At 37.6% G+C, this 144,179-nt stretch overlaps 1 protein-coding gene and 1 pseudogene across 1 annotated transcript in view; both read left to right on the forward strand.

Annotated features, from left to right (window-relative positions):
- The first annotated feature begins 33,711 nt into the window (after positions 1 to 33,711).
- LOC132628800 (GDSL esterase/lipase 1-like) lies at positions 33,712 to 114,682 on the forward strand (annotated as a pseudogene).
- A 24,111-nt stretch (positions 114,683 to 138,793) lies between these two features.
- The window catches only part of LOC132621597 (GDSL lipase-like), a 9,725-nt gene continuing 4,339 nt past the window's right edge, over positions 138,794 to 144,179 (forward strand). The window contains exons 1-2 of the mRNA XM_060335930.1: positions 138,794 to 139,136; positions 139,269 to 139,390. Of these exons, the coding sequence (XP_060191913.1) occupies positions 138,866 to 139,136; positions 139,269 to 139,390 (393 nt within the window). The 5' untranslated portion in view covers positions 138,794 to 138,865. The remainder of the gene's footprint in view (positions 139,137 to 139,268; positions 139,391 to 144,179) is intronic.

Genomic DNA, 144,179 nt, shown 5'->3' on the forward strand with positions numbered 1-144,179 from the left:
TTATGGTTCGCTCCAGCAATGCGGTTATCTTCCGCTCGAGCCTTTCTTCCTATTAGTGGTCGATTTCTTGATCGGGGGAGAAGACATTTGGGGTGGTGGGTGTATAGAATGAAACAGTGGGCTAATTTGGTTGAGTAAGGGTAATTTTGGTAGTTGGTAGTGAGATGGTGCTTAGTTGTATAGTGATACCGGGATGGGTGTTTTGTGACTCTGGGTAAGAGGGGATGGAGTGAGCAGTTCCGGGGATCTGGGTAGTGTTAAGTGGTGGCAGGGTATGGTGCGAGGCACTAATGTTTCCATCAATTAGGGTAAATGGTATGGTGGTCATAGTGGATTGAGTGGGAAAGTGGTTGGGTAATGGTGAGCTTAGGGACAAAAAAGGCGGCGGAGGCCTCCTTGTTTCATCAGGCGCCTCTCGGGCAGCATTAGCGGCTCTGTTCCATGCGACCTCTTCTTGAAGGTTGGTAATTTTCTCAAACATCATTTTCATAACATCCTCAGTAAGCGAGAACTCCGGTAATTCCCGAAGAGGTGAATCTCTGAGAGTGATGTCAGTTGGAGCAGTCTCCTTCTAGGAAGTACCGGTCATTTTTCGCTTTACCTTCGTCTTGTTGAGATAGGGATGCTATTGGAGCTTTTGATCTAGTAAAGTATGCCAGTGTGAACGCGAATCAACTTTCTCTTCTATAAGAAAAGAATAACTCAAAAGCAAACAATGTTAGTTTATTAGGTAATAGAAGATAACTAAGATATCACACATAGATGGTCGTTAAAAACACTTAACACATAAATAATCATATGTTTGATTTAAATTCTCAATTGATCTCTTGTACTGGGTTTGGGATTTGTTAAGTGGGGGGAGTATAATATTTCTAACATATAAGGACTGAGTCTTACGTAGACTGCCTACGTTTCCCTCCTCGGAAAATCAGGCCCTTTCGTAGTTTGGTTTATATAAAAATAAGATTCCCTAAATCTTAAAACCTACCCATGACCAGGCCCGATAGGGGCTTCTTGCGTATCCTTCCTTGGGACATGAGGTCAGCGTAGTTCTGTTTACATAAAGTAAGGGGGGAAAATTTGTGTTAAGTACAAAAAATGGGATCCCCTAAAACTACCCAAAAGGTGACCTTTCTTTTGTGGTTAAAACGGGTTGTTTATCCATTCAGTCCTTTCCCAAAGGGCCTAAATTCTAATACTGAGGCGGGAGCACCAACCAGATCTCCATCGCAAACTTGAATGTCTCGCATTCTTCTATGTTATGCCCCAAAGCTCCAGAATGGTACAGACACATTATGCGGTGGCCAACCCCTTCAGTTTGAGCCCTTCTGGTTCTGATGGGGCTAATCTTTCCGATGCTGACCAACTTCTGGAAGATGCTTGTGTAAGAGTCCTTGAATACTATAAAGTCATAACGCCAAATATGAGTGTTCAGTATAATCCCTTCTGTTGGGGAGATGTTGTCTTGGACCAAAAGTGACTGCGACCCCCATATCTTGGTGATGCTTTTCTTATCTATCAGCTCGATGAGCCTTTTCCTGAAGGCCAAACATTCGTTGATGGTATGCCCTACTTGATCCTGGTGAAAAGGGTATCTTTTGTGCTCAAAGACCGGAGCATGCGATGGCAACCTGTCGAAGCTGACACAGACTATCCCTCTGTTTCGAAGCTTGATCATCACTTCCTCGCTTGTTACGTGTTTAGGTGAGACGTGGTAAGGACAATCCAACGCCTTGAGCGTAATATCCCACCATTCGGGTGAAGCTGGTCGGAGATACTCTACCCGTTCCTTGGGTTCTCCTTTGGGACTTTGTGGCGCAGCAGAGGCAACCTCCCTTGATGGAAAAGTAGGCTCCTGTGGGTCAGATTTCATTTCCTCCTCCTTGGACTCTTCCATTATCGGGATGTATTCAGGAATGATATCTTTTCCCTTGTCCAGGACATTCTCTCCCAGAGTTTCAGTTGGTTCCTTGGGCAGACTTTCCACCAAATCCATCAACTCATCAGCCTCTTTGATCTTGGCCTTAACTGCTCGGATTTGCTTTTCAAGGTCCTGAATCTTTGAGCGAAGCAAGACCTCATTCTTTCTTATAGCTTCCAGCTCTGGTGCGTTGTAGGTGTTCATCTTCAGATTCTGAGAAGGTTACTAAACTTAGTATGAGTATTTTTGTTCATTGTTTTTCTTTGGGGGAGTGGACGGTACTTGAGATCAATTTAGCATTTAAGCGAAACATATGAAAGCAAGTAAGTCACATAAACCACTTTATAAAATTGCACTACTCTCATTCCTAAACATACTAATCGCGTGAAACATACATGTGCCACTTGAATTAAACCATTGCCCCATAATAATTAATAACAATATTCTTCCGCAAAGAGGTACATAAAGTAAATCAGCAGAAGCGCCCTCCGGTGGTGGATGATGAAGCCCGATCTCGATCAGTATTGGCCTTCTTTGCCTTCCTAAGAGTACTCTGAATATGCAAATGGACCGAAGTCAAAATGGCCTCCATCAGAAATCCCTTTTGTCAAAGGTGCAACGTCATCCAAAGTCTTCTTTATTCGATCATCGAGCTCAACCAAATAGTCATTAGTAAGCTCCAACTCATGTCTCGGACTCTCTATGATGGCTTTGTCATGCTCAATCTTTTCTAAATATTTGGCATCTCTGTCGTCAGCTCTCCTCTGAACCAAACGAGCTGGACTATTGGCTTGTGAATCCTTATCATGCACACAACTGTAGAGAATAGGTCTGGGAGGAAGAGTACCTAGTAAGTAGGCTTTCAACCAATCTTTATACTCCACAACACAACCCGGACAAAACCTATCCTCGGCTAAGGTATCAGGACCCCAAATCATGCGACCTTTCCATTCCCGTATGCAATCCAAAGCCCTCGGCGGTCTATTAATGTCATAGTTAATGATAAAATCTCCCATGCCTCCGACACGGGGTATGACTTGAATCCTCCCAAATTGTCTTAAGACTCAAGCAAGTGTGTAAGGGAGAATCCCTCGGATATCCCTCAGAATCTCTATGATGGCTTTGTCATGCTCAATCTTTTCTAAATATTTGGTATCTCTGTCGTCAGCTCTCCTCTGAACCAAACGGGCTCGACTATCGGCTTGACAATCCTTATCTTGCACACAACTGTAGAGAATAGGTCTGGGAGGAAGAGTACCTTGTAAGTAGGCTTTCAACCAATCTTTATACTCCACAACACAACCCGGACAAAACCTATCCTCGGCTAAGGTATCAGGACCCCAAATCATGCGACCTTTCCATTCCCGTATGCGATCCAAAGCCCTCGGCGGTCTATTAATGTCATAGTTAATGATAAAATCTCCCATGCCTCCGACATGGGGTATGACTTGAATCCTCCCAAATTGTCTTAAGACTCGAGCAGGTGTGTAAGGGCTAATCCCTCAGATCCCCATAAGCGGTAAGAATGGACATTTTCTACCCTTAACCATAACTTTATCAGACACGAAGTTGTGGAACATCCATTGAACGCTTTCTTCTTTCAACCTAGAAAAGGTGAAGGTCCAACTTTGTTTGTTTTTTTCCTCGAAGCTCGGGCAAAAATCCAGAAGGCCATCCCTTTCGGCTGGCTTACTTAGGTGTTGTTAACCCCTAACTTTGATCATATGCTTAAGGATCCACCATTGTATGAGTAGGTTACAACCTTGGAAGTATTTGTAATGGTTTCTGCAGAGGCTCAAGGCTCGGTACAAGTCGGCTAGGATAATTGGGTTAGGTCAAAGTATTTAGTCTCTTCTTATTAGGTTATGCCGTATAAGATGGCATGGGCAACTGAAACGACTCGGGTGTCTATGGCTAATGATCAATCTTTGGGAAAAACCATGGTTCCCAAAAAGAAAATGGCGAAAGCTAAAGGTCTGGTGGCTGTCCATTCGACATAATTCTTGAACTCCCCGAGATGTTCCACAAATCCTCTTGGGCTCCCAAAACTTTTGTATAACTCTCTAAAGGGTATGGTTGGACCATAGGCCCAATTGGCATAGTTTAAGCATAGCATTTTGCAAATTTAGGAGTAGGTTGAGTTTTTCTAGGATTAAGGCATTTTGGTCGGGTTTCTTTCTTCTTTTCAGTCCCGAACCTACGCTAGTCAACACTTCCCTGAACTCCTCTAAGGTAGGTGTCATCTCGACGTCATTCCCAAATCGAAAAACCATCCTATCTCGGTCCCAAAACTCGGTAGTTACTTTTATTAATTCCTTGCAACCCGTCATAGTCATAATGGAAGTTAAATTTCCTAAATGACATAAAATACCCTTTTTCTCATCCAGGGACATTTGGCCCCACCAAATACGTAGCAACTCTGGTGTATTATAAACCATGTAAAAATTCAAACTGATCGACATGTACAAAACATAAGCTAAGGTTAATTTTACCCCACTAGGAAATGGTTCCATTCATAGGCACATTACATGTTTTCATATAGCACATAATATGTGATGCAGTGTTTTTCGGGTCATAGACCGTACTCGACACAGGGTAGTCTTCCTATCGGTTTTGGATACGTCTAAGATATCTAAACCACCCGGCCTACTTCATCTTTAGATTTGGTTTAGCTCTAACCTAGGCATAAGCAAGAGTGGGCTGTTCGAATTGACCTTGGACCTAAGCGGACTACTCGAGGTGAATCGTTGTCGGTCGTTGGGTGACCACACACCAACTTAACGTTCAATATGTTCCAAAGAAAAGGTGTTTCGGGTTTTTTAGTGAAGGCAAGACCGCGATCCCGAGTGTCCCCTTTGAAACCATGCTTTTTGCTAGGAGTGGCGGAGTTTGTGATATGAATGCATCACAATTTATATTTTGCGAAATTTTAAACACATAAGCATACAATACAGCTAAAATCACATTATATTGAAACCCTTATGGTTAGAACTTAGAAAATCCCCATCAGAGTCGCCATCTGTTACAGTTCACTTTTACGTGGGCGCATAAAAGCTACTAAGAGGTTGTTGGTGCTCTAAATGGATTTTAGTATTTTAGAGTCACCACCTAATTTATTAAGGAAAATTAGGAAAACTGGGTTTAAAGAGTTTTTCAAACAAGAGAAAAAGTTATTTGGACCAAAGTTCGAGGTAAGGGTTCTGGTGATCACCTATGGAAGGTTTTACACATGCTAGGATTAAAGATCCGTAGAATACGATTGACCTACGAGCTTCAATGTGTGATTTTGTAATTATTTGCTTAAGAATTGTTTAATTTTCCGTTAAGTGTCATTTTTTTATTCATATCATAATTTCAAGAAAAAATTTGGCAAAAGTCCCCGTATAAAAGGGGTTTTTGGTTTGAAAATCCGCGTAAGTGTTCAACTCACTTTATTGCCAGACTAGGACACACCCGAGATTTCTCCAGAGTAGAGTCATTACTATTCTAGTCCTAATAAAATGAGTTTAGTTCTTACGGGTTTTATTATACATAAATAAAAATATGGAGTATATCTCCGATTTTTATACTTATACATATATAAGAAATTGGAAGTGTTTTTATTCAAGCCTGTTTTCGACCATTGAAGCCCATATAATCAGTTCGTATTCTAAGTTCCAAGATCTCTCTTTTCTTAAAAATAAGTCCAACAAGTCGTCCAATTTCTTATCAAAGTCCAAAATATCCAGATTGGTACATCTTTTAAACTTAGCCCAATTCTTTCTCCATCAGTTTAGAAAAAATGTCTTTGAGTCCCATTTGTTGCCAAAAATTTTAACAGTTTTGTACTTAAGGTGGAACGGTTCTTTCGTCATTTTGAAAGAAGTGTTCACTTTGGTTTTAGACATAAAACTGTTTTCTTTAAGTAAATCCCATTTTCTATTTGTTACTTTTAAACCGTGACATTTTGAGAAAAGACTAACTCTTGATACCTATTAAGTTAAGGAAAGATTATTAGCCATATTTGAAAATTGATTTGTTTTGACGACTTACCCAAATTACTGAGTGTTTTCCTAAGTTCTAACATACATAATGGGTTCCAATAATCATCAAGCATTTTACAAATATAATTTTTTCACAAATAATGAATTTAAGAGGGAACTTTAGGCTAGTGGGCCTACCTAAGCCCACCAGTTTGCTATTTTCACCGATAGCTGGGCCTTTGCTATTTTTTCACTCATGGTTGGGCTTTCAATATATATTAGCTTCCCTTGCCATTTTTATCACATGAACTCGATCGAATAAGATAATTGGGCCTTTAGCCCAACAGGTTTATTGAAGGACACACCCCAAGTGGCCCGAGGAAAATCACATAATCACAACAAATGATAAGGATTAGTATGGGTCTAGATTAGTAACGCAAAATTTCATAATCCAAAAGAAGGAAGGCTCAAAAACCATCACATAAACAAGTAAGAAGATTAAGTTTTAATTCGGCTAAGCCAAACAGTTCACGGCCCAAATGAGTGACTATACAAGAATAGGCAAACTGGGCCGAAATTCGAATTAAGCCTATTGTACACATAGAGACCCAACACAGGAAGAGGAAGGGAAGGCCCGAAATTTAACAAGAGTAGGTTATCACAACCAAGTAAAGAGTGATATGCCGTGTATACACAGATATACCAAACTCATATACCCTGAAGTATATGTGAGATTGGGTATAGCTTGTACACAAGCATATCCACACACAACATCAGACTTATGCATGTTTCATAATTTGATAAAACAATAAAGTCATAACAGATTCAGGAAAGGGGCAGTATATACCAAACAGATCTCAAGATATACATAGTATACATAGACTCAATTAAGCAAATGCTGCAGAATTATTTTAAAACATAGACATAAACCCAAGTAGACAAAGTATGCAAGTAGGTGTTATCAGTATGCTCACTAGTACAAAACACAATACCTTAAACTAGATCTTCATCCATTTCAAACTACACTTAAGTCCATATTTTATGACCAACTCCTAGTTCAATGAACAGGAATAGAGGTAAACAAATGTATAAAGTTATAGATATGAGACACTTAGCATGGACACAGATAGGTAAAAACAAACAACAACACTCCATCTTTTGTTTTGACAAAATTCATTTTAGAATCCAGTGTCATGTCTATTACAAATGCAAACATGTATCATGTGAAGATACACTCTTTACTCATAAGATGCTCTCAGTTAAAGAGGGGGGGGGGGGGGGGGGGTGAACAGGTCCAAGGGGTGATCATATAGTATATGCATACTATGTTTTAGCCATAGGGAGTCTCATGTGCTTTGCCAGATTCAGCATATTATTGACACAAGTTCAAAGGTGCTAATATTAAGTTCGTAATGCTTTTAACCCCTTTTTAAAACATATTCTGAGACTCATACTACTAACCAACAACTACACACATATAATAGACTTTCACAATTTGAAACAGAGCCATTAGAGGAGCATGCAAAGGGTCTGAGTCATTTTTTCAAATAAACCAAAGTCATCTCAGCCTCAACAGACACAGTGTTTTGGTCTAGTGAGTAAAGAGGTTCCATACCACTATCCCCTACACATCTCTAAACAAAGCAATAGCATTTTTTTTTACTACAAAAATACATCACAGAAGCGACAGTGTGGTACACCAAACAATATGGGTCATAAATGGCCCTGGATTCAACTTTAAACTAGTGCAGGCATGCGTCAAATATTATCATTAGTTTGTGTACTAGTCTGAATCAAAGAGGGGTTAAATATGCTAGCCATGCTGTCAAAACCAAAAGACTTATAGTCATGTGTAGTGTCCAATTAGATCAGAGAGGTAAAGTCTAGCATTCATGAGTGAGAGGGTAACACAAACAGTCAACTACATGTTAATCATGCATAGCAGGCTTAGGCATCAAAACCAAGTTCAGTACTCATTAAGTAACACAGTAGTAGATCATATAGGCTCATAGATAGATAATAGGCAAAGATTAGCATGATCCCTAGTGTAAAGGATTGAAACATATAGGTATATTATCAATCCATTAGTCAAAAGAGACTTAAGCTAGCAAGACATGTGGTAGGAGTTGAACACCCTAGACAAAATCACTTTAACAGAAATAATATGGTACAAAATAAGCTAGCATTTAACATTCATGTACTTAAACCTTTCAGTGTTACTGCTCTTCTTATCATATCATCAAAACACATCTAACATAGCACATAAACTCAATAAGACCATAACAAGATTGCATCTGTCACGACCCAATTTAGCCAAGTCATGCGGGCACCTACCTTCCCTCCTCGGTAGGCGAACCCTTAACCCAACATTTCATAATCACATAAATAGCTAATAAACAAGCGGAAGGAAACAGGATAATGGAAGTCACATGATAATAATATGATAAAGCGGAAATAATAGAAATACACCCCAGCATCTGGTCTGTCATACAAGAACATCTATCTAAATACTACATGTCTGAATAATAAGTATACGTCAATAGTCTCAAAAATATGTCTTAGGATGGAAATAAAGACATAGTGGATAGAGGAGTCTTCGGGCAGTGAACGTCCACATGCTCACCCTGTAAGACCCGAATCAGCAAATCCTTGAATTAGTCAACCACGAGGAGTAGAAGTCGATCTCTCCTGATACTCTGCATTCATAAAAGAATGCAGCAAGTGCAGGTCAGTACAAATAACAAGTACTGGTAGGTGTCATAGGCCGACTAACACTAGCTAACGCATATAAAGACAACAGAGCAGGATAAACACAAAAACCAACAAGTACAAGTATATAAAGCCTCAACAATACCTAACAAGTCCTTAAGTATCAACAATTAACATCAGTATTCAAACCATGAACTACCAACAAGGTTCCATAACCGATCAAGTCTATAGTGAAGTATCTAAACCCGAGTGTTCCCAGTCTCATCATATCCGATCAAGCCTATTGTTAAAACATCTAATCTCAAGTGTTCCAAGTACTCATTAAAACCAGTAAACTAAGTATCCGATCAAGTATCCACAACACAATAACAACCAAACACAATAATGATAACAAGTGCAATGCAATGCAATGATGTGGATGACATGAATGCAATGGCCATTTATCAATGTTGTGTATGCACATGCTTCAAGCGGAACATCATGTCTCGACGGTCATGACACATGGGGGACCTGCAAAGTCCATGTACCTTATGGTTCAGACAACAACCTTGGCAACCGCTACCTCACGATTTCGGCAACAACATCGGCAATCGCTACACTATTACGATCCCAACAAAGATGTTATATCCCGCATTTTTCGCATTTGGATAATTTAAGGTAATTGCGGGAGATTAAGAGCAAGATTATAATTTTGATCTTATTTGGTGTACAAGTTGTTTATAAAAATTTTGAAGTGGGAGTATTAGGAAAGTTCAAGGGCAAAAAGGGGAAACGCGCAATATGACTCGTGGAAATATGGAGAAAGACGAAGGGCAAATTTGGAAGTTGGAAAAATGCTTTATGAATTACATAAACTAGCTAAATATAAGTGGGCTTGAAAGTAATAATCTTGGAAAAATTACAAGGCCCAACCGACCATATAGGGTCCAAGCCCATAAGGAATATAACTTGGTCAATTTAAATAATGACCAAGTCACTTTATTCATCATAATCCATAGAAATTTCAAGAAGCTTCAAGAGAAGCAAGAACAAAGAAAGAAGGAGCCAAACCCTTAGGGCCTTTCGACCAAGAGGAAAATCACCAAGAAAATTGATAAAATTTCCCCAAAAATTATTCCCTACCAAGCTAAGGATCCCTATCAAGGTGGAGTTGTTGTTGGAGCAAGAAAGGCTCAAAATCATTCAAGTTGCCAACTTGTAGTCAAGTGAGAAGTTGAAGAAGAAAGGTGAATTTCAATCTTGTTTTATGTGTTATACATGGTGTATATGTGTTGTAGTATGTTAAAATGAATGGAATTCATGAAGGAAATAAATATAGCATGTTGGCCGTGAGGTAGCATATATATATGTATGTGTAGGAATCATATTTCAATCATGTTGTCTAGTATTTGGTTGTGAATGATATGTAGGAAATTGAAGTTGAATGAGTTTGGAGAAATCGTAGTGTACATGCATGTTGGCCGTGGGTTGTGAGTTAATAGGGAAGAGAATGAGTCAATTTTATGTAGTGTTTTGGTTGTGGTTATGTTGCGGATTCTATGTGGCTAATGAATGCATAATAATCTTGTGAAGTTGTAGTAGGCGGAGACTTGTTATAGAAGTCATGTAAATTGAATGTAAGGTTCTGGCATGCATGAAAAATAATGTGGTTAGTATGATGTGGTTGAGATATGAATTATTATGTTTATTGAAGTCGGAAGATTTTGAAGAAAGTGGTAAATTGAGATCATGTGTATTGAATGAAATGTGTGAATCGCTAGTATAGTTGTTGAATTATGTTGATAGTTTGGCCGGGTTTGAATTCCCAGGTTGTGTTTGATGAGAATTTGACCAAATTGAATGTCGAGGATGGTATATTTATAGAGGAAATGCTGCCGAAATTTCGGTAGCAAAGTGGTTCCTTAAGATTTTAACTCTAAGTCTTCTAATGAGAGTTTTGGTAAAAATGACCAATTTGCAGATTTTGACGAAATTGTGACGTGAATTTGGAATAGCAAAAGGAGCGGAAGGAGGTATGTAAGGCTTCACCCTTCTTTCTATGGCATGTCTTAGTTGTAATAAGTTGGGTACAAGCCTCGGGGACAACTCTGTTCCCCGGGATCCGCACCTAAAGTTTTCTCCTTTTTGTTCAATAGAATTGAACTAGAAAGTGTGCAAAATGATGGAAAGACCTCCTAAGCCCTAGAACTTGCATAAATGGGACCCGATTACCCTAAGACCCTCACAAGTAACGCTATGACACGTAACATACGTAAATCGTATACGCTACCTCATCCGGCCCGAGGTGGGCCCGTTACTCTCGGATTTTCCTATAGTCGTGGTTGACTTACTTGAAGTAAATCCAAAGGGGACTTTTGATCCCAATCTCGTTACCGAATGATAAGTACTATGACTACTCTAACGAGAATGTTTCTATGAGGATAATGATAATTACAATGTTAGACAAGAGAATGTACCTTTGATAAGTACGACCGGAACGACTCTATGACTAAGATGACTAAGCTAAGTATCTTATGTAAACGTGAAAGTGATAAGCAAATTTTTTAATCATATTGATATTTCCTAGTTATAACCTTGTTTTCTAAGACTCCAAAGCCTATGACTGTCATCTATAATGGCCACGATTTCATTCTACGGTTACTGTAACACTATTCTCCGTTGATAGTCTCGCCTTAAAATACTTGTTCCTTCAAGGTGAGACAAAGCTATCACTAGCATTCCGTAATGTAATCGGAGATCACCGACCTTGTGTCACTCCGATGGATACATGATTTTCCTTGGCTCTCTTGTGTGCTTATACGATATATATATATAAAATGGGTATACGTGTATGGATATGTATATATATATATAAGACAAAGTAATTGTATATAAGAAATGTATATGTATGTGTATACGGGGAAAAGGGAAGGGCCACTGTTATATCACCACCTGATTCAGCTGGATTCCATCCTGGACGCGGGATGCCCGGACGCGGGATATGGGAGAGCCGTACGCGGCGACTGTATATATATATAATGTATGATACATATATGATGTAATGTGCTGGGACACCGTTGGGGAAGGGGTGGGTGGAGCCGATTGTATTCGGCGACTGTAAATGTGAGCAAAGGATACCGTTACTGAAATGCACTATTTTCTGTACACGAGAATAAGTAATATATAAATGCAAATTTCTATGCGTATGGAAAGAAACGTTTCAAAGACGAAAGGACAAGCCTACATGATAGCCGTCCTGAAAAGGGGCCTTCCTATGCACAGGTTACTTTCTCGCCTCGTTATATGCCCTGTGACTCCATGATATTATTAATCGTACTCTATGTTACTGCTTGTATTATTTTCTATGCCTTACATACTCGGTACACTATTCGTACTGACGTCCCTTCTTGTGGATGCTGCGTTTCATGCCGCGCAGGTCAGCGGACAGGTGGACTTGATCCTTAGGAGCTCTGCCAGCAGTACTCTACAGCGCTCCAGTCGTTCCAGAGCCTTATTTCAGTGGTACTATTTTGTGTATATATATTCTCGGGCACGATAGTACTCGGCCCTTTCTATGTATAGTGTACTATGTCTAGAGGCTCGTAGGCAGATATGTACAGTCGGTCAAGTATAGTTAGATATATGGTGTTTTGGCATGTTAATGTTGCTGTATAAAGTGCTACGAAGTTTATTAGCCTATGTTCAGAATGACGCTGCTAATGTTAACGTTCAAAAAAAAAATATATGGCTCTGTTTACACGGTTTGCTAAGAGGTAAAGGTAATATGATTGATAATGAGTGCTCGGTACAAGTATCGGGTACTCGTCACGGCCCCTAGTCGGGTCGTGACAAAAGACCTCAGGTATCGGACACTCATCTCTCTTTTACGCTCTCTGACAAAACCCTCAGAGGCTACACTCTCTCACATATCATCATCGGTACTAAATCCATGCATATGTTAATGTATCATGGAAATGTCACGACCCTAATTACCGATCGTGCGGGTACCTACCTTATTATCACTAGTAGGCGAACCCTTACCCATTAACCCATTAATCACTAGCCAATTTCAACTTCTTTAATCATTTATTAGCATTCAATAGATAAGTGAATGAATGAATAAATAAGACAAGTCATAATTAATAGATAATATAAGTGTGGAAGTCTAACTATTACACCCCCAAAATCTGAAAGTTATCGTACAAGGACTCTAACCAACAATGTCTAAAGAATGAAGTATATCTCAAGTATAATGACAAATAATGTCTGGAATCAAAGTAGACATCTGGAAAGAGAGATCTTCAGGTGGCATGGCATGGATAGAAGCTCTGGAAAGAGAGATCTTCAGGTGGCATGACATGGATAGAAGCTCACACTCAGATCTGGTCGAGCAAACTAGCTTCAAGCTAGAGATGCAGTTTGGGTGAAATCTCTGGAACACATTTTGCACTAAAAAAAGATGCAGCAAGGTAGTATCAGTACAAACACCATGTATCGGTAAGCATCATAGGCCGACTAAGATTAGTTCACGTATATAAGTATAAAATCAACAAGATAAACAGATTGGCACTTAATACAAATCCTAGTCACAGAATATCCCATATCAGAGTCACAGCCTAAGATGAAGCTTCTAAATCCCAAATCTGTCAAGTCTCAATAATCTCACCTGATGATCACAAGTCCATGTTTCGACCCTAGGTAGAGTCACTAATCCATAATTTAACTCAGTCAATGATCATATTTATATCACAATAGGCATTCAACATCCATACAAAAATCAGAACCAAACGAGCATATCATAATGCAGAATAAAATGTAATGATGTACAATGCAAAATATGATGACCTGCAATGCAATGCAATGGCCAATCACTCGAACTGTACACATATGCTAACTGATGTCATTGCTCAGTAGTCATGACCTGCAGGGGCCTCATGGTGTCTATGTACCACTCGTTCCGGATACTTATCAGACCCGAGCCATAAATTCTCCGCTCCGGAAAGAACCTCGAACGCGGATCCATATCATGTACCACTCATTTTCAGAACGAACCTCAGACCACGAGCTCATAACCTAGGTCACATCCTCACCACCGATCAAATATACCTTTTCATATGTATAGTAACACTGTCACATCACTCTCAATGATCAATTCATCAAGTACCATGTATCAAATAGTATCACAAGTTCAACAAGAAGATTATATTAACTTCTTCACTAATTTCACATCACAATGTATGTCTCAACGTATTCCAGTTCATTAGTATGTATGGACTATGAACAATTAGCAATATCAATGTCAAATACAAGGCATCATGCCACAAGTTTTTTCATGAGTCGTTTCGAACCATTTTCATAATGTATGAGTGTATGAATGCATAAATGAGTGTAAACATGGTAAATCAATGCAAACCAATAAAGCAACAGTGAAGGTACAAGTCATAAAGCCACAAGTCATATCAAGACTTGGATAAACTCAACCATGAAATGAACCATACAAACCGTCTCAACCAACATAAGAGTCTATGTCCCTTTTTACTTCCTCATATAGCAAGTACGCCTCACAACTAAGTCTTGTATCACCAAGAAGCTCCACTTTTATATATGTTATCATCAACAGTAAATCATACATCAATTTTTCAGCTACGTACTGTCATAAGTTTATCTCACAATTCAAGTCTATACTCATTATCCTTCCTTTCTCCGATGATATGTGTCACAATAAGAGAGAACGGATTACAGCACGATAATTTAGGTAATAATTCTAATCACAATAATGGGGCAACGAGCCACTATCAATAACAATCAACCTAATGGAAATCCATCCCGAATCGCCACAGTGTGAATACAACTACACCTCATATTTCAGTACATAAAGTAATGGCGACGAGCCCACAAAATTAGAAGTCATACCTACCTAGTTAATATCCAATCAAAACACCATGTTTGAAGACCTAATCATGCTTTCTCCCACCAATTCTACACAATACATACGTTTCGCTAATCAAAGTCTAACTAAAGTAAGCCGTAACCTACCTGGAATGCCAAGCAACAGTCTCGAGTCGCCAAACCTTAGCCTTGCCTTCCTCTTCGGAGAACCTCTAAATGATTAACGTCTATCAAATATGAATTCTATGTCAGAATACGGATCTAAGAGTACCCATATTGCTATAGTTTTACCCAAAACCCAAAAATGGACCCCAAATAACCAAATCCGAGCCACAAGGGCAAAACCATAATTTTATTAAAAATTTAGATTCAATATAGTCAAAGTACTCTACGAGTCCAACGATACCTATATTGCTATACCTTTAGAAAAATACCCAAAATACCTCTACAATGTGAAATTGGGTTCATAAGGGTAAAACGGGAAATTTAGTGCACAATTATATTACCCATCATCTAGTTAACCTTCAATCTTAATTTCATGGAATTTTATTCATCACAAGATATCCAAATTCATCTTTTTTATTTTTAGTCCTAGGGTTCTTAACCCATTAGATCTTCATAATTAGTGTGTAGGATGACTATGAGATGATGATAATCGACAAATAAATAATGAATACTAGGTTAGAATATTACCCCAAAGTGCTTGTGAATGATTTTCCATTGTTCTCTCCCCAACCCTTCAACTATTGAAGGTTTCATCAATTCTTGGGTACTAATCTTTCACCCACCATTATGGAGCTTAAGCTTGTCATGGGATTTGAAGAAGGAATGATAATGAATCACATAAGGGTTTGCACTTACCTTCAAGGTGGAACTTCACCCTAGCCCTAGGAAAATAGCCTCTCACATTCTAAGGAAGTGTTTTTGGGTTTATGATGGGAAAGACTTGAAAAAAACACTTAAAAACAGACTTTCTGCCCAGTGGTTCGCTGTAGCAGGTGCCTAAAATTCTGATTTATTCAAAACTTCATTTTAGCCCCCGAAACTCATCCGGAACCTCCCGAACACAAACCAGATATGCGTTTTGATTGTAAACCATGCAACCGTGACCTCGGAATTCCCAAAAAAGATCATTCTACCTCGGTGTTGACCAAGTCAATCCCAACACCATGAAACTAAGCCTTCACTCAATACTCAAAACATCCTCGGATGCCTTGGGACCCAAACCAATGGCTTCACTAAGTCATAGGTCGTACTAACGGGACTCGGGGAAAGGATCAACAAGGTTAAATGGGTCAAAACATTATAACGACTAAACGGGTCGTTATAGGAAATGCATATGAATATGATGAAATGTGATGTCAATAACCAATTCTGTTTGAAACAGTACCACAGATGGCACCCGAATAATATCAATAGCAAGGCTACATAATAAGCCGCAATGGAATCACAAATCTCAACAGTACCTCTCAGGCACACAAGTAATATCAATGATATGGCCACACAATAAGCCACAATGGAATCACAACTCTCAGCAGTACCTCCCCGGGGTACACAAGTAATAGCAATGATAAGGCTACACAATAAGACACAATGGAATCACAACTCTCATTTGCCTCGGTATCAATATGTCCACAATGCCAACAAGTAATTGATCAGATAAGTCAATAACACAACGGGGTGGCTAGCCCCCAAATCATAAAATAAGGCCCAACCTAAGACAGTATCCATCTCAACATCGTACCGGAAGGCTTACATGCATTCTCCGACAATATCATCTAAACATACGCTTCGCTAATCGAAGTCTCACCATAAGGTAAACCGTAACCTACTTGGAAAGCCGAACAGCAAAGTCTCCAACATTCACACCTTAGCCTTTTCTTTCCTTTGAGCCTCGAGATCAAGAATGTCTAAGTATATTCGAATCATGAAATTAGAAACAAGAAGTACATCAATCAAACTCTACTTCTATTCAAGACCCAAATTTCCAACCTATGGAATGGGTTTTATGAACTAGAAGGGTGAAATTAGGAATCTAAAGGTTCCAACATGAAATTAAAGCTCTAGGTGATCAATTCCCATCAATAGAAAGCTAGACTAACTAACAATTTACTGAAATTCGAGTTCTAGGCAAAACCCCCAAATGTGGGTATAAACCTAACCTCCAATCCCCTAATTTAGTCACTAATTAGGAAGAAATCATGAAATTATTGGTTCTAGTCATCAATTCCATGCTTAATAAAGCTAACCCAACCAACAAATCATGATTTAGAAGCCTAGAAAGAAGAACTCATGGAACCCTCTTTTAAATCTTCAAACACTTAATGAACTATCAAGATAAAGGGATTCTAAGGTGATTAAGGACAATGGAATTGTAAAGGAATGAGAAGAACTTACCACCAAGAATATCCTTGAAAAGCTCCCAAGAACTCTAAAGTCAAAATAATAAAGAATGGAGAACTTAGGGCTTTTAATGCTCAGTTAATGAAATAATCCCTGCCCGATACCGCTTCTGCGGCTACAGGACCGCCCCCGACGGACACTCAGACCGCTTCGGCGGTCATCTCAGAAAGCACTAGACCGCTGTAGCGGACATCCCACTGCTATAGCGGTGCTGCTGATGCAGTACTAGTGCCCGCTATAGCGGCACCAGAACTTGATTTCTCCAAAATAATGACAACACAATCCCGAAATCCCGACTATAACCCGAGGCCATCTGCTCACTTCCCACATATATAAAAACACGCTACGAATGTACTCGTGGCCTCAGAATTCCCAACTGAGGTCTCGTTGATCGAGTCAACCCCCAATACCTCACCATCAACTTTCCAACCCAAGTCCCAAAATGCACCCAACTGCATTGGGAACCGAACCGAATATTCACACAAGTTCTAAACGACTATCCAGACCTCTCAAAATCGACGGATATCCGAAAACGGTCCATTTACCCAAAAGTCAACTTTAAATCAACTCTTTTTTGCTTTAGGCCTAAATTTCCAAAAGGTCACCCAAATCATATCCAAACACTTCGGTAAACGTGTCAACGGTCCCCTCGGGTCAAACATGGGCTAAGAAGCTCGGGGAAAGGTCAAAAAGTGCCAAAAAGACTACAACGCCCACTACCAAGAGGGTCGTTACAACATCATTTATTAATGGAATAATAGGCACGGATCAGATTATTAGGTATTTGACAAACAAGTTCTAGAATTGACTACCACTTTGTAATGATAAAAAACTAATCAAAACTTGATTAAGGCAGTGTATAGACATGCTTTACCAGAACAAAACTAACACATAAGAACATACTTTAGGTTAAATAGGCTAAGCTAAGTTAACACATGGGACATACTAAGACAGAATAAGCTTAAATTAATATAAAGACTAAACCAACTAAACTAAAATTAACATACAAAAGCCTACTTTAACTATATGAACTAAATTAACTAACACAGAAGCATATTTAACTAAACATAAACCAAACTTAGCATATAAACACATATAGCTAAAAAAATTACTTAATAAATACAAGAAAAATAAAAAGGAAAGAAGACTACCTCTTCCTGGTGCAGCCTTGAGTCGAGAATGAACCTTGAAGATCCATTGCTCCTCAAAATCCCCAAACTCAGCCACAAACAAGCGAAAATAAATAATTAAACCCTAAAGTTTGAACTTATTCGAATAATTAAAGGTCTCAAAAGTTAGAAACCCTAGGTAATTCGACTTTTCAGTATAGTAATGATTCAATATGCCCCAAGCTCTCAAGAAATGTGGAGAATAGGGTTCTTTATATAGAACCCCAAATTCTCAAAAACCCTACACGGTCCGATGTGGGACTTTGGAGTTTTTCTCACAAATTAACTTCAACACATCAATCAACAGATAAGAATGAAGTTAAAAAGAGATCTACAGTCAGATTTTCCCCACATAAGGTCAATCTGTGCGATTCTCCTCTTACCAATGGCAATTTCCCATTCAAACTCAAATACAAACAAATCTAATTAAAGAAAATCAGTTCTTCCCGTTGAGATTCACAGAAAAGTGAAGAGAGAGGATGATATTGTACCGCGTTTGGGTGGCGTTTGGTGAAATGGAAACCATAAATGTTTTGCTTCAAATGGCCATACAGACCTGTCAAAGACTTTTTCTCATCTGAAACTTTTCCAAAAACACGGTGGTGATGAGGAGAGAGAGACATGAGTGACGTGGCTGGGGTTTGGTGTGTGGAGGAAAGGGAAAGGGGAGGTAGGGGTCTGTTTGGTGGAAAGTGAAAGTGTATAGGGGTTTTACCCCCGTTAACTTGCCATTGGGCCGGGTCTGCCTGACTTAGGCTGGACTCGGTCCATTTTTAAAAAGTTGATAGGTTGTTTAAATTGTATACATGTATACACGTGATACTACATGTATATCCGTGTATACATACATATATATACCGGGCTTTGATACTTGTTTAATAAAATAACCAAAACTAAGACAAAACTAACTAATTTAGACTATTAATCATAATTAAATCAAACTAATTAAAAATATAAAGGCCAATTATTGCAAATGATGTCCCTCAAATTGGCTTTAATTTAAACCAGGCTATTCCAATTATGGCCCTTTTTGGTCCATTTAACCAATTTAAAGTAAAGGATTTACAAAAATGACCTCGATTGATTAATCAATAAGTTTGGCTATGTCAAATAAGGGTTACATCAATTAAAAGACTAATTTTGCAATAATGACCTCAATTATGGAAATTGATTTCTAATTGAGTTATAATTGAACCAAACAATTGATTATTTCAATTGTAGCCATTTAGTAGACAATTTACAGAATTAATCACAATTAAATACTTAATTAATTATGATAAAATTCTAATAAATTGAATATGCAAGACTGAATTAAGGGGGAAAATGATCAATTCATTTAATTAATCAAATTCCTTGAATTAAACAGAATAAAATACTTGCTAATTGACAATTTAACAATTTTGGACAATTAAATAAATAATTGTTATAAATTGCTTTTCTCTTGGTTAATCTAGCAAATGTCATAATTGTTTCAATAAATGTGTAAATTAATTTCTAAATGACTTATAATATTATAGGAATTATTTTACCAAATAAGAATGGTAAACTATTATTTAAATAATTTTATAAAATCATTTTGACTTTTAAAAATAAACATTTCACTCTGTTTGATATCCAAGGACTCTGGGTAATTAAAATAAATCATGGGAGATCAAAAATTAGGTGTCAACACATGTGTCCCTCATCCAATCCTAGTAAGAACTTGGAGAAATGGTTATAATAGAAAATATATAGAGGGAAGCCACACCTGTCAAATGGTGTTTTATGTGCAATAGTGGTTACTCAATATTGGTTGTTTATGTTTTTCGTTGTCTTGTATTTATTCATATAACTTTTGGAGGAGTCCCACGTCAGTGGGATAAGAGGTCCTTGATTTCATTATATGATCTTGGGCAATCCTCCCCTCATGAGCTAGCTTTTGAGATTGAGTTAAGCCCAAGGTTCATTTCATTATGGTATCGAGTCAGGCTCATCCCAAATCATTATTTTTGACCCCTCATCTCATATTATCCACGCTCTAGATATCCAGTCTTGCCCGTGCAAGGACGGGAGAGAGGGTGTCGTAGTCCCGCATTGATGGATAAGGGGTCTTTGAACTCCTTATATAGTCTTGGACAATCTCTCCTCATGAGCTATCTTTTGGGATTGAATTAGGCTCAAGTTTTATTTCTTTATTATGGTATCAGAGTCAGACTCATTCCATTTCATTGTTTGCGATGTTGACCCCTATCACGATCTATTTTGTCTAAGCCGTGCGGGCACTTACTTTCCTACCTAGGTAAGCGAACCCTCAACCCAACAATGTATAAATACATAAAAGAATGAAATTAAGCGACTGAATAGAACAAATACGTAAGTCTCACGATATAGATATATAAGTAGTAGAATAGTGCGGAATAATAACAACACCCCCAGGGTCTAGTCTGAATAACACAAGAGTGTCTAAAAAGGGAAATAGTACAAATCTGGAATACTAATACATACGTATCTGTCTATGAATAGAATAGGACATAAAGATAGAAAAGTCTTCAAGGCAGCGGACGGTCATGCTCACCCTAGTAACTCAAAGAGAAAGCTGAAACGACTATCAACCACGCGTCACGGAAGTGGATCCGACCTGATACTCTGCATTCATAAAAGAATGCAGCAAGTGCAGGTCAGTCCAAAACAACAATACTGGTAGGAATCATCGGCCGACTAAGCATAGCTAACACAATCCAGATAATAAAGCAGATAAGCAGATAAACCAACAAGTATAAATCAAATGTAATCGAATCCAAGTACACGTCATTGCCTAAGTAAAGCATCTAATCCCAAATGTGCCAAGTCTGAATATATCAAGTCCGAATGCAACATCACAAGTACAGTACCAAAACATCTCAAAATCAAGCCATAATGCAATGCAATGCAAATGTTGTGTACACATGTACTCCGGATGGAAATATCGACATCTCGGTAGCACAACCCAGTATGACTCACGAAGTCTAAGTGCCACCCGTCCCGTATCTTTGCCCACAGACAGACGGGACCCCAAATCTTTGCCCACGGGGAGTTCTCACCGACACTATTCTGGGGGACCCGTAGAGTCTATGCACTCACTCAATCAACAATTTCAGAACTAACATCGGATATCGGCCATGTAATCAATGATTCCGGAATTAATTATCGGACATCGTCCATCTCACGTTACTCAAGTAAAAGAGTTTTATCAAGTATTAATTTCACTCAATCAACGATGCCGGGGTGAACATCGAGCATCGGCCATCTCACGTCACTCAAGTAAAACTGAGCCCAGCTCATCAAGTGTTTTATCAAATGTCATCAATATCTCAACATTGTATCATGAAAATAAGAGTGTGTGTAATGCATGAATTGACATCAATAATCATGCTCAAATCACAAGTACCAACAATGGGTACGCCAACGACATATCCGAATCACAAATACCAATAGTGGGTATCCCAATAATATAACCGAATCACAAATACCAACAGTGGGTACACCAAAAATATATCCGAGTACAAATACCAATAGTGGGTATGCCAACTATATCATAATCAAGATGATAAAACAGAATCCAATATCTACCAACGACTCATGGCATCAAGCCTACACAATAGAATAATCAAATCACACATAACAGGGTGGCTAGCCCCAAACACACAACAAGGCCCAACCTAAAGCAATATCCAACCCGACTTCATACCCGAAGGTTCACATGATATCTCCAACAATATAATCTAAATATGTGCTTCGCTATACGAAGTCTCACTAAAGGTAAGCCATAACTTACCTGGATGGTTGAACTACAACACCAACAACTCACTCATTTGCCTTACCTTTCCGCTGAACCTCAGAACCAATATAGTCTAAGCATAATCGAATTCTAAATTAGAAATCATAAAGAATGATACTAATATTGCTACTATTCAATTTAGGGCAATCCTAACCCTAGAAATTGGGCAAACGGGCCCATAAGGGAAAAACGGAAAATTCGGAAGCAAAATGCCAAATTAAGTACTAGGTGATCATAACCCAACCACTAATTGTTGATTTAACTCAAGGATTAGCCTAATTTGTGATTTCAAGCAAAACCCCCAAATTGGGTATGAACCCTAACTCTTTGATTCCAAAATTCAACACTAGAAATGGAAGATATGTGATTAACAATCTTAGATTCATCAAAATCTAATATAAACATCATCAATTTATTATTACTAAGCCTAGAGAAAGTGTTCATCAAAACCATCTTTCAGCTTCCATCACTAAGGGATTATTAAAGGGAAGGGGGAAATCTAGGATGATTATGATTAAAGGAAGAGTAAAGGAATAAGCAAGATTTACCTCCAAGAATATCTCCAAAATATCTCCAAGAACTGTTCCTCAAAGCTCTAATTTCGAAATAGGAAATAATGAGGGTCTAAAGGCTTATTTAAATCACACTTAATGAAATATCAGGCCCGTTACCGCCATGACGGTAACGGCCCCGCAACAGCGGCGCCGCTACAACGTCCCCAGACCGCCCCAGCAGTCTGGGCCAATATACTATTTGCCGCCCCAACGGCCAACATACCGTCGTGGCAGTGCCACTGGGACGACCCTGGTGCCGCCAATGCGGGCACCAGGTACCAGAATTCCCCAATTTTTCTTAAGTCCGAGTAAGAATTCCTAACCATTCCCGAGGCCATCTGTTCACAAACCACATACACAGACCCACACAAAAATACGTTACAAACGTGCTCGTGGCCTCGAATTTCCCAACGGAGGTCTCTTTGATGGATTCAACCCCTGATACCTCATTCCTATTTCCCAACCCAAGTCTCAAAATGCATCCGAGTGCATTGGGAGCGGAACCAAATACACACACAAGTTCTAAACGACCATCCGGACATCTCGAAATTGACGTAATTCCGAAAAAGGTTCGTTTACCAAAAGTCAACTTTGGGTCAACCATTTTTCACTTTAAGCTTATATTTTACAAAAGTTTCCCGAATCTGGTCTAAACACCTCGGTAAGCGTGCCAACGGTCCCCTTGGGTAAACAATGAGCTGATCAATGCTCGAAAAAGGGCGAAAATACCGAAAAGACTATAATGACCAAACAGGTTGCTACAACCCCCCCCCCCCCCCCCATTTTATATTATCACGCTTTAGATTTCCAATCCTGGGCGTGCCGGGGGGTTTGGAGCCATACCTCAGCGAGATAACGGTTCCTGATCTCCTTATATGATCTTGAGCAATCTTCTACTCATTAGGTAACTTTTGATGTTATGTTAGGCCCAAGATTTATTTTTTTATCACTATTATAGAAGGAGACAATGTTTTGCCTGAGTATATGTATAGTTGCTTCAGTACAAAAAGTTCAAGCTACAAGATGAAGCAAGAATATAATGATAGAAGATGACAATGATGCAACCTTAGAAATTTGTAACAATAGTCACTGTAACTTTATTAAAGCTTTAAAAAAACAAATTTCTTTGTTAAAAAATAAAATTTCTAAATGAACTTAGTTTGCCTCCTATAAGTAATATAGTATAACTAAATTTTGTATAAACATCACGTGTGGATAAGTTTCTATCTTGTATTCATTTTACATGTCATACGTTAACGCTCCAGCTTTTAATCGAATATTAGGTGGCCTTTTTTCGACTAATGGATCATCTCGTTACATGCTTTTATTTTTTATCCCTGCTAATATTGTTTTTTAAATAAACCAAACATTAATAAACAGAAAACTAGAGAAAAATAAAATATAGAGCCAGTATTGAGGAAGAAAACCCTCAATTCGTTATACTTTGTCAAAGATGCGAATCAAATACTTGAATAAAACGTGACAAAGATATTTCTTATTTGCTTTAAACAATGTTGCATTTTTTAATCGACTAAAAGATACAAACTGTTATGAAACACAAGGGGGGAGGGGGTGTGAATTGTAATTTCTTCTAGTTGTATATAAGTCGACTGTTAATGCGACTTAGTCGACTTGCCTGCAATTCTTAAAACTTTGTTAGTAGACAGATAGATATAAGTAACGTAATGCAGAATTAAATGAACACATAGAGTTTTTATACTGGTTCGGATCACCGGTGTGGTGCCTAATCCAGTCCCCTTGAGTTACAAGGGTTTCCTTAGAGCTTTTTGTAACATCCCGTACCTTTAACCTAAGCTTTGACCATGATCCAAGACTTAGAAAATCAGATAAAGAATGTGGGAATTGGAATTTCCCTGTTCCATTGTAGGATGGGAGTTTACGCCCATGAACAGTGACCGTATTTTAGTTTACGGGCCGTAAATCAAATCGTAAACTGGTACCAAGGATTTCTGAGCATTTTGGAATTTGACAGTTGAATGTCATATAGTTAAATACGAACCGTATTTCAAATTGTAAACTAAAACCAAGGATTTCTGAGCATTCTGGAAGTTGACAATTTGATGTCAAACGGTTAAATACGGACTGTATTTCAAAATATGGCCCGTATTTCAAAACGTATTTGGAATTTGGGAAAACTTCCTTCATAAAAGTTGTATATCTTTGAAATACCTTTCCAACGGTATAATATGAGGGTCAAACTGACACCTGTGCAAAGAGTTATGACCATTTTACTAAAGAGACGCAGTGCAGTCCATATGTCAAAATACGGACCGTATTTCAAAATACGGCCCGTATTTCAAAATACGGCCAGTATTTAACTGGGCTGAAAATCTAATTTTTCCAGAACAGTATATATTCATCCATATCAGTTCAAATCATTATTTTTCATTCCTTCAAGCCCTAGAACGACCTCCTACTCTCCTCCACCATCAAGAACACCGAGGTAAGCCTCCTCTAATTATTCCAAATCAATTCTAATACCTATCCTTGTAATCTAAACAAGAAATTATGATTCCTAAACTAGGGTTTTCAAGAAAACCCATCTCAAGGTTCAAGAATTCAAGATTTTGGAAATCTTCTTCAAAGCTCAAGTCTTTAATTCAAGTTTTGGAGCAATTAAGGTATGTAGAACTTCCATCCACATGTGGGAATCTCTACGTTCTTCCCCATGCTCCGTTTCTTGATATCCATGAAGTTCAAACCCTAGGGCATTAAACCCAACGTATTGGTAGCCCGTATTTATGTATTTATGTACATGAATTTTGTATCTATATTCGTTATTGTATTCCTAATCTTCCATTACGGTTATTAGGAAACCTAGCTTAATCCATGAATCATGAATTCTTCCTCATGTATTCTCATTATGTTTATATGAAATTTATGATTTTATGTAGCAAGTTACAAGCATGTTTTCAAGTCAATTATATATATATAATTATGAACTATTGTTATTACTCATGAATCAAGAACATGTTCGTAAGACTATGACAAGTTAGCTCATGAAACCATATTACAAGATATTTCATGAAACCATGTTTACAAGTTATTTCGTGAAATCATGATTACAAGTTATTTCATGAAAATCATGGGCTTCTTAGCCAACTATATTATTTTCATGTTTTTGGGAATTGCTTAGTTAACCGAGAAGGCTCAGATAACCTGAAACTACGTAGCCACCGTAGGATAAGGATTGTCAGCAAGGAGGCAACACCTTCATTATGCAGTTTGGATCCTTACATGCTTATTATTACTTAAATCTCATATCCCTGGCAAGGTTGTGAGTGTTCTGCTGGTAGGACGCAAGTACCAGACCATGTTGTCAGTTATACTATAGCATTCCCCACGTTATAAGTAGTTTTACATACAAGTATTTCTATTGATTTACTGTTTTAAGATTTTACTCACGTTTCATGCTCATGTTCAAGTTACATTCAGTTTCAGTTCATGTCCTATATCTATGTTGTGCCATGTTCTTCGTTTCAACAGGTTTTACATACTAGTACTATTCACTATGTACTAACGTCCCTTTGCCCGGGGCCTGCACTTCACGGTGCAGATACCGGTTTTCAGGAGCTTACACCTGCGCAGTAGGATCACTTCAGTTATCAGCTTATTTGTGAGCTCCACTCCTCTCGGGGTTCAACATGGAGTCTGCATTAGTATTCAGTTTATGGTAGTCCAGGGCCATGTCCTGGTAGTTAGTATTCAGACATATTTTAGAGGTTTCATAGACAGATGTTAGTTCACAGAGTCAATTTTGCTTTCATGTTTGCAGACTATTATGTTTTCACGATATTTCATGCTATGAGATAATTTCAAGACTATATTCCGCAAATTACATTTTCATGATTCATTTAAATTGCATCATATAGATTATATTGTTTTGATGCCCATGTTGACAAGCAAGCCATGAGATTCGCTCGGACACATACAAGCAAGGCCCGAGTGTCGTGTTACGCCCAGGACATGGTTCGGGGCGTGACAAAGCTTGGTATCAGAGCCGTAGGTTCAAGTGTCTTAGGGAGTCTATGAAACTGTGTCCAGTGGGGTCACTTTTATATGTGTGTGGCGCCCACACATATAAATAGTTGACCACCAAGACATTTAAGATTGTGTCACTTCTTTCAACTCTAGATCGTGCAATAGAGCTATGTTCTCAGAAATCACTCGGACTCCTGTGTTCTTTCCCGTTCTACCGAATACGCCACGTCGAAATCTAATCATTATCGATGTGTTTCTTTCAGATAGGGTCATCATGAATTATTCCAACTCGTGCCATGAAGCTTAGAGCAGTAAGTAATATTCTTTTTCCATCGAATTCTGAACGTATCAAATGTGTAAGCGGCAAGAAGAAAATTCGAGGCTCAAGACTAGCTAAATAATGCATGGTGTGTTTATCAGGTGATAGTACCATTTGAAAGGCAAGTTTCGATATGGTAGTACACATAGGTTATATATCTTATAGAATAAGTTTATTTGGATTATCTGACCATGGAGCTACTGTATAAGGGTAATGGCTCATATTTAAGACCCCACGAGGTAGGATGTTATGAAGTTAACCGGAACATGCATAAATTGTCCACGGTAGTTTTAAGTAGGAGATAGCCTAAGAGCCAACCACCTGTAATACTAGAAAGTCTCGACTTTTTCGAGGATATATATATTTTTGTCATATGATCTATGCACATGACTAGGAAGGGACTGATGCGATAAGAAAACCACGAGCAGACGATATGATTTTTTTTTAGAGTTAGTTTTAAATTATTTCAGCTTATTCAGATCAGACCTAGGGAGTATGACATTAGTAAGCTACTAAAAGAAGCAGATATTACTATGAAATAAAAGATATGACAATTCCCTTTAGGTTATGTGATTAAATATATCCCTGATGTGTATAGTATGATATAAATTTTGAAAGTATACAGGGAGTTTGGGGTTAGTTGTCCCAATTCCTTGTTTGAGGCAGATGAAATTTCCCTAAGTGTGATCCATGTCTATAGTTCAGAAAGATAGTATACAACCCCAGAATAGAGTCAGATAAGGAAGAAAGTTAGAAATAACCTTATGCTTCACTTTAGTACTCAGAGAAGAATTAGAGAATATGATGCTAGCAAGTGATTAACAGAAGCATAGCAAGTAAGTTTGAATAGATACAGTGAATTAGAAATTTTCAGCAGAGTTAGTAGAAGTACGATTTAAGTTACTTAGTCAAGTTAGCACTACTAAGTGGGTAACTGTCTGAATACCCCGAAGGCGTGTTAGAACCCAAAGGGTTTAAGTTAAATTTAAGGGATAGAAATTAGTGAAAGGAGAAAATCATCTAAGCAATAAGAGAGCAAGCTACATAAGAAGAGCCTTTAAGGGTTATCAGAAAAGAGTTTTCCTCAAGACTGACAAAGCTAGTATGCCAGTTATGTACTTAGAAACACGTTCATTTAAGTAATCCAGTTTTCCCAGTAAGTAAGACTTGCTTAAAGTAAGCCGAATAAATGAGTCGTCAGTATGTTAGAGGAAATTAGCAGAACCACTAGATGACCACTTATCGCTAACTCAAGAGATCCACAGGCTTTAAATGTGAGCTTTTGAACTAAGGGGGAGATCATGTGATAAGGTGCGTAGAATGTGATTTTGTCATAATGTTGAGATCAAGTACTAGGTAATCATGTTATGTGATAAAGTTCTAGATCGAATAGCGGGTTTTAAGGGTATAACGATTCCAATTTCAGAGTAATTCATGTACTATGTGGTTCTAATGCCCAGATGTACTCTACTCGTGCCTATCGTACCCATATCATGCCCATGTTAGAGCTTTACACTCCACGTTTAAGATACAAGAATTAAGACTTCATACGACAATAAGTTATGCAAGGGAATGTCCTTTCATGTCTGGCACTTCTGGTGTGCTCATGTCTAAAGTTTAAAAAAATCGCATTCAGGTCTCACGTATCTATCATGCTTTTATACTCAGGTCCATGTTCTAGCATCTAAGTGATTTTCAAATCTGATAATGATTTTAACCCTATGAATATGTTATCCATGTTACCACATACTCGTGTCCCAATTCATTTCGCTATGCATTCGATTTATAGCGGTATCGTAACAATGATTTTATGAGATAATAATGAAGGTGAACCAAGATGGATGTCCTACCCATGATTCTATGTAATTCGTGCTTATGTTCCTTTAGCTAATGTTTTACGATCATGACGACATGATTTTTTTTCCTTTCGCTAAGTATCTAGGCCTCGTTATGTTCAAGGTGACTTTCTATCCATGTCGTAGATGATCGAGGAACGAACTATTCATGCCTATAATCCATTCTTTCATGAGCCTTATTTATAACAAGGGCGTTTACTCACGGTGATAAGAGTAAGCTATGTTGAACCATGTCCTATTCTTTCCGTATAACCAAATACTAAAGGTAATGTTTTATCCATGCCACCCAGGAGTTAGCCTACAATTGTACTCGACGCAAGTCACACTTATGCCTTAGTCTTACTTCAATGCTCACGAACTCAAGTTTATATGCCATTGTATGCAGATACTTATGTGAACGCCATGTTTTTCATGTACCCATGTCCATGTCATGCCATTCACGTATGCACGTTTCATGTCATATGAATCACGTTCTCATGTACGCATGTTCCACGTTACGTCCTCCACGTAAAATGCACCATGTCATGTCTGTTCTCTAAAGCAAAGTGTCTTATATGAATAGTACCAATAATTCCTTTTTTTCTCAGTCCTCTATAATTCGCTCATGAGAATGAGTAAGTTGAGCTAAGGTATTCATAATCATGATTAACAACTAACAAGATAATCAGAAGTGAGGTGCATTCCTATATTCAAATAGATATCTTTTCATGTACCCTGTGGTACTTATCTCAGGAGTATTCTACTCAGATTCGCCGTATTCATGTCATGTCTATGCAAGAGATTTATGAATACCTATGTTAGGGTCATATTCTTGTTGTATGACTCAAGTCTATCACATTCACATCGAGTTGCGCTTACATTCAAAGCCTAAGTCATACTCCTATCTCATATTACCATGGTGACAAACGAACGTCTGTGATTAAGCCTCTAAATATCCAAATCCTACACGCGCTTAGTACTCAACCCACACGTTGTAACAATCATGTTTTCGACATTCAAATCCCATGTTACGATATCCATTGTCATACGTATTTGTATCTCATGACAGTTTAGCACTCATGTATTCATGTCATCCAGTCTTCGTGTATTTATGTCCCACGTCATGCATCTCACGCCCAAGTAATCATGTCATGTTCGTGCCTATTTCCAGTACTCATGTCATTCGTGCCTACACATTTCTTCCAAATCCCATGTATAGTAATCATGAAATCATTCAACCAATATTCGTGTGTTCAAGCCAACTCAGTATTTATGTTAGCTACATTCAAGATTCAGTAATCACGTTATGTCACATCATGCGTATTAATGCTATGTGAGTTGTGTGTTGGTACTTTAGTTAGCTGATAGGAATTTGAGAAATGGCGTGAGGGTCCGAATTATGAAGGAAGTCCTGCCATAAATTTTGTAGATTCCAGAATTAGTAGCGATTCTTAACAACTAGTCATAAATCGAGGACAAATGTTTCATGATTCTCATTCATGTAGGTGCTACTCAGTTTCATGTTCCCCATATACATGTTTCCATGTAATCACGTATTCAGTTCTCATGATCCATGACCATGTTCCCACGTAACCATGTCAAGCTCTTATGTTTTACATCGTGTTTCTTTTATGTTCACGTATTCAAGCCATGTCCAGCCATATTCATAACCATGACCCATCATTAGAGGACGAATGATCCCAAGGGGGAGATATTGTAACATCCCATACCTTTAACCTAAGATTTGACCATGATCCAAGACTTAGAAAATCAGATAAAGAATGTGGGAATTGGAATTTCCCTGTTTCGTTGTAGGATGGGAGTTTACGCCCATGAACAGTGATCGTATTTTAGTTTACGGGCCGTAAATCAAATCGTAAACTGGTATCAAGGATTTCTGAGCATTTTGTAATTTGGCAGTTGAATGTCATATAGTTAAATACGGACCGTATTTCACAATACGGCCCGTATTTCAAATCGTAAACTAAAACCAAGGATTTCTGAGCATTCTGGAATTTGGCAATTTGATGTCAAATGGTTAAATACGGACCGTATTTCAAAATACGGCCCGTATTTCAAAACCTATTTGGAATTTGGGAAAACGTCCTTCATACAATTTGTAGAGCTTTGAAATACCTTTCCAACGGTATATTATGGGGGTCAAACGGACACCTGTACAAAGTTTTATGTCCATTTTACTAAAGAGACACAGTGCAGTCCATATGTCAAAATACGGACCGTATTTCAAAATACGGCCCGTATTTCAAAATACGGCCAGTATTTAATTGGGCCGAAAATCTATTTTTTCCAGAACAGTATATATTCATCCATATCAGTTCAAATCATTATTTTTCATTCCTTCAAGCTCTAGAACGACCTCCTACCCTCCACCATCATCAAGAACACCGAGGTAAGCCTACTCTAATTATTCCAAATCAATTCTAATACCTATCCTTGTAATATAAACAAGAAATTATGATTCCTAAACTAGGGTTTTCAAGAAAACCCATCTTAAGGTTCAAGAATTCAAGATTTTGGAAATCTTCTTCAAAGCTCAAGTCTTTAATTCAAGTTTTGGAGCAATTAAGGTATGTAGAACTTCCATCCACATGTGGGAATCTCTACGTTCTTCCCCATGCTCTGTTTCTTGATATCCATGAAGTTCAAACCCTAGGGCATTAAACCCAACATATTGGTAGCCCGTATTTATGTATTTATGTACATGAATTTTGTATCTATATTTGTTATTGTATTCCTAATCTTCCATTACGGTTATTAGGAAACCTAGCTTAATCCATGAATCATGAATTCTTCCTCATGTATTCTCATTATGTTTATATGAAACTTTATGATTTTATGTAGCAAGTTACAAGCATGTTTTCAAGTCAATTATATATATATATAATTATGAACTATTGTTATTACTCATGAATCAAGAACATGTTCGTAAGACTATGACAAGTTAGCTCATGAAACCATATTACAAGATATTTCATGAAACCATGTTTACAAGTTATTTCGTGAAATCATGATTACAAGTTATTTCATGAAAATCATGGGCTTCTTAGCCAACTATATTATGTTCATGTTTTTGGGAATTGCTTAGTTAACCGAGAAGGCTCAGATAGCCTGAAACTACGTAACCACCGTAGGATAAGGGTTGTCAGTAAGGAGGCAACACCTTCATTATGCAGTTTAGATCCTTACATGCTTATTATTACTTAAATCCCATATCCCTGGCAAGGTTGTGAGTGTTCTGCTGGTAGGACGCAAGTACCAGACCATGTTGTCGGTTATACTATAGCATTCCCCACGTTACAAGTAGTTTTATATACAAGTATTTCTATTGATTTACTGTTTTAAGATTTTACTCACGTTTCATGCTCATGTTCAAGTTACATTCAGTTTCAGTTCATGTCCTATATCTATGTTGTGTCATGTTCTTCGTTTCAGCAGGTTTTACATACTAGTACAATTCACCATGTACTAACGTCCCTTTGCTCGGGGCCTGCACTTCACGATGCAGATGCCGGTTTTCAGGAGCATACACCTGCGCAGTAGGATCACTTCAGTTATCAGCTTAGTGGTGAGCCCCACTCCTCTCGGAGTTCAACATGGAGTCTGCATTAGTATTCAGTTTATGGTAGTCCAGGGCCATGTCCTGGTAGTTAGTATTCAGACATGTTTTAGAGGTTTCATAGACAGATGTTAGTTCACAGAGTCAATTGTGCTTTCATGTTTGCAGACTATTATGTTTTCATGATATTTCATGCTATGAGATAATTTGAAGACTATATTCCGCAAATTACATTTTCATGATTCATTTAAATTTCATCATATAGATTATATTGTTTTGATGCCCATGTTGACAAGCAAGCCATGAGGTTCGCTCGGACACATGCAAGCAAGGCCCGAGTGGCGTGTTACGCCCATGCCATGGTTCGGGGCGTGACACTTTTGTACGTAGTAACTTGATTACAGAGATGGTTCGACTTGAACCGTGACTCCAACTTTGATAGTTTCCAACTTTTCTTCTAATGACATCCTCAACCTGTATATCTAACTATTCTCTCTTTTCTGTTTCTAACACTATAATATTCGACTGACTACAGTGCTTTTACAAGATGAAGAGTAAATAGCTATTTTGCTCAAGTGAAGTTGTAAGTGTCTTCGGCTTGTGAGGACTGTATTTATACTTGTGGATAGTCCTGCTTCGAGACCTTGACAGATGATGATGAATCAATCTTTCCATTTGATCGATTCTAATTTGCTTGCTCTAAGGTAACCCGAGGGAGTTTGTCTCAATCTGGGATCTTGTAGGTATCCGCTGATTGATCTTGATTCTTTGTTCCTTTGTAGAGTTGACGCGGCTTGCTGAGCTATATTTACTTCCTTTTCTTTGCTGTAGATGGTGTAAGAATCTGTATGATTGGTTGTATCCTTCGCTGGACTTGATTTATCTTCTTTCCTTTTGGAGAAATCTGCTTGATTGATTCGCATCCTTCAGCTGGACTTGATTAGTCTTCTTTCATTGTGGACAGATTTTAGTAATCTTTCTCTTCTGATGTGGGGCTTGACCAATCTTGTTTCCTTTTGTAGTTGACTCATGTTCTCTGATTGTTGGAAGTTTTACTTTTTTTTCCATTTGAGAGCTTCTCTTTCTCTTCTGATGTGGGGCTTGACCAATCCTATTTCCTTTTGTAGTTGACTCATATTTTCTGATTGTTGGAAGTTTTACTTCTTTCCATATGAGAGTTTCTTCTTCTTGTTGGAAGTTTTACTTCTTTCCACATGATAGCTTTTTCTTCCTTTTTGCACCTACACATTAAGAGTGTCATCATTAATATTGTCAATAATATATATTGATATTGCAAAAGCTAACATGTTACTTCACTCAAGCAAATGCATTTCTTCTACTGGGAGTAGTTTATTTATATCTTTCTAATTTTTGTTCTTTTATATTCCCCAGGTCAAGTATCTATTTTAAGACTTAATAATATAATTGCCTGCCAAAAAAAAAAACTTCTCTAATTAGAGAACACGTACGCAATCACTCTTTAATTTTATAGTTCAAATCACTAGAATAACGAAATCCAAGAACCTGGAGCTAGCTAGGCATCTTCTTAATTAATTGGAAGTAGAACTCTAGTGCTAAAAACTACAGTTGCTAATTATGGCCTTCTTTCATGGCTTCATCATCATGTGGTTGTCTCTAATTTCCATACCATTTGGGTGTCTTGGTAGCTATGATTATGAAAAAAATCGCCAGTTCAAAAGCAAAAAGCCCTGTGTTTGGTGATTCCCTCTTTGATCCTGGGAATAACAACTACATCAACACTACTACTCAATTCCAAGCTAATTGGTCGCCTTAATGTGAATCCTTCTTCAACCCTTCTACTGGCAGATTCTGTGATGGTCGTATCATTTCTAATTTTATTGGTAATGTTAAATCTCTACCTTTACATAGATAGGAGATATTGAGTTTGTATGTAGTCCCATCTCTCGTAGGTCGGATACCTTAGAATATATTTAATTATACAAATATGTGTGAGCAACATGCATTATTAGATACAAGATAAATCTTTCTAAAGACAAGGCTTTTTTTTTTTTTTTGCCCTTATAATCCTGGGCAGTGGCGGAGCCACATGTAGTTGAGGGGTGTCGGTTGACACCCCCTTATTGGAAAATTACACTGTGTAGCTAGGTAAAAAAATTCTTTTTATGTATACGTATTACATATTGACACCTCTTGGCTTCTTTGTGGATTTACTTCTTTATATTTGGACCCCCTCAAGTTAAGTCCCGGCTCCGTTACTGATTTTGGGTAGCAACAGTCTTTAAGATTCAGTCTTATTAATTTACCAAAAGACAAGAGTTAGATAGATTTTAACGTTTCCTAAAATTTTATCATTAAAAAAGGATCCATTTCGATAGAATTGTCTTATTGTAAAGATGAAGTACTAAAAGATCGAAATTGTTATTATGTATGTATATGTGTTACGACCCAATTTCACTAAGTCGTGCGGGCATCTACCTTTCCCACCTCGATAGGAGAACCCTTAATCCAACATTTAACATATAATAGAAATAGCGGAAGAAAGTAAAATAACGTAAGTCTCACAGATACAATATAAATAAGTGCGGAAGTAAATGAAATCCACCCTAGTATCTGGTTTGGTCATAGAAGAGCATCTAAACCAAATACTACAAGTCTGAGTAATAATACATAAATAGTCTCAAAATCATGTCTCAAAATGGAAGCAAGACATAATAATAGGAAGAATCTTCGGGCAGCGAACGTCCTCATGCACACCCTGAAGAGACTCGAATCAGTAATCCCCGAATATCAGCCACGAGGATTGAAGAAGATCCAACCTGGTACTTTGCATTCATATAAGAATGCAACAAGTGCAGGTCAATATGAACAACAAGTACTGATATGTATCATAGGCCAACTAAGGCTAGCTAACGTATATAAAGACAACAAAGCAAGATAAACACGTAAAACAACAAGGTACAAGTCAACACGAATCCATATCTGTAGTATCAGTCATCACCTATGTTATAGCAGCTAAACCCAACTGTGCCAAGTATTAATATAACCATTCCGAACCAGTATATCACAATCATATCACAACAAGTCATCACCTATGTTACATCATCTAAACCCAACTATGCCAAGTCTCAGTATAACCATTCTGAGCCAGTATATCACAATCATACACAACCATATCACAAAAAACCAAGAGGTACAATGCAATGCAATAATGTATGTATGATGAATGCAATGCATATGAACCGTACGCATGCACTCCGATCGATGAAACATCATATCTCGGCAGCATAACCCGTGGAGGACCCACGAAGTCTATGTACCACTCATCCCGGCAATAGCCTCAGCGACGAACACTCTCTCGATCCCGACAAGACACCTCAGGCATGGAGCACTCATTCGTTCTCGGCAAGAGACCCCGGGAAACATACACTCATTTTGCTCCGGTAAATGACCTCGGATCACAGACTCTCATCTCTCTTTTACGCTCTCCGGCAAAGAACTCGGAGGCTATACTCTCTCATTTATCATCATCGGTACCATAACAATGCAATATCAAAGTACGATGGAAATAAGTATGAATACGATGCAATGTAATATCAACAACCAATTCAATCCCAAGCAGCACCACACATGGCACACAAGTAATATCAATAATAATGCTACACAACAAGCCATAATGGACTCACAATTCTCATCTCAATATCCATCAAGTAAAGTACCGCAATATCATAGCCATGATATATCACTAATCATCAATATCAGATGTCTCAACGTGGCAACGAGCCAATAAGTAAATAGAACAAGATAAGTCAACAAAGCAACGGGGTGGCTAGCCCCCAAATCATACAACAAGGGCCAACCTAAGACAATACCCAACCCAACTTCATACCCGAAGGTTTACATGAATTCTCTGACAATATCATCTAAAACATACTCTTCGCTAACCTAAGTCTCACCATAAAGTAAACTATAACCAACTTGGAAAGCCAAACAACAAAGTCTCCAATAGTCAAACCTTGGTATTTCCCTTCCTTTGAGCCTCGAGATAATGGAAGTCTAGTCATATCCGAATTATGAAATTACAATCAAGAAGAAACATCATTCAAACCTTACTTCTATTCAAGACCCAAATCCCAATCTATGAAATGGGGTTTATGAACTAGAAAGATAGAATAAGGAATCTATAGGTCTCAACATGAAATTAATTTTCTAGGTGATCAATTCCCATCAATTATAAGCTAGAAGAACTAACAATCAGTTAAATTCGGATTCTAGGCAAAACACCCAAATTTGGGTATGAACTCTAACTTCCAATTTCATAAATTAGTCACTAATTAGGAAGGAATCATGCAATAATAGTTTCTAATCATCAATTACATGCTTAATGAAGCTAACCTAGCCTAGAATGAAGAACCCAAAAAACCCTCTTTCAATCCACCATTTCTTTAAGAAACTAGCATGATTAATGGATTCCTAAGGTGATTAATGGAATATGGAATAGCAATGAAGATGGAAGGACCTAGCACAATGATTTTCCCCCAAGAAATGCCTTGAAATGATCCCAATAGCTCTATTTTTGGAGTGGTATTAAATGAAGGACTTAGGGCTTTTAACACACATTTAATGAATCTAATTGACCGTCACCCGCTTCCGCGCTCATATTAGCGCTTCAGCGGTCCTGCGGTCATGCCCAAATACACAAGCCGCTACAACGGTACTGCTGTCACGGTCCTGGTGCCGCCATAGCGGGCACCAGGCACCAGAAACTCCCAAGTTTTCACTAATTCAACCCAAAATCCCGACTATCACCCGAGACCATCTGCTTACAAACCATAGATGCAGACATATACAAAAATATGCTACGAACGTACTCGTGGCCTCAGAATTCCTAATGGAGGTCTCTTTGACTGAGTCAACCCCCGATACCTCAAAACCAATTTCCCAACCCAAGTCCAAAATGCACCCGAGTGCATTGGGAGCCAAACCAAATATATACACAAGTTCTAAAAGACCATCCGGACCTCTTGGAATCAACGAATTTTTGAAAAAGGTCTGTTTACCTAAAAGTCAACTTTGAGTGAACTCTTTCGCTTTAAGTTGAAATTTCTCACAAAGTCACCCAAATCGTATCCAAAGACCTCAGAAAGCATGTGAACGGTCCCCTCGGGTCAAATGTGAGCTAAAAAAGTTCGGGAAAGGGTCAAAAGCATCGAAAAAGCAATAACGACCAAACGGGTCGTTACATTTTGAATATTATCATATGAAATGATAAGTTAATTGGTTTTGTTGTTTTTAGCCGAATATGTTGAGTTGTCAGTCATTACGTGTTATCTTGAGATTGGTGAAGACAGCCGAGTTGGTCATGGAGTGAATTTTGCATCAGGAGGAGCTGACTGTTTAGTTGAAACTTATCATGACTTTGTAAGTGATTTTTCTATTCTTTTTTTTTTTTTGGGCAATGAGTGATTTTTCTATTCTCATTTTGGTTCATGCTTTGATCAGCAATTTAAATCAAGAAATAATTGAAAATTTATTAGTCAGTGGGTTTGAATGTAGGGATGTTCACGCTTAACTTTAAAAATCGATCCAAATCGAAAATAAACCTTAATCGATATTTTTTTCAAATTTGATCTGGTTTGGATTTAAATTTTAAAAAAAAATGATAGGGAATTTGTAATCTATTTAATTACCTTAGTTTTTCTTAGCAATTCTTTCAACATAGTAGATTACTTGCGCAATCTAGGTTTAACTAGAAAAATGATTGAATTTTTATTTTTCAAATTGCATGTTATTGACCTTAAAACACAACTGAAATATTTCACGGAAGTGGCCGAAGATTTGAAGAAGAAGTTTGTGTTAGAATTTTATTAATTCTAATATGTGGCCCAATTAATGTAAAACCCACAACTAATATTTAATGGAGAATAAATCTCGTACGTTAGATTGGTTACTTGATGGACGTACCGGATTAAGTCTCAACCTCTATAAACTGGTTTTGCCTCCACCCATTAGGGTTACCACAAAATCTCTACATCTTTTCTATCGCTGACGGTTGTGGTAGCGTAAGGCTAGGACAAGGAGGTAGAAACTAGTTTCTACAAGTAATGCTTCTGCTTTCATGACAATGTCTTCCGCATCAGTTATGTCTTTCGTATTATCTCCATGTAAGATTATTGTGTTCAAGATCCTGTGTATATTAAGTTAATCATACATGTGATATCAGATCTTGGAACTTGAATCAATAATTTTCGTAAGAGAACATAATATTTATGGTTGTGTCGTTCTGACAATTTTTGAACAATTGAATATGATGTTGTTAATGAAATCATGAACCTGTGTTGTTCTAACCTTCTTACATTTGTTTACAAAATTAGATATTCTCTAATCAACCTAATTATTATAAACTGCCCATATTAGAAGATTAGTTCTGAATCTTTTTTTTTTTAAGAAAATAAAGTTTCTGCTAGTTGATAATATTTAGCCCATAAAGTAAATATTTCATGATGAAGAGCCATGATATGAAGATATGAAGAATTTCAATCCGTAGTTTTGTTCTATTATGAAGCTTTAATGCAAATATGTAACACCTCGTAAAATCCGTATTAAATCATGTTCATGACTCCGGAGGTTAGAAACCCAGGAAGGAGAGTGTTGGGATTGAAAAATATGTTTCAGTTCAGAGAACCCTGTGTTACGCTCCAAGGGACAGTCCGTAACGTGTGTTACGGCCTGTCATTCATGCCATGATGGGTAGGCTTGAAAACTCACTGCCTCGTAACTTTTGGACCAAGGACGGTTCATCGTTACGGACCGTAACACGTGTTACGGCTCGTAACGGGTGGCCGTAACCTAACCCAAAAATGAAGTTGCTCACTGGAATTTTGGCCCATGTTACCGTCCAGTGTTACGGACCGTAACCTATGGTACGAACCGTAACACGGTGCCGCGACTGAGACATTAAAAGACGGGAAACTCAGTTCTATTTCATTATTTTCATTCCTCTCAAGCTCTAAAACGAAAACCTTCTCCTCTCAACTTCTCCAAGCATCAAGGTAAGCCCCTTAACACTACCCTAAGTGAATTCCATTAATTTCCTATGAATCCTAAGTAGAAATTTCATGCTTTTAACATAGGGTTTTTAAGAAAACCCAGTTAAAAAGAATTCAAGGCCAAGGGTTAGGATTCTTCTAACAAGATCAGATTTTTATTACAAGTTGGAGCATTACCAGGTATGTAGGGTTGCTATCTACGTGTGGGAATATCATTGTACTTCCCCACGCTTCTCCTTCTATTATTATACGCAAGTTCTCCAAAAACTATGGTTTTAGCCATGTTCATGATAACCCTAGCTCCATGTACTATATTATATTAAGCTTTGTGATATAAACTCGTTGTTGTGTTCTTGATATTTCATTTTGATTATTGAGAATCTGTCCGTAATCCATGAAAACCCATATCTCGTATTCCATGGGTTCTTGCATGCATGTTTTTAAATACAAATCTTTATTTCACGAATATCCTACATGTCTACAAGCTTTCATGCAATTTTATTATATAATTATCTTCATGCCATGATTCAAGATACATACATTTTAAATACAAGTTATTCCATGTAACCATGTTTACAAGTTATTTCGTGAAATCATGATTCCAAATTATTTACATGTTATTTCACGAAAATCACGGGCTTCTTAGCCAACTATATCATGTTCATATTTTTGGGAGTTGCACAAGTTATCAAGAAGACTCAGATAGCCTGAAACTACATAGCCACCATAGGATAAGGATCGCTCCGCCCAGTTAGGACGATTCCTTAATTTTCCACTGAATGGATCCATCAGGCACGTTACCACCTTATACCTTGGCAAGGTATAGGGGCTCTGCTGGTCTGGCGAGGTACCAGACTCCACCTACCCACGTGGTGATATCAGGTTATCGGTTTATGAAATGCTCTCCCTACTTACCATGTTTTTCTCATGTTATATATATATATATATCCATGCTCATGCTCATGCTCATGTCCAGGTTTTCAGTTTCAGTTCTTATCATGTTATTCCATGTCCCGTGTTATTTCTTTCAGTTGCTTTACATACCAGTACATTCAATGTGCTGACGTCCCCTTTTATTGCCATGGGGCTTTCATTTCAAGATGCAGGTACGGATTTACAGGACGATGCCTCTGCTTATTAGGGTCTGCTCGTATCAACTTTATTTGGTGAGCCCCACCTCATTCAGGGTTTAAACATTGTCTTTTTTTATTAGTTATACATTTAAAGGTATGCTGGGGGCCTTGTCCCAGTGAGTATATTTTGGTGATCAGATTTTGTTGAGGTTTCATAGACTAGACAAGTCAGTTATGTCATGTTAGACTTTCAGAGTCGGTTAGCCAGTTTGGCCCTTTTTTATGATATTATCCGTATTCAAGATTTAAAAAAGTATTCCCATATTATATTGTGACTCACTATGTTTTACAAAAGCTCACCATGCATCCATGCTATAGTTCTGCTCATGTATGCCTCATATTGATTCAGCAAGCCATGTGGTTCACTTGGTCACATGTAGTTAGGCACCGAGTGCCGTGTTACACCCATGACATAGTTCAGGGCATGACAATGCTTGGTATCAGAGCCTAGGTTGAAGTTTCGTTAGGGAGTCTATGAAATTTTGTCCAGTGGGGTCACTTTTATATGTGTGAGAGCCCCATGCATATAAACAGTTAACCATCAAGACATTCAGGATTGTCTCACTTCTTTCATAACCTAGATCGTGCAGTTAGAGCAGTACGCTCAGGATGTCTTTCTAATTTATGTGTGTATGTATTTTTAGAAAATGCATACGAAAAGAAAATACACTAGAAAGGCCACAGCCACCAGCCAAGGGGCTACCGCCGAAGCAGCTCGCGAAGAGACCGTTCTGACTCAGACAACAGCCCCAACCGCTCCTACAGTCACACCTTCTAGTGCTTTAGATGGGGATGTTAGGAGTGCTATCAACATGCTCACATAGTTGGTAGCAGCTCAGGCCTAATGTCAGGAATCTGGGTCAAGTTCAGGGAATAATGGAGAGTCTTCTAGGACTAAGGACTTTCTCAGCATGAATCCCCCAGTCTTCACGGGGACAAAGAAAGATGAGGACCCTCAGGACTACATTGATGCTCTTCAGAAAATCTTCAGGATTATGTCAGTTACAGAAACCGAAGCAGCTACTTTTGGAGCTCATCAGCTGCAGAGCATTGATAACACTTGGTATGAATCATGGGAATTATCCCGAGGTGAGGATGTACTTGATGCTACATGGGATAAATTTACAAGCGCTTCCTGGACCACTTCATGCCAATAGAGGTCAGAGAAGCTAAGGCTGAACAATTCCAAAAGCTTAAGCAGAATGGCAGGTCAGTTCAGGACTACTATTTGAAATTTGTTAGTCTGGCTAAGCATGCTCCACATATGGTATCGGACATGAGGGCAAGAGTGAGGAGGTTTGTTGGAGGTCTTGATTGCCATTTCTATAATGGGGCCAATATTGCTGCACAGAACGGGGGAATGACTATATCCAAGATGGTTGCTTTAGTACAAGGGAATGAGACAAGGCTAAAGGAGGAGGAAGCCTTATAGAAAGAGAAAGACAATGAGTTCAACAAGAGGGTCAAGTCTATCGGACAGTTCAGTGGCAATGGAAACAGAAAGTTCTTTAAGAACAGGTCAGTAGGACCTGCTCCATCCACAGCAAGTGCCCCAGTCCCGCAGTTTCGAAATGATTACAAGCAGAGTTTCAGACCATTGAGTTTTTACTCTCAGGCTAGCGTGGGTCAGTCGACTTATACCCATCCTATATGCGGCAAGTGTAATAAGAGACATTCAGGTGAATGTCGTGTGGGTACTGATGCATACTTTAGATGTGATCAGAAGGGCCATTTTTAGAAGGACTGCCCATCAGTTAGACAGGGTACCAGCGGTAATGTGACGCAGTCCACAAATTCAGCAGTTCCTCGTCACAATCAGGCCCAGCAGGGGCGTGGAACGGCAAGGTCCGGCAACACAGGCAGTGGTCTAAACCGTTTGTATGCGTTGCCAGGTCGTCAGGATATAGAAGCTTGTGCAGATGTTGTCACAGGTACACTCACGATTTTCACTTTTGGCGTATATGCCCTTATTGACCTAGGATCCACCTTATCTTATGTAACCCCTTTTGTTGCTAAGAAATTTGATTTTGAACCAGAGAAATCGCATGAACCCTTTGAAGTATCCTCCTCTGTGGGAGAGCCAGTCATAGCTACGCATATTTATAGGGGTTGTCCAGTCCTAGTTTATCACCGCAGAACTATAGTTGACTTAGCGGAGTTAGAGATGGTAGACTTTGAAGTAATCATGGGTATGGACTGGTTAGCTTCATATTATACCATGGTATGTTGTAGAACCAAAGTAGTGAAATTCGAGTTCCCTAATGAGCCAGTTATAGAGTGGAAGGGTAGCTCAGTAATACCCAGGGGTAGATTTATTTCTTACCTAAAAGCCAGAAAGATGATTTCTAAGGGTTATATCTATCACTTAGTTCGAGTCAAGGATTCAGATGCCCAGACTCCAACTCTTCAGTCCGTCCCAATTGTAAATAAATTTCCCAAGGTCTTTCCCGAAGATCTTCCAGGAATCCCTCCTGACAGGGAGATTGAATTTGAAATTGATCTACTTTCCGATACGCAGCCGATATCTATTCCGCCATATAGAATGGCTCCAGCAGAATTAAAGAGTTAAAAGCCCAATTGGAAGACCTTCTTGACAAGGGGTTTATCAGGCCTAGTGTTTCGCCTTGGGGTGCACCAGTTTTTTTCGTTCAAAAGAAGAACGGTTCCTTACGTATGTGTATATACTACCGTCAGTTGAACAAGGTCACTATTAAGAACAGGTACCCTCTTCCTAGAATAGATGACTTATTTGACCAGCTTCAGTGTGCCCAATGTTATTCCAAAATTGACCTCAGATTAGGCTATCATCAGTTGAAGGTTAAGGAAGTTGATATTCTGAAGACCACTTCCAGAACCCGCTATGGCCATTTTGAATTTCTTGTTATGTCATTTGGGTTGACAAATGCGCCAGCTGCTTTCATGGATCTTGTGAATAGGGTCTTCAAGCCTTATCTCGACTTATTCATCATTGTCTTTATTGATTATATTTTGGTGTATTCCCGTAGTGAGGCTGATAATGCATAACATCTCAGAATAGTGTAGCAGACTTTTCAAGATCGCGAACTCTTTGCAAAATTCTCAAAGTGTGAGTTTTGGCTTGAGTCAGTGGCATTCCTAGGCCATGGGATCTCAGGTGAAGGTGTTAAAGTTGATTCTCAGAAGGTTGATGCCTTGAGGAGTTGGCTCAGACCCACATCAGTTTCTGATGTAAGAAGTTTCTTGGATCTGGCAGGCTATTATAGACGCTTCGTTGAAGGATTTTCTTATATCTCTGCTCCGTTGACTAAGTTGACTCAGAAAAAGGTTAAGTTTCAACGGTCAGATGCTTGTGAGCGAAGCTTTGAAGAGTTGAAGAAGAGACTAACTTCTGCTCCAGTCTTGAGGATACCAGAAGGAACCGAAGGGTTCGTGGTTTATTGTGATGCTTCGGGAGTTGGTCTCGGATGTGCCTTAATGCAGCATGGTAAGGTTGTAGCTTATGCGTCTTGTCAGCTCAAGGTTAACGAAAAGAATTATCCGACTCATGACTTAGAGTTGGCGGCTATAGTTTTTGCACTTAAGATATGGCGTCATTATTTGTATGGAGTGCATGTTGATATTTGCACAGACCACAAAAGCCTGCAGTATATCTTCAAGCAAAGGGAGCTGAATCTTAGGCAGAGGAGATGACTCGAATTGCTTAAGGTTTATGATGTGAATATTCTCTATCATCCAGGGAAAGTAAATATTGTAGCCAATACTCTTAGTCAGCGTTAAATGGGGAGTTTAGCCCACGTTGATAAAGATAAGAGAGTTAAGACCAAGGAAGTTCACTGTTTGGCCAGTCTTGGAGTTCGACTTTTGGATTCCGAGGATGGTGGTGTGGTTGTTCAGAATATAGCTTTTTCCTCTGTAGTCGTTGAAGTCAAGGAGAAACAGTTTAGTGATCCCTATTTATTGTAGCTGAAGGAGGGGATTCACAAGCATAAGCCGGCGACTTTTGAACAAGGGGGAGATGACGGTTCCTTAAGGTACCGAGGAAGATTTTGTGTTCCAGATATGGATGGGCTCAGAGAGCGAATTATATCAGAAGCTCACAACTCCAGGTACTCCATTCACCCAGGTTCCACTAAGATGTACTATGATCTTAAGGAGATTTATTGGTGGAATGATATGAAAAAGAATATGGAAGAAGTTGTAGCTAAGTGTCCAAATTGTCAGCAAGTGAAAGTCGAACACCAGAGGCCCGGTGGTTTGACTTAGAATATTGATATTCCTGTCTGGAAGTGGGAAATGATCAATATGGACTTTGTATCAGGTCTACCTCGTTCATCTAGAAAGCATGACTCTATATGGGTAATCGTTGATCGGCTTACTAAGTCGGTGCACTTTTTGCCAGTCAAGACCATAAATTCAGCAGAGGATTACGCCAAGTTATATGTTAAAGAGATTGTCAGATTGCATAGGACCCCAGTGCTATATTTCAGATCGTGGTGCTCAGTTCACAGCGAACTTCTGGAAATCCTTTTAGAAAGGATTGGATAACAAGGTGAACCTCAGCACAGCTTTTCATCCACAGACAGATGGCCAGGCAGAGCGTACTATTCAGACCCTTGAGGACATATTGAGAGCATGTGTCCTAGATTTCAAAGGTAATTGGGATGATCACTTGCCTCTCATTGAGTTTTCTTATAATAACAATTATCATGCTAGTATTGGGATGACACCATTTGAAGCTCTGTATGGGCGAAGGTGTAGGTCACTAATTGGTTGGTTTGAAGTGGGTGAAGCGGAATTGTTAAGGCCAGATTTGGTTTATCTGGCTAGGGAGAAAGTCAAGTTGATTCAAGAACGTTTGAAAACAGTTCAGAGTCGCCAGAAGTCTTACATAGATGTAAGGTGAAGGGACTTAGAATTTTCAGTTGGTGATTGGGTGTTCCTTAAAGTCTCACCCATGAAGGGTGTTATGGGATTTGCACGAAAATGAAGCTTAGTCCTAGATATATTGGACCTTACAAAATTCGACGAAAGGTCGGGCTAGTCGCTTATGAACTTGAGTTGCCACAAGAGTTGGCCGTTGTACATCCCGTGTTTCATGTGTCCATGTTGAGGAAATGTGTGGGAGACCCGTCGTTGATTGTTCCTGCTGATACTATAACAGTTAAGGATGGTTTGACCTATGAGGAGATCCCCGTAGCCATTCTTGATCGTCAGGTTCGCAAATTGAGAATTAAGGAAGTAGCCTCAATGAAAGTCCTGTGGAGAAGTCAGAAAGTTGAAGAGGCTACATGGGAAGCAGAAGAGGATATGAAATCCAGATACCCTCATTTGTTCAGAAAACGAGCAGAGAACGCCCAAGGTAAATTCCCCTAGCCCATGTCAAGTCATGTCTCATGTTTCACGCTCATGTCATGTATCCAACGCTTATGTCTCATGCTTCAGTATTCATGTTCCCATGTAATCGCGTCATTTTATGTCTCATATTTCATGTCATGTTTCCTTCACGTTCATGTATTCAAGCCATGTTCAGTCCCAATCTTAACCACAACCCATCTTTCGAGGACGAATAATCCCAAAGGGGAGATATTGTAACACTTCGTAAAATCCATATTAAATCATGTTCATGACTCAGGAGGTTAGAAACCTAAGAAGGAGAGTGTTGGGATCGAAAAATAAGTTTTAGTTCAGAGAACCCTGTGTTACGCTCCAAGGGACGGTCTGTAACGTGTGTTACGGTTCGTCATTTATGCCGTGATGGGTAGGCTTAAAAAATCATCGTCTCGTAATTTTGGACCAAGGATGGTTCATCGTTACGGACCGTAACGCATGTTACAGCCCGTAACGGGTGGCCCTAACATAACCCAAAAATGAAGTTGCTCACTGGAATTTTGGCCCATGTTATGGTCCAGTGTTACAGATTGTAACCTGTGGCACGAACTGTAACATGGTCTGTAATGGTGCCGCGACTGAGACATTAAAAGACGGGAAACCCAGTTCTATTTCATTATTTTCATTCCTCTCAAGCCCTAAAACGAAAACCCTCTCCTCTCAACTTCTTCAAGCATCAAGGTAAGCCTTTTAACACTACCCTAAGTGAATTCCATTAATTTTCTATCAATCCTAAGTAGAAATTTCATGCTCTTGACATAGGGTTTTCAAGAAAACCTAATTGAAAGGAATTCAAGGCCAAAGGTTAGGATTCTTCTTCCAAGATCAGATTTTTATTACATGTTAGAGCATTACCAGGTATGTAGGGTTGTTATCTATGTGTGGGAACATCATTGTTCTTTCCCACGCTTCTCCTTCCATGATTATACGCAGGTTATCCAAAAACTAGGGTTTTAGCCATGTTCATGATAACCCTAGGTCCATGTACTATATTATATTAAGCTTTGTGATATAATCTCGTTGTTGTGTTCTTGATATTTCATTTTGATTATTGAGAATCGTTCTATAATCCGTGAAAACTCATATCTCGTATTCTATGGGTTCTTGCATGCATGCTTTTAAATAAAAATGCTTATTTCACGAATATCCTACATGTCTACAAGTTTTCATACAATTGTATTATATAATTATCTCCATGCCATGATTCAAGATGCATACATGCTAAGTACAAGTTATTCCATGAAACCATGTTTACAAGTTATTTCGTGAAGTCATGATTACAAGTTATTTACAAGTTATTTCACGAAAATCTTGGGCTTCTTAGCCAACTATATCATGTCCATGTTTTTGAGAGTTGCACAAGTTATCGAGAAGGCTCAGATAGCCTGAAACTACGTAGCCACCGTAGGATAAGGATCGCTCCGCCCAGTTAAGATAATTCTTTAATTTTCCACTGAATGGATCCATCTGGCACGTTACCACCTTATACCTTGGCAAGGTATAGGGGCTCTGCTGGTCTGGCGAGGTACGAGAATCCACCTACCCACGTGGTGATATTAGGTTATCAGTTTATGAAATACTCTCCCTACTTACCATGTTTTACTCATGTTATATTATATATATATATATATATATATATGTATCCATGCTCATGCTCATGTTCATGTCCAGGTTTTTAATTTAAGCTCTTATCATGTTGTTTAAGCTCTTATCATGTTATTCTGTGTCCCGTGTTATTTATTTCAGTTGCTTTACATACCAGTACATTCAATGTGCTGACGTCCCCTTTTATTGCCCGGGGGCCTGCATTTCACGATGCAGGTACGGATTTACAGGATGACGCCTCTGCTCATTAGGATCTTCTCGTATCAACTTTATTTGGTGAGCCCCACCTCATTCGGGGTTTATACATTGTCTCCTTTTATTAGTTATGCATTTAAAGATATGCTGGGGGGCCTTGTCCCAGCGAGTATGTTTTCGTGATCAGATTTTGTTAGAGGTTTCATAGACTAGAAAGTCAGTTATGTCACGTTAGACTTTCAGAGTCTGTTAGCCTGTTTGGCCCTTTTTATGATATTATTCGTATTCAAGATTTAAACAAGTATTCCCATATTATATTGTGACTCACTATGTTTTACAAAAGCTCATCATGCATCCATGCCATAGTTCCGCTCATGTATGCCTCATGTTGATTCAGCAAGCCATGTGGTTCACTCGGTCACATGTAGTCAGGCACCGAGTGACGTGTTACGCCCAGGCCATGGTTTGGGGCATGACAAAATACTTAGACTTGGTTTTATTTAGTTTATGTCTCGGCAATTATGTTTGGGGTTGTTGTTAGGTTTACTGTCTAAATATTTTAGACACTCAAAGTGATGATGTTTCATTCTAAAAGATTCTGGAATACATAGGTTCCCTACTTACACGCATGTAATCCCACATAATGCATTAGCTGTGATTTAATTCTTATATGTGATATTATGAAAAGTGTTCTTTACATTAAGTAATAGTTAGTGTATGTGTCTAAAGTTGCATATAGTTTGTTAGTCACCAAAGTGGCCAAACTAGAATGTCTAATATTTATGCATACATTATGTTCATGTTAACATTATGTATGTACTAATTTACATATAGTTTGTTAGTTACCAAATTGACCAAGCTAAAATGTTGAAAATATTCACATGCATAGATAGTTATGATGTTTATTTTATATGTGCATTTATGTTAATATAATTTGTTAGTCACCAAAGTGGCCGAACTAGTATGTTTAAAAAAAATATGCATACATGAGATTATCGTTTATCTAGTAAACTAATGAAATGCCTATTATTGAAAGTAAATGGATAATTGACTTTCATTATTGCTTGAACTTAAGGATTTACCCAAAGGTGAATCAATTATTCTATGAGTAGTGAACATAATGAGGTAAATTAGTATTCTTTAATGAAATATGTATTGTATATCCAAAGATGTCGCATATGTTTGATTGAAAATATTTAATTGCCTATTAAAGTTGAAAATGACATTTATTTTATGATAGTATGTTGTAGTATCACCCAAAGGAGAATTACGATATACTTTTATTGTTTTGTTGAATCCACATTATTTTCTAATTTGTGAGCATTTATATCTATTTTCCCAGCTATTCCTCTTCATTCGCTTGCTTCATCTGTTACTGTGTTCAACGGATTGAACTTCTATGAGTGGCATGAACAAGTCTAGTTCCACTGAGGTGTAATGGATCTTGAATTGGCTCTGCTAAAAGAAAAACCTGGTACTTTCCATAAAGCATGGGAACGCTCTAACAGATTGAGCCTTATGTTTATGGGAATGACTATTGCCAACAGCATTAAAAGTACTATTGCACAGATATAAAGTGCCAGGGAAAACCTGAAGTTTGTGGAAGAACGTTTTCGTTCTGCTGATAAATCTCTCGCTGGTACACTAATGGCTGAACTCACGACCATGAAGTTTGATGGGTCGCGTAGTATGCAAAATCACATCATCGAGATGACTAATATTGCAGCAATACTCCAGACCTTGGGGATAAAAGTGGATGACTTCTTCTTGGTTTAATTTATTCTGAAATCATTTCCTCCTGAGTATGGACCATTCCAAATTAACTATAACACTATTAAGGATAAGTGGGGTGTTAGTGAATTGTCCAGTATGCTTACTCAGGAGGAATCAAGACTTAAGAAACAAGGAAGTCATTCTATTAGCCTCATGGGTCAAGGAGCTGGTAAAGGAATTAAAGAAAAGGCCAACAAGTTCAAGAAGAAGAAAGGAACTGCTAAAATTCAACAGGATGCTCATAAGGAACTTAAGGTAGATGTGTGTCATTTCTGTAGAAAGGAGGGGCACTATCAGAAAGATTGCCAAAAACATAAAGCTTGGTTCGAAAAGAAAGGTACTTTTAGTGCTTTTGTATGTTTCGAATCAAATTTAGTAGAAGTTCCTAATAATACTTGGTGGCTTGATTCTGGTGCAACTACTCATGCATTCACTATGTTGCGGGGATTTCTTACGATTCAAACTACAAATCCAAATAAGGAATTCTTGTTCATGGGAAATCGTATGAAGGCTCCAATTGAAGGCATAGAGAATTATCGTTTGATCTTGGAGATTGAACATCACCTTGATCTATTACAAGGTCTTTATATTCCTTAAGTTTCTAGGAATTTGATTTCTCTTTCAAGACTTGATGTTTCTGGATTTGATTTGAAGTTTGGACATGGATGTTTCAATTTATATAAGAATGTTGTTTTTATTGTTCTGCTGTTCTTATTGATGGATTAGATAAATTGAAACTCGATAATGTTTTTCCTAAATCCCTTTTTTCTATTCATCAAAATGTTAGAATTAAACGCAGTTCACTGGATGAAAGTTCTGCTTACTTGTGGCACAGAAGTTTGGGTCATATATCCAAAGAAAGGTTAGAAAGATTAGTAAAGAATGAGATTCTCCCGAATCTAGATTTTACTGATTTTGATATATGTTTGGATTGCATTAAGGGAAAGCAAACCAGGCATAGTAAGAAAGGTACATCAAAAAGCACCCAGCTTCTTGAAATTATACACATGATATTTGCGGGCGGACCCTTTGATGTTCCATCTTTTGGTGAAGAAAAATATTTTATCACTTTTGTCTATGATTTTTCATGTTATGGATATATCTATTTTCTGAAAGAAAAATCTCAAGCAACGGACGCCCTCAAAGAGTACGTCAATGAGGTTGAAAGACAATTAGATAGAAAGGTGAAAATCATTAGGTCAGATAGAGGTGGTGAATATTATGAAAAATATAATGAATCGGTACAATGTCCAGGTCCATTTGTAAAGTTCCTCGAGGAACATGGCATATGTGAACAATATACTATGCTAGGAACACCTCAACAAAATAGGGTTACAGAAAGGCGTAATCGCACACTTATGGATATGGTTAGAAGTATGGTAAGTAATTCCTCATTACCCAAATCTCTGTGGACGTATGCTCTTAATACCGCTGTGTATTTATTAAACAAGATTCCTAGTAAGGCAGTTCCAAAGACTCCTTTTGAATTGTGGACTAGAAGGAAACCTAGTTTAAGGCACATGCATGTTTGGGGTTGCCCAGCGGAGGCTAGAACCTATAATCCACATCAAAATAAATTAGATTCTCGAATAGTAAGTGGTTACGTTATTGGTTACCCAGAGAAATCTAAAGGGTATAGGTTTTACTGTCCAAACCATAGCTCAAGACTTGTTGAAATAGGTAATGCAAGATTCATTGAAAATGGTGATGTTAGTGGGAGAGTTGAATGACAAAGTGTGGAAATAAAAGAGGTGAGGGTTAATATTTCATTACCCATGAATGTATCTACTTCCACACCAATAAAAAATATTGTTCCTGTTGTCTAAGAACACTTTGACAATACTGAGCAACATTTGAATGAAACACTCCAGGAAGGTACTAACTCAAAAATATCTGACGCAAATGAACCACAAACAGTACCATTAAGAAAAATCTCAAAGAGAAAGAAAATTGGCTATTCCAGATGATTATGTGGTTTATTTACAAGATTCAAATTTCGACATTGGACTTAATAAAGATCCGATTTCATTTTCACAAGCCATAGAAAGTATTGAATCTAACAAATGGATTGATTCCATGAAAGAAGAGTTAAAATCAATGGAATATAACAAAGTCTGGGATCTTGTTAAATTGCCAAAAATTTCTAAAAGAAGCAGGTGAAGCTGGGTCTTCAAGACCAACCGTAATTCAAATGGCAATATTGAACGATATAAAGCCAGACTTGTTGCCAAGGGTTATATTCAGAAAGGAGGCATTGATTATAAAGAGACCTTTTCACCTGTCTCAAAGAAAGACTCATTAAGAATTATTATAGCTTTGGTGGCTCATTATGATGTAGAGTTACTCCAAATGGATTAGAAAAATGCCTTTCTTAATGGAGACCTCGAGGAGGAATTTTATACTGACCAACTAGAGGGTTTCGAAATTAAAGGAAATGATCAAATGGTGTGTAAATTAAAGAAGTCAATAGATGGACTCAAACAAGCCTAACGACAATGGTATAGAAAGTTTAATGATACCATAACATCTTTTGGATTTAAGAAAAACACCTTTGATCGGTGTATATACACAAACATCAATGGGAGCAAGTTTATATTCTTAGTCATGCATGTTGACGACATATTACTTGCTGCTAATGATTTGGGCATATTACGTGAGATAAAATATTTTCTCTCTAAGAATTTTGAAATGAAAGATATGGGTAAGGAATCCTATGTGATACGGATAGTGAAGCAGGATGTGCGTTCACAAAACACAATATATGAGGGACCTGGTTGAGTGACAGTTCCTTTATGCAACGTAGTAAGTACAGAAGGCACGATATTATCGTGGAAAACTCCTTGCTCAAGGGATTAAAAACTACGACCTACCCCAGTAGGATTTCAACTCCACTACATCGAGAAACTTCAGGTTACAACTTTATCGTAAGCTAGGAACTAACTCCCATAATCTCTCACCCTTACAATAACGCTTATGTAACCTAGAAGCTAACTCTCATAGTCCCTCAACCCTTGCATAAAGCAACTCCACTTAGCTAACTCTAGATAAAGACACTAATATACTTAGACTAATCCTAGCCTAATGTACCACTCAACAGCTTGAGGAAATACACTTAGACTAATCCTAGCCTAATGTACCACTCAAAAGCTTGAGGAAACACACTTCCAATAAGCACCCTTTGAGAATTTTGATCTACTTACAAACAACTTCCTTTAAAAAGAAGAGTAGGTTTACAATTTCAGCACAAACGAATAAAGACTCACAATAATATAAAGAACTTAGACTAAATCTTATGTCTAGATCATAATTTAGATTACGTTTTCAAGTCTGCTCAATATGTTGCCATCATGTTGCATATATAGTGGGAGTATGTGGGATCTATAGAGACCACTAATTCACTTTGACCTAAAGCATGGGCTAACTCACAGCTGTACTTGTGTGCAGCAAGTGGCTCGGCTTTATAACTATTCTCTACTGACGGTGTAAGGTGCACAGAGAGCAGGTTACAGACCAGGTCTCTATCTGGTTCTAAAATAGTTTGACAATCATCAAAATAAGTGGCACTTGAACTTATCAATTTCCCCCTTTTTGATGATGACAATCTCATAGACTATGTTCCCCCTCAGAACTAGCTTCCCACTTGTTCCCCCTGCGAAGCATACCATCATTGTCAAGGCATCTGCGACATGTTAGCAACATAATACCATTTTTAACTGGAAGACAAAAATTGCTACAATATCATCACATATCAATCTTCTAGTTCTTCCCCCTTGCTCAGCACATCCTTCCCACATTTATGAATTTACAGCATCACAATCATTTATTAGACATGCCTTCCCCCTTAATCACCGCATGTTCAGTTCAATTCACTTTCACCTCATGTTCAGTTCAGTTCACTTTTTCACTACATAATTATATCTTCCCCCTTTTTCCATCATAAAAAAAAAGATTAAAGCACAGCCAACAAGAAGTTCAGATTAACTCAGAGCCGCAGGGGCAACATAATCCTAAGTAAGATAGTGGAAAGCAAGCTAATAATAATGCACAGGAGCACATCTATATGCCAATAGATAGATTAGCACAAGCGCAGATAGTAATCAATTCAGTATACACAAATAATAGTTAGAGCCCGTTTGGATTGGTTTATAAGTTGCTTATAAGCTGTTTTCAGCTTTTTTGATTGTTTGGCTGGCCAGCTTAAAGTCATTTTGTGCTTAAAATAAGCTCAAAAAAATAATTGGGCCCATTTGACTTAGCTTATCTACAGAAGCTTATAAGCTGAAAATAGCTTATAAGCAAAAAACAAATAAGTTAGACTACCCCAACTTAATTTTTTTTAGCTTATAAGCTGTTTGCAGCTTATAGGCATAAGCTCATCCAAATAGGCTCTTAAACTACAAATCTGCCAAAATTCAGAAAAAAAGTGACTTCAATTTTACGCAAAAAGGATGGGGGCTAGGAAGGATTTTATGGACAGTGAAGAGACTTGAGGCGGCTGAACAAGTATAGATCAATTTCTATGGACTTATAGATCCTTCATCATCTCATCTCTGAGTGCGTCCACTTGAGTTCTTAACTGATCCTTCTCTATCCGTAGCTTTTCAATTTCTTCTTCTGCTTCTCGATCGAAACCTAGTTCTTTTGGTCTTTCAGCTAGTTGGGATTGTAGAAGGGCATTTTCCTCCTTGAGTTGTTTGATCTCTGCATTTTTCGCTTCTTGTGCTTCAATTAGAATTGAGAGAGTGGATGAACTTCCAGCACTTGGTCCCTGTGGCACAAACTCACACTCCTTTAAGGTGACCAGAGAGAACACATGGTCCTTAGTTCCCAAGGAGGCTCTACCAGTTCTTACATTAAAGTGTGTAAGGACTTTCGTTAAAAAAAATCCATACGGGAGACCAAGTCCTCCTTACACAATTCGCGCCACCTTACTCATTCTCTCGATCATGATGGTTGGCAAGTTGATTGGTTCAAAATATGTAAGAGCTTCCGTTAGAGCTAGGTCTTCCACCATGATGGTAGATCGTCCCTCCATCCTTGGCAAAAGTACCTTGCTGACAAACTCGAAAGCTAGTTGATGCTCAGACTTAAGCTCACTCTTACAGAGACTAGCTTCTGTAGCTAACCAGGCAGCTTTAACAATGACCTTCTTGAATTCTGGAGATCTCTTATCTGCTGCAGCTCTCAGTCCCGCCGTCTTTACTCCCAAGATTTTCCCAAGTGTCGACTCAGTGAGCACAAACTCTGTTAGATTCACTATTAGGGCTATAGCATTATCACTTATATAAAGAAAATTCTTATATAATTCAACCACTTTTGCTTCATATACACATGGTGGTGGTTTAGTGAAGAGATGGCTCCACTCTTGGAATTCTACCATTTCCATCAAATCCTTCATTTCTGGCTCCTCTCTCAACTTGACATAAAAAACTCTCCCAAAGAGAACCTTTTGATTTTGTAGGTTCTCTTTACTACTTGTCCTCTTGGAGGAACCTGGTCTCTCACTTGTGCTCATCTTTCTTTTCTTGAGAAATGATAGGTCACTGGGTTCCTCTTCTCCTCTCTCTTCTTGACTCTGAAGACCCATATTTTCACTCATATCACCGTCCAACTTATGGTCAAGCAAATGCTTATTTTCACCCACAATTTCTTTCATTGAATTTTTTTTTTGGTATCGAAGGAATCTATTTGCTTAGGCTTGAAAAGAATTGGTGATGTTTGGCAAGAACTTGGTAACAAGACAGAGAAGTGGAGCGATTTGGACTAAGTATTGTATGAGAGAGATGTACAAATGAAGTCCAGTGCTTCGAAGGTTTGGGGAAGTGAAGAGAGAGAAGGATGAGAGGGAAGTCCTTTAAAGAGGCTGAGGTGATGCTTTTGGAATAGGTTTAACAAAGGACAACGGATTGGTTTAAGTGAGTGGTGACGATTTGGCACATTGAAATTTCTTGGAAGAGGAAAGGACATATAATTTATTTGGAAATTTAACAGTTCAAATACATTTATGAGTACTGAAAGGATTACTAACCTGAGATACGGAGACTAGGTCTCTGAACGGTAACTTGAATATATCAGCAATCACTGTGAACTGTGCAGAATTGCTTGCGCTTAAGTTCTCCTGATCCTTCCATGTATGTATACTTGTGATAGTACAAAAGTGAGTTAGATATAGCCAAATGGTCCTCCCATGTATGCATACCTGTAATGGTACAAAAGTGAGTTAGATATAGCCAAATGATCCTCCCATGTATGTATACCTGTAATGGTACAAAAGTGAGAAAGATATAGCTAAAAAACACTTGTTAACGATGTACCTAACCTTCTTTGTATCCATTGAGAGATCCCTTCCTACAACATTTGTAAAAAAAAAAAAAAAAAAAAAACTCATCTCCATATGACACACATCCTGCTATAAGGGCTTTGAAAAGGAGACCTTTTGATCTCAGTCTTGCATCTTGAACCTGTCACAATTTATCAATTTATGTTGGCTGCTCCTTCTCTCTGCCACTCCTTTAGGCGATGTCAGTAGTTGGATTTGGGAACCCAAACCAGCTTGGGTCCTTTATAGTTTTAGAAAGGATGGATCAAGGTCCTTCTAGCCTACTCAGGCAGCAGTTCCTTTTCTTCCTTCGAGATCCTTTCTTTTGAGGACCTGTTCCTTTCTCTCTCGTTCCCTTCTTGACAAATTCCTTTCTATTTTAACAGATTCAGTCCTTGTTTCACAGGCTTCCTGGTAGTGATCAGCTTGTCCCCCGTGTGTGCATGCCCAGTTTTCCATATTAGAAGCATGATTGTTGTGAAGATTGTAGGGCGCCTTCTCCTCCACAAAGCCAAGTCCTCTTTTGCTGTTTCCATAACTCTCATTTCTGGAAGTAAATTCATCAGACAACCAGATCCATTTGAGAGTTTTTTCAAGATCAAACTTAGTCCTTTCTAAATCCTTCTTAAGCTGCTCATTATTTTTAGTTTTCGTAGTGAGGTTCAGCTTTACTTTCTTCAGCTCCTCTTCAAGCTCCAACAAAGTCTTGTTTGCTTCTTCTCTTCTTTTGAAGGAGATTTCCTCATCTTTTCTTACTTTCCAACAAGATATTTGTTGGTTTTTCTCATGAACTTGATTTTTCATATATTTTTATCTAACACACACAAGTCCTCCCTATCCAGTTTTATTTTATCAAAAGTAAGATTTAACTCCTGTGTCTCTGCGACCAGGGCATGATACCCATCAATCAGCACGCCTAACAGTGATATGAGTTTCCTTTGAGAGTAAACTCCTATGTTTTTCTTTATATCGAAGAAATTTACCTTTTTGTTCTCATTACCATCATCATCCGTGTCAGATTCAGCCGTGAATGCAAGGTCTGACTTATGCTCAGTTGCTTCATCATCAATTGCTATCATGGACAATTCCTCTTTGTCATTTTTATCCTCTGACTCACTTGAGGAGTCTCCCTAGGCTTCAAGTGCTTGCTTTACAATCTCATCAGCGACCTCTTTCTTTCTGAAACTCCTGTCGGGGACGTGGTTTCTCTTTGCAGTCCTGTCATAACTGTCCTGCTTGTTTTGAGGAAAGTCTTTCATGAAATGACCAGGTTTCCCACATATATGATAGTAGTAGTCATTTCCCTTGAAGTTTCTACTGGAGCTTCGTGTTATGGGAAGTCCCCCACTTCTCTTGATCATTTTGTGAAATCTTTATGTGAGATAGGCCATTTTAGACTCGTCATCACTTGAGTCTCCTCTTGCATCTTTGAGAACTAGGCTCTTCTACTTCTTCACTCATTCTTTTCTGCCCTTTTCATGACCATCTTCATTTCATGAGTCTTAAGGTTCCCAACGAGCTCATCGACTGTCAGTTTGCTAAGATCCTTGGCCTTAGAGATAGCGTTTACCTTGCTATCCCATGAGTCAGGTAATACACCAAGCAACTTTCTTACCAGCTTGGTGGTTGTGATGACTTCTCTAAGAGAGGGAAGCTCATTGATTATAGAGGTGAATCTGGTGTGCATCTCATGAATGGATTCACTCTCTTTCATTTTGAACATCTCATACTCAGGGGTGAGCATGTCGATATTGGACTTTTTTACCTAAGTTGTTCCTTCATGGGCTGATGAACAAGCTGAGACTCGATTGTACTCATCCGGTCCTATTCCACACCCGAGAATCTTCTTAGCTTTATAGTTTTTCTCTACCCTTTTTCTGTCAGCTTTATTGTATTCCTTTCTCGTATTGACAGTGGTCTTTTTACCATCTTCACTTGTGTGAACTGGGATATAGGGACCGTCACAGATGACATCCCATAGTTGTGAGTCTTTAGCCATGATGAAATTGTGCATCCTAGTCTTCCACTACCTATAGTACTTTCCATTAAATCTGGGACGTCTTGTGAATAACTTTCCTTCTTCTATATTTGATGGGGCTCCTATTTCATAGATTCTTTTTAGGTGTTAACCTTTTATAAAGTACCATCTTTGATACCAATTGATGCAGGTTGTGCGTCCACCAAACACAATATATGAGGGACCTGGTTGAGTACCAGCTCCCTTATACAATGCAGTAAGTACAGAAGGCAAGATCTTACCGTGGAAAACTCCTTGCTCAAGGGATTAAAAATCATGACCTACCCCAGTAGGATTTCAACTCTACTACACCGAACAACTTCAGTTTACAACTCTATCGTAATCTAGGAATTAACTCCCATAATCTTTCACCCATACAATAACGCTTAGGTAACCTAGGAACTAACTTCCATAGTCCCTCACCCTTGCTGTAACGACCCTTCCGGTCGTTATGGGAAATTAGGACTCCGTTGGGAATTCCGAGGCCGCAGTTTGATTCGTAGGGCATCTTTTTGTATAGGTGTATGTTTTTTTGTGTTTTTGAGGCCTTGGATGAAATATGGGGTGATTGGGGGAAAAATAGACAAAAGTCGAGCTCACTGCCCAAAATGGACCGCTGCAGCGATAGGTGTACCGCTGCGGCGATAACGCTATAGCTGCGGCTTGACCGCTGCCAGCGGCTATCCATGTCCTTGGCGGCCGCTGTGGCGGACGGTGGATCGCTATGGCGGTACCGCTATAGCGGTGGGTAGACCGCCATAGCGGTCAAGCGGTTTCCTTTGGGACCGCTGTAGCCGCATTTTGACCGCCTCAGCGGTCAATAGAAAATAATGGCCTGGGATTTTTATACTTAGTCTCATATTCTCTATTCACAAAACCCCCAACACACTTCCCAACAAGCACCTAGAGAGAATTTTCAAGTTAGGGCAAGATAACCTTGAGAGGTAAGTTCTATTGCTTTTCATTCTATAATTCCTTTTCCCTTCATTGTTGTAATCATCTTCATGGGTCTCTAACGGTGAAAGTGAAGTATAAACCATAGAATGTCAATAAACCTTCTAAACTTGATGGGTTGGGGGTTATTATCGCTTATTTATTATTTAAATGGATTGATTAGTGGCTATTTGTCATAAATTGAACATTTAGAATCATAAACTAAGTGATTTGAGACCTAGGGTTCTACAAAAATGGGGTCTTTGCCATAGAAAACTGTTTATAATGGGAATATTTGATAGAATGTTTTATAAATTGATGGTAAATGAATACTAGGGGCCTTGATAGGTTGTTTATCACCTAGAAAATCATCCACCCTTAGAATGGGGGAAGGGAAGGGTATTCTTGCTTTGGTGTTTGTGAATTGAGCAATGTGACTCATTGAGCCTTCTATTTTTAGACCGTGAACGTATTGAGGCTTTGAGGAAAGGAAAGTTTGTAGCAGAGTAACCTGCGTATTCTAGTTCTACTTCGAGGTAGTTTACGGTTTACTTAAGTTAGACTTTGGTTAGTTGATTGTATGTTTTATGATCTCCTTAGGAGAAAGCATGTCTAGTTTTCATGCATGGTATTGTATGGCTAAATTCCTACGCGAATGTGATTGAGTGATTGTGTAGGCTCCGTGCCATTATTCCTGTGTCATTGAATCTATAGTGGATGTGTTGTGATGAGGAGCTAATATAATCTTCTCAAGGGTATTGTGACACGAAATGATGAGTTGATTGTTGATATTAGAAAGGTAAGAAATGATGTTCTGTAAAAGGTATGGAAAGGCACTCATGTGACCTAGATTATGGGCTCGTGGTCCGAGAATCATTTCGAAAATGAGAGGTACTTTGATACGTCCCGCGATCGAGGTTTATTTCGGGGCGGAGGGTTGTGCTCGGGTCCAAGGAGTGGATCCGGAACGAGTGGTACATGGACACCATGGGTCCCCTGCAGGTCATGGCTACTGAGCTAAGATATCAGCTAGCATGTATGTACAGCGAGTGAGGTTATTATGATAAATTTATATTCTGTTGTGACTTACGTGATTGTGATGCTTGACATCTTGGTGATTTGATTGGGATTGTTGTTGGTTGACTTGCGGTGATTTGTTAATATTCATGACTGTTGACTGGCTTGTTTTATTCTATTGATTTTATGAAATATACATGATACTAATCTTAGTCGGCCTATGATATCTACCGGTACATAGTGTTTGTACTGATACTACCTTGCTACATTCTTTTGAGTGCAGATTGTGATACAAAGACCGCTACTCGTCCTCACATCTAGCGTGGAGGATACTTGTTGATAAATTTTGGGTGAGCTTCTTCTCATGCTAGGCCGCCCAAAGATCTTCTTGCTATGATGTCTTTTCGTATTCTGTACATTATGGATTACTTACTTGTTAGACTTCAGATTCTTAGACATGTTTTTAGCTTCGAGTCATGTACGATGACTTTCAAATTTTGGGGATTGTAATAGTTAGAACTTCCGCACTTAATTCAGTATTTATGGCATGACTTATTCTGTTCTTTGATGTTTGAATGAGTAATATTGTTTAGCTTGGTTAATATAAAAATCGGATTGAACGAATAGGTGTTTTGTGTGTTGGTTCGCCCACTAGGTTTTAGATGGGTGCTAGTCATGGCGGGTTGCGTCGTGACACTTGCAATAAAGCAACTCCACTTAGCTAACTCTAGCTAAGGACACTAATACACTTATAGTAATCCTAGCTTAATGTACCACTCAATAGCTTAAGGAAGCACACTTCCAACAAGCACCCTTTGAGACTTTTGATCTACCTACAAACAGCTTCCTTTACAGAGAAGAGTAGGTTTACAATTTAAGCACAAACAAACAAAGACTCACAACAATATGAAGAACTTAGTCTAAATCTTGTGTCTGGTTTAAGTTCTTCAACTTGTAGGTGATTTTGTTTTTGAGAGATCTTGAGAGCTTGTGTCGGCAGCTTTGCACGATTTAGATTAGGTTTTTAAGTCTGCTCAATATGTTGCCATCATGTTGTATATATAGTGGGAGCATGTGGATGGATAGAGATCACTCATTCACTTTGACCTAAAGAATGGGCCAACTCACAGCCATACTTGTGTGTAGCAAGTGGCCTGGCTTTACAGCTATTCTGTACTGACTGTGCAAGCTGCACAGAGAGCAGGTTACAGACCAGGTCTCTATCTGGTTCTGAAATAGTTTAACAATCATCAAAACAAAAGGCACTTGGACATATCGTATAGAAATATCCCATGATAGATTACAAGGACTATTGGGACTGTCTTAGAACGGTTATATCGAAAGAGTTCTTGAGAGATTTAACATGAACAATTGTGCAGCAGAAACTGTTCCAATTCAAAAGGGGTACAAATTTAGTCTCATGTAGTGTCCAAAGAATGATGTAGAATGAAAAGAAATGTAGTCAATTTCTTACTCTTCTATTGTTGGAAGTTTGATGTATGCTCAAACTTGAACAAAATCGGATATTAGTTTTGCGGTCGGAATGCTAGGAAGATATCAGAGTAACTCAGGAACTAATCACTGGAAGAAATTTTTGAGATAGCTAAAAGGAACGAAGGATTACATGCTCACGTATAGGAGATTCAACAGCTTGGAAATTATTGGATACTCAGATTCAGATCATGGTGGATGTGTTGACACTAGAAAGTCCACTTTTGGTTACTTGTTCCTATTAGCTGAAGGAGAAATATCATGGAAGAGTGCTAAGCAATCCGTCATTGCTACATCTATAATGGAAGCAGAATTCGTGGCATGTTTTGAAGCAACAATTTATTCATTATGGCTGCGGAACTTTATTTCAGGACTTCGGGTTGTCGATACCATTAGCAAGCTGCTGAAAATTTAATGTGATAATACTGCAGCAATGTTCTTCTCCAAGAACGATAAGTACTCCAAAGGTGTCAAACATATGGAATTAAAGTACTTTACTATCAAGGATGAAGTTCAGAAACAAAGGGTGTCACTAGAGCATATTAGAATTGATCTCATGATTGCAAATCTGTTAACAAAAGGTTTAAAACCAAAGACATTTAAAGAACATGTACATAGAATGGGTCTTGGTTGTATTTATGATTAACGTTTTATGATTTTTTGACACTCTAAGCTCAATTATGTGTTTAGGATATACATTAATGAATTTCCTATTTCTCATAATGGTGTATACATTATTGTTTAGAGATATTACAGGATAAGTCTCAATGAGACATTGTTGTGGACCATAATGTTAAATGATTTATAGCTTATAAACCTATTATGATAAGTTGCTAATGTTGTAGTATATGGAAGGGAGTATGTAGCACAAAATTATGTATAACCGACATAATTCGCATTAGTGGTTTTTCATGTTATGGTATGTATGATGGATATTATAGAAGAGATTTATTTTATGCGCAACTAATGTTTTATGTCATTTAGTATTAGTGTTATGTGGTCATTAGGCCAAGAGGGAGAATTTTAGACTTTTATTAATTCGACTATATGGCCCCATTAATGTAAAACCCATAACTAATATTTAATGGAGAATAAATCTCGTCTGTTAGATTGGTTACTTGATGGACGTACCGGATTAAGTCTCAACCTCTATAAATGGGTCCTCCCTCCACCCGTTAGGGTTAATGTTACGGTTCACTTTTACGCGGGTGCATAACAGCTACTAAGAGGTTGTTGGAGCTCTAATTGAATTTTAGTATTTTTAGAGTCGCCACCTAATTTATTAAGGAAACTAGAAAAATCGGGTTAAAAGGGTTTATTCAAATAAGAGAAAAATCCTTTTGGACCAGAGTTCGGTAAGGGTTCTGGTGATTCCCTAAGGAAGATTTTAAGCACCCTAGTAGTAAGGATCTGTAGAATACGGTTGACCTACGGGCTTAAATGTGTGATTATTGTATTTATTCGCTTAAGTGTTTAAATCTCAGCCAAAATGTCATTCATATTTTTATCATTAAACTCAAAATTTCAGCAAAAAGTCCCCTTATGAAAAGGGGGTTTTGGGTTTGATAATCCGTATAAGTGTTCAACTCACTTTGTTGTCGGACTAAGACACACTCAAAATTTCTCCCAAGTAGAGTCGCTACTATTTTAGTCCAAATAAATGAGTTTAGTACTTATAGGTTTTATACATATATCTATCTATCTATCTATATATATATATATATATATATATATATATATATATATATATATATATATATATATATATATATCTCCTATTTTTGATAAGTATATATAGGAATTGAAAGATTTTTGCTAAGTCCATTTTAATGCCATTGAAGCTCATATATGTCAAACATATTCCAATGCCAAAGCCATCTTATCTCAAGATCAGTCCAAGTATATGTCCTCTTGTTTTTATCCCTTTAAGTTGGGATTTTGGCCCCAAAGATACTTGTTCCTTCTCAGAAAATTATCCAAGTTTAGGCAAAATAAATCCATTTCTGATTCTGAAAATTCTAGATTTTTAACTCCTCGGCCTATTCCAAAAATTTTGGTTCAAGTCCTAAAGAAACGCCCTTCTTCACCAGAAAAACAGCCCTTAAGTTCATTTTTTGATTTAGTCCAATTCATATTGAAGCCCACCAGGAAATGGTTATAACGTTTTGAAGTGGGCTTAAGGCCCAAAACTTATCCTTTATCATTTCTAGATTTCTATGAGGGGCAGATAGGCCCAAAAATGCTACTTAGTTCCAATTTTTCAGAAAATTATTTAGACTTGACCATAAACCTATTTAAACTCAAAGAAAACTTATAGATCATTCATTACCGATTTTCATGCATAAATTAAGATTAGTCCAGGTTTAAAAATCAATCGGGCGACTTCCTAATAATACTAAAGTTTTCCTAAGTTCTAACATTCACAAGGGTTTCAATATTATATAAATATATTTTTTACAAATACATACACATATATGAATGAAATAAAAAGGAAAGTTTAGGCAGGTGGGCCTACCAAAGCCCACCAGTTGCCTATTTCCACCCATAGCTGGGCCTTCACCATTTTCACCCATGGTTGGACCTTCAAAGTATCAATATTTGTTTCCCTTTCCAATCAGACTTGATAGAAGAAAGTAAGTTAGGCCTCAGGCCTAACATATGTCAAATACATAGAAGACGGCCCAAGTGGCCCAGCGTGTATTCTAATGGGACATAAAGAAGATAAGGATTAGGAGGTGGTCAAGATTTGTATACTAAACTAAAATAAGCAAGCTGATCATAATTACACATGCATATACAATTATGTACTTAACCATCTAAATCAAATAGATCAATATAATGCGAGGCTTGGACCCAAAATAGGATCAAACCTTAAGAGAAAAAGGGAGAACAGAAAGTCCAAATACCAATCGGAGAACGAAAATAGTAAAGGCAAGCACACAAAGGCCCAATATACCAAAGCACGCAAAGGGCCCAACCAAACTGTATACTTTACATTCATGGGCCACTATAACAGAGGATATACCTTGTATATACTACGTGTACCACTTCACATATACTGATGGTATACAGGACCCTAGAGTATACTTAGTGTATTTTGGGGTATACCTTCTCTACACGCAGCTAGTACTCGAACTAACAACTATACAAGTTTCACAAAAAAGGACTTCTTATATCATGCTACATCTTAAAAATAAATAAACAAATGGCAATTCACAAGTCACAATATAGGTGATATACTCCAAATGTACTTCAATATACAAACCCCTATATACCAAAGGCATACAAGAACTGTATATTTCAGGTATACCTGAGTATACCTCCTGCGTATTCAAGTTTTAGATTCTTATCTAGACATAAGCAACCTGTATTTTTAAATTTATTTAACATGTTCATGATACTATTGTCAGAACATACAAACAGTATTCCACAAGAAGGGCACAACACTCAGTAAAATACCAAACAAATGTGCACAAAGGATCCTTATTTATTATGGTATGTACCAGATGTTTAGAAACATATAAAAGGGAAAGAGAAAGGGTACAATATGACATCCTAGGACTAATACCAACATTCTAGAAGAGATCCATATAGCAAGATCATGTAGCATTTTAAAATGACCATCATGCATTAGAGAACAAAACAGGTTAACATTTGAAAAGAGTATGCACATTTGACATGCCATTTTCATCAAGTAAGACATATAAACATATTGCTAATGATGGTAGTTCCTCAGTATCAATTTCAAGTTATGCAAAACCCTCAAAGGATCATGTTAAGATATACAGTAATGATGTAGACATGAATATGCACTTTAACACTGACGAAGATGAGACAAAGATCATGTGCAATGACAAGTTCAAATCCTTGGAAATATATAAGCAAGTAATGCAAACAGGCATGCCGTATAACCAAACTTACTATGAACCTCAAAGAGACATCAACTATGCAATATGGGCATACAAATCTAAGTTAAACAATGTCACAACCCAATTTCACTAAGGCGTGCGGGCACCTACCTTTCCCTCCTCAGTAGGCGAACCCTTAACTTCACATTCACAGTTAATAGAAAATAGCGGAAGAAGTAAAATAGCTAAAGCCTCACAAATATAATATAAGAAAGTGGAAATAATATAAATACACCCCAGTATCTGGTCTGGTCATACAAAAGCATCTAACTAAATACTACAAGTCTGAATGATACATATACATCAATAGTATCAAAAATATGACTTAGAACGGAAATAAAGACATAGTAGATAGAGGAGTCTTCGGGCAGCGAACGTCCACATGCTCACCCTGTAAGACTCGAATCAGCAAATTCTCGAAATAGTCAACCGCGAGGAGTAGAAGTCGATCTCTCCTGATACTTTGCTTTCATTAAAGAATGCAGGTCAGTACAAACAACAAGTACTGGTAGGTATCATAGGCCAACTAAGTTTTTCTAGCACATATCAAGTGAATAAAGTAAGATAAATAGGTAAATCAACAAGGTATAAGTCAAACACGAGCTAGAATCCAAGTACACGTCATCACCTATGTTTAGCATCTAAACCCAAATGTGTCAAGTCTCAAAATACTCAGGCCCAATCCATATATCACAAGTACATCACAAAAATATCACAATAGAAGCCATAGTACAATGCAATGCAATAATGTATGAAATGTGAATGCAATACATATGTTGTATACACATGTACTCTGATGATGGAACATCACATCTCGGTAGCACAACCCAGGGGGACCCGCGAAGTCCATGTACCGAAACCTCATGATTTCGGCAAAGACCTCGACAATCGCTACCGTGCATACGCACCGATACACATGTACTCCGATGATGGAACATCGCATCTCGGCAGCATAACCAATGGGGGACCCGCGAAGTCCATGTACTTCACGGTTCCGGCAACAACCTCGGCAACCGCTACCTTATGATTCCTGTAACAACCTTGGCAATCGCTACGCACATCCTCGATTTCGGGACAACCATCGGACATCAGTCCTCACGTCACTCTCATCCAATTGAGCCCAGCTCATAACAGTATTTCCTTAAGTATCATCGATGTGTCAACAGTATATCATGAAGGATGAGAATGAGTGCAATGTATGAGTTCAATGTCAATAATCAAATCAATATCACAAGTACCACGCATGGACACACCAACAATATCATGGAAAGGCTACACAATAAGCCATAAAGAACACTATCCTCGTATCAAACGTCAACAAGTAAGATACTACAATATCATGGTCAAGATAGATCAATAGTCTCAACCTCTACTATCTCCACGTGGAATCAAGCCAACAACAATAGAACAAGACAAGTCACAACACAACGGGGTGGCTAACCCTAATCACATAATAGGGCCCATCCTAAGATAACATCCAACCCAACTTCATACCCGAAGGTTTACATGCATTCTCCGACAATATCGTCTAAATATATGCTTCGCCAAATAAAGTCTCACCATAGGGTAAACCGTAACCTACCTGGAAGGCCGAACAACAAAGTCTCCAATAATCAAACCTTGGTCTTGACTTTCCTTTGAGCCTCGATATAATGAAAGTCTAAACATATCTGAACCACACAATTAGAATCAAGAAGAACATCAACCAAACCCTACTTCTATTCATGACCTAAATTCCCAACTTATGGAATAGGGTTTATGAACTAGAAAGGTGAAATTAGAAATCTAAAGATCTCAACAAGAAATTAAAGTTCTAGGTGATCAATTCCCATCAATCAACAACAATTTCCTGAAATTCGGATTCTAGGCAAAACCCCCAAATTTGGGTATAAACCGTAACCTTCAATTCACAAATTAAGCCTTGGAAATGGAAGACTCAAGTTACAATAGCTAATACCCATCAATGTCAGGTCAACCCATGCTAAATCCACCAAATAAACAAGGTTTTATCATCATAAGATCATTAGAGAAGAAAACCCACAAAACCCCCTTTTGTTCTTATCATTTAAGAGAAATCTAGGCATGGATTATTGATTAGGAAAAGCTAATGAATGATTTAGAGACAAGATTGATACCTTAGAGAAGAAATCAGTGGTAACCCTCCAAAATCGCCTCCTTGAGCCTCAAGAAGAAATATGGGAAAATGACTTAGTGTCTAAGGTTTAACACATTAAAAGGCCTCTGACTCAGCAATTACCGCTTCTGCGGCGTCAGGACCGCCACAGCGGTCCCGCTATGACGATAACTCAGACCGTCACAGCGGTCCCTCAACAAATCACATTGCCGCTACAGCAGCCCTTCTGCTACAACAGCAGCACCACTATAACGGTTCTGGCGTCGCCATAGCGGGCACCAGACACCAGGTCAAACACTCAAATTTCATAACTTGCACCCAAAATTCGATTACAGCTCGGTAAGCCCTACTCATATTCCATATACCCTACCCCTCATAAAAATGCGCTGCGAACGTTGTCGTGGTCTCAAAATCTCTATCGGGGGCACCGTTGACCGAGTCAACCCCCAAAACCTCAAATCTAGTAATCCAAACCAAGTCCCAAAATGCACCCGAGTACATTAGGAACCGAACCGAATATACACAAAAGTTCTAACAGACCATCCGGACCTCTCGGAATCGACGAATTTTTGAAAAAGGTCCATTTACCCAAAAGTCAACTTTGAGTCAATCATTTTTTGCTTTTAAGCCAAATTTCCCAAAACTTACCCAAATCAACTCTGATGACCTCGAAAAGCGTGCCAATGGTCCCCCCCGGGTCAAATATGAGCTAATAAAGCTCTAAAAAAGATCAAAAGGATCGAAAACGCAGCAACGGCAAAACGGATCGTTCCAAACAACCATAGAGCACATGTTTGAATCATACAGGATTCCTATCAATTGGTTTAGACTTCACTAACCACAAATAATACTAGAGCCTGTAAACAGGTGACTTAAAAACATGTAATTGATCATTTGCAGCAGCATTTTAGGTCAAAAGGCTTAGTTAAGGTGATTCAACCTTTGTTTTTTAAACCAACACCTTGAACACACATTAACCACATGCATCCTACACTGCTATATACATCAATAGTTAACAAAGTCATGCTTAAACTCCAATTTAGACATGAAACATGTATATCTCGGCAAACTAAGTCAAACTATTTGCCACACAGACCCCATACTAGTCATAAGATGACTAATAACCCTTTACCAATCATTGAACCCAACCACATAAGTATTTAACATATGCATATTCTAGTTTTGATTATAGGCATACAACACAGTTTGTAGTAATGCATTTAACAAGACAAATAGAGTTAACAGGGAAAATACTAGCTAAATATGGTTTGAGCTACTATTACTACATTTTAATATGATAGGGATTGTTCCATTTGATCATACAATAACAAGAGATTAATCATGATTTCACTTGACTAGTACACAAAACCAAAGTTAAAACAAACATACTGCCAATCAAAATAAATACTGAACATGCTAGATCTCAACTAGAGGAGGCCTAAGCTAGCAAATGATAACATAAACAGAGATCAGATACTTCAAAACATGATTAAACTCAACAAGACAAGAGAACACGATCCAAACAGGCTTGACACTTGACACATAGGGACTTAAGTCATTACAGTATTACTATATTTAATCAATCTATATTATCAAATCTAAAACAGTAACTAATCAAGAGGATTATAGACTGCATACAAACACATCACACATTTAAAGTGAGATAGTAAACTAATACAGACTAGGCACCTATTGGACTAACAATATTCTGAGACTAATAACATCTAACTAAAACACATGATGATAAACTAACACCACTAAATCACATATTCAACGAAGGCAAGATAAACATACTAATCACATAATTAATTTAAACTAAACACACAACTAACATTTAAACGGTACAAAAAACCTAAAAATATAAGGGGGGGGGGGGGGGGGGGGCAAGAAGATTATCTTTTGTGTGCGCAGCCTTGGAAGAGATCGAACTTGAAAGCTCCTTTGCTTCCTCAACCCCAACACTTAGCCACAAACAAGCAAGAAACAACTAAACTTTGAAAATTTTAAATTTAGCCGAATAGTTAAAGGTCTCAATAATTAGAAACCCTAGGTAATTTGACTTTTTTTTAGTATAGTGGTATATCAATATGCCCAAAGCTTCTTCAAAATAGTGGAGAATGGGGTTCTTTATATAGAACCCCTGAATTCTCAAACCCTAGCTCGCAGCCGATGTGGGAGTATAGAAAATCTGAGATTTGCTTCTCTCAAAACCATATCCAATGGCCAGGAAACAAACACACAAACATATTAACGGCTAGATTTGAACAAATCGAAGTCAATTTGAGAGGTTCCTTATGAACCAATAAAAAATCGATATTCAAACATATGCAAACAAAAACCATTAAGGATTTTCAGAGGTTTTGACCGTTGATTCACAGAAAAGTAAAGAGAAAAGAGAGTTATACCGTGTTTGGAGTAGATATTGGGTGGAAATGGTTGAGAATTGGCAGAGCAATTAATGCTCTTTCCATTCTCGGCCATGACGCAATAAAAGCAACCAAGCGGGCCCTTATTTTGCGATTTCCGGCATTGATGAAACAAGAGAGAGAAAATCAAGGTGAGCGGCGCTAGGGTTTACCTCCTCATATGGCAGAGAACCCTTAAGGTTCGTTTGGTTACTGAAGACAAAAAATGAAAGGGAATAGAGGCATTTCCCCTCTTAGTGACGTGTTGGGCCGGGTCTCGGTCCTTTGGGCCTGGGCTCGGCTCAAATTTTTGAAAGGGAAGAAGGGCAACCCACATTTATACACGGTATACATGTATATACACATATATACTTGTATACTCGTGTATGTATGTGTATACCTGGAAGTGTAAAAATGACTCTTTTAAAAGATAGCCAAAAATTGAAAGTGCATATTGATTAAACATTTCAATTATGACCAAAAATTAACAACACTTAATTAATTAATTAATTAATTAATTATAGATACACGGCCAATTGCATAAAAGGTCTTTAATTGAAAAAAAAAACCTTAATGATCTAAACAACGAGATTGGTTATTTCAACCATGGCCATAATTAACTAACAATTGATTATTTCAATTGCAGCCACAATTGATTACCGAGCAAACAATTGCCAGATAAATTAATTCAAAAATTGCAAATTCAAATTTAAGAATTGAGGGGCAAAATGATTAGTTCATTCAATTAATCAGATACCTTGAATTAAACAGAGTAAAATGCTTGCTAATTGGTAATTCCAATAATTAAAAAAATAATTGTTCTAAACTGCTTTTCTTAATAAAAATTAGCTAATTTCATATTTAATTATAAAATATATAAAAGAATTTTCTAAATGATTTAATAACATTATAGAGGTTATTTTGCAAAATGAAATGGCAAAACATTAACTAAATAATTTTATAAAATCATTTTGACTTGTAGAAAAATACATATTTCACTCTATTTGATATTCAAAGGCTCTGAGAAATTAAAATAATTATGGGAGGTCCAAAATTAGGAGTCAACAAATGCCTCTTCGAAGTTCAGGGATGGCAACGCCATCCTTGAGCAACGAAATTTGACTAACACTAATTTTTGACTGACCCAACTCATACTACCTCTCATTTTATGCAATTTCAAATATGCAGTCGGACCCTAATTTTTGGGTTTCCTACATATCTCAGGTTACATGAGAATTTAGGGTACTTGTAGTTCAATTCAATTTAGACTTCTAAATGCAAATTTAATCAAATTTTGAATTTTTTGGTTATCAGACTGAGAAGTCTGAAGTGATTGGTTGGAGTGTGATTGACTCTCTGGTATTGAGTCCGCCTACATATCCCTATTTTTTGGAATCAAGTCACTTGTAGTTCAAGTCGAACGGAGGAAAAGGATATCCCTTATGCGGGAACGCCTTTGTGTGTTTTCCGGTGTGCATCCGACCGGTTGCGAAATAATAAAAGAAAAACAAACAAAGCATATAAGCAAATAAGCATTCTTGCGTGGCTGAGTGGGGAGGAGCGATCTTCCAAGTCCTAGACGGAGAGCTTGACTCTCATGGGCACCCTATATAGACCGGCTGCGTAAGAAAAAGTTCCACATTTGCTCTGCATCTGTCTGGATTTGATTTGATCAGCCTGCTTCGTCTGGCGGCTATAAATTTGTTTCCACCTGCTAAGGAATGTTGGTTGGTTCTGATGAAGAATATTGTAGCCATCCAGTTGGATTTGCATTGCCTTGATCTTTGGAGCGAATACTACGGTCATCTGACCGGTTTTACATCGCTTTGATCCTTTGATTATATCCGATAATTTTTATGCATGAACGGCCCCCTCTTGGCATATTTGTATGAATATGGCCCTCACGGCATGTTTACATGAATATGGCCCTCTGTTACGATTCGCTTTTACGCGGGTAAGGCATAAAAGTTACTACGAGGTTGTTGGTGCTCTAATTGAATTTTTAGTATTTTAGAGTCGCCACCTAATTCATTATGGAAAAGCAGAAAAACCAAGTTTAAAGATTTTGGCAAAAATGAGTAAAACTCTTTAGGACCAAAGTTCGAGGTAAGGGTTGTGGTGATCCCCTAGGGAAGGTTTTATGCACCATAGTATTAAAGATCCGTAGAATACGGTTGACCTACGAGCTTCAATGTGTGATTAATGTATTTATTTGTTCAAACGTATTTAATTTTCCGCAAAATGTCATTTCATCTCATATCATAATTTCAAGAAAAAGTTTGGCCAAAATTCCCCTTGTAAAAAGGGATTTTGGTTTTAAAAAATTCACACAAGTATTCAACTCACTTTATTGCCAGACTAGGACACACCCGAGATTTCTCGCGAGTAGAGTCGCTACTACTCTAGTCCTAATAAAATAGGTTTAGTTCTTATGGGTTTTTATATATAAGAAAATATGGAGTATTCTCCTATATTTACACATAGGTATATATAATTATAAAAGAAAGTCTTTTTAGGTCCAAATCACTTTTATTAAAGCTCATACAGTCTAACCATTTCGACAGTCCAAGATCCATCATACCTCCATTTGGTCCAAATATTTTTTAGACCAATAAATCCTTTGGGCTGAAAATATTGGAATAAAAAAGCTCTTTTCTTCCAGAATTTTTTCAATCTTGATCCAAAATTTTCAAGTCATTTTCCAGGTTGTGTTTAGTGTCAAAAACCTCAAAGCTCATTTTGTCCATTAAGGGTAAACCACATCTCTTCCATTTTCCAACTCAATTCACTTCCATTGGGTTTTTTACACAAGTTTCACAAATGATTTAAGCTAATGGGCTGAAGGCCCAAAATTATTCTTCCCTCTTTGAAAAATGAACTAATCCCAGATTTTCGTTACCAGAAAGCCCAAATAACTGCCAGTTTCGCCATTTTTGAGAAAGACATAATTTACTCCATCCAAAACATGTGTTCAATTATTAGCCTTTAACAAAATCATACTTAAATGCCAATTTTTTCAGTTGTGCAAAAAAAGAGTCAGAATTAAACGAGTTTGAAAAAGAGTTTGGAGCGACTTCCTAAAATACTACGCATTTGATTTCCTAAGTCTACACATACATAGGGGTTCCACTATTTCACATGTTTGATATACAACACATACATATACAAATAACGTAGAGAGAAGGAGGAATATATTTCTTTTAAACTGATGGGCCTACCCAAGCCCATCAGTGCCATTTTCACCCATTAGCTGGGCCTTCAAACATATCAACTTCCCTTTTATTATTGGAATTTTTACTCATTGTAGCTTCTTTTAAGACCTAATTATTAATATTAACTATCTTTTTATTCAATTATATTTAGTAGCTAATTAACTTTTCTAAATTACAAATGGTAGCTATATCAAAAATACATACCCAAACACATATATCTTTCTTTTTTCCCAATCACTACCCATTTCAGATTCTTCATTTTTCAAAACCCTAAAAATCCCTCTCCCCTTCTCTCAACCACCGCCACCATGGCCGCGCCGCCCCTCTCTCTCTTCTCCCTCTCCCTCTGTGCTCACCCCCCTCTCTCTCCACCGCCCCTCTCTCTCTTCTCCCTCTCCCTCTGTGTTCACCCCTCTCTCTCTCTTTTCACTCTATCCGGTGAGGCGATGGCACAGATCTGGACGTGTGTATTGTTGGTGGTGGCAGCGATGACACTGAATTTGGGATGGCGGCGGAGAAGATGACGTGGAGGTGGAGAGATTAGGGTTTTGTTGGTGGTGTAAAGATTAGGATTTTTTTTTTTGTGGTGGTGGTGTCTCAGATTTGGGTTTTTGGTGGTGGTGGTGTCTCAAATTAGGATTTTGGTGGTGGTGGAGAGATTAGGGTTTTTGGTGGTGGTAGTGTCTCAGATCTAGCCGTGTGCATTTGTTAAAAGCCAAATACAAATACATTCAAAAATCTACATCTCACAAATACACTGTTTTTTAATGTATTTGTCTTTGTATTTTTTTGAGTGTATCTTTTAGCGTATTGTTAATAGCCAAACACACTTTTTTGAATGTATTTGTCATGTGTTTGAATTTTTTTTGTCTTGTATCTGAATGTATTTGTTAAAATCCATTCAAATACACAAAAATTTGAATATATTTGGCTTCATATGTAGTTGGAATGTACACAATGTATTTGAAATACATCAAAAAAAGCCACTGAAGTACATCAAAAACAAAACAAAAAAAATCAGTAAAATACATTAAAAAAAAATCACTGAAATACATCAAAGCAAAAAAATATCACTAAAATACATCAAATATATATATATTAATACCTAATTTAATAGCTCCACCGTTAAAGGCTAAAATCGAAGATCCTTTTTTTTTTTTTTTTTTACAGTGTTCTCATGTATTTGTTGGCAACAAATACACGCGAAAACATACACAATTTTTGCCAAAATGTAGCTACAAATGGTAATATTTAAAAGGTTAGCTACAAATGGTAGGAAGCTATAATAGGGTAGTCATTTGAGTAAGTTTGCCTTTATTATTTCTCCACGGACTCGATCAAAGAGGATATTGGGCCTTTGGCCGAACGAGTTTATGCAATAGGAATGTCCCAAATAATGGGATTTCATGCAAGCAAAGAGAAGGGAGGCATGAATTAGAGAGCATCTAAACAAAACTACACTTAAATAAATAAACATGTAGCACACTAAATCACATAAATAAAATATTCACCACACTTAAAAAAAAAATAGACTAGAAACACATCAACTCTTATGGACTAAAGCAAACAGAAGAAACAGCCCCCAAAATGCAAAGTTATAGGCTTAATATTACTAAAACCCACATAAATTGTAATAACACAGAAACATGTCCGAATATACAAATAGAATGAAGCAGATTATAGAATCATTTGCCCACAAAGTAAAATATACATATTTTCCAACCAATATACCATAGATATACACACCCATAGAGATGCTAAAATAGCACAAAAAAGGAAAACTTTCACCTTCTTATTCCTGATGCCACACAAGATCCAAGGGGTTTCTATAAACCCCGGGCATGGTAGACATTAGGGAAAGCTTAGGCTTAATCCCCAAGTGCTAATTTACCTCTCCATTTATGTGCTAAACTTAATGGTATATAAGAGAAGGAGTGTTTGTATATACAGTTATATAAGAAAAAGACTACTTTGTAATCACACAGTTAATTTGGATGATAAGGCCCAAGGGTCTGGCCCATACTTAAAGGGCCCAACAGAATCTTTAAAAGAGATAAAGGAAAGAAGAAGGAGAAAGAAAGTCCAAATTTCAGTCATAAAAGGGAGCAGCAGAAGTAAACAAGTAGAAGCTTAATATATGGAGACTAACAAGAAACCAAGTCCAAATGTACATTAATTGAAACAAAGGCAAAAACCTTAACTCATATAGATGATACCCCTCATATATATCAAATATATAGGTCTCAAGACATTAGAGGCATACCAAGTTGTATATGTCGGATATATTAGGTATATCTCATAATTCACATTCACAAGCATAAAGGACACATAGTAAATAGCAGTAAGCTTGTGGAGGTGGTTTTTATGATAAAGAAACATACACCCTACATCCCACATAGGAAAAGGAGAGTCTGCACCCCCTTTTTCACTTAGAACTACTATTTTTAAGCTGACAAGTTTTCTTTAATATAGCACATTTTTCATTTTTTCACAAAATCATTAAGGGATACCCTACCTTTTACCTTAAATATGGACAATGATCTTTAAGACATGAATAACTTATACTTAGTCTAAACATTACAACAGACCACAAGAAAACATGATCCAGAAATTGCTTAAGAACCATATACAGAATTGGTTCACCTTAACAGATTTCAGACAGAAAAACTTAGTGAGTGAAAAAACATACCACATGAAACTCATAGACAGTTCAAACCCATAAACCATAAGAGGTGAAGCTAAACTTTATGGACTAAAATGGTTAAGTTGTTCGTAGGGACTAATTTTGTTACACCTCGGAAAATCTTCCGGGAATGCATAAGTGAATGGACTAGTGATGACATCCCTTAGATTGGTATTGAAGTGTTGAACAAGTGTTAAGAAGGTTCCATAAGGATTGGATATCAAACGAATCGACAAAACGAACTTCAGAACCCCTGGGAGTTATACGGCCAAACATACTGGCCGTATAATTTATACGGTCCGTATGTTTGGGACCGTATAACCAGCCCAGCAAGGAAAAAGTTTCTGGATCAAATGTACGACCAAACATACGGCCCGTACAATTTATACAGACCGTATGTTGGTCCGTATATGTGGTCGGGACAGATTTGGATCAATAAATGAAAGGGCCAAGTGTTATTTCATTTCACTTCCACTTCACACCCCTTCTCTCTAAAACATCTCTCTACATATGTTCCTCAAGTTTTCAAGGATATTTAGTGATCAACAACATAAAACAAGTGAATCAAGTGTGAGCAAACCCATTAAGGACCATTCAAGTCAAGAAATCTCTTGGAGATAAACTAGGGTTTTTGCTCAAGTGAAGTATTATGAACCAAGGCTTGTTACTACATCATCTAAGGTAAGATTCATGACATTTATATGTTTTTTAAGGTATTTGAGAGTTAAAATGCTTGGACATTGGGTGAGTATAGGAAAATGGGTCATGAATGATGAATAGTGACGTTTTGAGAAATAGTTTGAATTGAATCTTGATTGTTGTTATGTTGCGATATGAATGTGTTATAAATGATGTTAATATCATGAAAATGAGCATTTTACATGAATGAACGAAGTCGGGTAACATGACCATGAATATGGGCGAATTAGGAGCGAATTGAGAAATCTAGATAATGTGGGTAATGTGAATGATTAATGGCCATTGTTATGATATTGTGAATGTATTATTGAAGTTTGGGAGTTGAACTACGATATGGACAAATGTTGTATAAATAATGGAGATGCTGTCCAATTTTCTCTAGCTTTAGCCATGTGTCCTAGTTATCTATTCTAATGATAGTATGACCTTAATGAAGGTAGAAACGTGAGCATCGACGGAGTACGTGCAAGTGTAGAATAGTTCAACGAAAAGGTATGTAAGGCTAACCCTTCTTTTATAAGGCATGGTTCTTTGGCCAAGCGTCTAAATCTTCAATAAGACTATGATTTCTTCAAGTGATTTGATCTTCCGAGCTAGTAAGCTCACGATGTTGATATGCTACGATTGTACTAAGTTCCTCGTATGACGAGTAAGCCTATAAGGTAGACGTAATGATAATGAAGATGATAGTGATAATGATAGTAATGATGATGAGAATAAAATGATGTTAAAGATGCTTATGAGCTATTATATGTATGTGTGCCTATGAAGGGCTATAATAAGACCCCGAGCCTATGACGCCGGGTAAGAATATATGTATATGAATATGTATAGAGTATGTATACGATTACGTAACGCGTGCACACCTCTACAGATGGTACGGATAACCCTGATGCCTTGGTAGGGCCAGGTATGTGTAACCTTGAGCCTTGGCTGGCCAAGTATGCATGAGACACCGAACCTTCATAGTCGGGCACGCTATGTATATATGTATATCTATATATATGTGTATATGCTATGTATATGACATCATTAAGAGTACGAATATGCTATGTATATGAGATGTAAATGATTATGTGGGTAAATAAGTACGGATATGGATGTATGTATGCGGATACGCAATAGAAATGGAATGCCCCTATGGAAAGCGAGTAAGTGTCATAACGACGATATTATTGTCTCCCATCCTATGCTATTTCATATGTTGTCTATTATGCTTCTATATCGATGTTGATCATGCTTTACATACTCAGTACATTCTTCGTACTGACGTCCTTTTGTTTGTGGACGCTGCATCATGCCCGCAGGTGCACAGGGAGACAGGCTTGATCCATAGCTACTTTCTCAGAGATTACATAGCAGAGCTCCATTTCATTCGGAGCCATAGCTTTTGGGTACTTATTCTTTTGTGTACATAATTATGGGCATAGTGGGGTCCTGTCCCGCTCATGTGATATGTTATATTCTTCTTAGAGGCTCGTAGTCACGTGTATGTGGTTAGATATTTCTGGCCTTGCCGGCCTATGTTTTGTATATCATTTCGTTGGCCTCGTCGGCCCATGTACATTGATGTGGCGTAGACGCCTATGATGATGTAAAGATGTGGTTGTCCAATGGGACTAGTATGATTGTTGGATAAAAATGTATGTTTAATTATGTGGCTCACCTAGATGCAAGTATAAGTGTAAGCTAAGGTGTGCCCGGGTGGACTAGCCCCGGGTGCTAATCGCGGCCCCCTAGTCGGGTCGTGACAAATTTAAAACCTTCAAAGAACCATGTTTTCTTATGTTTAAAATCATACAAAAAGCATAACCAACCAAGAGGATAAAGTGGTAAAAAGTGCACATTTCCAACAATGTTTCAAAGACTCAAGTTATAACACACTTCTTACCAGACTTAAAGAAAAGAGGAAGACCAAAGTACAAAAATACCAACAAATTTGAGAAAGTATTGTGCAAAAACAATCTAAGCTGACCATATCCATAGATAGACCTCCCAAAATAATCTTGCCTAGAGTAGGCTTAGCAAAGCAATTATTCAATTAATTACCTCACAAAAAGGGCATCCTTTAACTGGCAAAATGAGCTAGGCTACTTGTAAGAGACAACACAAAACAGCTTGAACCAATCACATAAGCAAATTTTAATCCAGACAAGTTAAGGCAATTCTTTGCAACTAGCGTGCTTAGCAAAGCTAAGAATAAGTTTACTTATGTGAGCATGTTTAGTTAAGAAACACATTTGCATCCCAGATTCTAGCAACTTATTCAAAACACCCTTATTTTCTCCCCTTTCTCTTTCTAAAGAAAACCTGACTTAGGTGAAATCTAGGCATATTAATCAAAGTCAAAGCACAACCCCTATGACATAAACTTTCACTTTTCAAAATGAAACAAATAGCCAAACATGGCAACTATAGATGTTACACATCATATAAATAGTTAGTTTGCTAAACAGAGCCACATAATCATAATTCATCACAATTATCTAGTACATTCCCAGATCTCATAGACACAAATCTCAGAATGCTCTCACATAGATTCTGCCAGAATCAACTAGGTAGGCCTTCATAAATTCCTACTAACACTATTATGTTGAATTAGACTAGGAAAATTGAATCAGAGAGAGAGCTAGCCACTATTGCAAGTTAATCAAATAGGAACAATTATTCAGTCTTGGTCTATAATAAGCCATGATGTCAAAAGCAAGTAAACTACTAATTCGGACTCTATAGATCATTAAACTATTACTAGGTTCTTTTCTCATAGGTTCAACCAAAGTAAATAACATTCAGTGAGGTAATAGTTTTTTAGAAATCAGCACACTTGGAGACAGAGAGATAGACTACTATGCCCAACTTATATATACACCTAATCTTCCCCTTTAAGCAGGCAGGTTAAAATTTAAAGAACACATATTTGAATACACTCAAACCTATCCTTTTTACACTTAAATACTTATGAAAGAACATTTTAATTAGGCATCCAACTTACTCTAGGTGTGCCAGATTTTACTCAACTTCAGCTATTAAGCAAAACCTCTTCCAGTTCATCCCATCATTCACCTTATTAGTTGGCAAAGGTTAGCTTAAAAGACACCCTAATTTAGATAGGACACAATACATTTCATCAAAAACCAACTGCCTTTAGTAAATGAAACTTCAATTAGCTAAGGGTGAACCATAATTCTCTTAATCTATCCTATATAGATTAACTAACCATATATTCTATTATTAAGCAGCATTTAACAAGCAAACAGATCTCTTTAACGAATTAGGAAAAAATACCAAACAGAGTTCAAAAAGAGAAACATTATCACCTAGTTTCTAATGTCACATAAATTAACATATTAAGCCTAAATGAACTTTAACTAATCATATTTAATAGGAAGCTAAGCAAATATTAAAATACATGACTGAACCAGCAAACAAGAAAATAAATGGGCATAACTTAACCTAACATGTATAAGCCTAACTCAAATAAAAAACAATTATACTAACAACTTCAATACCCATAAATAAGCAAACTAAATGACAGAGGGGTTTACCTTTTACAAGTGTAGCCTCTTATCGAGATTTAAACTTGGAGATTTTGCCCTTTTAGAAAATGTCTTGGGCCAGGTCTAGCCCTGTTGGGCTGGACTCGGTCCCATTTAAAAAAAATGGGGGGGGGGGGGGGAGGGGGGTTGGGCAGCCCAATTTATATATATATATATATATATATATATATATATATGTATGTATGTATGTATTATACATAAGAATATGTATTAATGAACCTATATTAATGTGTATATATAAGGAACAAAAATACAAATTAATGAGTAGGTAAAAATTTAAAGGGACTGATTTACTGGGCAAATTAATTAAAACTAAACAACCAATTAATTTAAAAGCAAAAATATTTTCACAAAATATTGAATTTATAGGCCTGGCCTTAATTGAATTAAAGCATGAATTTGCTATTTTCAATTGTAGCCCTATTTGACTAACTAATTGATTATTTCAATTGCAGCCGTAATTAAACATATAATAAGCAATTTACAAATATAACCATAATTAATCATCTAAATTAATTATAATCAATTTGAGAATTGCCCATATAAATGGAGTATGCAGAAATAAAACATTGGGGGGGGGGGGGGGGGTAAAAATGATTATTTACTTCAATCAAATCAATTTACATGAATTAAAATGGGGTAAATATTTGCTGATTAATTTATGATAATTGCACAATTAAATAAATAGCTATTTTACACTATTTTCTAGTTGAAATTAGTAAAATGCATCATTAATTACTGTGAAATAATTTCCAAATGATTTGTTATAGAAATTATTTTACCAAACAATAAAGGTAAAATATTATCTGCATAGTTTATAAAATCATCCTGATTTTTTCTAAAAAAAATAATATTCCCCCATTTAATATTCAAGTATTTTGAGCAATTAAAATAAATTATGGGAGGTCAAAAATTAGGTGTCAACACCCTCCCGGCATATTTGTATGAATATGGCCCTCCCGGCATGTTTGTATGATTATGACCCTCTTGGCAGTTTGTATAAATATGGCTCTCTCGACATGTTTCTATGAATATGGCCTTCTCGACATGTTTGTATGAATATGTTCCTCTTGGCAGTTTGTATGAATATGGCCCTCTCAGCATATTTATATTAATATGGCGCACTTGGCAATTTGTATGAACATGGCCCTCTCGGCATGTTAGTGTGAATATGGCCCTTACGGCAAATAAGAAGATATGAATGGCCCTCACAGTGACAGAAAAGAAATACACAGATGGCCCTCACGACAAACAAGACAATATGAATGGCCCCGTAATGACCCGTTTGGTAGTTATAGTTTTTTTGGCATTTTTGCCCATTCCCGAGCATTGATTAGCTCATTGTTTACCCAAGGGGACCGTTGGTACGCTTCCCGAAGTGTCTAGATCGAATTCGGGCAACTTTTGTGAAATATAGGCTTAAAGTGAAAAATGATTGACCCAGAGTTGACTTTTGGGTAAACGGACCCTTTTTCAGAATCTGTCTATTCCGAGAGGTCCGGATGGTCGTTTAGAACTTGTGTGTGTATTTGGTTCGATTCCCAATGCACTCGGATGCATTTTGGGACTTGGGTTGGGAAATTAAAATTAATGCATCGGGGATTGACTCGGTCAACGAGACCTCCGTTAGGAATTCCAAGCCAACGGGCGCATTCGTAGCCTGTTTTTATGTGTGTCTATGTGTATGGTATGTGAGCAGATGGCCTCGGGAACTAGTCAGAAAATTGGATCAAATTGTGAAACTTGGGTAAGTTTTCTGGTGTCTGGTGCCCGCTTTGGCGGCACCAGCACCACGGCAGCAGTAATCCTGCCACTGGAGCGGTCCAAGAATTTTAGGCTTGACCGCTGAAGCAGCTCCGCTGGAGCGGTCCCAGTGCCGCTAAAGCGGTTGACGGGCAGTGTGTATAATTAATGAAGTGTTAAAAGCCTTTAGACCCTCATTTATTCCCATTTCGAAATTACAGCTTTGGGGAACTGTTCTTGGAGATAATTTGGCAATAATCTTGGAGGTAAATCTTGCTAATTCCTTTACTCTTCCTTTAATCCTAATCATCATAGATTTCCCCTTTCCTTTAATAATCCCTTAGTAATGGTAGTTGGAAGAGGGTTTGACGAACATTTTCTGTAGGCTTATTAATGACGAAATTGATGGGCTTTATGCTAGTTTTTGATGAATCTAAGCTTGTTAATCATATATCTTCCATTTCTAGTGTTGAATTTTAGAATCAAAGAGTTAAGATTTATACTCAAATTGGGGGTTTTGCTTCAAATTCAAAATTGGGTAAATTTATGCGTTAATTTAGCAATTAGTGGTTGGGTTATGATCACCTAGTGCTTGATTTGATATTTTGCTTCCGAATTTCTCGTTTTTCCCTTATGGGCCCATTTTCCCAATTTCTAGGGTTAGAATTGACCCAAATTGAATGGTAGCAATATTAGTATCATTCTCCATGATTTCTAATCAAGATTTCGATTATGCTTAGACTACTTTGGTTCTGAGGTTCAGCAGAAAGGCAAGGCAAAGGAGTGAGTTGTTGGTGTTGCGGTTCGGCCATCTAGGCAGGTTATGGCTTACCCTTGGTGAAACTTCGTATAGCAAAGCACATATTTAGAATATATTGTCGAAGACAGCATGTGAGCCTTCGGGTATGACGTCAGGTTGGACATTGCCTTAGGTTAGGCCCTGTTGTGTGTTTAGGGCTAGCCACCTCGTTGTGTTGTGATTTGATTATTCTATTGTACTGGCTTGATGCCATGTGTTGTTGATAGATATTGGATTCTGTTTTATCATCTTGATTACGAAATTGTTAGCGTACCCACTGTTGGTATTTCTGTTTCGGTTATACTGTTGGCATACCCACTGTTGGTATTTGTGATTCAGATATATTATTGGCGTACCCATTGTTGGTAATTGTGATATTGAGCATGATTATTGATGTTGATACATGCATTGCACGCACTCTCATTTTCATGATACACTGTTGAGATACTGATGATGCTTGATGAAACACTTTGAGGAGCTAGGCTCAATTTTACTTGAGTGACGTGAGATGGCTGATATCCAATGTTAGTTCCGAAATCGTTGATTGAGTGAGTGCATGGAATCCGTGGGTCCCCCAGAGTGGTGCCAGTGAGAACCCCCTATGGGCAAAGCTTCAAGGTCCCGTCTGTCTGTTGGGCAAAGATCCGGGACGGGTGGCACTTAGACTTCGCGAATCATACTGGGTTGTGCTACCGAGATGTCGATATTTACGTCCGGAGTACATGTGTACACAACTTTTGCATGGCATTGCATTGCATTCATACACTATTGCATTGCATTGCATTGTGGCTTGATTTTGAGATGTTTGGTGTTGTACTTGTGATGTTAGATTCAGACTTGATATATTCAGACTTGGCACATTTGGGATTAGATGCTTTACTTAGGCAATGACGTGTACTTGGATTCGATTACATTTGATTTATACTTGTTGGTTTGTCTGCCTATCTGCTTTATTATCTAAATTGTGTTAGCTATGCTTAGTCGGCCGATGATGCCTACCAGTACTGTTGGTTTGTACTGACCTGCACTTGCTGCATTCCTTTATGAATGCTGAGTATCAGGTTGGATCCACTTCTGTGACACGTGGCTGATAGTTGCTTCAGCTTTATCTTCGAGTTTCCAGGGTGAGCATGGTCGTTCGCTGCCTTGAAGACTTCTCTATCTTTATGTCCTATTCTATTCAGAGACATAGACACTTTATGTATTATTATTCCATACTTGTATTATTTCCCTTTTAGATGCTCTTGTATTATTCAGACTAGACCCTCGGGATAATATTATTATTTCGCACTATCTTATTATATATATATATATTATTTATGTATTGTGACTTTATTCATTGTTGGGTTGAGGTTTGCTTACCGAGGTGGGAAGATAAGTGCCCGCACGGCTTAGGCAAAATAGGTCGGGACAGGCCCTCATGAAGACAGAAAGGAAATATGTATTCGGCCCTCATGGCAACAAAAAAAATATGAAATGGCCCCCATGGCTACTAAGAAAATATGATGGCCCTCATGGCAATAAGAAAGAATATGCAATGGCCCTCACGGCAAATAGAAAAAGTGATGGCCCTCACGGCAACAGAAAAAGAAATATGCAATGGCCCTCACAGCAAATAAGAAAAAGCGATGGCCCTCACGGTAACAGAAAAGGAAATATGCAATGGCCCTTACGGCAAATAAGAAAAAGTGACGGCCCTCACGGGAACAGAAAATAAAATATGCAATGACCCTCACGGCAAATAAGAAAAAGTGATGGCCCTCATGAAAAATAAGAAAAAGTGATGGCCCTCGAGAAAATAGAAAAGGAAATATGCAATGGCCCTGACGGCAAATAATAAAAAGGAATGGCCCTCACGGCAACAGAAAAATAAATATGCAATGGCCCTCATGGCAACAAAGAAATTGTGATGGCCCTCATGGCAATAGAAAAGAAATATGCAATGGCCCTCACGGCAACAGAAAAAGAAATATGCAATGGCCCTCATGGCAACAAAGAAATTATGATGGCCCTCATGGCGACAGAAAGGAAATATGCGAATGGCCCTCATGGCAACAAAGAAATTATGATGGCCCTCATGGCGACAGAAAAGAAAGAAAAATATGAAATGGCCCTCATGGCTAATAAGAAAATATGATGGCCCTCATGGCAATAAGAAAGAATATGCAATGGCCCTCACGGCAAATAAGAAAAAGTGATGGCCCTCACGGCAACAGAAAAAGAAATATGCGACGGACCTCATAGCAAATAAGAAAAAGTGATGGCCCTCACGACAAATAAGAAAAAGTGATGGCCCTCGAGAAAATAGAAAAGGAAATATGAAATGGCCCTGACGGCAAATAAGAAAAAGGGGTAGCCCTCACCGCAACAAAAAAAGAAATATGCAATGGACCTCACGGCAAATAAGAGAAAGTGATGGCCCTTGCGGCAACAGAAAAGGAATTATGCAATGGCCCTCACGGAAAATAAGAAAAAGTGATACAGATGACAGATATGGCCCCTTCGGCTAAATCATCTTTCCTTCATCCTTTATGCCGGCTGTGACCCTCGTGGTCATATATACCGCGTTGTTTATTACGACCCTTTGGGTCGAATATTCTGTCATTTATGGCTTTTTGTTTCTTGTAGCCTTTGTGGCTAGATATTCGCCCTTGTGGTGTTTCCGTCCTTTTGTAGCCCTCATGGCTGAATGTTTACCTTGTGCCAATTAAATCCTTTTAGCCCTTGCGGCCGGATGTTTACCCTTGTGGCAATTAAATCTTTTTTAGCCCTTGTCGCCGGATGTTTTCCCTTATGGCATTCAAATCCTTTTGGCCTCGTGGCTGGATATTTTTCCCTTGTGGCATTCAAATCCTTTTTAACCCTCGTGGCTAGATATTTCCCCCTTGTGGATGTCATGTTCCCGAAAACCTGGTTTCAGCAACGGTTTTGACCTTCCTTTGGCGAACTATTTCCTACACATGAAACAAAGTTAGAAAAAGGATCGTCCTTCCGAGTCCTGGGGACCTACATCAGAAATAGGTTTTTTTTTTCTATTTAAAGTTGATTCGTGTTGCCGGTGCTGTTGCATTTTTGGCTTTATGGACTCGAAACCCCTTCGCCTTTGGTATTTGAATATTTTTGTAAAAATAAAACATATAGATGTCTATTTATAGGGAAATAAATGCATTCTTTTTAAAACTATAAGGTTAGTTATCATGATATGTGCTTTTGAATGAGGGAGATCCCTTCTTCCGTGACTGGGGGTTCTACGCTTCTTTCCCTTCTTCCATGACTGAGGGTTCTACGTTTCTTTGTGCTGAAATTTTGAGACCTTTCTCAAAAATTCTACCCTAGTTGCAACCTTGATCGGCAAACTCTCGTGCCGAATCTTCTAAGTCATGGGAAATTTTGAGGTCGCCTTAAAATATCTGCCCCATTTTGAATGTCTGGGTCGTCTGATTTTGTATTGGGTTGGTGGCACAAATTTTTGAGATCTTCGAAAAAAAAATTCCCAGTTGGGCGTGTGGCAATCCTTGCATCCTTTGTGATGTCCTACCTCTGTGGCTTTCTAGGGGTTTCTTGGGTTTTTCTTTTAGTGCAACCGAGCTCAGAGAGCGCCTACGTAGCCTGTCACAGCACGAATCAGGTCGAACGTAGTTCGGAATAAAAGTAAATGAGTTTTAGTTTTTTACTAATAATGCGACCGGGTCCCAAATGGACTGCCTACGTATCCCACTGTAGAGAAGTCAGGTCATTGTGTAGTTCATATTACAACAGTTGTTTTGTTTTTCCTATCTATTACAAAGCGATTACAAGCAAAAGGAAATAGCTAATACAAGAAAATAACATAACGACTACAAGAAAAAGGTACTATTACAAACTGAGAAACTTGTCTTTATGCATAGTAGCGCTTGATTGCATCTGAACTGATTGGCTTTGGCTACTCTTGTCCGTCCATTTCTGCTAGTACTACTACTCCTCTGGGGACTACTTTGCGGACAACATAGGGGCCTTTCCAGTTGGGAGCAAATTTCCCTTTGTATTCGTCCTGATGCGGGAACATTCTTTTAAGTACCATTTGCCCGATTTGAAAAAGTCGAGTTCTAACTTGTTTGTTGAAGGCTTTGCTATCCTCTGGAATTATAGTTGGCTATGGCATACGGCAACCATCCTCTTCTCATCAATTAAAGCCTGTTGCTCATATCGCTCTCGGACACCATTCTGCATTGTCCAATTCCACCTTTGGAATGATTCTTAATGGCGATATTTCGACCTCGGCCGATATGACTGCTTTCGTACCAAAAACTAGTAAATAGAGCGTTGCCCCTGTTGAAGTTCGGGCCGTGGTACGATATCCCAATAAATCATATGGCAATTGCTCGTGCCAACCTTTCTAATTATCTGTCATTTTTCTCAACATCCTCTTGATATTCTTGTTGGCTGCTTCTACGGCTCCATTCATCTGTGGCCGGTAAGCTGTTGAATTTCGATAAGTGATTTTAAATTTTTCACAGATGTCCTTCATCAAGTGGCTATTCAGATTCGCTCCATTATCGGTTATGATGGCCTCAAGTATGCTGAATCGACATATGATGTCATTCCTTAAAAAGTCGGCCACCATTTTATTTTTTACCGATTTATATGACGTTGCTTCTACCCACTTGGCGAAGTAATCAATGGCGACTAGAATGAATCGATGCTCATTCGAAACGGTGGGTTCGATGGTTCCAATGGCATCCATACCCCAAGTGACGGCCATGGTGAACTCATAGCATTAAGTTCACTCGGTGGAAGCTCGATTAAATCGCCATAGATTTGACACTGATGGCATCTTTGCACATATTTGCAACAATCATTTTCCATTGTCATCCAATAGTATCCAGCCCAGAGGATTTTCTTAGCTAGCACGAATCCATTCATATGGGGTCCACAAGTCCCAGCATGTACTTTTTCCAAAAGTTTTATGACTTCAATGGCGTCCAAGCAGCGGAATACATCCAAATCTGCCGTTCGTTTGTACAACATTTCCTTGTTTAGAAAGAAACCATTGGCCATCTTCCATATCCCGTTTCTCCAAATACATCTTGATGTCATTGTACCATGGTTTTCCATCTGGCTCCGCTTCCACATGGGAACAGTAGGCATGTTCTTCTTTCAGACTTATCTCCAGCGGGTCAATGTGACTGCTTTCGAGGTACTGGATCATTGATGCTAATGTGTCCAATGCGTCAGCAAACTCGTTCTGAGCTCTTGGGGTGTGTTCGAACTTAATTTTTCTGAATTTCTTGCACAAGCTTTGTGCCAAGTTTACATATGGCGGGATCTTATTATTTTTGGTGGCCCATTCGCCTTAACCTTAGTGGATCAGCAAGTCGGAATCTTTGATGACCAGTAATTCATTTATATCCATGTCCAGTGCCATCTTAAGGCCTAGAATGCAAGCTTCTTACTCTGCCATGTTGTTGGTACAATGAAATTTGAGCTTCGCGGCCATTGGATAGTGTTGCCCACTTTCTGATATCAGGACGGCTCCGATTCTAGAACCCTTATAATTGACTGCTCCATCGAAGAATAATCACCAACCTGCGTATGGTTCCATCATTTCCTCTTCTATGGCTTGTACCCCTTCATCTAGAAAGTGAGTGCGAAGGGTTTTAAGATCCTCGTCTACTGGACTTTAAGCTAGTAAGACGGCCAAGGCTTGTCCTTTAACGGCCTTTGTGTTGTGTACACAATGTCGAATTTACTTAATAGCATTTGCCATTTGGCCAACTTCCCGATGGGCATTCGCTGGCGAAATATATACCTCAATGGATCCATCCTGGATATAAGGTGAGTGGTGTATGAAGATAAGTAATGTCTCAATTTTTGGGCCACCCAAGTCAAGGCACAGCAGGTTTTCTCTACCAGTGTGTATCTCGCCTTGCAGGCAGTGAATTTCTTGCTCAAGTAGTAGATGACATGCTCCTTTTTCCTCGCTTCATCATGTTGTCCTAACACGCACTCGAAAGCATTTTCGACAACAAAGCAGTATAGCAACAGTGGACTTCCGGGTCTAGGAGGTACCAAAACTGGATGGTTGGACAAATATCTCTTGATAGTGTCAAACTTGGCATTCTTCTGTCCATTTTGTGGGAGTGTCTTTCTTCAAGAGTTTAAGAATGGGCTCCATAGTAATGGTGGACTGAGCTACAAATTGTCCAATGTAATTTAGCCTTCTTAGGAAACTCATGACTTCTTTTTTAATTTTGGGATGAGATAATTCTTGGATTGCTTTGATCTTGGTTGGGTCTAGCTCTATGCCCCTTTGGCTGACTATGGAATTTCCTCAGATGTGTAATATGCTCCGAACTTTCTCTCGACTTGACTTGGTAGTCGTGGCTCTCATGTAGGTTGCACCAGTATTTTTTAAGGCCAAAAGGCATTACCCTGTAATGGTATACTCCCCATGGAGTGATGAAAGTTATTTTCTTTCCATCTTTTCTATCCATTAGGATTTGGTGATAGCCAGCGAAACAATCCACATATGGCTGTAGCTCGTGCTTAGAACAGTTATCTATGAGTATGTGGATGTTTGGCAATGGGAAAGTTTCCTTCGGACTGGCCTTGTTGAGATCCATGTAATCCACACAGATTTTTATCTTTCTGTCCTTTTTAGGCACCGGCACTATGTTGGCCAACCATGTGGGGTATCAGGTTACTTCTACCACCCCTAACTTGATTTGCTTTTCTACCTTATGCTTGATGCGGATATTGAGGTCAGGTTTGAATTGTCGAGTTTTCTATTTCACAGGAGCGAAACCCGCATTGATAGGAAACCGGTGGGATACTACGCTAGTGCTTAATCCGGGCATATCAGCATATGACCATGCGAAGATATCCACATACTCTTTCAGTAGGTCGATAAATACCATGCGAAGATATCCACATACTCTTTCAGTAGGTCGATCAATTCTTCTTTCTGAGGCGCTTCTAGATGTGCGCTTATCCTAGTTTCCTTGATATTCTTTTCGTCGCCTAGATTGACAGCTTCCGTTTCATCCATGTTTGGTTTTTGTTCATTCTCTAACTGTTCTACCTCTTCTACGAGACCCTCGGGTAGCATTGTTTCTTTATCGTACTTCTCGTACTCTTCTTCCTCTATACTGCCCAACTCATTCATTTCACAACATGTCATGACATTTAGAGTTGCTTTATCATTTTTATTACTGAAAATTCAAGGCAAAGCGCGGTTAGCATAAAACATGTATGCAAATTAAGTAAATAAAATCATTTTGATAAAATCGAGGCTCTAGATTAACAAAAGTACAAACTGTGGTCCTGTCTTGGATCAACATCAAGCCATTTTCATTTTTGGAAACATTACGAGGTACATAAAGTGATAAAAGGTAAGTAATCGGGCCTCGACCGATTCTCCCTGTTTTCAAAAATAAATTCATCTTTCTCTACCAAAGAGCCAAAATCGGGGTAGAGGTCCAATTGGACAGCTGCTCCCCCGGATCTGCATCTCGTATGGTGGGCGCTTCTGTACATTCCTCTAGGATTACTGAGCAATCTTCTTCTTGGAATAACATCCCTATCCCTTCTTCAATGTTAGCATCACCTGGCATAGGCATTCGGTTTGGAAATGACTGATGTAGGTCTGGAATAGGCTTGCGGAGATCAACAGCATCCTATCTCTTCTTGGTAGGTATTTCATCTTCAGTTGGGGCATAACCGAGTCCAAAATAAAAATTGTCTCGAGGAATGGGAATCGGCTCAGTGATGCCATGTGAATGCTTTCCCAGATCCTTCCCGGGTTCGAAGCCATTCTGGAACATGCTTGAAGCAATTATTTTATAACAGGCACAGAATTATTTGGGTAATTATGCATGCTTCCTTCTCCGTGGATTACCATTTCATGGCCCTCCCAGACAAATTTCAGAGACTGATGGAGCCAAGATGGCACAGCTCCTGCCATGTGGATCCATGGTCTTCCCAAAAGCAAATTGTAATTGGCGGGTATTTTCATAACTTGGAACTCAGTAATGAACTCTACCGGACCTATTTGGATGTAAGTTCAACTTCTCCGGTGGCATAGCATCGACCTCTGTCAAATGCTAGTATATTGGTGCAACTGTGGCGAACCTTTCTGAGGTCATATCCCAACTGTACCAAAGTAGACTCGGGACAAACATTTAGTCCATCCCCATTATCGATCAGAGCCTGTGTGACTATTTTATTGCGACACATGACAGTGATATGCAGCGCCTTGTTGTGATTTGTGCCTTCTTTGGGTAATTCCCTTTCCGTGAAGGCAATCTGATGCTCCTTCATAACATGGGCTACTATTTCTGCCAGATTTTTGCGACTTGTCCCAGCCAGGACGTGGGAATCCTCCAACACCTTCATCAGGTCCAAGCGGTGTTGGGGTGAACTTAACAAGAGTGCTAATGCCGAGATTTAGACCGGTGTTTTCTTCAAGTGCTCCACAATGGAGTATTGAGTATTCTTTTGGTTGTATTCGATGCCAGAAGTCTTCGGCTTCACCGTCAGTGTTTGTTCTCCTTTGATTTCCCTCTTTTCGAGGTGCCCCTTGGGCTAGATCATTAGGAGTGTAACATATTTCCGACCTTGTCATACCATTAGCAGCAGCTACTTGTACCACAAACTCTTTTTAGGGAGGTGCCGTTGTTACTTGAGCTATGTGCGTAACAACCGGCACACGGATTAACACCTTAAATTGTGGACGCTCTTGTAGAGAAAGTGACGCCACTGTACGCTCTAGTTCTTCCACGGAATCTCGGATTATCGGTCTACCTGCAACCCAGTCCTCTTCTCTTTCAATTGTATGAATCACGTTGTTGCCATGGTTAGGCAGAGGATTAGTGTTCACATTGGGCGGAGTCGTTTGGAGCATGATCTCCTTTCTGTAAATCATATCTTGTATCTTGTACTTTATATTAATGCAATCCTCAGTACTGTTTCCTACGCCGTTGGAATGGTAGGCACATGTTTGATCAGCCCGGTAGAACCGGTTCTTTGGATCAACGATCTTTGGATAGAGCGTTTGAATCATTCCTGTAGCACTCAACCTTTTGAATAGATCGGTTCGTGTTTCCATTAATGGAGTGAACACGCGGCAGGTTTTTTCTTGAAGTTCTGATGTGGCGTGTTGTAGGAATTTGGTGGTGGTAATTAGTGGGTGGATTATTTTATGGAGGTTGATAAATGGGTGCGGAAGCTTGGTAAGGTGGTGGGGTTTGGAAGGTATTCTGTGGAGCTGGGTAATTTGGTGGTGGCGTTTGAAAGGTACTTTGTGGGGCTTGGTAATTTGGGGGTGGCATTTGGAATGTCTATTGCGCGTAATATACGGGCACCATATTGTATAGGGTGGGTATGTAGGTGTTTGGAGGTGGTGAAGCGTAAACTTCTGTCAGGGAGTGGAGTTCTTCCCTTCTTTTGGATCTAGGGCTAGGAGTATAGAAAATGCTTGCGATGTCTTCCTTCTTCTTTCTTACGAACCCGGTCTAGCTTGATCTGGCAGCTTTCCCAGCTACACTTATGATCCGTCCTATTTTGAGACCATCCTCTATGGCCTCTGCCATTTTGACGAGTTCAGAAAATGTCCTGCCTACCATTAATAACATTTGATCATAGAAATCCATTTCTTGAGAACGGATGAGAACCGAGACTAATTCTTCTTCGCCCATTGGTGGTTGTACTCGAGCGGCTTCCATTCTCCACCTACTTGACTACTCGTGGAAGTTTTTGGTGGATTTCTATTTTAGTTTCTCCAAGTAGTACCGGTCCAGTACTGCTTTCATATTAAAACAGAATCTTTCTATGAAGACCATGTCTTCCCATATGACCCAGTGGCATATGTCTTGCGCTGTGAACCACTCGGAAGCTTCTCCGGTCAAACTCCAGCAGAATAGCCTCATAATGAGTGCCTGATTATCTCGGACACCGACTAGTTGGTCACAATAGGCCCGCAAATGGGCTTTGGGGTTACCCGTTCCATTGAACAATTCAAAACGAGGCACTTTAAAACCTTCCAACAAGTCTAAATTTGGAAGCATGCACAGAGCAACATAGCTTAAGCCCGTGCCAGTGAGGGTGGTTCTCGTGGACCGTTCCAACATTGTGGTCATCTTTCGTTCGAGTCTTTCTTCCTGTTTTTCCTACTCCGCCTTCCGTACCTTTTCCATCTCTTCATAGTGATCGATTTCTTGGTGATCATGTGAGAAGGTGTTTGGGGTGATAGGTGTGTGGAAGGAAATTATTGGGTGTGTAGGGCAATTTTGGTGGATATATGTAGTTTTGGCAGTCAATAGCGAGACGGTACTTGGTTGTATAGTGATGCCGAGATGGGTATTTTGGAGAGCTGGGTAAAAAGGAACGGAGTGAGTAGTTTCGGGAATCTAGGTAGTGTTAAGTAGTGGTGGAGTATGGTACGAGGTACCAATGTGTCCATCAGTGACCGGATTTGGGGTAAATGGTATGGTGGTTATAGTGAACTGAGTGGGAAAGTGATCAGGTAATGGTGAGCTTAGAGACGGAAAAGGCGGCGGAGGCCTTCTTGTTTCAATAGATGTTTCTCGGGCAGCATTAGCAACTTTGTTCTGCGCAACTTCTTCTTGAAGGTCGGCAATTTTCTCAAACATCATCTTCATAACATTCTCAGTAGGTGAGAACTCAGGTAATTCTCGAAGAGGTGAATCTCTGAAAGCGATGTCAGTTGGAGCAGTCTTATTCTCGAAAATATCAGTCATTTTTGTTTTGGCTTTGTCTTGTTGGGATAGGGATGCTATTGCAGCTTTTTATCTTGTGAAGTATGCCAGTGTGAACAAGAATCAACTTTCTCTTCTATAAGAAAAAAATAACTCAAAAGCAAACAATATTAGTTTATTAGGCAATAGAAGATAAGCAAAATATCACACATAATTGGCAGTTAAAACATGTAGCACCTAAATAATCATATGTTTGACTTAAATGTTTGATTGATCTCTTATACCGAGTTTCTGGTATTTCAGCTTTGTTAAGTGGGGGAATATAATATTTATAATATATAGGGACTGAGTCTTACGTAAACTGCCTACGTATCCCTCCACGGGAAATCTGGCTCATTCGTAGTTCGGTTTACATAAGATAAGACTACCCAACTTAAAACCTACCCGTGACCAGGACCGATAGGGGCTTCCTGCGTATCCTTCCTTGGGACATCAGGTCAGCGCAGTTCCTTTTACATATAAATAGGGGACAAATTTGTGTTAAATACAAAAAATGGGATACCCTAAAATTTTACCCAAAAGATGACCTTTCCCTGAGATCAGAACGAGTTGTTTGCCAAATCAGAATGAGTTATTTGTCCTTTCGCACAGAACGAGTTGTTTGTCCTTTCCAACAGGCCCTAATTTCTAATACTACGGTGGGAGCACCACCCAAATGCTACCTGTGTGGACCAAATGTTCCACCTCAAACTTAAAATCCTCGCACTCATCAATGCCATGCCTAACGACCACAGAATGGTAAAGGCATATCCTTCTTCGACTGGTTCCTTCAGTCGGAGCTGTGCGAGTTCTGATCGAGGCGACCTACCCAATATTGACCAACATTTAGAAAATGTTGGCATATGAATCCTTGAAAATAGTAAAGTCGTAACGCCAAATGTGAGTGTTCAGAGTGATCCCTTCAGCTGGGGGACCACTGTCGTGGACCAATAATGAGTGGGGGACCCACAACGTAGTGGTGCTCTTTACATTTATCAGCCTTAAAATCCTTTGCCTGAGGGCCAAGCACTCGTTGGCAGTATGACCAGCTAGCTCCTGCTGAAAAAGGCACCTGTTATATGCGAAAATCGGAGCACAAGGTGGCAACCTCTCATGGCTGACACAAATTATCCCCTTACTCCTAAGTTTGTCCAAATATTCCTCAGTTGTCACGTGCCTGGGTGAGACACAGTAGGGGCAAGCCATAATTTTGAGTGCAATGGCCCACTATTCAGGCGATGCTCGCCAGACGAACTATACTCGTTCTTCGGGCTCCTTTCTCGGGCTTGGTGGTGTGACAGAAGTGGCCTCTCTTGATGGCCACGTGGGTTCTAGTAGGTCAGACTACATCTCGTCTTCTTCCAGATCCTCGACTATAGGACTATACTCTGGAAGTATCCCTTTTTCCTTTGTCCAAAACATTCTCGTCTTGGGGTTGTGGTTCAACAGGTTCCTTGGGCGGACTTTCCGCCGAATCCATTAACTCGTCAGCCTCTTTAAGTTTGGTTTTGACTGCCCAGATCTGTTTCTTGAGATCTTGAATTTTGTGATGGAGCAAACCCTCGCCTTCTTTCCTGGCCTCGTGCTCTGATATGATCTTCGCATACATCTTCAGATTCTGAGAATGTCACTAAGCTTAGTATGGGCATTGTTTTCATTGTTCTTCTTTGGGATAGTGGTCGGTACTTGACATCAATTAAGCATTGAAATGGAACATATGAAGCAAATATATCATGTAAATCAATTTTTACATGTGTAGGTATACTAATCAAGTTCCTAAGCCCTTTTATACTAATCGTTTGAAACTTGAATGTGCTATTTGAGTCAAACCATTGCCCCACAATCATCAAATTTCATTACTAATAATGTTCTTCCCCGAAGGGGTACAAAAGGGATAAAGTAAAGACAATGCATAAAATGAATCAGTAGAATTGTCCTCCGGTGGCTGATGAGGAAGCTCAGCCAGTCCTAGCCTTCCTTGCCTTTCAGAGTGTAGTCTGAATATGAAGATGGGCCGATGTCAATGTGGCCTCCATCAGAAAACCCTTCTGTGTAAAAGTCAATGGAGCAACATCATCTAAATTTTTCTTCATCCGATCATCAAGCTCAACCAAACAATCATTAGTAAACTATAACTCACGCCTCAAACTAGATATGGTGGCTTGGTCGTGCTCAATCTTTTCCAAATAATTGGCATCTCTGTCGTCAGCTCTCCTCTGAACCAAACAAGCTCAAAGCTCGGCCTGTGAATCCCTGTCTTGTACATAACTATAGAGAATGGGTCTGGGAGGGAGAGTACCTTGTAAGTCGGCCCTTAACCAATCCTTATACTCCACCACACAACCGGGATGAAACCTACCGGGAGCCAAAGTATCGGGACCCCAAATCATGCGACCTTTCCACTCGTGCAAGCACTCTAAAGCTTTCGGTGGCCTATCCCCGTCATAGTCAATGATGAAATCTCCCATGCCCCCGACTTGGGATGTGATTTGGATCCTCCTAAACTATCTTAAAACTCTAGCAGGCATATAAGGGCAAATCCCTCGAATCCCTATAAGCAGTAAAAATGAAAACTTCCTACCATTGACCACAACTTTATCGGATACGAAGTCGTGGAACATCCATTGAACACTTTCTTCTTTCAACCTAGAAAAGGTAAATGCCCAACTCTACTTGGTTTGATCCCCAAAGTTTGGACAAAGGTTATGGAGACCGTCCTTTTCGGCTGGCTTACTTAGGTATTGGTTACCCCTGATTATGATCATGTGTTTAAGGATCCACCATTGTAGGAGTAGGTTACATCCTTAGAAGTATTTGTAATGGTTTCGGCAGAGGCTCAAGGATCAGTATAAATCGGCCAGGACAATTGGGGTTAGGTCAATGTATTTAGTTTCTTCTTTTTGGGTTCTGCCGTAGAAGATGGCATGGGTAACTGAAATGACTCGGGTGTCTATGGCTAATGACCAATCTTTGGGAAAGACCATGATTCCCAAAAAGCTTATGGCAAAGGCTAAGGGTCGGGCATCTAACCATTCGACTTAGGTTTTGAACTCCCCCGGATGCTCCACAAATCCACTTGGTTTTTCAAACCTTTTGTACAACTCTTTAAAGGGTATGATCGGACCGTGGGCCCAATTGGCGTGGGATAACAAAAGCGTTTTGTAAATTTGGGGGTAGGTATGCTTTTCTGGGATTAAGGCATTTTGGTCGGGTTTATTTTTCCTTTTTAGTCCCGAATCTACACTAGTCAAAACATCTTTAAACTCTTACAAAGTAGGGGCCATCTCTACATCACTCCCAAAGCAGAAAACTATTTTATCTCAATCCCGAAACCCGATAATTACCTCTATCAACTCTTTACAACCCGTCATTGTCATAATAGATGTCAAATTTTCTAAATGACATGAAATACCCCTTCTTTTCCTCTTGAGACATTTGGGCCCACCAAATATGTAGTAAGTTCGGTGTAGTAAGAACCATATCGAATTCCAAATCGACCGACATCTACAAAACAAAAGCTAAGTTTAATTTCCCCCCACCCCCAATAGACAATGGTTCAACTCATAGGCACATTATACGTTTCCAAATAGCACATAATATGAGATGCGGTGTTTCGGGTCATAGACCGTACTTGACACGGGGTAGTCTTCCTATCGGGTTTAGATACATCTAAAATATTCAAAACCCCGGTCTACTTCATCTTTGGATTTGACTTAGCTCTAATCCTAGGCTTATGCAAGAGTGGTTTTTTCGAATTGACCTTAGGCCCCAGCAGACTACTCAGGGTAAACCATTGTCGGCCGTTGAGTGAACAGATACCAGCTTAACGTTCAATATGTTCCCAAAAAAGGGTGTTTCGGATTTTTTAGTGAAAGCTAGACCGCGATCTCGCATGTCCCCTTTGAAATTATGCTTTTTGCCAGGAATGGCGGAGTTTATGATATGATATGAATGACAGTTCAAAATTACAAAAATTTAAACACATAAGCAAATAACAGTTAAAATCACATTATATTGAAACTCTTATGGTTGGAACCTAGGTAATCCCCAGCGGAATCGCCATCTGTTATGGTTCACTTTTACGCGGGTGCATAAAAGCTACTAAGAGGTTGTTGGTGATCTAATTGTATTTTAGTATTTTAGAGTGGCCACCTAATTTAGTAAGGAAAACTAGAAAAATCGGGTTAGAAGGGTTTATTCAAATAAGAGAAAAATCATTTTGGACCAGAGTCAAGGTAAGGGTTCTGGTGATCCCATAGGGAAGGTTTTAAGCACCCTAGTATTAAGGATCTGTAGGATACGGTTGACCTACGAGCTTCAATGTGTGATTATTGTATTCATTCGCTTAAGTGTTTAAATCTCCACAAAAATGTCATACATATTTTTATAAAACTCAAAATGGGGTTTTGGGTTTGAAAATCCGTACAAGTGTTCAACTCACTTTACAGTCGGACTAAGACACACTCGGGATTTCTCCGAAGTAGATTCGCTACTATTTTAGTCCTAATAAAATGAGTTTAGTACTTATAGGTTTTATACATATACATAGAACATATGGAGTCTATCTCCTATTTTTGATAAGTATATATAGGAATTGAAAGATGTTTGTTAAGTCCATTTTAATCCCACTGAAGCTCATATACGTCAAACATATTCCAATGCCAAAGCCATCTTATCTCAAAATCAGTCCAAGTATATGTCCTCTTGTTTTTATCCCTTTAAGCTGGGATTTTGGCCCCAAAAATACTTGTTCCTTCTCTAAAAATTATCCAAGATTAGGCAAAATAAATCCATTTCTGATTCTGAAAATTCTAGATTTTTTACTCCTCGGCCTTTTCCCAAAATTTTGGTTCAAGTTCTAAACAAACGCCCTTCTTCATCAAACAAATAGTCCTTAAGTTTATTTTTTGATTTAGTCCAATTCATATTGAAGCCCAAAAGGAAATGGTTATAACGTTTTGAAATGGACTTAAGGCCCAAAACTTATCCATTATCATTTCCAGATTTCTACGAGGGGCAGAGAGGCCCAAAAATGCTACTTAGTTCCAATTTTCAAAAAATTACTTAGACTTGACCATAAACCAATTTTAAACTCAAAGAAAACTTATAGATCATTAATTACAGATTTTCATGCATAAATTAAGATTATTCCAAGTTTAAAAATCACTTGGGGGACTTCCTAATAATACTAAAGTTTTCCTAAGTTCGAACATTCACAACGGTTTAAATATTATACATGTATCTTTTTAGAAATACATACACATATATGAATGAAATTAAAAGGAAAGGTTAGGATGGTGGGCCTACCTAAGCCCACCAGTTGGCTATTTTCACTCATAGTTGGGCCTTCGTCATTTTCAACCATGGTTGGGCCTTCAAAGTATCAATAGTTGCTTCCCTTTCCAATCGGACTGGATAGAAAAAGGTAAGTTGGGCCTCAGGCCCAACAGATTTCAAATGCATAGAAGACGGCCCAAATGGCCCAGTGTGTATTCACATGGGACATAAAGAAGATAAGGATTAGAAGGTGTTCAAGATTTGTATACTAAACTAAAATAAGCAAGCTGATCATAATTACACATGCATATACAATTATGTACTTAACCATCTAAATCAAATAGATCAATATAATGCGAGGCTTGGCCACAAAATAGGACCAAACCTTATGAGAAAAAGGGATAACAGAAAGCCCAAAGGCCCAATATACCAAAGCACGCTAAGGGCCCAACCAAACTGTATACTTTAGACTTATGGGCCACTATAACAGAGGATATACCTTGTATATACTAGGTGTACCAGTTCACATATACCGATGGTATACAGGACCCTTGAGTGTACTTAGTGTATTTTGGGGTATACCTTCTGTACGCGCAGCTAGTACTTGAACAAACAACTATACAAGTTTCACAAAAAAGGACTTCTTATATCATGGTACATCTAAAAAAAAACAAAAAAAAAAACAAGGCAGTTCATAAGTCACAATATAGGTGATATACTTCAAATGTATTTCAATATACAAACCCTTGTATACCAAAGGCATACAAGAACTACATACTTCAGATATACCTGAGTATACCTCCTGCGTATTCAAGTTTTAGACTCTTATCCAGATATAAGCAACCTGTATTTTTCAATTTATTTAACATGTTCATGATACTATTGTATGAACATACAAACAGTATTCCACAAGAAGGGCACAACACTCAGCAAAATACCAAACAAATGTGCACAAAGGATCCTTAGTTATTATGGTATGTACCAGATGTTTAGAAACATATAAAAGGGAAAGAGAAGGGGTGCAATATGACATCCTAGGACTAATACCAACACTCTAGAAGAGATGCATATAGCAAGTTCATGTAGCATTTTAAAATGACCATCATCATCAGAGAACAAAACAGGTTACATTTGAAAAAAATATGCAGATTTGACATGTCATTTTCATCAAGTAAGACATATAAACATATTGCTAATGATGGCAGTTCCTCAGTATCAATTTCAAGTTATGCAGAACCCTCAAAGGATCATGTTAGGTTATACACTAATGATGTAGACATGGATATGCACTTTAACACTGATGAAGATGAGACAAAGATCATGTGCAATGACAGGTTCAAACCCTTGGAAATATATAAGTAAGTAATTCAAATAGGTATGCAGTATTACCAAACTTACTATGAACCTCAAAGAGACATCAACTAGTCAGTATAGGCATACAAATCTCAGTTAAACAACCACAAAGCACATGTTTGAATCATACAAGATCCCTATCAATTGGTTTAGACTTCACTAACCACTGATAACACCAGAGTCTGTAAACAGGTGACTTAAAATATGTAATTGATCAATTGCAGCAGGATTTTAGGTCAAAAGGCTTTTAAGGTGATTCTACCTTCATTTTTTAAACCAACACCTTGAACACACATTAACCACATACATCCTACACTGCTATATACATCATTAGTTAAAAAATTCATGCTTAAACTCCAATTTAGAGATGAAGCATGTATATCTCAGCAAATCAAGTCAAACGATTTGCCACACAGACTCCATACTAGTCATAAGATGACTCATAACCCTTTAACTATCATTGAACCCAACCACATAAGTATTTAACAGATGCATATTCTAGTATTGATTATAGGCATACAACACAATTTGTAGTAATGCATTTAAAAAGACAAATAGAGTTAACACGGAAAATACTAGCTAAATATGGTTTTAGAGTTACTGTTACTACATGTTAACCTGATAGGGACTGTTCCATTTGAGCATACAATAACAAGAGATTAAACATGATTTCACTTGACTAGTACACAGAACCAAAGTTAAAACAAACATAGCACTAATTCAAACTAATCACTGAACATGCTAGATCTCAACTAGAGGAGGCTTAAGCTAGCAAATAATAACATAAACAGAGATCAGATACTTCAAAACGTGATTAAACTCAATAAGATAAGAGAACATGATCCAAACAGACTTGACACTTGACACATAGGGACTTAAGTCATTTGCAGTATCACTACATTTAATCAGTCTATATTGTAACGGTTCGCATTTTTGTGGGCGGGGTTAGCGCTCAAAAAAAGCTACTTCGAAATTGTTGGTGCTCTTTCGGACTTTGTTTTAAAAGAGTCACTACCTAATTTTTAGGAAATTAGGAAAACCGATTTGAAGGGTTTATTCATTCGCCGTGAAAAATCCTTCTTAATCCAAAGTTCTAGGTAAGGGTTCTGGTAATCCCCTAGGGAAGGTGTTAGGCACCATAGTATTATGGGATCCATACTATACGGTTGACCTTCGAATTCCAATGTGCGGGTATTTGCATGAACTATTTATTTAGTGTCAATTCCCGCAAAAATATTCGTCCCTTATTTGCATATCAAGTTCATCCTAAAAAATATTTGAGTGTAGTTCCCTTATATATGGGCTATTCTTTAGTTTAAATCTATCACATATAAAGGATATGTTTCCTCTTATATATGAGGATAAATAATCTTTTGCAAAGGCGAGAATGTGTTATAATGAAATATATGTTTTTAGTTCATGCTTTGCTTCACACTTTGTTCGGATCAAACGCATATGTACGCTAAAAACCTCTCACTTATTACTTCTTTTCAAGGATGTTTTAATGAGTTTGAAAGAAGATTATTCAATTTGGCATTAGGCCATAAAACAAGTCAAATTGCCGAAGGATAGTCGCTTACCATACGTTTTGGAATAGAAAAAATCTTATAAGTTTAAGAAAAGAGGAAGGATAATGACTTTTTTGATGGAAGGTTGACGAATTCAATTTGCCTACTGTTTTAGAAATTCTTTTGAAAGTGAAAAAATAAAAATAGGTTTTTGAAAACTTGCAAAGGTGCCTAAAGTCAAACTAAATGGCTTAAGTACCTTTTGCCTAAAACGTCTAGTTCAATCATTAGGGTTTCCAATAATGTTGTGAGTATTACAAATACAAATATGAAGACAAAACATATCATATTGGGAAAAATAATGTGAGCAAAGCTTGGGGTGTACCAAGCCCCTTAACCATTTTCACCCCTGGTTGGGCCTTCATGGACATATATATTAGCTTCCCTTTATTTCTCATATTCGGTAGATTTTGAAAGAATTGTCCTATTGGGCCTTAGGCCTAATAGGGAGATTGTTTCCCCCACCGAAGCGGCCATGCGAAGAGAAAGATGGGGGGGGGGGGGGGGGGGAGAAAAGGAAATAGGTTAGACTGAATCCTATGAAAATTAACATAATATACGCTGAAAATATACACATATAACGATAACATTGATATAGGAATAGCCAAGTTGTCCTAGCATGATATTTTTTTCCATGATGCATTATAGTGATGTGTGGGCTGGGTGTATTGGAGTGGTACTAGGGCGGTTGCCACCCTCCTTGTTCCCAGTGTCGCACAAGATCCAAGGGGTTTCATCGAACCCCAGGCATGGCAGGCATTGGGGGAAGGTTTGGCCAACCCCAAGTGATCCTCAACCTTACCACAATCAAGAACAAGTGCATAGCTAAGATCCAATATCACTGAATAGCTTTAGCTTTCATTCTAAGATGGTCGGGGCATAGTAGTCAGATTCTTCGTTTGCCTCATTCTCAAACTCGCCGAACTCAGGGAACATCCCAAATGGTTTTTCCTCTTAGGCTTTCACGTCAATGGGCTGCGATTCCTCTCCCTCCACATTCTGAGGATCTTCCTCCTCTTCTTCCGGCTCTTCTTCCCTAGCTAGTTCAGAGGCTTCCTGTTGAGGATCTGCCTTCTCGTGTGGGTCCATCACCCAATGATCTGATCCATCTCCTTGGTTTTCCTCTCTTCCCCCTGGAATCTCCTCTCTAGAAGTCATGGATCTCCTTTCCAAAGGCATATAGTTCAGAAATAACCCCTCACTTCCTCTGGGACATTCCCATAGTACTGCTCTTGGGGCCCTCGGGTGGATTCCTAACCATCTCCAACAGTCGGTCCACTTCTTCGATCTTCCTCCCTATCTCTTAGAGGTGTTTTTTCATTTGTAGTACTTTGTTTCTCAGCATCTCCGTTGTTTCTCCCAAAGTCTGCATCTCTAGTTCCCCTTGGTTTGCCATGGCAAGTCAATCCTTTTACTAGAGATAAATTTGGGTAAGTTTAAACATTTGGTTTTCTTTTGATATGTAGTTTTTAGACTTTGGATCAAATGTATTCGAGCCTTAATATATGATAACACATACAGCAAGTAGATATGTGAAGCACGTAGCAAGCATTCATGTAATTTCAGCAGATATTTATACTACTCGTGTTCCTGAAAACCTTTTTGTGTTAAGGCCATCCTATTCGATTGAAGCACGCAAGTGCCATTTATGAAGGTGAACCATTGCCCCCAAAAAATCATCATATAATAATAATAAAAACATCTTCCCCGAAGGGATTACAAAGATGTCGAAGCCAACAAGGGGCTCAATATAAACCAGTAAATCAGCAAGGTTCTCCTCCAGCACCTGATGTCGAGGCTTGGCTAGTTTTGGATTTTTTTACTCTCCTAAGGGTGGTCTGAATCCATAGTCGTGCCTGGTACATCTCCATTCTGACAATCACCGAGTCTGTCTCTTCTAGAATCTGGGCTAAATATTCGTCCGTATTTTCCAAACATTCTTTCAGGCGATCTTCTTCCTGGGAGTCATAGGGGAGTGTGGTCCTTAGGATATGTACCCGAGCCAAATGTCCTCGTAGCCATTCGTGGTACCCTGGGTTGCACCCAGCTTCGAATCTGTCTGGAGCTAAAGTGTCCGGTCCCCATCTTACGTGACCGTTCCACTCTCTAAGAATCACCCCGACATTTTTGATCTTTTGTGCCTTGTGCTCAATGACGAACTGCTCAGGATTTCCTACCCGCGGTACCACTTGCCTCCTAAAAAATTACCTCAACACTCAAGATGGAAAGTAAGGACGGATTCCTCAAACCCTAGCTAGTGGCAAAAAAGGACAGTTCTTACCCCACACTACTATGGTTTCGGATAGGAATTCGAAAAACATCCACTGAATTCGATCTTCGGTCAGAGTAGCGAAGAACTTAGCCCACTCACTTTTAGACACCATTCCAAAATTCAGCCAGTGTTTCGCGAGACGGTCTATCTTGTTCTGCCGGCTTGAACTTTGAATTTCTTGAGCCATATTGAGGTGTTTGATAATCCACCATTGTAACAACATGCTACATCCTTGGAAGTATCGAAAACCATTCCGACATTTATCTAGAGCCCTGAAGATATCAGCCAAGACAATGGGGGCCAGGTCAAAATATCTAGTTTCCTCATCTCTAGTTATGCCATAGAAAAGAGCTTGAGCCAAGTAGATCACTCGGGTGTCTATGGCAAACGAATCGTCTTTTGGGAATACCATAGTGCCTAACAAGGCTATGGCGAATGCCAAAAGTCTAACAGCTTCCCACTCTTCTCTACTCTTGAACTCTCTTTAATACAAGGCATATCCAGTGACATCCTCGAATCTCCGATAGAGGTCTCTAAAATCCACTGTGTTTCCGTGTGTCCAGGGCGCCTCGATAAAGGCAAAGAATTTCAAAATATGACCTAAGGATAGCCTGTGAGGAAATAATAGGTCTCGGTCTGGCTTATGCCTCCTTCTCAGACAGGTTCCATTACTGTCCATGACACCCCTGATTTCTTCCAAGGTTGGCGTCATCTCGATGTCCCCAAAGAGAAATAGCATTTCTTTGTCATCCCAGTATTCGGCCAATACTTCTACTAATTTCAAACGACCTTTCATAGTCATAATTGATGGCAAGTGACCCAAAACGCAATCGACAGTCCTACGATGTCCATCACCTTAGAATTTCAATGTGTAGGTATTTGCATGAACTGTTTATTTAGTGTCAATTCCCGCAAAAATTCCGTCTTTTATTTGCATATCAAGTTCTTCCTAAAAAATATTTGGGTGTAGTTCCCTTATATATGGGCTCTTCTTTAGTTTAAATCTATCACATATAAAGGATATGTTTTCTCTTATATATGAGGATAAATAATCTTTTGCAAAGGCGAGAATGTGTTATAATGAAATATATGTTTTTAGTTCACGCTTTGCTTCACACTTGGTTCGGATCAAACGCATATGTACGTTAAAAACCTCTCACTTATTATTTCTTTTAAAGGATGTTTTAATGAGTTTGAAAGAATATTATTCAATTTGGCATTGGCCCATAAAACAAGTCAAATTGCCGAAGGATAGTCGCTTACCATACGTTTTGGACTAGAAAAAATCTTATAAGTTTAAGAAAAGAGGAAGGATAATGACTTCTTTGATGAAAGGTTGACGAATTCTTGCTCAAACTTAACTCTTTGTTTTAAAAAAAATTAAAAAAAAAAAAAGGTCTCAAGACTAACTATGAAATTGAAATCTGGTCTTGTATAGTTTAAGGGACCATGGTCAAAATTCCGATTCTTTGTTGGTTTTATCAAAATCATGGCGGTTTTCAAGAGCAAAGCACAATACACATTTTTTATTTGTCTTCGAGTTTACCACAACAGTAAGAACCTTTTTATCGCTATTTTTTTACAAACTGGGTTTATTTTGAAAAAGAGTCATGTCCCTTTTAATGCTAAAACTTTGATGAATAACTTCAATAGAGAATCGTTTAAGTACTAGCGTCTACCCGAATTTCTATTTCCAGTTTATTTCCTTGTACAAAAACACATGTTTTGCCTACTGTCTTAGAAATTCTTTTGAAAGTGAGAAAATAAAAATAGGTTTTTGAAAATTCTCAAAGGGGCCTAAAGTCAAACTAAACGGCTTAAGTACCGTTTGCCTAAAACGTCTAGTTCCAACCATTTGTGTTTCCAATAATGTTGTGAGTTTTACAAATACAAATGTGAAGACAAAACATATCATATTGCAAAAAATAAAGTGAGCAAAGCTTGGGGTGTACCAAGCTCCTTAACCATTTTCACCCATGGTTGGGCCTTCATGGACATATATATTAGCTTCCCTTTATTTCTCATATTCGGCAGTTTTTGAAAGAATTGTCCTATTGGGCCTTAGGCCCAATAGGGAGGCTATTTCCCCGACCCAAGCGGCCAAATGAAGAGTAAGAGGAGGAGGGGGGGGGGGGGGGGGAGAAAAGGAAATAGGTTAGACTGAATCCTATGAAAATTCATATAATATACGCTGAAAATATACACATATAACGATAACATTGAGATAGGAATAGCCAAGCTGTCCTAGCATGATATTTTTTTCCATGATGCATTATAGTGATGTGTGGGCTGGGTGTATGGGAGTGGTACTAGGGTGGTTTCCACCCTCCTTGTTCCCAGTGTCGCACAAGATCCAAGGGGTTTCATCGAACCGCAGGCATGGCAGGCACTGGGGGGAGGTTTGGCCAACCCCAAGTGATCTTCAAACTTACCGCAATCAAGCATAAGCGCATAGCTAAGATCCAATATCACTGAATAGCTTTAGCTTTCACTCTAAGATGGAGTACAGATATAACTCTTGAAAAACAAGAGACTACTTCATTCCTACATTCATCACTACCCTTTAATCATCAAGGAAACAGGAGCAGATTCATCACATCATGTATGGTATTTAGGCTAGGAGTGGTTTATACCAAGTAAACTTATCAGTTCCCATATATATAAAATGCACAGTCATAGCAAATATCAATATGAAGCTCAATTACAAATTGCACATGTATAGTGAACCAAAAAGACCCTAGTAAATAAAGAAATGCATCCTAAGTCATAGTTTACAAAGGCCAAGTATAGACTGAGCAGACAGGTACCCTCATAAAGAGGGACTAACTTTAATTCAAGCTTAAAATACAAGAATCATGGCAGATAGGTGGGTGAAGCTCAGGTCCCAGTTGGATCAAACAAGATGAGAACATCATGCAAGAATGTGCAGGCTACACTTATAATATAAAGGAGCATACATAACATCATTTGCCTCTTTGGGTGATTTTCATTTAAAAAAGAAAGAAATTGTATGGTCTTCCACAATCTCAACAACCCTGTTTCAGTTTTAGCCTTTAATTGTTCAAGTTTCTTACCTTCTTTTAAAGTCCTTCCCTTGGTACTCAATGAGACCATGCACAAATTTTTTGGTTCATCAGTAAGCCTTTACTAAATATTTATCAATGTGTGTCTGACTTAACTTATTCTCTTTAGTTCTAGCAGCAGGTCTACATGATTTTAGGGAGGTGTATTCAGCCAACATGCACCACCATAGGCTTAGGAAAATGCCATGGTGCCTTTTATACAAAGGGAAGATGTGGTGGATCCAACGGTGTTGTGATCACCCATTGTTTAGATCCCTTCTCAAAGCACCTCTTTTTGAAAAGACTCTTCCTGGCCATGGGGTTTTAGTTTGCCTTCAACCCCTTCCAATTATGAAGGTTATTTGCTACCATGAATCTTTCTTTGCAGCCAAGGATCTTAATAGGTTCAACAACAAGAATGTATACATGGATGGGATTATTTAGGCTAAAGTCTAGATCATTTCAATATTAGAGGCCAACAAATCTATGCAGGTTCACAAGACAAGTCAAATGTCATAAGCAAGTTTCTTAAGTCATTCTGCATAACTACCCTAGATCAACTCAGGAATGTATTTAATGTTGAGTTGTATCACAAACCACACTTAGACAGACCATAGAAAGTGTACATGAGGCAGTCAAAGAGATAAAGACAATCAAACATCTTGGCAAGGTATTGAAAGTCAAGTCTAAACATAAATCACTCAGGTATTGGACAGTAGATAACTCCCCTTTTTAACTTAAGCTGGCCATATTCCAATAGAGTCCATACAAAACATTTCATGTTCTAACAACACTGATCAAATAGAGGGCAATTTGCACTTAGAGATTGGAGCAATCACTTTCTTTTTAAGAAGACAACATTCAGAGTCTCTAAATGGAGCACAAAAGAAACTCAAGCTACCATTTACCAAATGGCCATGAACCAAGCATTTATGTGTTTTTAAGCCAAACTCCTCTATTTTCTACAGGACCAGATTCTTAAGCTTTTATACATAACAAGATTCTCAGAAGTGGAAAATAAGAGGAAGAGGGAAGGCATGCAATAACTGGCAAGTGAAGCACATTTTGAAAATATCATACAAGTGCAAAGAACAAAGTGACAATTCATGAACACGTCCCCTAACATACACTTTAGGCTTCTAATCCAAATCTTAAGAGGCTAGCTAGCTAGCAAGAGATTTACTTAAAGCCCCTCGCTTGTTAGCCCATTGTCTAGTCAGAATCCCACTTGACCTGCACATGATTCAATCTAGTCTAAATAGTCTTACCTTATTTTCCTTAGTCATGTTTTAGCAAGTTGGATTAATAGGGCAATGACATTTTTATCAGACCAATGGTTCATTGCTAATCTAGCCTTTCCTTCCCTTTACACAGTCTTGTTTTAATACCCTCCTAAACTTATTCTCATTATAATTCTATCCCTGATTTGCCTATTCAAACTTCTATTCTTGATATTGGTTAATTAGTGAGACTAAGTCTACTCAACAACTCCTCTACCCCTACACTTATTGTCAACAACAACTAATTACTTTCATTAGTCAGACCTGATCAAGAAGGCACAATTAGATAGAGTTCCAAGCACACCAACCCCCAGTAAAGGAGACAGGGAAAAAATTCTAAGTTATTATTCTTGTTTTAATCCTGCTTGCTTTTACAAAGGAGACAGTAAACCAGGCTATTTCTCAGAAAAAAAAAAGAAAAAAAAAGTGGTTCCTTACTTAGTGAAGAAAAGAAGGCTTGATCTTTCTGTGTCTCTAGTCCCTTTCCATTTTACTTACCATAGTCAAAACAGTCAATGCACATTAGAGAATTTGGAAAACTTAATAAAGAACAAGAATAAATCACATAGATGGTCAAATTATAGCATTTATAAAGCAATGTAGCATCAACCATGGAAGATATAACACACTTGCACCCAGATACTTAAAACTCAACTTTAAGGTGATTCTCATTTAAGCATGGTAGGATAGGAGTGGAGTAGTCTTACTTAGTAAAGAACTCTCACAAATCGAACTGGTGACAGTCTCAGATAGGTTCAAATAAAGCAAATCAAGAGGTCCTCACATACAACTAAAAATACTTAAGCCATGAATTCCTTTTGAGACAGGTATTAGCATGTCATGATACAAATATTACAAGTTTGATCCCAAGAACATGCCAAGATGGTTTTCTAACCTTAATCAGTGTCCACCAAACAGTAAACCAAACTAATATCCTGAGCAAACTTACAACAATCTAGGTATTTCTGATTAAACTAGACTTTTTTGTTTCAATAAATACATGTTAATAGTGTATTGTGACCCTCATCAAGATTCAAAATCACACAAACCATTTCCAGATTCCAACAGCCTCAAATATCTTTGCTAAGTTATAACACTAATCTAGGGTTCTCACCTTAAACCAAATAATCACAAGTAAAGTATCATGTTTGTAAAGAACATACTCTAAGCCTGCTAAACAGTACCTAATTTAACAATTATACTACAAAGCCAGCAACCAAGAGCATTTTAACAATACATTCTAATCATTAACCTATAAAATGACAAAGAACATAAAAGAAGGGTTGGGTATTACCTTTTTTCGATGCAGCCTTTTGTCAAGAATGGATTCAAAAGCTCCTGGTGCTTCCACCCTCAAACTCGACAACAAAGAAGGAAAATAAATTAAAAAATTTGATTAAGGGACTCAGGCCTGACAAAGAGGTTTTGAGTCTAAAATTATACTTTTGCTTAAATTTCAAGTTTTGACTTAAAATTCTAGTTTATCTATTTTTCTAATGCTCCAAAAAACTCTTCTCTTGTCTGAAGGTTGGGGTTCTATTTATAGAACCCCAAGACTGTGAGAAAACTTAAGAACAACGATGTGGGATGAACTAGTTTCGTCCAAACTACTCTTGCAAATGAAGATCTACGGTGGAAATTGACAGATTCAAAAATGCATGGCCAGATCTGAGCACGATTCTACTCGATCTGGCCCATTCATACTCAACCAATAAGAATCGAACAAGAGTACAATGATATAATAGTGAAAATAAAGAAAAAATTACAGAAAACGTGTAACAAATTCAAAACTGAAAGGAAAATCGTAGATGAAAGTGACCTATACCGTGTTTGGAACGAATTTTGAGTGAGAAATGTACGAACCATTAATTGTTGCATGCATTTGAATACGCAAAAAGCTGTTGAGGTCTGAGTTCCCTTCATTGTTTGCCATTTTTGGCGATGAGAGAGAAAGGCAAGCATAGGCGGCGCTAGGGTTAAGCATGGAAGAGGAAAGAGAGAAGGGGAGGGGAGGATTGGCCCTTTGCTTTTTCTGAAAATGAAAAGTGAAGGGGTAATTACCCCCCCCCCCCCCCCCTTATTATTTGACTTGGGCCGGGTCAACCCCTTTTGGGTTTGGACTTGGTCCACTGATTCCTAAGGAGTAAAATGGGTCCTTTCTTGTGTATACACATATATCTCATATATATGTGTGTATACTTGGTGTATATGCTGGTATATCTAGTTATTAACTAGTTATAATTAAAGAAAATTTAAACCACAGGGAAAAATAGGTTGCCACGTATTTTATAATAATAAAGAAAAGAGGAATAATAATTTTAAAGGTCGGTTAAATCGTTGATGGGCCTAAAACTTTAATAAATTGGCCCAACATACTTATTTCAATTATGGCCTTCTAATTTTGAAAGTTAGGACAAACACATGATTTTAAGTTAAATACCAACAAACTAATTTCTTAAAAACATATAAGCTAATTCCTTTAAATGGAAGAACAATTGAATTAATTGTAACCAGGGAAAAAATCAAAAAAGGAAAATAAATATTTGATAAGGGATTTAGTTTTGCAAATAATTATTATTTAATTAGTTAACTAGCCTAATCAAATCATCAAAGGGCGATTATACTTATTTTTGTAAAAAATCAGGAGTAGTAAATAAAAGGTAAATAATTAATTACTTAAACTATTTAAATTATCCAAATTTTAGAGGTGGAAAATAAAAGAGAAATGTTAAACAAAATCATTTTAAATGATTAAACCGGGATTCCTCTTCTTTCTCTTTTTCCTCTTTTAAAATAATTCAACCAAATATCTTGAAAATCATTTATCATTCTCTAAACAAAACATGATGCATGAAAAATCTTTTTACTGATTTAAAAGGCAGAAATATGGACACGGGCATTTTTGCAAAAATCATTTAAGGCTATTAGAGATATTCAGCTTATTCACTCATTTCCCAGGGACCCCGAGTGATTGAAATGATTTACAGGAGGTTAAAAATTAGGTGTCTACATATATTATCAAATCTAAAAAGTAACTAATCAATAGGATTATAGACTGCATACAAACACATCACACATTTAAAGCGAGATAGTAAACTAATACATACTAGTCACCTATTGGACTAACAATATTTTGAGACTAACAGCATCTAACTAAAACACATGATGATAAACTAACACACCACTAAATCACATTCAACTAAGGCAAGATAAATATACTAATCACATTATTAATTTAAACTAAACACACATTTGAACATTTAAACATACAGAAAAGCTAAAAAAATAAAGGGGGGCCAGAAGATTACCTTTTGTTTGGACAGCCTTGGAAGAGATCGAACTTGAAAGCTCCTTGCTTCCTCAACCCCCAACACTCAGCCACAAACAAGCAAGAAACAATTAAACTTTGAAAATTTTAAACTTAGCCGAATAGTTAAAGGTCTCAATAATTAGAAACCCTAGGTAATTCGACTTCTTTTTAGTATAGCGGTATATCAATATGCCCAAAGCTTCTTCGAAATAGTGGAGAATGGGGTTCTTTATATAGAATCCCCAAATTCTCAAACGATAACTCGCAACCGATGTGGGAGTATAGCAAATCTGAGATTTGCTTCTCTCAAAACCACATCCAATAGCTAGGAAACAAACACACAAACAAATTAACGGTCAGATTTGACCCAATCGAAGTCAATCCGAGAGGTTCCTTATGAACCGATGAAAAATCGATATTCAAACATATGCAAGTAAAAACCATTAAGGATTTTCAGAGTTTTTGACCGTTGATTCACAGAAAAGTAAAGAGAAAAGAGAGTTATACCGTGTTTGGAGTAGATATTGGGTGGAAATGGTTAAGAATTGGTATAACAATTAACGCTCTTGCCATTCTCGGCCATGCTACAACAAAAGCAGCCAAGCGGGCCCTTATTTTTGCTATTTCCGGCATTGATGACACAGGATAGAGAAAATCAAAGTGAGCGGCGCTAGGGTTTACCTCCTCATACGGGAGAGAACCCTTAAGGTTCGTTTGGTTACTGAAGACAAAAAATGAAAGAGAATAGGGGTCTTGCCCCCTCTTAGTGACGTGTTGGGCCGGGTCTCGGTCTTTTAGGCTTGGGCTCGGCTCAATTTTTGAAAGGGAAGAAGGGCAGCCCACATGTATACACGATATACATGTATATACAATATATACTTGTATACTCGTGTATGTATGTGTATACATGGAAGGGTAAAAATGACTCTTTTAAAAGATAGCCAAAAATTGAAAGTGCCTATTGATTAAACATTTCAATTATGATAAAAAATTAACAACACTTAAATAATTAATTAATTAATTTTAGAGACACGGCCAATTGCATAAAAGGGCTTTAATTTCAAACGTAGCCTTAATGGATCTAAACCATGAGATTGGTTATTTCAACCATGACCATAATTAACTAACAATTGATTATTTCAATTGCAGCCACAATTAATCACCTAGCAAACAATTTCCAGATAAATTAATTCAAAAATTGCAAATGCAAATTGTTTTATGCAAAGTTAAGACTTGAGGGGTAAAATGATTAGTTCATTCAATTAATCAGATTCCTCGAATTAAACAGAGTAAAATGCTTGCTAATTGGTAATTCCAATAATTAAATAAATAATTGTTCTAAACTGCTTTTCTTGATTAAAATTAGCAAATGTTACATATTTAATTATAAAAAATATATAAATTATTTTCTAAATGATTTAATAACATTATAGAGGTTATTTTGCCAAATGAAAATGCAAAACATTATCTAAATAATTTTATAAAATTATTTTGACTTGTAGAAAAATACATATTTCACTCTGTTTGATATCCAAGGGCTCTGGGCAATCAAAATAAATTATGGAAGGTCAAAAATTAGGTGTCAACAGTTACCACAAACTCTCTACATCTTTTCCATTGTTGACGGTTGTGGTAACATAAGGCTAGGGCAAGGAGGTAGAAACCAGTTTCTACAAGTAACGTTTCCGCTTTCGTGATAATGTCTTCCACATAAGGTATGTCTTACGGATTATCTCTATGTACGATTATTGTGTTCAAGGTCCTGCGTACATTAAGTTAATCTTACAGTTTGGAGCAATAAAGTCTAAAGGACTCAATGTTGTATACATGTTCAGTGCTGGAAATAATGATTACTTCAAATTTAACACTACATATCCAAAGGAAGAATATGCAAAGATGGTAATGGGCAATTTGACATCTGTTGTGAAGGTAATAACATTACTGAAAGTTTTTGCAGTTTTCGCATAATTGTTTTCTATTTATTCTTTTTTATTTTAATTAATCTTCTAAATTTGATAAAATCTTGAAAAAAGGTAGCCGAAATTTATGACTTCATGACAATCAATTTTATTCATGTAATGCAACCAATATTACCTGACAAATGTATGGCTAGGATGGAGGAGGCCCCGAGTAAAGAGAAGGGCGAAGAAAATGATCTAGTCAGAATGTTGTCCGGCAGCTAATGAAGTTAAATAACATCAAGAGTTCAAAATTATATATAGTAAAGGAAAAAAACACTAGGTGATATACCTATTTAAGCCTTTGTAGCTAGAGTTACATGTACAATAGTTGAGATACACACAAACTAATCAGCCCCATCGACATTATTATGAAAATAAATCTAGTGAGAATCAAAATATGTATCTTTAAGATATAATGGGATACAACGATGTCAAAAGTTACTACTTGATTCCCAAATTTATGACATTGGAAGCTTAGTTCTCATTGTTCACAATATGATGATGTCACAGAACTAGAACTCCTCTCGTTTCACTAGAAAAAACTTCTAAGCATGCTAGTTCTTTTTTCTTTTTCTTTTTTGGGTTTGGGGGGTTTTGGGGGGGGGGGGGGGGGAGGTCTACTGAGCTTTGTTAGAACTCTTACTAGCATTAATTTATTTGCATTAATTGCAACAGGAAATATACAAGGAAGGAGGGAGAAAATTTGCTATTCTTACTTTGGCTCCTTCGCGTTGTTCACCAGGTTCTAGGGCTCTTAATTTCCATCAAGGAAATAAAAGTGGCAACTGCATAGAAGAACTGACAACCCTTGCAAAAATACACAATTCTGCTTTGCCTAAAATGCTAAAGCAACTACAGCAGCAATTACTTGGATTTAAGTATTCCTTGTTTGATTTCTTCAAAGTTGCTACTGAAAGAATTGACAAACCTTCAGAATATGGTAAATTTCTCGATCTGTCCCTTTTGGAGTATTAATTTGAATTTGTTAAACTTTCATGTAGTATTGAAAGGATTTTCAAACAGGACCCATATTATGTTAAGGGTCAGAATTTAACATCATACCAAAATAGCTCCAGAATCCTAGATTAAATATCATTCACCAACAGGATATTATTACATGCTTGTGATAAGTAAAAAAAAAAAAAAAAAAAAAAGAAATCAAACCACAGGTAGAAATATTTTAAATTATAAAATAATATACTAATTATAAATGATAGCTTTCTACTAACAATTTAAACTTTTAGGCGAGACAATTCACACAATTCAATATGACAGAATTATATTGGACATGATACAATGACATGTGATAGTAGAAAAATAGAACTTTCACTGACAGTACTGTAGACATACTAATACAAACTAGACATAGTTTTACTCTATTTCCAAAAATCACTATTTCCAAAAATCAATATTACTTAGGCAATTTCATTTTTGTAGGTTCTAAGATTTTCTAACAAGTATAAATTGCATTTGTGTCGGCTTTAAAACATCTAAAATTGCTTGTTATGGGACGGGTCCATTCAGAGGAATTAATAGTTGTGGAGGCAAGAGATCGACAAGTAAAAGATTACAAGTTGTGCAAAAATGTCCCGGATTACACATTTTTTGACTCTGGTCATCTCACTGAAGTGGGCCAAGTGGCATACAAACAAGTTGCTGAATTACTATGGAATGGAACTGTGGATGTTATTGAACCTTACAACTTGAAGTCATTTTTTAATCTACCAGCATAGCTTATAATTAATGGCATTATTAAGTAAACAACAATATTGTTAATAGGATTTTACATATATGATGACTTCGAATCTCACGAGTCCTTCGTGCTTGAGATATTGAACGTGTCATTGTATGAATATGAAATTGGAGAATGGTTTGAATGCAAATAAATACACACATGGCCCCACCTGATGGATTATACTGAGCATGTTGTTGTTGTTGTATTATTTGAGAAAATAGTATTGGCTGAAAGTCGAACTGACCAACTCTTGTTCTACATTTGCAACGTTTGAGTGCGTGTTGCTGCTCTATTCAACTTCTCATCTCACTCGTCATGATCTCCCAGCTCAAAAGGACCACGAGTCACCGACAAAAAAGATAATGTCACGCCCCAAAAATGAGGAATATAACGGACACTGATATGATCATAGCTTGTACAGATTGAACCACATAAACTTGTCTGCTCATTCCATCAACATTCATTTACATAAAACACAACTTAAACATTTGAAAGTTTTAGCATAAAACATTTAGCTTAAAAGCCTCGTCATAAATTAAAAAACATAAGTCTAGCCTTTGGCCAAAATCATAGGTGTGTAATGGTGAAATAAACATTAACATCTATCTATGTAGAATAGGAGAGACAAAAGCATGATAGAATGACAAGTGTCATCACTAGAAAATTCTTATTTTAAAAAGAAAAATAAAAGGACAAAAAAAGGAAAAAATTAAGAAAAACTAACGTGCTCACAAACACACATGCACGGTTTAAAAAAAAAAACGTACACCCACAATTTATGAAGTTGCTAAAATTTAGGAATACATGTCATCTTCTTTTTTTTTTTTTTTTTTTTTTTTACAAAATAAAAGGACAAAAAGGAAATGAAAAGAAAAGACAAAAAGAGGGAAAAACATTAAGCAAAACTAACGTGCTCACAAACACACACATGCACGGTTTAAAAAAAACGTACACCCACAAATTATAAAGTTGCGAAAATTTAGGAATACATGTTATCTTCTTTTTTTTTTTTTTTTTTTGTTACAATTTTTTGGCTTTAATCCCTATTTTCCTATTTATGTTCTATATTTTAAAAAAAAAAATTGATTGTAACTGTTTGTAACTCTAAAAAGTAAATCTTTCACTCCCTTTTTATAGCAAATTAGAACTTCCCATCCAGAATCAGGTTTTAAAACTTCTCCCATACCCCCTCCTCAGTCAGTTTATCCTCCTCCTTTTTTTTATTTTTTATTTTATTTTTACAGTAACATATTTTGCTGATTTGAAGTTTTCATGTTCTGCTTGTTGGTATGAATTGATAAGATATACAAGCAAATCACAAAGAGCAATACACATGCCTTCGAAGGGAAAACATATAATCAATAATGAGAGTTGGCACCAAGTCAATGTTTGATTCTGTTACTTTAGAGATTATTCATTTACAATTTCATTCTGCTTCTCCTTTTCTCTCTGCATTTGTTCTTTATATTATTTTTTTCGTTCAATGCTGATAATTTTTTATGTTCATGAATTCTCATCAAATCGTGGATGCTGGTGAGTTTATATTTAAAACACTTATACTTTTTCAGAATTCTCCTCAATTTTAACATTTTCCTCTTCTACATGCAGATGGTGATGGTCAAATTGTAGGAAATTATGCTGCCAAATTAATTTAATGGTCTAATATATTTTGGCATGAAATCAAGCAAGTAGTATTCAAAAGTGTAATTGTTCCTAGTTTGTTCCTTTCTTCATCTGATATTTGGTAAAAATGGATATAATCAGTTAAGTAAATAAGAAAATTATTTTTAAAAATAAATCGATGAATTCACATTTTTTAATTGTTATGTTACTGTTCTCAAATTTTTAGTTTATTGAAACAGATGCTCATGATATTTTGACTTGATTGGTTTTTTATGTGTATATATTGTTGTAATGATGGTGATGGTTTATATACTCAATTCAGTTTTGATAGGAATTTTGAATGAATTATCCAAAGAAAAGTCATCCTGATATTTGATCAAAATGGATATAATCAGCTACGTAAATAAGAAAATTACGTTTTTCAAAAAAAATTATTCGTCGAGTTGACATTTTTTATTTGTTATGTTACTATTCTCAAATTATTAGTTTATTAAAATAGATGCTCATGTATTTTGACTTGATTGGTTTTTTACGCGTTTATATTGTCGTTTAATGATGGTGATGATTTATATACTCGATTCAATTTTGATACTCCAAAGAAAAATCATCCGGATGAAATGGAGAAATTGGTAATGTTCAATTTGGTGATTAATGAAAAAAAAATGTTAGCTACCAAACAAAAAATGGAGAAATTGGTACCTAAATAGCTTTTAACTTTTATTAGAAGAAATACTAATTTCTTTTTTATTAGTCTACACTATTCTTAAAAAAAGTATTACATAGGGTATGTGAAGAGAAAATGAGGGAGGGAATTAATACTAAGTAGCATTTTTAAGGCGTTTTCTTGGGTACCATTTACATAACTATTTTTCATATGTCACTCTACCATTTATGTTTCATCTTGAAGTAGTTTTTCTTGATTAGTTCCTTTTTGCATTTTGTCTATAGATTTGGACGTGCTTTGTGTTGGTTTGGACATTATGTGAGTCATATTGTGTTTTTTCTTACAAGATTCTTCACTAGAAGAAATATTTCTATATTAATTTTAATTGTACCACGATTAAAGACAAGTAGATATCCGATGATAATTTATACATTACGTTCTTAATATTATATGGAATTAAGTACTCTTGGGAATCTACATATGAATTTTAAATTTATTTAAATATGAAGTTGATAATTTATTGTGATTTTATAGAGAACTTTCATATGTAAACTGATTTTTTTTTTTGTACAGTTTACTAAAATATTGGAAAGTGATTGAAGAACTCAAGTCATGGGAGTAAATAGTTAACAACAGAAGCTTGAGGAATGCAAAAAAATATGTTCAAGCGCAACATAAAACCAACAAGTCTTGCTCATTCTATTAATGTCCAAAATGGTATTATGCAATTGTCCAAAATGATTGAAGCTAGAAATATAATTTCAGGTTCAAGTTGCTCCAATACTTGCTCTAAGTAACTTTTATGTCTATATAGAAATTAGTTTTTAATTTGAACATTTTTTATTTATTTGTGGATATATAATTGACTTTTCTATAAGGCAAGATTATATCAAATAAATCAACTTTTTGGCTTATTTAATTTGTTCTTTTGTTGTACATGGAGACTCTTCATATACAAAGTCTAAGTGGGGGGTGGTGATATTTGGCACAAATCTCTATGTTTCGTGTCATTTTACATCCTATTCTTATGACTTTTATCGCTTAATCTATGATGAAATCGTCGTATTTGAGCTTATGTCGTTATATTTCATGTGTATAAGTACAATGAAGACAAAGGATGGGAAATCGAGCAGTTTTGGTTGATTCTAGAGGTGATCTTGTGTGCACGAGTAAACGAGAGGAGCTCGCGACACTTAGAAGAATTTCTGGGAAGAACTGAAAGTAAATGTGCCAGCCCCGCGTCGCGGATTCAATGTGGGGTGACATTCAGGTGTTGGCCCACGCGACGGGAAAACACAGCTGCAGAATATTGACAATTCGGGTCACGCCCGCGTCGTGGGCTCAGCACAAATGAGGGCCAAAATCACTGAAGACCCTGTGTTCGACCCGCAACGCGTGGCCAAAGCGGGAAGGCTCAGGTTTGTCCGATTTTAACTGGGATTAGGACCCTTTTATTTGGTTAATAACCCTAAACTATAAATAGATGTTTTGTTTGTTATTAATGACGTGTTGGGATTATTCCAAGACTTGGAAGCCGTCATCTTACTTTCTCTCTCTAGATTTTATTTTATTTTCATCTTTTTCAACCCTAGTTTCTTTATGAATTCTTGTTGTTCATTGAGAATCATGAGTAACTAAATTTCTTAATTCTGGGATTGTGGCGTAAGACATGAAAGTTGGTTTGATGACAATTTCTATCAATTAAATATTCGTATTTTGGGTTGCTTATTTATTCTTGATTTTAATTGTTTGATTATCCGGCCAATAGTTGAACACTATCTGTGGCGTGTGAATTGAACTAGGGAGAGGGAATTTGCATGCGTAATAAGAATAAATAGGGTTTGTTCGATATAATCGTTTCGCTCCTGAGGATAGGAATATGCCCTTTAGCCTTGTTTAGTTGACTACGGAGAAGTAACTGCGTTCTTGTCACATCTGGCGACCATAGGGATATAGGCGTTATAGTAGCATCTACAGGCTTGTGAGCAACTCAGAAGATACTCATAAAGTTATAATTAACCCGTCAACTAGTAACCCAGGAAATAATATAGGTAGAATTGTCAGAAGATCAACTGGATTGTCGAAAGCTATGACCGTGGAGCTCTCCATCATCTGATAAATCTTACAGTTTTGTCGAAATACTCTCAGTCACAAAAACACCCATTATAAATTGTTTACTTTTCAGTTTTAGTTTAGTTATAACAAACACCTTGATTTTCACTTTCTTGAATAGTTTTATTCGAATTTGAATTAGTTTAACTGTAGAATCTAAGTCTCTGTGGGATCGATATCCGGACTTAAAAGTTCTATATTACTTGTACGACCACGTATACTTGCATGTGCATTTTGGAGCAACAAGTTTTTGGCACCGTTGCCGGGGAGTTAGGAGAATTTACTGTTTTTTCTAATTTAAGTTTGTTTTTCTATTCAAGTCTTTACTTTTTTTTTCGTTGGTCTACTTGTGTCGCTTCAGGTTTCTCTGGTTTATGCCAAGCACTAGAAGTTCAGGAAAACCATTAGTTGACCTTGATCTCGAAATCGAAACAATTTTACACAAATAGAGAAAAATGGCTGAGGAAGCAGCAAGACTTGCTCTTAAAGAGGCCGAAAGGGATAGAAACAGAAACAGTGATGAACAGGGTGCAAGAGCGCCTACGAGGACACGAGAACAACGGATTCTTTTGTTCGGTTATGCTAGACCTAGTCTGGCAACTATTGCTAAGGCTATCGTTAGGCCTGACATTACTGAAAATTTTGAGCTGAAAGAAGGAACATTGCGGTTAGTGCAGCATACGTGCCAGTATATGGGTAAGTCTAGCGAAGACCCGCATAAGCACTTGATGCAATTCGTGGAGTTGAGCGAGAATTTCCAATATAGAGATGTTCTCGATGATTATGTAAAATTGTCCTTATTTTTTCTCTCATTGATTGGTGAAGTGAGGGAATGGTTGATGAATCTACTTGCGGGTTCTATTACTTCTTGAGAGGTATTATCGAATAAATTCATCGACAGGTTTTTCTCACCTAAGAAAACAAAGGAGCTGCGAGGGAGAATTAACTTCACTCATAGAGATTCTGAATCTCTGACACACGCTTGGGAAAGGTATAAGGGCAATCTGCGAGATTGCCCACATCACATGCAGCCAAAAGAGATCATTGGAAACTATTTTGTTGAAGGACTTAAGCATTAATTAAGGGCCTTATTGAATGCTTCAGCTCAAGGGCAGATCTTAAACAAAACATATGAGGAGATGGAAGCTCTCCTTAAGTTGATGTCCGAATGGGCTTATGAGTATCAAGAAACTAGTCGGGCGTTACCACAGAAAGTTGCTGGGGTTCTTCAAGTAGATGATGTTGCAGCTATTCGGGCCGATATAATACTCTTACTAATGTGATGTTGAGGGCGTTTTCTCAAGCTCAGCAGATCCAACCAGTTCAACATATTCAGCAGGCAGCGTGTGTAAGTTGTGGTGAACCTCATGATTATAGCAATTACCCATTGAATCCAGAATCTATTTATTATGTGGGGCAGCAAAATCGTGGTGTTGAAAATCATGGGAACTATTATGGAAACAATTACAATACTCCATTCGGGAAGTAGGACTTCCACAAGCCGAACAATTATCAGCAACCCCAGGCTCAGCCAGCTAGCAACTTGGAAGAGATGATGAAGCAGCTTATAGCTCAAACACAAGTAACGCAGCAGTAAAATCAGAAAATTCAGAGTGAGATGCAAAAATCTGTTCATGAGCTTAAGCGTTAAATAGGGCAGATGGCTATTATGCAGAATGTCAGACCACAGGGTGCTCTTCCTAGTGATACTGAGAAGAATCCAAAGGAGTGCAAGGTACTCACCTTGAGGAATGGCAGAGAACTTGAAGAAGTGCCTCCGAAAAAGAAGAACATAGTAGAAGCAGAACTTATCCCTGCTAAGCAAGCTAAGCCAAAGCAGACAGTCGAGGAGCATCCCGTAGAGGAAGTAGTTCAACCACCCCTCCCTTTCTACAAAAACTTCAGAAATAGAAAGCAGATTCGGCTTGCAAGAAATTTCTTGAATTCTTAAAACAAGTACACATCAACATTCCTTTGGTGGAGCTTTTGCAAGAAGTTCCAAAATATGTGAAATATATCAAAGCTATGGTTGCGAACAAAAGGCATTGGACAGAATTTGAGACTGTTGCACTCACTGAAGAGTGCAGTTCTAGAGTGAGGAGTAAAATTCCTCCAAAGTTAAAAGATCCGGGCAGCTTCACGATTTCGATTACTATTGGCAACATTGAAGTTGGGCTAGCATTGTGTGACTTGGGTGCTAGTATTAATCTGATGCCCACTTCTGTGTTCCGAACATTGGGCTTGGGTGAGCCTAGGCTAACAACTATTACCTTGCAACTAGTTGATCGATCTCTTTCTTATTCTGATGGTATTATTGAGGATGTTCTTGTGAAGGTAGGCCCGTTTATTCTGCCAGTTGATTTTGTGATACTTGATTATGAGGCAGATAAGAGTGTTCCTTTCATCATGGGAAGAGGATTCTTAGCTACTGTTGACGCAGTGATCCGAGTTAGAGAGGGGAAGATGTCCATGACAGTTGACGGACAAAAGGCGACTTTGGATGTGTTTAAAGCTACCAAGCTTCCAGCCCATTATGAGAAGTTGAAGATGATTACTGTGGTGGAACTCGAGCTCACTAATGCAGAGTTAGATCACTTTATAGCTTCGCGAGATCCTTTGGAGACAGCTTTGGTCTATGGGGAAGACTTGATGATTGATGCAGAAGTCGAGCAATGTCTTAGCATTCTTGTCACTTTATGTGCTTATTTGTGAGCAAACACGCCATTTGAGGAGCTAGACAGACCAGATTCATAGAAGAAGCCGAAACCATCTATCGAAGAGGCTTCAGTCCTTGAGTTGAAGCCATTACCTCATCATCTTCGCTACGCTTTCTTGGGTAGTGGAGGCACATTGCCTGTAATCCTCTCTACTTATTTGACTGATGTGCAGGTTGAACGTGTATTACGAGTGCTAAGAGATCGAATCCGAGCCCTTGGGTGGTTGATAGCTGATATTCGAGGTATTAGTAGTTCGTTTTGCATGCACAAAATATTATTGGAGGAAGACAGCAAGCCTAGTGTTAAGTGTTAGAGATGACTGAACCCGATCATGAAGGAGGTGGTGAAGAAAGCGGTAATCAAGTGGCTTGACAGCTGCATTATTTATCCCATCTCTGACAGCAAATGGGTAAGTCCTGTACAATGTGTCCCAAAAAAAGGGGCATGACTGTGGTAGAGAACGAGAAGAACGAATTGGTGCCTCAACGAACTGTTACTGGTTGGAGGATATGTATTGACTATCGCAAGTTGAACAATGCCACTAGAAAAGATCACTTTCCTTTACCGTTCATGGATCAGATGCTCGATAGATTGGCTGGGCACGATTATTATTGCTTTTTGGATGGCTACTCGGGCTACAACCAGATCATGATTGCACCTAAGGATCAAAAGAAGATCACATTCACATGTCCATATGGCACGTTTGCATTCCCGATGATGCCTTTCGGTTTGTGTAATGCACCAGGTCAGCAATGCATGATGGATATTTTCACCGATATGGTGGAAAACTATGTGGAATTATTTATGGATGACTTCTCTATTTTTTGGAACTCTTTTGATGACTGCTTCAACCATCTTGATGTCGTGTTAGCTCGTTGTGAAGAAATGAACTTGGTACTTAATTGGGAAAAATGTCATTTCATGGTTTGAGAGGGCATTGTTCTTGGGCACAAGATATCGAGCAAGGGAATAGAAGTTGACAAGGTGAAAATTGAAGCAATTGAAAAATTGCCACCACCCGTTTCAGTTCAGGGAATGCGCAGTTTTCTTGGGCATGCAAGCTTTTATCGATGATTCATCAAAGATTTCTATAAAGTTGCTAATACGATGTGCAAGCTGCTAGAGAAAGATGTGAAGTTTGTGTTTAATGAAGCTTGTCTGACGGATTTTGATGAGTTGAAAAAGAGGTTAGTGTCTTCTCCTATTATCATCGCACCCGATTGGTCTCTACCGTTTAGTTTGATGTGCAAGTGATTTTGCTGTGGGAGCTGTCCTTGGCCAGAAAAGGGACAATATTTTTCATCCTATTTATTATGCCAGCAAGACACTTGATGCAGAACTATACAGTCACAGATAAGGAGTTATTGGCGGTTGTTTACGCCTTTGACAAATTCCGGTCATATCTTGTGGGGACGAAGGTAATTGTTTATACTGATCACACTGCAGTTCGTTACCTATTTGCAAAGAAAGATGTGAAGCCGAGGCTTATTTGTTGGGTATTGTTGCTTCAAGAGTTTGACATTGAGATTCTAGACCGGAAGGGCACAGAAAATCAAGTAGCAGACCACTTATCGAGATTGGAAGATCGGCAAAATATAGATGAAGCAGTGGTGATTAAGGAGACTTTTCCTGATGAACAACTTTTTGCTCTTCAGTCAGCTGAGATGCCAAGGTATGCAGACATGGTGAACTTTATAGTGAGTGATATTTATCCCCCTGGTGCTAATCACGAGAAGAAGCAGCGGATTTTGCATGATAGTCGTTTCTATGTATGGGATGAGCCCTATCTATACAGGGTTGGCACAAATCAGCTGATTAGAAGGTGTATCCCAGAGGAAGAGGTCCCCGCGATTCTAAAGAAGTGTCACGCGTCACCCTATGGCGGTCATCACGGGGGTGACAGAACAGCTGCGAAGGTACTTCAATCCGGATTTTATTGGCCCACTTTGTTCAAAGATGCTCATGAATTTGTGAGAGCCTGCGATAGCTGCCAGAGAACCGAAAATATCTCCAAGCATCATGAAATGCCTTTGAAGGGCATCTTGAAGATTGGACTATTTGATGTGTGTGGTATCGACTTCATGGGCCCCTTCATACCCTCCAAGGGGAACAAGTACATATTGATTGTTGTAGACTATGCCTCGAAGTGGCTGGAAGCCATTGCACTTCCCACCAATGATGCTAGTATGATGGCAAGATTTCTGAAGAAGAACATTTTTACAAGGTTTGGAACCCCTCGAGCCATCATCAGCGACCAATGTACGCACTTTTGTAATCGTCCTTTTGATAAATTATTGCTCAAGTATGGGGTGAAATACAAGATAGCGACTGCTTATCATCCTCAGACGAGCGGTCAAGTGAAGGTATCGAATCGAGAAATTAAGAGGATTTTGGAGAATACTGTGAGTGTGAGTAGGAAAGATTGGTCGTTGAACCTCGATGATGCTCTGTGGCCAAACAGAACAGCCTACAAAACTCCTATTGGCACATCTCCTTATAAGCTCGTCTTTGGTAAGGCATGTCATCAACCAGTTGAGCTCGAGCATAAATCGTATTGGGCGATAAAGAAGCTGAATTTAGACATGGTTCAAGCTGGAGAAAAGAGACTGTTGCAGCTGCACGAATTGGACGAATTTCGCTATCATGCTTATAGGAACGTGAAAATGTACAAGGAGAGAACTAAGAGAATTCACGACAAGCGCATCCAACCTTGTGACTTTAAGCCTGGACAGTTAGTCTTGTTGTATAACTCTAGGCTGAAGATTTTTAGAGGGAAGTTGAAAAGCAAGTAGTCTGGACTGTTTGAAGTCGTTCCGGTAACCGCACATGGGGCGGTTGAGCTGAAACTGCTGAATGCAAAGTGGACATTCTTGGTAAATGGGCAGAGGGTCAAGCACTATTTTGGAGAGTTCATCAATCTAGAGAAGACCTCGGTGGAACTAGAAGAGGCTTGAGAGAGCTGCATCGTGCCGCGACGTTAAATCAAGCGCTTCTCGGGAGGCAACCCGTGTTTCTAAAAGTAGCATAAAGAAAAAGAAAAAAAAAGAAAAATTTTAAAAAATACAAAAAGTGTCGTGCCACGACCTTAACTAAGGTGCTGGTTGGGAGGCAACCCAACGTTTTTGTACATATAGGTCACGTGTGTTCATGTTGCAGGACTAGGGAAGGAGGGAGATCACAAAATTCGCGAAAAAAGTCGAACAATCGTTCTAGGTTTGTCGTATGCGTTGGATCTGTGATGCGGGGCCAACGCCTGCACAAAATATTTCCTGCAGCTTGTTTTTGCGCATTGGACCCGCGACGCGGGGCCAATGCCTGAACAAAGTTTTGACTGCAGCCAGTTTTTGCGCGTTGCACCCGCGACGTGGGGCCAACGCGAATGGGGGGTCCATTCTGAATTTTTTTTTAAGTTTAAAACGCCACCCGCGGCCCTTCACTTCCATTCTCACCTTTCTTCTCCCAAATATCTCAAAAACTCGAAAAAAAAACCCTCTCCTAACCTTTTTCCCTGACAATCAAAGTTCAAAACGTTTCATCCATCCTCATTAATTCAACAAGGTAAGTAATTTCTCATTCATTACATGAATTCCCATCCCTTTTCTTCCTTTTGTTCTTGAATTGTGAAAAGTGGTAAAACTAGGGTTGATGGGTTTGGGCGATTTTGGGCGGGGTTTGGTATTGTTGTGCTTCCTTGAGGTAATTATGGCTAGAACATGACTCCAATTGCACAAGGGAGGGTTTCACAACCCACCATTGTTGTCAAAACTAAGGGAAGCTTCTATGCCCGCAAGGTGTTCGATGAAAGTCCTAAACCAAGTTTTTTGTGAAAATTGTGAAGTCTTGAGTAGCAATTGAACATTAAACACACATAGGAGCCTGTGCATCACCTTTCACCATAAATTCGAAATTAGGATGGAGAATTCGTAATTTGTGATTTTCCAACTCGAATCATACAACATGAACTTGCTTAATTTTTTTTTTTTTTAATATTGTTTTCCTCTTTTGTTTGTTTGTTGTGTAGTATAGGAGTAGTTAGGTTCTTTTATTTTGATTTTAGTAATATGGTTTGAAGTAAGTGTGGGGTCGGTTCAACCCCAAATGGAACTTTAACGATAATAACCGTGAATAGGGCCACACAATCTAAACTTGAAAACATGGAAAAGAATTAAGTGTGGGGTCGTTTCATAACTCCGTTGGTTTTTGAAATTGGATTCATGGTTTGGTATTGTGTTGTTTTGCAGGAAAAATGGCTAACACCAAAGGCAAGGGAAAGTCATCTGCCACCTCCACCTCTCAGGGCACGAAGAGGGCTAGAGCTAAACCCTCGACAACAAAAAAATCAGTGAAGTGCAAAAAGAGATAGTGTGCATTGTTTTCTTCTTGATGACGAGACAGCTCGTCAACATAGGGAACTTGATGATGCAGGAGATGAAAAAAATTCGTGAGAGTGTACCTTCGAGACTGAGTTTCGAAACTACCCTCACGTCATACATACTTTGCCTTGATGAGAACTTGTAGAGGCCACATGACAGAGTCTTAGGAGCACCAAAGGAGGTACTTGACATTTCGAATGTCAAAGCACCTGAGCTCAGCAGGAAACAGCAGCTGATCCAGGCCGAAGAGAGAGCGGGCCAGTCCACTTTATTGGCCCAACTATACAAGATGGCAATTTGTGCAGGCAAACAATTTGATGTGGACTTTTCTAGTGCATGTTTTGAGGTCCCTCACACTCTATACTCTCGGGCTCTTGTGGGTGAGGAGTCCAGGCTGCCGGCTGATGAGGATGTGAATTCGTTGGACTTGATAGAGGCCGACATCGCCGCTGGTGAGGAGGCGGAGTCGCATATGGCAGAGGAAGAGAATGAGGAAGATGCTGAGATGGAAGCCGAGCCTGAGGATGGCGAGGTTGATGATTTCGATGAGGGTGACTATGCCCTAGTGGGCCCCAGTGAGTATTTCTTACCTTACTTGCTTTTAATTTTTCCATTTAGACGCACTGAGGGCATTGCATGATTTTAAGTGTGGGGTGGGAAATACGTCCTTGGTTTTGTAACAACATTTTGAGGTTGTGGTTGATGACTAGTATATGCCTTAGGATTATTTTTTTTGGCTTGAGTCTTAGTGTCGAGAAAAAAAAACATAGAAAAGTTGGAAAATTTAAAAAAAGATTTTTATTTTCTTTTTTTTTCTTTGATAACTTCTTAAGTCCCTCATCAGTTGGCATTCATCATCCACCCCCTTCGGTTTTCTTATGGCCTCGGTTCTTTCCCGAGGGGAGGGGGGCCTTTGAACCAAGCGTATGTAGATTTTCTTTTATAGTCATAGAAAGGGATTTTCCTGATGACGGGTGGATGACAACCTGCTTGAGGGAAAATTAGTCCTTAGGATAGGCGTATTCAAATCCTAGGTGCACGGGTTAGGTGAAGTATTGGCATATGAGTGATCTTAAAAAAAAATGTGAAAGCATGCCTTGAAATTGTATCACTTTACGAGGAAGTGATGTGCCATGAAATTACGGGATATTCGATGCTAATTCCTTAAGCTTTTGTGACTCTTCAAGCACTTTTGTTGTTACTTTTTGTGTATTTATATTGTTTTGTAGGATAAGATGCCCGGAGAGCATAACAGAGCAAAACGGAGCAAAAATAGAATAAGAAGCACTTTCTGGCAGCACATGCTAGTAGCACTTGCTGCAGCATGTTGAACATGCGAGCAGCATGTTGTGCAGCATGTGCTGACAAAGAAATTGGCACAACATGCTACGGTTTTGGCACAACATGCGACTCGCATGTTGCACCTGCGACACAAGATGCGAGTAGCATGTTGTGCAAGCAGGGTATTTTTGTCCAAATTTTGTTCCCGTTTTGGCACTTCTATAAATAGAATGCTAGGGTTTGTAAAACTCATCTTTGGCATAAAACAAAAGTTCTTGGAGGCTAGGGTTTACACCACACTTTGAAGTTGAAGATTTGAAGATTTGGTTGAGCACTTTCTTGAACCTTTACTTCATTTCTTTAATTTCTTGCTTTGTAATGAATATCTAAGTGTGTAGTATTTCATTTCTATACTTTAACCTTGTTTATGGAAGTATACATTGTTAAAGTTTGGATTGAAACTCTTGTTTTGCTTATGTATTGAATGATTTTTGTTTCTAATGAAGTGGGTCTTTGTTTCTTTAATTAATCTCGTTTTGAATGATTCGTAAGGGAGTAGCTAACCCTAAGACTCGCCCATTTACTTTGATTGTGCTCGGAAGAGGAAATCTAGGTTGGGAAAGATTAACTAACAAGAATTTGGGTCATTAAACCCATCTAATAACTTAAGATAGGAATAGGAAAGTTATTTGAGATTCAATTGGTTGTGCTAGATATCACACTCTAAGGCTTGGAAAAGCTTAGAGTGAAGTTCATTGATTTGGTTGGAAGACTTTCAATGAGATTGTAGAAACCATTATCTATTAACATAAACCTGCTCTTAGTTGTAAAATCATGAAATACATTGGATCGTTACTTGAGTATAATTTCCTTTGTATCCAAACTTGTGGCCATTGATCATTTTACCTGCTTTCTAGTTAGTTTTATCTTTATTAGTTTTTAAATCAAAAACCAAATATTGAATAAGTGTTTGGCTTAGCTTAGTTGGTGACAATTCCTTACTTGTTTAAATCGCCTAGTATATTGTTCCCTGTGGGATCGACCTCGACTCATAGTTGGGTAAATTATATTGTGACGACCGTGTACACTTTCTCTTTGAGGAGTGGATTTGAACGTTATCAATTTTGGCGCCGTTGCCGGGGAACAATTTGGCGTATTTGATTTAGTTTGGGATTTAAGCTTGCTTGCTTTGGTCCAAACTTGTGAATATTTGTGTTGTTGTTTCGTTGCTTTATTTGATTTTTATATAAAAAAAATGGCATCATATAATGAAAATTGGTTGGATGGTAGTTGTTCATACTTTGATGACCCTTGTCTTTATTGTGGAGGACCACACTCATGGCAAAATTGTTTGAATTCTCCCGGGGGCGGATTGTGCGCACAATCCCAAACCTATGAGTGGAGTATTTGTGATAGGTGTGGTGGTCAAAATGGTCATTGGGATAATTGTGCTTATTTGTCCTTCCCTTCCCCGAATCCCCACTATGACTATTCTAGTTTTGATTTTGATGATAGTAGGGATATGGAAGTGGAAGAAGCCTCAAATGCTCAATATGAGAGGATAATGCTCATGTTGGAGACCATCCTTGAAAAAGTGAAAAAACAGGACTTAGCGGTTAAGGACTTGAGGCAACCACTTGATGACTTGAGGCAAGCAATTAATTGCAATGACAAAGCTATTCATACCTTGGAGGATCAAATGAAATTATTGGTTCAGACTCATAATGCTCAACAACTTGAGGGTGTTGAAAGTAGACAAGAAAGTGGCCAAAACATGAATTTCTCTAAGGGTGGATTTTTACAAGCTTTGAATGACTCTCAACTTGAAGAAGGCCTTGACAAAGTGGAAATTGTGAGCCAAGATTGACTTATGACTCAAGCTCAACAACTTGAAGCCTATGGGGATCATCGTGAAGGCATTTTGAGGATTATGGAAGAATGTTTAAAAATCCATGTTGAGCAAAGTCAAGAGTTGAAGAAACTTGAAATTGCTATCCGTGACTTGAAAGCCGAATTGAATCCAAAAGTTGAGGTATGAAATACTCAACATCAAATAGTCATGGATAGTAGTTTTAAGTTGGTTTCCAATGAAAAAGTGGTCAAGATTGATTTTCAAGATCTAATGATGAATTGCCAACCGACCAACCCAAAAATAATGCAAGATGCCGAAGTTGAAGAAATGATACTAGAGTTGAATAAAAAGGTTCACAAAATATTTTTTGAGGACTCTAGTTCATTTGTGGGTGAGGATGTCAAAAATGGAGCGAATTTGAAAATGAAGCTCCTTAGACCACATTCCAACCATTTTTCAACATTATGCTTGGTTAGTGAAATGGAAGTTGAACTAACCGAGCCTATGGAGAATTTTGGAGATGAAGAAGAAAGCGTTTTCATTTTGAAGTTTGCTATGCCAAGAAGACAAAATGGCATGCCTCACTTACGGGCCAAGAAATGCAAAATGCGACACCCGAGAGTTGGCCTCTTTGCTTTTCTACCACCACCTCACGAGCATCACCGGAATCTTGATTAAAAGTTGGGGCGCAAATTCATATCCTCCAAGTGGAGGGAAAAGTGGTAAAGGTAACCGTCGTGCCGCGACGTTAACTTAAGCGCTTGGTGGGAGGCAACCCATCGTTTTCAAAATTTTAAGTCGTTTTTGAAATTTTCTTTTGTAGAATAGCTTAGTAGATTATTTTTTACTAATCCACAAAGTTTTAAAAATTTTAGAGTGTTTTGAGCAGGTCGGGTTTTCAGAGCAGCCCCAAACCAGTAGTTGCTGCTGAAAAAAAAAAAGTTTCGCAGGTGCTGACAGTAAAAAAAAAAAAAAAAAACAGGTGACATCACCTGCGAACCGCAGGTCATGCCTGCAAGTCGCAGGTGCTGACAAAAAACAAATTGCCCTCAAACTATTTTATGTTTTGTTTTGATTATGTGCAGTGAGGACACTGCAATGTTTGTAGTTGGGGGTGGCATGTGGTAGCACATTACATTTTGGTTATGCATAAATTGTGCCCTTGCCGGGTTTGTTTTGTGACTGTTGGTGGGGTTGTGGCTAGACGTTGCTGCAAATGGAACTTGCTCAAATTTTTGAAGATTTTGTTTTGTTGGTATGTTGTGGATTAGTCACTTTTATTATTTTATTTTCTTTCGTAGCTTTTTTTAATTAGTAGGTGTAGGAGATTCTTTGAGGAAAAATGTGAAAACTCTTGGCTTATTTGGTACTAATAGAGATCGTCTCTTGCATGTGAAATTGAAATGCGAATACCCCTCCAAATTGTTTTGTGAAAGTTAAAAAGCAAGGTGCAGAGGAAAGAATAATCTTTGTGACAACGTTTTGGCTCATTTGGTGAATCTTTACCTACTAGTTGTGTTTACTTTGGATTATGAGATATTGCACTAGTTGTTCTTTCTTAGGAAGTGAAATTGATCCATCTTGACTAGTTCATATGCCATGTGTGGTGAGTGTTTGTTGAATAATTCTTGTGTTTACTTTTATCATCTAGAACTTGCCCGGTTAGTCTTTCAATGCTAATTTTGATTATGTTGTTTGGAGATATGACCTTGGGCTATCTTTGTGATTTTTGAAAAAGCCTCTTTAGCATTTCTAGTTTACCATTGCATAAATAATATCACTAGTAACCCTATTTGAGCATATGACCTTTTATTTGATTGCCACAATACAAGCCTTTACCCTTTTTGATGAAAAGTCTCTCTTTTGAACCTTTCCCTCCTTGAACATGAAATTGTGAATTTGAGGTCAAAAGCCTAAGTTGGGGGTGTTAGTGTTGCTTGAGAGTGGTGAAGGTTGGTGTTGTGGAAAAGTCAAAAGAAAGGAAGAAAATTTGAAAAATACAAAAAGGTTGCAAACTTTTTGTGCCAAAAAAAAAATTAGAAATCAAGAAAATGGTTGCACAAAAAGAAGCTGGAATAATTTGGGAAACTAGTATGCAAAGGAAGGAGTGATGTTTTGAAATGAAAAGGAAAGTGGACAAAAGGTATGTGTAGTGTTTGATGTGGCGTGATTTTAAGCCACAAATCGATGCTTTTCTGCTATAAGTTGTACTTGTTTTTAAGCAAGTCTATGTGATTTTACGTGGTTTTTAGTGTTTTTCAGGTGATGGAACAGATTTGGCATGACAGCAGTTGAAAGTGCAGAACCAGGTCGTAAACTCAGTTTACGGTCCGTATTCTCAAATACGAACCGTATTCCAGGTAGTATTAAAGAATAAACAGAACAGAAAGGCAGGCAGGCTGAGAACATGGTGATTTACGAGCTCAGTTTACGGACTGTATTTCACTTTACGGTCAGTATTCCAACACGTATTTAACCATTCGAGCATTTGGCAGAAAGTCTGAGTTTTGGAAGTTGAAAGACGACCAGGCAATTTACGGGCCGTAAACCACTTTACGGTCCGTGTTTCAAAAGACGAAAGTTGATCACAAGTAGAAGGACGATCTGGTCGTAAACTGATTTACGGTCCGTATTTCACTTTACGGACCGTATTTCGTGACGACGGGACCAAAGTGCAAATCTGTAACTTTTATGTTTTCAAAACCTATAAATAGTCATTGTAGGGTTTTTAATAGTCATCAGTTATTATATTTTTCTCTCTTGACTTAGAACATTAAATACTCTCTAGTTTTTGAAGATTCAAACATCAATTCAAGTATTATCAATTCCTCTTTTCCTCCAAAGTAAGCAATTATGAATTCTTCAATTTCTTATTTCTTGTTCTTTGTCATGAGTAGCTAAATTCCTTTACTAGGGTTGTGAACCCAATGATGGGTGTTTTGTGATTGGGTTTGTGATTGATATACACATAATGGATTATTAGGGTTTAGTTATTCTTCATTCTTCATTCATAATTAATGGTTGGAAACATTGATTAAAGCCATAAACCTTGATTTATTTGGGAAAATAATTAGGGTTGGTAAGAATAACTAACAATAACTCAAAGCTTTAAACTTTGTTTAATAAATTCACTTAGGAATAAGAAGAATTTACTTGGCATGATTAATCATTCTTCATGGTTACTTTCTTATATTTGGGAAAATCATAGAAAGACATAATCATTATTTATTGGGAAATAGTAGAGATTCACATAGAGATTAAGTGCATTCATATAATGATCCATTATAAGTATATCAAGATCAATACCCATGATCATACACCCTATCTAACGGGGACACAACCTTAGTTTCTTTTACCATAAATTTCCACCAACGCAATAGATAGCAATTGTTATAGAAAAACCAACTTTTATCAAAATCATCGGATTAAGACATTAGACCCAGAATTTAGCATCCTACGACTTTAGTAACCTTTTCACACCATATTCCCTGTGGTATTCGACCCCAACCTTGTTGGGTTACTATATTTGACAACGTCCGCGTTATACCATTAATAGGTGTAATTTGAGCGTATCAGTGTTCAAGGAGGGTGTAGTCACTTGTATCCCAAATATTTATCCTACCCTTCCCTAAGCCTACATTACAAGCTTAAAAAGTCTCTATGTGATCTCCAACCGAATGTTCTTGAGTTAGTGATGAACGAAAATAAGGGCAAGCTTATGGCGTGATATTTGTTAGCACTAGAACTTCTTTGTTGTGTGTGAGCGACTTTTGTGTATTTATCCCTTGCGTCGTTGTTGTGAATATAGTGATTTTGGGACTTTCTTTCTTGTGAGGGCATATGGATTACGATAGATTGGTGATGTTGAAAAATTCAAAGTTGAGTCAACTGAGCATATCTAGTAAGCTAGTGGTTTTGAGTCACTTATTGAGGCTTGAGTGTTGTTGCTTGATGGTTTTAAATCTCTATTGCATTTTTGAAATTGTATTTTGAAATGAGGGAGTTATTTGGTTGAAGCTTCACATGCTTGTAGCCTAATTCTTGGTACCAACCAAAGTCATGTTTTTGTGCTTAAAGTGGATCCTCATTGAGATTTTTGTTTTGATTTGCTTGAGGACAAGAAAAGACTTTAAGTTGGGGGTGTTGATGTGCCGTGAAATTACGGGATATTCGATGCTAATTCCTTAAGCTTTTGTGACTCTTCAAGCACTTTTGTTGTTACTTTTTGTGTATTTATGTTGTTTTGTAGGATAAGATGCCCGGAGAGCATAACGGAGCAAAACGGAGCAAAAATAGAACAAGCAGCACTTTCTGGCAGCACATGCTAGTAGCACTTGCTGTAGCATGCTGAACATGCGAGCAGCATGTTGTGCAGCATGTGCTGACAAAGAAATTGGCACAACATGCTATGGTTTTGGCACAACATGCGACTCGCATGTTGCACCTGCGACACAAGATGTGAGTAGCATGTTGTGCATGCAGGGTATTTTTGTCCAAATTTTGTTCCCGTTTTGGCACTTCTATAAATAGAATGCTAGGGTTTGTAAAACTCATCTTTGGCATAAAACACAAGTTCTTGGAGGCTAGGGTTTACACCACACTTTGAAGTTGAAGATTTGAAGATTTGGTTGAGCACTTTCTTGAACCTTTACTTCATTTCTTTAATTGCTTGCTTTGTAATGAATATCTAAGTGTGTAGTATTTCATTTCTATACTTGAACCTTGTTTATGGAAGTATACATTGTTAAAGTTTGGATTGAAACTCTTGTTTTGCTTATGTATTGAATGATTTTTATTTCTAATGAAGTGGGTCTTTGTTTCTTTAATTAATCTCGTTTTGAATGATTCTTAAGGGAGTAGCTAACCCTAAGACTCGCCCATTTACTTTGATTGAGCTCGGAAGAGGAAATCTAGGTTGGGAAAGATTAATTAACAAGAATTTGGGTCATTAAACCCATCTAATAACTTGAGCTAGGAATAGGAAAGTTATTTGAGATTCAATTGGTTGTGCTAGATATGACACTCTAAGGCTTGGAAAAGCTTAGAGTGAAATTCATTGATTTGGTTGGAAGACTTTCAATGATATTGTAGAAACCGTTATCTATTAACATAAACCTGCTCTTAGTTGTAAAATCATGAGATACATTGGATCGTTACTTGAGTGTAATTTCCTTTGTATCCAAACTTGTGGCCATTGATCATTTTACCTGCTTTCTAGTTAGTTTTATCTTTATTAGTTTTTAAATCAAAAACCAAATATTGAAAATGTGTTTGGCTTAGCTTAGTTGGTAACAATTCCTTACTTGTTTAAATCGCCTAGTATATTGTTCCCTATGGGATCGACCCGACTCATAGTTGGGTAATTATATTGCGACGACCGTGTACACTTTCTCTTTAAGGAGTGGATTTGGACGTTATCAGGAAGCACTTGCAAATTGTTTTTGTTTGACTCGTTATGATCCACTTGGCATTGTTGATTTTTATTGTTGTTTGATTCGAGGGACAACCGGATCCCTCTTGCGATGATTGTGTGCCATGTGTGTGTAAGGTTTTGCACTTGTATCCATGTTTGGTATTGACATCTAGAACTTTCCCTGTATGTTCACGAAGCGAAATGAAGTTCGGTTGATCCTAGGAAATGATAGAGGCGTTTCTTTGATGATTCACTAAAAAGCCTAAAATGTTTATCCTACCAACTTGTAAATAGCACCCTAGTTAATCCTTTTGAGCCTTTAGCCTTTTCGTTGATTCCAGTAATTAGCCTTTACCCCTTCGTTATATAAAACTTTATTTTTTATCCAAATACTCTATGAGCACTTTAATCATTTACATATATAATGGGAGTTGGGATGTGAATGAAAGAGAGGAAGTGGTTGTTAATTGTAATCTAAAAAGACTATGAGAGCACCGAATGAAAAGAACTAATTCACTTATTAGTTGGGAATTGAAAAAAAAAATCTAAAAAAGACAGAAAAAATGCAGCGGAAAATGTTTCCCTTCTAACTTGTGCGACTTTTAAAGGAGTGGTGCTTAAACAAAGAAAAATGGGTGAATTGGGAGAAATTTAAAGGTCGGTTGGTATTGCATAAGGGCTAATGAAGAAATTGTGCAAGAATGATAGAAGTATATGTATTAAAGTGCTTAGGGAGGTTAGTCACTATTAGCCAAATAATTCCTACCCGTCCCTAAGCCTACATTACAACCCTCGAAGTCCTACTTGATTCTAGGTTCATCTTACTTGTATTAGTGGAGTGGTTACACTATGGGCAAGCCTATGGTACGTCGTACTTTGCATGTGATATTTTTTGTGATAGTGAGCGTAATTCTTGATTTTATGTCCATTGATTTAAACATATGTGATTCTTGAGAGATATGGACTACTTTCTTTTGGTGAGAGCACATAATTACCAATAGAGTGGTGAAGTGATGGTTTCTTGATCATAAGGTTGCTTACAGGCTTTAAAGTGGTGTCATTGGGTCAATTGGTTTTAAAAGCGAAGTGTTTTTCAGGAAGGTGGTCATTGGTGCTAAAAATGAGGGTTTTAAATCTTTGGCATGGCTTTGGTAACTTGGTTCATTGTTTTGGTTTTGAAATCTTTCTTTTGAGATAGCCATATGAGCCAAATCCCGTTGCAAACCTGTTTGAATGAGTTGAGCTAGAAGTGTAGTTTGGTGTTGGTTTGTGTTTCTCGAGGGCGAGCAAAGTCTAAGTGGGGGGTGGTGATATTTGGCACAAATCTCTATGTTTCGTGTCATTTTACATCCTATTCTTATGACTTTTATCGCTTAATCTATGATGAAATCGTCGTATTTGAGCTTATGTCGTTATATTTCATGTGTATAAGTACAATGAAGACAAAGGATGGGAAATCGAGCAGTTTTGGTTGATTCTAGAGGTGATCTTGTGTGCACGAGTAAACGAGAGGAGCTCGCGACACTTAGAAGAATTTCTGGGAAGAACTGAAAGTAAATGTGCCAGCCCCGCGTCGCGGATTCAATGTGGGGTGACATTCAGGTGTTGGCCCACGCGACGGGAAAACACAGCTGCAGAATATTGACAATTCGGGTCACGCCCGCGTCGTGGGCTCAGCACAAATGAGGGCCAAAATCACTGAAGACCCTGTGTTCGACCCGCAACGCGTGGCCAAAGCGGGAAGGCTCAGGTTTGTCCGATTTTAACTGGGATTAGGACCCTTTTATTTGGTTAATAACCCTAAACTATAAATAGATGTTTTGTTTGTTATTAATGACGTGTTGGGATTATTCCAAGACTTGGAAGCCGTCATCTTACTTTCTCTCTCTAGATTTTATTTTATTTTCATCTTTTTCAACCCTAGTTTCTTTATGAATTCTTGTTGTTCATTGAGAATCATGAGTAACTAAATTTCTTAATTCTGGGATTGTGGCGTAAGACATGAAAGTTGGTTTGATGACAATTTCTATCAATTAAATATTCGTATTTTGGGTTGCTTATTTATTCTTGATTTTAATTGTTTGATTATCCGGCCAATAGTTGAACACTATCTGTGGCGTGTGAATTGAACTAGGGAGAGGGAATTTGCATGCATAACAAGAATAAATAGGGCTTGTTCAATATAATTGTTTCACTCCTGAGGATAGGAATATACCCTTTAGCCTTGTTTAGTTGAATACAGAGAAGTAAATGCGTTCTTGTTACCTCTGGTGACCATAGTGATATAGGCGTTATAGTAGCATTTACAGGCTTGTGAGCAACTCGGAAGATACTCATAAAGTTATAATTAACCCGCTAACTAGTAACCCAGGAAATAAGATAGGTAGAATTGTCAGAAGATCAACTGGATTGTCGAAAGCCATGACCGTGGAACTCTCCATCATCTGATAAATCTTACAGTTTTGTCGAAATATTCTCTGTCACAAAAACATCCATCATAAATTATTTACTTTTCAATTTTAGTTTAGTTACAACAAACACCTTGATTTTCACTTTCTTGAATAGTTTTATTCGAATTTGAATTAGTTTAACCATAAAATCTAAGTCTCTGTGGGATCGATATCTGGACTTAAAAGTTCTATATTACTTGTATGACCACGTATACTTGCGTGTGCGTTTGAGAGCAACACACATGCACTTCTGTTATTTAAACATTATTATATTTTTACTTAATTAAGTCGCTTAATCATAGTAAGATAAATTATATTTGAACCTTATGGAACATAGTACAAGAACTTAGGCAATTTAAGATGAGAGGAAATACTTTTTCCTTCCTTAGCGGCCTTCTTATCAATGAATATAAGGTGGTCGAGAAAATAAAATGATAATTTGTTATAATTTATTTTTTACAGCTTCCGCGCATCGTTGGGTACTATACTAGTAAACAAAAATATATGAAGTAGTAAACGAAAATATATGAAGTATAAATCATATATAGAGAACTAGAGAGAATGGTGTCACATAAATTGGGATCGGGGGAGTAATTGAAATTATTAAAATGGTGTCACTAGAGAGAATGGTGTCACATAAATTGGACCGAGGGAGTAATTGAAATTATTAAAATTTGAAAAATGTACAAAACTTATTATTCCGCGCTCTTTGACTAACCATGAACCTGAAGACGTTAATTTTAAGCACGACGAGCCAAAATTGGGTGTCAACGCATGGTAGGGAATATAAATAATGAATCAAACTTTGCATTTACAGTTTACTGACAACTTTAGGGACTAGGTAATAAAAACATAAAAACTAAAGGGACTAAATCGATAATTTTACTAACTTTAATATGACGGTAAACGCAAAACATGACTTCGATCCCGATTCATAACAATATACGTTCACAATTGAGTTTATAATCTAAAGCTAGGCTGCCTTTTTTCGACTAATGGATCTTCTCATTATATGCTTTAATTTTTTATCCCTGCTAATATTCTTTTTTAAATAAACCACTAGAGGTGATTAACGTTCTATTAATAAACAGAACAAGAGAAAATCAAATTTAGAGCCAGATTAGACTAGAATCTTAGTATTGACTATTGAGGAAGGGGGCGTTTGGTAGAAGGTATAAGCTGGGATATCTCAGCACTAATTTTTATATCATGTTTGGTAGAAGATATAAATTTATCTCAGGATAAATTTATACCTTGTACCAAACATGGTACAAAAATTAGTGTTGGGATATCTCAGCTTATACCTTCTTATCCCACTTATACTGGGATTATTTTATATCATCTTTTAGATGGTATAAAATAATCCCAATAGATGGGATAAATTAGTGTCAGGATCATAATCTCGGGATAATTTCGACTATATACCAAACGATCCCCAAGAGTACCCTCAATTCGTTATGCTCGTCTTGTACTGGATTAATTTATTTATATCTTTCCAACCTCTGTTCCCTTTTGTACTCCCTAGGTCAACTATATCTTTTTTAAAGGCGATTTAAGGAGTAATATATTAAAGAACACGCAATCACCCTCAATTATATAGTTCAAATCACTAGAATAACAACTTTCAAGAACCTGAAGCTAGGCATCTTCTTAATTTGAAGTAGAATTCTAGTGCTAAAAATTATAGTTGCTAACCATGGCCTTCTTTCATGGCTTCATCATCGTGTGGTTGTCTCTAACTGCCATACCATTTGGGTGTCTTGGTAGCTATGATTATGAAAAAATATCATCAGTTCAAAAACAAAAAGCCCTCTTTGTGTTTGGTGATTCCCTCTTTGATCCTGGGAATAACAACTATATCAATACTACTACTCAATTCCAAGCTAATTGGTGGCCTTACGGTGAATCCTTCTTCAACCCTCCTAGTGGCAGATTTTCTGATGGTCGTCTTATTTCTGATTTTATTGGTAAGGTTAAATCTCTACTCTTTATATTGATTGAGACATCGATTTTGTCTGTATACCACCTCGGATACCTTATGTATTGTATAAGAATATTATCATATGAAACAATATGTAAATTTATTTTGTTGTTTTTAGCTGAATTTGCTGAGCTGCCACTCATTCCATCGTATTTTGCGATTTGCAAAGACCAATTTGTTCATGGAGTAAATTTCGCATCAGGAGGAGCTGGATGTTTAGCTGAATCTTATCGTGGCTTTGTAAGTGATTTTTATTCCCATTGTAGTTTATGCTTAAACCAGAACGTTAAACCAAGAAAGAATTGAAATTTTATCATTACAGTTTGTTGAACATAGCGATGTTCATGCTTACTTAAAAATCGATCCAAATCAAAAATCAACTTAAATTGACTAAACAAATCAGCATTTTTTCTAGAAAAATTTATTTGGTTAAAAAAACGATAATATCTAGCTTAGTTTGGTTTTTGTTTTTTTAAAGGAAATAATTGAACCAGACCTACAAAATATGCACACAATTTTTATAATTACTAGTTTCTCAGCACACGCGTCGCGTGTGTATCCCATCTCAATAGGTAAAATTTTTGGTTAAAAAATGACATAAATATAATTAAAAGTTGTGTTTTTGTTATAGGTAAAAGTTAAAGATAAAAGTGTAAGTACTTGATATGATAATAGTTTATTTTTATATACAACCAACTCAATAAAGGAAGATCCTCAATCATCTCAGGCAATATATCATCTTAAACTTTGTTCAAGCTTTATAATTTCAGTACTTTAATTTCATAGGTTATTATGCTTGATTTTTAATTTAGCAAGAACAGATAACCTTTGAATACTTATGTATCTCTCTTGGAAAGCTATTTATTCTTAAATACACAAATAATCAGATAACTGATAGAATGTGGATTTTTTTTCCCCCGGGTAAAAGGCACAAAATGCAAACTGTCCTATTTTCTTAATCTATAAGAAATACTATAAGAATTATTTTCAACATATTAGAAATAAATAAATCGATATCGATAAAATGAATCTAACCGCTACATTTTAATTAATCTACTAATCTTCATTTTTTTGTGGGGTGTCCAGGTACATAACCATGTATCCGGATATTATATTTTTATGAAAGCAAAAGTCTACAATTTTTAGAATTAAATTAGTTCTGGTTGATGGATTCTGAAAGAACTATTTTAAAATTCCTAGAAGTGAACATATGAAGAAAAAAAAAATGTTAATATAAAATTTATAATTTATTATTTCAATCAATATCTACAATTTAGTGTTTTAGTTTTCATATGCGTCAATAACTAGTTATCATTTATATTGGGACTTCTATAAAGTTAAATATTTGTGATTCTTTAAAGTTTATAAAAACAGTTCTAACATAAATATACTACAAAAGTACTTTGCTTTTTTATTTCTAAGGGTACTTGATTCAAAAATATTTATTCTATTATATTTTTACTTTCGTAATAGGTGTTTTACTATTTTGTTTTCACGTAAAATGGCACGTGCTTCAACATTATTTAGATTTATGCACTAATTTATAATAATGAATTGCTATTCAACTCACTTTTAACTAATATTTTTTTTTAATTCTGCTGTGATCTTGTTGTAAAAACTTAATTTTATCCAATCTCATTTGTAAAAAGAATAGAGAAATATAATTACAAAAACTGATCTCCTATTGTAAGAATTGCCTAGAAATTAAAGATATCTACATGCTTTTAATCACAATATTCTATCCTACTACGCTTAAAAAATCATGACAGTTGGACATATTTTACTAAAATTTGTAACTTTTTCATTGTATTTTTATAAATTATATATTTTCATTCTTAAATATATTTAATATTAGATGATAATTTTGATCTGTCTTTCCTCAATTAACAAATGCCTGAAAAAAAGTTATCTCTCTTTTTTAATCTTCAAAATAGACCAAGGAAGGAAACTAAACCATAAAATTATTATGGTGATGGTAGATACTCCCAACATAAATGAGAGGTTAAAAAAACTAAAGTCTTATTTAGCGTATAACAAAAAGTGAAAGTTCTTCTATTTATCACAGACGAAAAATACTCAATACTGATAACAATGCAAAGTTACTAAAACAAAAAAAAAAAATGAAAAATTAAATTACGCCTTTTGTATGTGGAGGAAACTAACTTACCGGTTGAAGAAAAATATTCAATGTGTGATCGATTCCTCCATAGATTTATTTTTCTTATCTCCGTATATAGTCTTAAAAGAAGAATTAAAATACAAAGGAGTGAGAAGAAGAAGAAGAAGAAAAGGAATTTCATGTTAAAAATATCACTGCATAAACATGATTGTTGACTTAGTTTTCTTCAGCAAAATATTTATCATCGATTCTGAATAATCTTTGAACCATGTGTCATATTGTATGAAAACAACATGAGTTTCATAATGTCTAAGTATAAAAGAACACGACAATCTTATAGGACGATTATATCTTTGATTAGAATAATAGGGAGATCTCTAAAGCAAATGAATTTAGATTTCTAAAGCAGATGAATCTAGCCTTCACCTTTTATCGTTAACTGCTTGTTCGCACCATTTAAAAAATAAAACATAAAATCTGAGAATAAAAAAGGGATGTGTTACATCCTCTCTTTGGCAATATACCGCATTTTACTATTTGTCTCGACTTTTCAGTTTTCTTTGCCATCTTTCCTTTGTTTCTCTTCTACTATAGAAATGGGAGTTGGGTGGGACAAACAAGGACCAACACAGCAATACGTACTTGTACTGAAAGCTTTACAAATTGTACACGCAATGAATGTTTGCACCAAAAGCTATATAACTTATACATTTTAATCAATTATTTTTTTATCCCACATGGATATATGTTGTAGTGCTTAATATTAATATTTATTCCCTTCTCATGTATAGACGTTTGCACTTCAATTTTAATTCTTCGACACATTTATTTATTCCGTGCACTTTTACTTGTTCACTTTTCACTTTTCACTTTTCACATTCTTGCTGAATATTTATTCTCTTCTCATGTATAGACGTATGCAGTTCAATTTTAATTCTCCTACACAAATTTATTTCCTCCGTGCACTTTTACTTGTTCACTTTTGACTTTTCATGTTCTTTAAGAATTAATAAATCCACGTGGACATATGTCATATTACTGAATATTTATTCTCTTCTCATGTATACACGTATGCACTTCAATTTTAATTCTTCGACACATATTTATTTTCTCCGTGCACTTTTACTTGTTCACTTTTGACTTTTCACGTTCTTGCTGAATATTTACATATGTCATAGTACTTAATATTTATTCCCTTCTCATGTATTTACGTATGCACTTCAATTTTAATTCTCCGACATATTTATTTTCTCCGTGCACTTTTACGTGTTCACTTTTGACTTTTCACGTTCTTGCTGAATATTTATTCTCTTCTCATGTATAGACGTATGCAGTTCAAATTTAATTCTCCTACACAAATTTATTCACTTTGACTTTTCACGTTCTTTAAGAATTAATAAATCTCACGTGGACATATGTCATAGTACTAAATATTTATTCTCTTCTCATGTATACATGTATGCACTTCAATTTTAATTCTCTGACACATATTTATTTCCTCCGTGCACTTTTCCTTGTTCACTTTTGACTTTTCACGTTCTTGCTAAATATTTATTCTCTTCTCATGTATACATGTATGCACTTCAATTTTAATTCTCCGACACATATTTATTTTTTCCGTGCACTTTTACTTATTTACTTTTGACTTTTCACGTTATTTAAGAATTAATAAATGAAGTACTCCCTCCGTCCCATATTACTTGGTCACATTACTAAAAATATTTTTCTATTCTATATTTTTCTTGTATTTTTTTATATTTCTATTATATATAAACGTCCCAAGTGGACGAACACAGCAACAATAAATTGTACAAAAAGCAACTGAAATTGTACTCTAAGCAAGGACTAACGTGTGTACATTTCAGAAGTTGAACATTAATTCTACCTCTTGTGTGTTTACTTTTTAAGTCCCTCGGGTCCGTAGTGTCTTAATTGTCCTTTCATTTCCTTCATTTGGCATATAGTCCTCCTGTCTCAATTGAAGTGTTTGTGTTTGACTAGACACGGAGTTTAAGAAATAAAGATAGACTTTCAAATTTTGTGGTTCTAAATTAAAAATATATATAATATAATAAAATATCCTTTGGATCTTGTGATTATAAACATGACATGTAGGATATTTAAATTGTCAACTTACTAAATATAAAAAGAAGTGGACATAACCAAAATAAGACAAATTTTAACAACAATTGAGAAATTAAGGGGAAAAATAAGAGGAAAAAAAAAATGGAGACTCACTAAGGAAAATCGCAGTATCTTTTGCAAAATATACAAACCATAAAGACTAACTAAATTAATCATGTTGAGCTCCGTGGATCGCACGGGCATAGTTTGCTAGTTATTTTTTAAAACCCAAGAGTCTTTCCTTAAATGACACATTTCTTTAGAAAGAAAAGACACCTCTTCGGATGAGGAGTTTATATATATATATATATATATATATATATGTATGTATAACGTAATTTAATTTTCAAGTTAGGGAATTCATGCATTTAATATAATATAGATTGATATAGATATAGATAGATATAGATAGATATATAATACAATAATATTAATAAGAAAAACAAGATATTTGATATATTTTGTCATCAAAGTTTTATTTTCATCATTTGTTTTTCATTTTTTTGAGCGGATTGCCCTTCTTTTGGGGTGGTCTTTAATTTTTGCCCCTCAAATTGCTGGTCTTTAATTTTGCCCTTCGGTTAAAAAGGTGGCCGAAAATATCCTGAGGTTCTGGGTTCGAATCCCCGCTCAGTAAAAAAAAAAATATCGTGAAGCAAGACTTTTGCAAAAGGTCTGCCTTATGCGGCAGACTTTGGCTTAAGGAATAACTAAAAGTTTGCCGGTTCATAATTAAAAGTTTGCCTTACAAGGCAAAGTCTGCCGGCTCTGGCATAGGCTCTATGT

Source organism: Lycium barbarum, chromosome 2, assembly GCF_019175385.1.
Source record: "Lycium barbarum isolate Lr01 chromosome 2, ASM1917538v2, whole genome shotgun sequence".
Lineage (NCBI taxonomy): Eukaryota > Viridiplantae > Streptophyta > Magnoliopsida > Solanales > Solanaceae > Lycium > Lycium barbarum.